The sequence below is a fragment of the Athene noctua genome, chromosome 1, assembly GCF_965140245.1.
Source record: "Athene noctua chromosome 1, bAthNoc1.hap1.1, whole genome shotgun sequence".
NCBI classification, from domain to species: Eukaryota; Metazoa; Chordata; class Aves; order Strigiformes; family Strigidae; genus Athene; species Athene noctua.
The window spans coordinates 231,135,548-231,273,579 of record NC_134037.1 but is presented as its reverse complement, the minus strand read 5'-3'; the positions used below and the strand labels follow the sequence as shown (position 1 = coordinate 231,273,579).

General features: G+C 39.4%; 3 protein-coding genes across 14 annotated transcripts; 1 reads left to right on the top strand and 2 right to left on the bottom strand.

The window, feature by feature from the left end:
* Nucleotides 1-12,887: 12,887 nt before the first annotated feature.
* Nucleotides 12,888-26,977, bottom strand: RGCC (regulator of cell cycle). The gene is made up of 5 exons (XM_074912494.1): nucleotides 26,864-26,977; nucleotides 26,518-26,712; nucleotides 16,712-16,819; nucleotides 15,145-15,207; nucleotides 12,888-13,465 (listed from the first exon to the last, which is right to left on the bottom strand). Exons 1-5 carry the CDS (start codon nucleotides 26,958-26,960, stop codon nucleotides 13,458-13,460), a joined length of 471 nt encoding a protein of 156 aa, XP_074768595.1. The 5' UTR covers nucleotides 26,961-26,977; the 3' UTR covers nucleotides 12,888-13,457.
* Nucleotides 26,978-40,639: 13,662 nt separating this feature from the next.
* On the bottom strand, nucleotides 40,640-115,297 carry NAA16 (N-alpha-acetyltransferase 16, NatA auxiliary subunit). Of its 3 annotated transcripts, none has more exons than XM_074912402.1 (20): nucleotides 115,169-115,297; nucleotides 101,223-101,307; nucleotides 98,896-99,000; nucleotides 93,811-93,968; nucleotides 92,550-92,684; nucleotides 86,518-86,671; nucleotides 84,884-85,003; nucleotides 82,671-82,766; nucleotides 78,924-79,030; nucleotides 53,722-53,794; nucleotides 53,315-53,484; nucleotides 52,748-52,900; nucleotides 50,719-50,847; nucleotides 49,937-50,150; nucleotides 48,095-48,288; nucleotides 47,312-47,420; nucleotides 46,720-46,818; nucleotides 45,977-46,120; nucleotides 42,742-42,839; nucleotides 40,640-42,460 (listed from the first exon to the last, which is right to left on the bottom strand). In XM_074912402.1, the coding sequence occupies exons 2-20, from the start codon at nucleotides 101,257-101,259 to the stop codon at nucleotides 42,260-42,262; spliced, it is 2,496 nt and encodes an 831-aa protein (XP_074768503.1). In that variant the 5' UTR covers nucleotides 101,260-101,307; nucleotides 115,169-115,297; the 3' UTR covers nucleotides 40,640-42,259. The 3 variants fall into 3 exon arrangements, with proteins under 3 accessions (XP_074768503.1, XP_074768494.1, XP_074768514.1); XM_074912393.1 differs by lacking the exon at nucleotides 115,169-115,297 and adding an exon at nucleotides 114,778-114,964; XM_074912413.1 differs by lacking the exons at nucleotides 40,640-42,460; nucleotides 42,742-42,839; nucleotides 45,977-46,120; ... (7 more) ...; nucleotides 53,722-53,794; nucleotides 115,169-115,297 and adding exons at nucleotides 60,952-61,033; nucleotides 114,778-114,964.
* On the top strand, nucleotides 114,410-135,285 carry MTRF1 (mitochondrial translation release factor 1). Of its 10 annotated transcripts, XM_074912447.1 has the most exons (12): nucleotides 114,412-114,832; nucleotides 116,469-116,613; nucleotides 121,217-121,314; nucleotides 122,497-122,949; nucleotides 126,629-126,720; nucleotides 127,549-127,630; nucleotides 127,861-127,968; nucleotides 128,060-128,232; nucleotides 129,989-130,106; nucleotides 131,271-131,407; nucleotides 133,694-133,792; nucleotides 135,086-135,285. In XM_074912447.1, the coding sequence occupies exons 4-12, from the start codon at nucleotides 122,520-122,522 to the stop codon at nucleotides 135,203-135,205; spliced, it is 1,359 nt and encodes a 452-aa protein (XP_074768548.1). In that variant the 5' UTR covers nucleotides 114,412-114,832; nucleotides 116,469-116,613; nucleotides 121,217-121,314; nucleotides 122,497-122,519; the 3' UTR covers nucleotides 135,206-135,285. The 10 variants fall into 10 exon arrangements, with proteins under 10 accessions (XP_074768589.1, XP_074768574.1, XP_074768583.1 ...); XM_074912473.1 differs by lacking the exon at nucleotides 121,217-121,314 and having other exon boundaries at nucleotides 114,411-114,832; XM_074912428.1 differs by lacking the exon at nucleotides 116,469-116,613.
* Nucleotides 135,286-138,032: the final 2,747 nt, after the last annotated feature.

Below are 138,032 nucleotides of genomic sequence, written 5' to 3'. Positions count from 1 at the left end.
CCCCCCTGCAGTGAGTCAGGGGTCTGGAGGACACCCAAACTGCACCACCCCAGCTCTCACGCAGCTGCCGAGATCAAACTCTCTGGCCACAGGAGAGCCTGCCAGCCCCAATTCCTGTTAGTGAGAGTAATTCATCAGAGGGAGTGTGAGGGGAAAGCATAGGAAGCAGGAGAGGAGAAGATGGATGGTGGGGGGCGAGACTGGAAGGACGACTTCTCCCAAGAAAACCAGAAAAACACCTACACATACTATGTAAATAAATACTACTTTTTTATCTCTAATTTCAACACATGAAAATAGACCATTCTCTGTGTCTGCTGATGGATCTGAGGGGGATCCCAGCACCTGCTAGGGGTGTCCTCAAAGGGGGCAGACACTCCTCAGAGACCCCCTTCACATCAGGTTGGAGGCAAGGAGAGAACTGCAGACATCCACCCACTGCTCCTTCCCACAACACCTTCACACCAAACAGCCGAAAAGCCCCAGATATTGGGTGGCTTTAGCACCTCCAAGGAAAAGACAGGATTCCTCCACACACACCCCTCAAAGCTCTCTATTTTCTTTCACTGAAAAATCTTGTAACCCTCAAGTTTGCATTACCAAAAAAACATAAATGGGAGGGACTGTTTCTGCATGGTTTACAAAGAGAGAATACCTGTGTGCATGTAGGAGGAGAAACCATCCACTTGAGCTTACCTGACCAGGAAAGGACCAGTATGAAGCCTACACCCTCATTTCCCTGAAGTTGCTAAGGTCTTGTGTTGGTTTGGCTTTCAGATGGGGACTGCCAAGAGAGACTTTCACATAGGGTGAGGCATAGGAGCTCAGAGTCTTTTGAACATAACTAGACAACAGTCAGTAACTTCAAGCACAGCACTGGTACTAAGTCACATCAGCTTCTTGTCCGGGTTGCTGAGGTTTCACAGTACAGACTCAGCAGCTTTCTTAGCTCTGGTTAAAGCAAGTAGTGAGCTAAATAGGAAAAAATAATCTGAAGCCAAGCCTTTAAAAGCTGAAATGACTGTGGCTTACACATAATCCACCGCTAAAGTAGGTCTTGATTTTTATTAAGCTGGCTCTCTGGTACACATTCCTGCATCAGCTGCTTCAAATTGCATCAGGCAAGACTGTCACACTAAGACTCGTTCACAGCATGGACTGCAGCTTGGTTTCTGAAGAAGTGAGCCAACAAGCCAGGTAGATTCAATCTTGCAGTGCAGCAGCAGCCTGTATCAATATTGGCGTGGTTTTTAGGCAAGCTTCTGTTAAAAGCAGTTTATTTTTCCTAAAGCTATGACCAGGAACTAAATAAGCTAGAAAGGGCAAGACACACAAGGCCTATCCATCAGTTTCTCTCCCCTGAATGAGTGCCTGTTTTATTAACACTATAATCCGTCTATCGGGCATATCTGAACTCATTTCTCTCAGCTCTCCTTTGATGGTATCAAATGAGGGTAGCGAAGCCAGAGAGCATGAGGCTTTTAGTGGGTTTTCATTCTACCAGTCCTACAATTTCCTGAACCTCCCTTTACCTATTGCTAGATGGAGGAGAAATGCTTTACTTCAGCCAGTAAAGCCAGGGGTCAAACTTCCTTCAAACCAAGAAGTTAACCCCCAAAGGGCTGGACACTATGCCCAGCACCTTCATCAAAACTTAGAAGCCATTAGTGATACTTGCCTGAATCTGCAGGGAGCTTGACACAGCAGCAGAGAGCTGTATGGTCCCATAACAAAGGCATCTTTGAGTGTAACGAAGCATCCTGGGGGCTTCTCTTTGCACAGCCCAAAAGAGGATAGGATCACCTAGGTGGCAGAGGCAAGGTGCCGTGGGGTTTGCAAACAGAAGCAGCAGAGAAACACTGACTCGAATATGTATACATACACATACCATATAAATATAGACTTTTTTTTCTACTTCTCCTCCAGTTTCATGAAATTAGATGAAGGCATCAAACTGGGCTCTGCATATGGGCTAGCAAATTACGTACCACATAAACAGGGGCTGTCTGGAGATTTTACATCTTTTTTCTATTAGGGACAAGAGGCTGTTGTAATTCTGGGACTGAGATGAGCTGAGGGCATTGGTTTCCATGCAAATTCCTATGATATCAGCCTGATTATGGGGAAAATAAAAGTTCAACAATATAGCAGTTGGAGCAAAGCCAAAGAATAGGCAAAATGAGAGGCCGAGCCCTTGTCTGAGCAAAGCTAAGAGAGGTTGGTTTTCCTGCCTTCTCTCTTTAGCATGGTCAGTTTGCAACAAGACATCACTACTATATAGTAGTGTCCTTCTTAATAAAAGCCTACATTTGCAAGGCTAGCAGGTCTGTCATCTTGCCATTTGGCTTTCACAAAAGCCAGGAAAAACTAATATGTATCTTGAAAGTATTTATTACAAGAGGCAAAAGGTACAATGGAATTGCATGGGCTTTGGGAAATGGTCTGTGAACTGTAGGGGAAACCATCTGAAATTTTGTCAGTGATTTAACGGACACATACTACAAATGCATTTTTGCATGCAGATATAAAGCAGGAATTACACTTTTGGGACTCCAGTTTCCAGTCTGTTAGGGTGGTACTTCATGCAAAGACACACTGGCTCATGTAGCTCTGCCTCTGGAAGCTCTTCACCAAACTCTGTTGCTTGGTAGAAGCTAAGGAAGCAAACCATCACAGCCTGGCACCCTCAAAATCCCACCTCCCCTTTCCCTTCTTCTGCAGCTTCACCATTCTACCAAGTTTTCATTTTAAGGACCATCACTGTCATATTTCAGGCCAAGCTTTTATATGCATATATATATGCACATATATGTGCATGTCAAACCCCAAAAGGAAAGGCTTTTCTTGAGGAACTGGATCAATTCAGAGTCTGTTTCCCATTTTGGATATTGTCGTCGTGACACCAACTGCTCACCCCTGGGTGGAAAAAGAGAAGAAGCCTGAGAAATAAAAGCTGCCTGAAATTTTTTCATCAAAAGCTAGATGTGTCATTACGGTGAAACAGTTTGAAACAGAAGCACTCTCAAAATGAAAATTCCTACATAAAAAAATAGTTTAAGGAAGGTTTCCAGAAATGTTTGCGTGTGTTCACATTCCCTCTCCTCCAACTCATGAGGTGCTAATGATGGCATGTCACAAGATAGCACAGAAGCTCAACTGCCTTATTGTATCTGGAGTATCAGCCAATACTCAGCACCAATTTAAACACCTTTTTTTAATGTCAGGCTTTGGTTACATGGGAGCCAAGAGACATTTCAAAACAAAGATGTTATTCAAAACACATAGGGAAATCTGCCTCTTCAGCTTGGAAATGTAAAATTTATTTTTAGACAAAAAGAAGTCAGATTTTGGAAAGGTCATTGAAAAAGCACAATTGGCAGATGCTGAGTTTATGTGAATGACTCCTTCTTATTTAGCCACCCAGCCATGAAGACTAGGGAAGAGTGGCAGATGGCCCAGCCATCACTGGGAGAAAAGCTTGTTTTAGTCTTAAACACAAGCCCATAGACTCTGGAAATTAAATGTGAGCCATTGTGGATGCATCACTAAAATGGATCTGACATTTAAAATATTTAAATATTTTCCAGTTGAGATTGCCCATTATTTTGGGCATGTTCCTTACTCCTCCATCCCCATCCCTGATAGGGATAAACAAAGCAGCCCATACACCCAGGGCCATTTAATAACAAATAAAAGGAAAAAAAACCCACAACAACAGACAGCAAATTCTAATAACTTGGAATGCTCTTAAGTGTAGAAATTTGCGTGGGAGAAAATCCTCCCAGAGATACAGACTGAGCTGCTGATACTGCTGGATAATTTTTTTCCTAAGAGGTAAGGAAAACAAAGGCCCAATAAGGGTAAAATCTGGCTGTATTTAGGTGCACATTTAAGGTGACTATGTCTCACAATAGGAGAATGTAATGATCTGGGGAGAAAAGTAGGGTTTTTCTTTGTCACACGGTTCTTTTGGATTTGTTGTTTTGGTTTTGGGGGTTTTTTTTAATGAATTTCTTTGTGTACCATGGGCGTTTACAAAATCAGTTTATACAGGCCTGGATGCTCGCACGCTGCTCAGGATCATCACAGTCTTATTCCTACTCCAAACCATGGGCAATATTTTGATGTTCATCATCAGGCTGGAGGCATGGCAGCATTTTAACATGAGCATTTCACAAAGATATCCACTCTGAGATCTGTTAGGAAATGTGATTCTATGGTGCTCTAGCAAGGCATTTCACCCAAGGGCGAAGCAGAACTGAAATCTGCTGCTAAACAAAGATGCTGAACAGAGATGATTTGACACTTCACCCCAGAAAACAAAGAGAAGGTAGTGTTATTGCTGCCAACAGTGAGTTTTTCCATAATGAGGTCTTTTTTTTATAAAATTACCTATTCTAGTAAGATGAGGCCAGCTACACTCCTGTAGCAGTGAAATAACTGCGGGTGTTGGGATATTTAAACAGAGTTTTCTGGTCTCCTCCTCTTCTAGCAATGCTGGTGACCAGCAGAAGCTGAAGCTGGCCTTTGCTGGAGCTGAAGGAATGCCTCCTCAGCAGCCAGCTTGCAGGTCAGTTTTGGGACAGAACTGAAAAAGAGCAATGTGGGCCAGCATTTCTCAAAGACCCACCATTAACGTTTGTCAAGAGCTGGAAATATTCCTCAAGTCAAGGAAGCCACCCAGACATCTGCTTGTATGGGACTGTAGGGACTGTGGCCTTGTGGACACAGCAACAGTGGAAAACCTCTGCGGCAGAACAGCTCAAAGATCTTGGAGCCCCTCAAGGCAGCGCAGCACATGTCTGCTAGCCACACCAAGGTCCACGCAGTGAGGAAGGATGCAAGAACATCCTTGGGAGAGTTTGCCAGCACCAGCAGAGACCTCAGACTGCAGCTACTGGGAGTACCAGGAGCTACAGAAAAGCACAGCAAGAGGTGAGTTTGAAAGCACCCGTGACTGATGTTTAAACATGCAGCAGGCCAGAATGGTACCAAAAATTATGCCAGCACTGAAAGCAATAAAATGTAAACAGATAGAATTGAGGGAACGTATGGATCAGCTTATACCCATCAGTGTACATTCAAAATAGACATGGGAGAATATTCAGCCAGCACATGAGAGGATTTGGTGAGTATTAAACAAAATGGAGATGGTACTTTGACCTGTGATAAATAACAAAAACGTGACCAATGGTTCCAAGCAGCTCTGTGAAAACCCAGAAATACTAGACTAACGTGAGGTAAAAATGTTACCTCTCTGAGGTGCAAAAAACACGTTTTACATTGCGAGATTAAACTCAGCAAGGTGCACAACAAGGTGGCTAAGAGGATGGGACTGTGCCACTACAAGCCTCACTGAAGAGAACTCATGACAAGGACTCTTTGCAATCAGATTTGCTCTCATTAATTCTGGTGCAGGTGCTTGGGAAACTAGAAAAGCTGCCAAGAAGCTTGTACATGCTTCCCACATGGGCATGCTGCTTTAGAAAGCAGGTGAACTTTCAGGAGAGACACTGGAAACTGAAGACAACTTGTCAGCTCAGCTGTTGGGCAATCCCAGGAAACCATGTCATGGACCAGATTTTGGATGAAGTGACCCCATGGTCACTTCATAGAGGAGTCACATAGAGGAATCACAGAGTCATACAGGAGGCATAGAGTCAGGGAGTCATAGAGGAGTCACAAAGCTAGGGTTATGACTCACAAAAATAATATTTTTCAGGCCAGCTACCAAATTCTGCTACCTACCCAGAAACCTAAAAGCTGGATTTGGTGAAGCTGATGGGATTCTCAGCATCAGTCACAAGTAAATCACTAGCAAACATAGTTTAATTAAAACATTCTTAAAAATATTAACAAGTTGAAGTGGCCACTGGATGTACCTTTCTGTAGCACAAGTTCTGTAACAGTAAAACCTTACATTTTTATCTAGTGCATTAAACAAAGCACGCACAACTGAACATGCCAAGATTTCCTCCCTCTAACACAAGATCCAAGTGTAAAACTAAACTATTTCTCATCAGCACGAGAGAACATTAAATAAAAATCCTGCCGTTAAAACACCCCACAAAACAGACAGGAAACAGAAAACTACATGAGCCAGGAGAGAAAGTGTGAAATCAGATCTCGGAAAGCTCTGACACATAATGCTCCTTTCTTATTTTATGGCTTTTTGGTGCTTGCTGCTGCTCTAGTGCAGCCAAGGTGTGTGCAAGGCCCCAGCTCGGCTGGGCGTGCTGGCGGGGGCAGGAGCAGGGCCACCCCACAGCCCCATTTGGTCACTGAGGAGGGATGTGATGAGCGAGCTGTTGTCCCTCGTTACAACAGCGAGGCACCAACCATGCTGGAAACAGGTTTCTGTCTAGGAAACAGGAGCCTAAAGGCTTGTTACATATGCACAATATTTACTTCTACACTTTTCCTGTGGCTCTACGACTCAGGGGGACAGGGCTAGCTAGGATACAGATTTAAAATCCTGGAGAGGAGAGCAGGACCTCATCAGCCCAGCTCAGGCTCTGCCTGCTTTCTACCTCTGAGGCTACAGGAAAGGGGCTCATGTCTCCCACAACACTTTCCCACAGAAGACCGTGTGAACACTGAGCCACAAAAGGGGGTGAAGGAGGCTGTCTCTCTCTTCTTTTCCTTCTGCCTTTCTGCAGATGGACCGGCTGCAGGGTGGGTTGTGATGCTCATCTTTTGGTCCAATTTGAGAAGGGGACACTGGAATGAACATTTTTGCTAGGTACAAAAGAAAGTAGAGGGAAGAAAAGAGCTGATGAGAAACATTTCACATGCATGGTTGGTGAAGGTGTGAAGAACCACATGGTCTGTGACGAAATGCATTACTGAAAACAGCAAGCAAGGATACTAGTGCTTTTTGAACAAGTTTCTGGAAACTCTGTAACTTCACTCTGCAATCAGCAGGGATGGAGTTACCCGGTAGCAAGCTCATTAAAAACCACCATGTTACTTCTCTTACTTTTGTTCAATGAGAAGTTAGGAATGCCAGAGAAGCTTGCTAGGGCAAGGCATTTCTTATGAGATTATTTAAAGCTGCAGAAATGCTGTGAGCAAGAGGCCCTAATCCTAAACTCGGTGTTAATGCAGACTTCAGACCACTGACACCACCAGCTTCCTTTGGCCAAGCCATCGGGTGAGTGCCAAACTTTCACCATCTCCTTCTAAGTTAGGGTTGCTCGTGCTGGAGAAATCTGCCTTGTGCGTTAAAGTGGTATTTATTAGAGCATGTCAAAGCGCTTTGAGATGGCCGATGTGTAGCTGCTAATGTGTAATAGCTACTCTTGTATAATATTAACAGGACATTGTACCAGCTGTCAACAAAACAGATTATCTGGGATGCTATTTGGAGACTGAGAGCTCAGCCATTCTGTTTGGCCTCTAAAAGAAAAGCATGCTTTTTGTTTCACATCATAAACTCTATACATAAGCAAACAAAGCTACTGCTCATTTCAGTTTTCCAAAAGCATAAAGCTATTGAACTATACACAGCGTTAAGAACCAGTCTATGAAGACAGATTTCCAAGATCAGAGCTTAACACTGTGTCCACTGAAGTCACAGCTCAAAAGTGCAAAAGTATTTGTGGGTATAAGGTCTTAGTGCAACCCTGCTGCCAAGACCCATGGGGGAAGAGCAACAAGACCCATGCACCATCACAAATCACTCTGCTTCTCAGAGAGATGGAGAAAAATCATGACAACACAATCACCCACTGAAGTTTAACTTAGGTATTAAGCTAAAGGTCTCCTGAGATGTTTTAAATAGTGTCCAGAAACTTCAATTTGCACTGCATGAGCAAGCTGATCCTCCTTGTAATTTGTAAGACTTTCTGGAGCACTGATGGAGCCACTAGGTCAGCTACATACTGACACAGTTAAATCCCAGCCCACCTGAAAATTTTGCCGTGGACTTCAGTGGCATCCATTCAGTCCTCAGCCATTAAGCCATTCATTATGGTAATTAACCTAGAAATTATCTGCAGCTGAGATAGTCACTACCGTCTTCCTCCAGACATCCTGCTACACCAGCACAGTTGGCCAGAGGTGGGGAGGCAAGGCTGGGCTGCTAACACAGAGCACTGGCAGAGAGCAGCACAAGGAGAGAGTGAGCACGCTCTGAGGGTGCATAAAGCCAAAGGGCAAACACCTGGAGATCAGCACTGTGACACCCAAGCACCACCTGAGACTCCCTGTTATTTCCTTGGTCCTTTCAACTTTCAAATGAGTTGACTGGAGCTTCCCACCCTGCCTGACACAGCTGGACTGGACAGGCAGAGCGGTGGCAGTGGTGAGGATAAGGAGTTTCTCCTCCAGCTCATTCTGGTAACTCTGCTTCATACCACAGAGTTCCCATGGGTTTATTGCATGGCATCTCATGTGAGCTTGGTGCCCAGGCCATGGTCCCAGCACTTACCTGCATGGCCCAGTGGTGTTACCTTGCCCAGCACAGCGAGGGCAACAGATGCCCCAAGTCACAGGGCTGAAAGAAGCTGCTGCACTTGCACAATGTGATACAAAGCCCCCAAATCAGGTTCCCCTGGCTATTTGGGTAGTTTTGCTTCTGCTCTTCCAGCCCACAAACTGTTAGAAGGCCAGTCATAGGTGGGTTTGACACACACACTTCTCTTTAGGCAGCTGATTAAGAAGCCCGGGTGAAAAGTCTGCTGATCTGTAGTCTTTTACAATATTCACTGTAGCAAAGGAACATCATTAGGGGATACTTCAGCATCCCTCCCCTTCTTGTAATGAGCTACTGAAGGAGCCAAGGGCAAATCCTAACTTCAGTGTTTTACAGAAGTGTCTAAATCAGTTGGGATTGGTCCTGACCTGATCTGATACACTAGCAAGATTTTTTTTTTTGGAAATGTGAAGACCGCATATATACCAAAATACCATGATTTGGTTTTTGAGACAAGGGCAACGCTCTTAATTATAAATACTGATCTGAAATACATTATAAACAGAACCAAAGGATGGTGGTCAGAATTACAGCCATGTGCTACGGAGAAGGCAATGCTCACTTAGAGCTTGAAGCCCATTTAAGCATTCCCAAGCCTCCCTGAGAAGCCAGTGAGCACTGATGTCTTGGAAGAATGGAGGTGGAGGCCTCTAGTCTGTAGTTTTTAAAAGCTGAACTAACTGATGAATATTTTAGTTTCCAAAAACTGGACTGGCCTGTTTTAATTCCACAAGACAATCTACATCATTTCACTGATAGCTTCAAATCTGTAAGAAAAGGACCTTGAAAAGAGCTGTTTACAACTCTAAGCCGATGAGCTATAGCAGCCAGAATCATCTTACATTATTGTTAAGTTATTTAAACAGCTAGAGCTGTTAGCCAGGCTGCGATGAAGTCAGTAATGTAGAAAGTAACATAGAAAACAGGAGTTTTCCCCATTGAGAATATGGAGTTCGTGCTGTTAGTATGCAGAACTGGATTTAGTTCAAGACTTGCTGCTGTCAAACTGGGCTTATGATACTTTGCTTCCAGATATCACAACGTTGGAAGTTTGTCTCCAACAGTCTAGCAGATGTCATGTCTAGCACATTTAGGCACCTTCAGATAAATGAAATAAGATGGGCTCCAGTGTGGTGCAAACACCTCTCGGATGGTCAACTAGGTCCATGTGAGCTGAGAACTATCTGAGATGAACTCCAACCCAGTTCCCCTATAGAGACCCACACTGGGTAGACCCTTCCCACTGGTGAGTTCTTTTCACTTCACGCAGGGTGTGAAGCAGCTGGACAATAATCTAAAAGCAACAATTAATGATATGAACTAAAAATTCTGTGTTTTCAGATACAAATATTTTCCTACAGGCAGAAGCGCTCTGTGTGGGTTTCCTGTTTGCAAGAATCCACTACTGACACCAAGGCTTAAATGAATCTGTGAAGCTCTAAACATGGTTTCTGCTCCCCTCTCTGATCCTTCACACTAGGTAGCCCTGCTGAAAATCAGTTCCACGCCCAGCATGTACTGCAAAGCAAATATCAGTAACAAAGGAAGGGGGGAGGCACCAGGACAACAGGCTGTAGGGAGGTGGCAGGGACTGAGCCCTTCCCTATAAGCAAGATCCATCACCGGCAACGCAACTGTTTTCCTCCCTCCCAAAAACTCACCTGGCCATCAGTGCATCAATAGTGGCTACAGACACACATGCAGTTAGGAAAAAAAATGTAAAATCCCTCCTTTGGCTCTTCTCTCTCCCTTATTAAGGGCTCAGAAAAAAGAGCATGTTACCAAGCTTAATGAGTTACCACGTATCAGCTGAGCCTGGGTGATGGCACCAAGGACACACATAGTCAGTAGCAAACCCAAGATAAAACACATTAGCTCAAGCCTCAGTGATAGAGATTTAAACTAATCCATTTAACCTTGAATTTGCAGTAGGTAAAGAGCACATATGCAAATAATTGTTGCACCTCACCTTACGCATGTTAAGGTGCAGCGATACATCTGCTTAGTCTAAGCTTCTTGTTTCCATTTCTGGATGCATGGTGTTGACATGACCGGGCTGAGACTCTCTTCTGAATCCAAATTCAGCATCACAGCATGAGGAAGTCAAAACAAGGATTAAAAAGTCAGGCTGGTCCATAAGGACAGTGTAGCCTCCAGCAGAGCTCACTGGGATGGAGTATTACAGGAACTTTTTTTCAGCAATGCATTTTTCAGTGCCATATGTAATTAGATGATGAACTTAAGTCATAAGCATACTTCAGTGAAATGACATCTACACTATTGCCTTCCTTCTGACACAAGACATTCAAAACTGAGCATAACAAACTGGAGGGAATTCAGATCAACAGCTCTGCAGAAGACACTCCCAGATTTTGCAGCCAATAATCTCCAGAACTGCTGCATAAGCAAGCAGAAGTCTCCACCTATTCATGCATAAATAAGATTAAAAAACCTGAACAGATGGTGACTTAATCCCCAACTCCATCCCCAACTGACATTACACAAAATGAGGAACACGTTTTGCTTTAAACCTTTGCTTATACTGGAAAAATCTTCAAAATTGAGTGTGTGTAAGGACAAAGTATTGCCATTCCAAAGTACGGTACTAATTTGGTGGTTTCACTCTATAAAGGGAGACATCTACGTTTAAGTACTGATTATAGACCCAGTGTTCAACAGGATCGAGCGACAACTGAACACGCAGAGGGAATGTGGAAAACTCATGCCCAATGCCTCAAACAATCCAACCTGAGAACGGAGAAGCAAAGACCTGTCTGTCTCCCCCGACCTTGTGATGGCTTGAGGCGGCCTCCTCTGAAATCCATGGCTTATTTAACACACACTTAGCGTATTCTACCTTTGGGACAGTAACATCCATCATTCACCCTAGCAAAGAGCATTAAAATGTAGAAAAACAGCCAAAAGTGCTGCTGCTATTCAAGCAGCTTTCAAACAGCTTTAAGAAACATGCCTTATGCTAATAGAGTTTCTTAAAAGAAAAGCACAAGCTTGTCTCGGCTGTCCTGGTTCCCTTTCCCTCAGGTCCTGCTGAGGGGCGCATTGCCTCTCTCTCTCCATGTAACAACAGCAGGTTCTACACCAGCCAAGGGAATCCCCCTCACTGGCTTTGCACAGCACTGCATCCCCTTGCATATGGGACCGGGGAGAAGGGCCAGGCTCCACTCTCAGTTACACAGGGGCAGCCAAAAGGAGGATTTGCTCCTGTGTGTTTATAGTGTAGCAGCGGTAAAATTCCATAGTGCTTTGGCTTTGCCAGAGCAAGCCTACCTTGCTGCTCCAAAGAGGGTTCCTGCTGTGCAGGAGCCTCTGAGAAATTCCCAGAGCATGCGGAAGCACACCGCTGTCTCAAGCTTGAACCGTCCCACGTTCCTTCACAGATTTTGTACTTAACCTACAGCATCATGAAACTGCACGCTCTTAAGTTAGTTCACGGCATTTCTATTCTAACGGACAATTTACCAACCAAATCTGCAGTAGCAAACACCGAAGGCTGTTTTTTTTTTCTCTTCAGAAAATTACTCCACCATCCCACATTGCTTTTCTGCCTAAAAGGAGGAAAAAAAACCACATAACCACCTCAAGTTTTTTCAGACTGATTAAAATATACCCAGTTCAGAATTTCATCTTCTTACCAATCAATAAAACTGTATGTCTTTTAATAAGACCCAAATGTTTTGGTCAATTTTTAGGATCTCTAAAGCAGTGAGATGGATTTGCATCATCCTCGTGGTGTTCCTCTTAGCAAATGCACAGCAGACTTGCCCCTAGCTGCAGAAGGCAGGTCCAAATCCATTCATTAAGGTCTCAAAGCAACTGGCTGGTAGCTATGCCACAGGCACAGACACATCCTTCTCCAGACACAGACACACTCCAAGAGGGCACAACATCTCAACAACTCATGCAACTGTTTACTAGCCTGCTTTGGTCAAAATCAGACCTGGAGTTCAAACAAGCCCAGCTCACTTGGTCTGAACAGATTAGAGAGCAATTGCATGAGCAGCTCAGACAGCAGAGCCAAGTGTAATGCCTGCAGCAGCTGGAGGAGAGCTCACATAATGACATCTCCAGCACCTACTGCATATGGAAGGAATCAGGTTTGCCTTCCATTCTTTCAGCATTAACACTGATGGCCAGGAAGTCTTTTTAGAGTGGTAGACTGTTTCGGACCCAAGGGTCTGGTATCAGAAACATCCAGACACTGAAGTACTGTCTTGGTGCTACAGGATCCCCATACCTTTAAACCCGTGGGCCTGAATGTCTGACCCCCCAATTAGTACTTCGCCTAGGATGGTATGCAGTTTTAAAGTCAGCTTTTACATAGGGTTTGAAATAGGTGTTACTGTTCAAATCTGTACTGATTCAGCATTATTTCATTAAAGCAAATCTGAAGTAACAGTTTGACCCATTTTATTATTTTCCTGATTGTGTTAATTTTACATAGTACAAAATTCTCTTATCTAAGCAATGTGAAAAGAAAATGAAGCCAGCATAACACATTTTGCCTAACAGGAAATACACCCTTATCAGATAATTTAAAGCTTGATGTTTTCAGTAAGAGCTTAATTTGCTCTTATGTTTCAGAGTTCAAATGTTCATATGAAGCTTTCAGACATCTGGATTCCAGTTCAGGGTTTATTTGCATACAAAAATATATTATAATGGAAAAAGCATTAAAAGTTCTGAACTATATAAAATTACAAATATATTTTCATAAAAGCAACTTTAAATTAAAACTCAAGCTATATTTTAAAGCAAAATACAGCTGTAACACTTATTTCATCTGCTGCAAAATAACAAAACTGATGTTGCCAGTTAATACTTGGGAGTTTACAAAGGTTATGTTCAGAAGGTGAATATCTTGGGTAGCAAAGTTATCAGACAAGGGCAGCAGTTCTCAGTGACTGATGTCACTTATCCTTCAGGGCACATTCATAGGCAAATACAATGCCAAAGATTCATTTCACATACCTGGAAATACAAACCAAGAAAGGTCATTAAGTTCTATATTAAATAAGATTGCATGTTGTTGACATATCATACACACTATCTATGCCTAGCTTGCTAGACTGCCTGACAGGCCAAAATTATGCCTTTTTTTTTTTTTTAATTAACACAAGAACCAAAGATTAGTATGAAAAAGTTAAGGCAATTAACTGTTCTATGAGTGCATTAGGCTTGAAAAGGCATCTGTACAGAGTTCTATGTAAGCTCAAGCATATAAATACAAGTCAAAAATGTGAAGTTAAAATACCAGACAGAAGTTGGACTTTTACCTCAGAATTTCCATGTATGATAAAGACAGTGTATCACTAAGACTCTGCTGAAATCACTAGAGATTTGCTTAGCTGGGATAAAAAACAAGAAAAGGCAAACCCCAAACCCACTACAGCAGATGGCAATCCCTGTCCTCATCTTCAATGTGCGTTGCAAGGGGACAATGAAACCTATATACTGTAGACAGCCCCCTTAAGAGTTAGCTGCAACATGGCTTTGCAGCAATGTAAATATTTGCTGGTTTGGGGTCGTCTTGTTCTACACAAACCTGAAAAAACTCAGTTTTTCAGAAGAGCAGTCAATTAGGTTTCAGTGGTAAAGATGGAGTTAGCTCAAGCATACATCCATGACAGAAGTCAGGAAACTAGAAATATATTTTAAGTAAGAGAAATGAAACCAGGATTAAGATACAAGTAAGACAACCGGGAAGTAGCAATCTCACAAGGGCAGCTGTCTTGAGTTAAGTCCAAGGCAGATGGACAAGGCTTCAAGAATTACAGGGAAGGGAAAATACCTAATGAATACAAGAAACTCTCAGTTCATAGTTTATTGGGGGTGGTGGTGTGGTGTGTGTTCATGCTATTATTTAAGTCTAGTCCTACAAGTTTTGGGCTCTACAGTCTGGTTTCATACAAAAAAACCAAACCAAACCAAACCCCACAAACACAAAACCCCACAGCATCATGTCCATAACAGCACAGGAAGAAGCAGGAGAATAGGCAGAGTACATGGTTGGGAATAGGAGGGCTTTTTTTTTTTGTTTTTTCTTTTCCTTCAAAAATCATCATGAAGAATCCAGTACTATAACTGGAAAATACAATTTCTAGACAGTGACAGAAAAAGTGGTCTAAATTTAATTCCTGGTAAAGACAAGCACAAACAGGATTTTGACATTTAATGTAAGTCAATAGATACAGGTATCTGCTCCTAAATTCCTTCATAAAGCAAAGTCTAGAATAACAAGATTTCCTTCACCTATGGTTATTCCTTAACTTACCTAGCTTTAAAATGAAGAAACAAACCCTCACTTTTTCGCTGAATTTTGAGTATTTAAGAAAGTAATGTTTACTTTACACTGTCAAGGAGGGGTGAATTGCAGCTGCCTCAGAGGTAGGGACCAGGGTTCACTAGAGTACAGCCTTTGTCACACAAACTAAACTTGATGCTTGAACATTCAGGCAAAGACCAGAATTTAGTCTGTTTTACCTTCTTATCCACATACTGTTTCACAGGACTAGCAAACTAAAATGAAGCCATGTTACATAAAACTATCATTACCCTTCCTTCTCCTCCCATACAGTGGCTTTCATCACTCTTTAACAGTACCAAGTGTGATGCAGTCTATTAAAAAAAAAAAAAAAAAATCTACTTACTGGCTAGTGTTCTGTCAAGATCAGCAATGAAGTCTTCCAGTTCTTTCGTGTCTCCAAGCTTTGCTGCAAAATAAGAGTCAATATTGCTTAGACATGTTAGATTTCTCTGGCCAAAAGAAACACTGGAACCATACAATCCCTCAAATCATTTTCAGTGGTATCAAACACGCTGTGGATTATTTTCAGGGAAGTTCAACAGGGTTGCTGCAACGTCCAAATGCATTCTTAGAAAACAGAGGAGACTGAATTAAAATTCTAGTTTTTATAGTTTCCCATTTGACAGAAGCCAAGCAATCCTCAGTTTAGTTTCCTTAAAAAGCAGAGGTTGAAGTGGAGACAAAAGCTGTATGTCAACTAATCCCTGTCCTTGCTACTGTGAGAGTCTTCCTTACTGCACCTAAATATTGCATTCACAGCCCTAATCAAACCCCATCCAGTTAGCTCCCAGTCCTACCCAAATCTAAGCCTCTTCAATCATGTCAGTATCACTGGTTTGCTGTGATGTCAGATGCTTTGATCTTGGTTCATACACTATAAATTTGGATCCAGACATCCACCTAAATTTCCACTCCTGAGAACACCACTGGTTCCATTCAATCTAGTTTTACTGCAAGTGGCTTCCTTATCTTATTTCTGTGGTCTATTCCAATCTGGTTCCAACTCTATTTCTGTCTGTCTGTCTTCTCATCAGGAAGAGCATCTTGACTTTTAGTGTAATTCCTTGCTAAGTATTTCCTGCCAGTTTAACTGAACTCCTTTTTGCTACTTCTTGTTAACTATTATGTATTATTTCTCCCTAGTACAATACTAGTTAGAAAGAAAGCATTTAACTTTTTTTTGTGACTGGTCACTGTGGAAAAGATACGAAAGCATGAAAAGCTCTTCAGCATGCATCTGAGAAGACTAGTTGTAATGAAAGCATGTGTAGTACATAAGTATGACTTTTCATTTCTTGATATGTTTATTCCAGAGTTAATCTAAATTAACCTGAATGAAACAAGCTCCTGGGGAGTTAGATCAGCTCAAGACAGAAGTCACTTTGAAACAGCATAGCTGCAAAGGAGGAAGGGATTACTAATACATGGATTGTATCAGCAGTGCAAAGTTTATATGGATCTGAGTAATTGTGTCAGGTTGAATGGCAGCATGTATCTTCAGAGGAGTCACCTACTGCACCCCTGCATTCAGGCTAAGTATTTCTGTATATAGATGGGACACTTAAGCTACTTAGTTGCTTCAGTAAGAAGTAACACAAGAATTAAGTGAAGTATTCTTTACATAGTACCATGATTCCTTATTAACCAAAAATCTGTAACTTTCTTTAGCTTGGTGTTTCAAAACCAACAGAGTTGCCAGCTCACCTGCAAAGAAGTGTAGATACAGTGTGCTATTGTTGTTTATAATCAAGATAAGATATTTGAATCTGTAGCGTGATCAACAGTAATCCTTAGTTTCATTGTCATTTTTAAAAAGAGAGTCAATGCATGCATGTGGATCCTGGCTCCCAGAAAAAAGCCTGTATAGTTGAGAATTAGAAATAAATGCTAACAGTTAAAATTAAGCATACCTTTACATGGAGTTACTGATGGAGATGGCAAGCTTGGAGTAGATGTAGTTGGAGAGTTAAGCTTCTCATCACTGAGGCTGAAACTATTTCTGTAGAGTGAATCCGCACCTGTAAAAAAGTTACATTATAAAGTAAAACTAACTCCCACAATTTTGCAATAAAACTCAAAACAGAAATGGAGCCTTTCCTATATGTGCTTCAAAGTCTGTAAAACCCAAATTTTTAGACTTCAAAACCAGATGGGGATAAATAAATCATCTACTGTGTGAAGGCTGTTGTTCCCACACCTACTGTTAAAAAGCAAGCAGTCCTAAGTCCAGTCCTCACCCCTGGTAAGGAAAGTGTCAGCATCATTTGGAAAATATTACAGGAATGGCAATTGTCTCACATCCACTAAACCAGGCATGTTTTAACCTGCCTAATTCACAATATTCTGGGAAATTGTGGTTATTTGAATTTTTCAAAAGCTACTAAAAAAGCTGAATACAAAGCTCCATGACAAGGACAGTCCCCCAGAACAGAGAATATATTCAGCATTGTCCTCGCCCCTGAAGCAAACTCACCCATTTCTCCATACGTTACTCTGCTGCTTTAGGTCTTGCATTCTAGATAAATGGTATGGCATCTTTTAATTGTCTTTTATTCTGTAACTCTCTGGAGTTCATGAAGCAGTACATCTGTATGCAAGATTTTCTGCAATCTTATTTTAGGCGGTCTTTCAAAGAAAGCTTTATATGCCCTAGAAAGCAACAGGAAAGGTTCCAATACTGTTCCGATGCTGAATTTTAGACAAGGCCTTAAGTTTCAAAAGTATCAAAAAGTGATCTTTATCTTGTCTCTTTTCATAAAAAGAGTTCCATGATGCAGAGTGCACACAAAGTATCAGTCATGGCTCCACTGGAAGAAGGAATTGTCATTGTGTCAGAGACACTAGAACTGCTGGTTCCTGCAGTTTTGAGCCAGTGACCTGAAAACCGTACTTCTACAAAAAGAAACCATTGTAATATGAACATGTCAATGGTCTCATTTATCCGGCACGTTTCCTAGGAAATATATGTATGTCTCATTATATGGGGTTGTGACTACCACTGCTTCCACTGAAGCCAGCAATTTTGCCTCCCTGCAGCACACGTAGCATTTGTCCTTGGAGGCCCAGCCTAGGAGGTGGCCACACTGCAGAATTAAGGCCATACAAGTCAGAATTGTCACACTTCCTTGGACTCCTGATCCATTTGCTATGCCAGGAGATTACTGCCTTAGTTAAATTAAGGGTGTCTTGCTGAATTAGCAAAAGGGGGCAGGTCCACAGCTCACCTTGCCAAGAGGTGCACATCTGCATCTCCACTGAACACTGCCATGATGTTTGCAGATACCAAATGTAGAGACCATCCTCCAGCAGACTACTCCTCTACTGTAAATTCCCCCATCTTTGGGAAGAAAAGCCTGTTTCCACACCCCACTTCCTATAGCCTGCTGTCCTTATCAGCATAAAACCACTTTCCACAGGAATATACTGGTAGAGTGACAAATCAGACTATATGACTGCATCTTCTAAGCCTGTCAGACATTTCCTCAGCCACATGCTGTTTATTTCTTCTGTGCTAGCTTCCAAGCCTATCCCTGTTGCAATACATGCTGAAGAGCCTTCTGTGAGAAACTTCAACCTGGAATATTTTCTTCTTTTGCATGCGTGCTGGCCCACCACAGTCCAGTACCTTCTTTCAGTTTGCTCTGCAATCAGCTCAGATCCTGTTCCAGCAAACGCACATGCTACCTGCAGCACAGTACAAATGTGGACAATAATGTGACTGCCATCTGTTACCTGGGACTAATGCTTCCCCAAATCAGTTGGTCTTTCTTGTTTAAAAAGAGGGGTTTGCTTCTTCATGATAGTTTTTTACTGTAATTTCTTTATCTTCACTCTTAAGTGCCTGTTCTTCTCTCTAAACCCAAGCAGATCAAAACCAATCTACTTGAAACTTCAGATATAAGAAAGATTTGATGAATACAGTGCAGAAGTGAGATAATTTTAGATAGAAAAATAAGCTGGTTTAAAAGTAGCTCCTAAAAACATAACAACCTAAGGAGGGAGAAATCTGACACTGCTCTGCAATGATGCATGTCACCAGTGTGAACCCTGTACATTAACAGACTGAAAGTTAACAATTAAAGGTATGACAAATTTCCTCCTGAAATCAGCTTACAGACCAGCTTTCCACTAAAACCACATTTCTCTTAGGCAAGACAAACTCTAGTGACCAAGAAACTTAGAATGGAAAATTCTAGCTGTTCAGGACAAAACTCCTACCATCACAAAAAAAGCCAAATAAGTCATTAACACCTCACACAAACAGTCCTGGAACAAAGACTCCCTGAAACACCAACAGAACAGACCATGATAAAACACTTCCAGGCAATGTATTTGAAAAGAGCAGAACAAGAACTTCCAGATGATTTAATATTTTAAAGGTTTTAGAGCTCATTGAATTAATTAAAAAATAGTCCAGAGAACATCAGCTACAAAACTGAGTGTACTTTTACTGTGGAGTATATGCTACTAGTACCCAGACACCAAATGTAGCAATGCTGGGATTTCATATTACAAACTAATCTTTCTCATACACCAAATCCAAAGCTCCCGTTGCTCTTATATACAGCTAGAATAAAATGTTCTTTTTGCGAATGCTTGTTAGGGCAACTCAAATTACAAAAGCTTTAATAGGCCATTTAAACTGGCCTCAAATTATTCACACAATTCTTTTTATTGATATTCAGGTGCACATTCAAGCTAGCAGTCACCTTTGATTCTTTTTGTGGTTTTCTCTCCATACTCCTTCTATAAGCAGTTGAAAGCACTGACCGCTCACCTTGCAATGTACTGAAACCAGAAAACGTTATTTCATACTGGCTTTCACATGCTGGGAAATATTTTCTCTTTGCCCAGTTGTAAATAAGACAGGACTGCTGCTTTAAATACCTGCAAGTTTTTCTCCCAGTTTCAAAAGGTGAAATGTTTTCACAAAACAGTGTTATCTTCTGATGGGTTGTAATACTACTAGTTTTAGGAAAAATATCAACACTGATCTGTCTCAAAAAGCAAAAACATACTTTGGCTACTGGCTGTGGCTTACACATGACACCAATGAGCAGAAATTCTGGTGATGGAATGAAGAATGTATTGACTCCACCATCAAGGCCATTATAACTGATGAAAACAATGTACTATTAAAAGAAATATTTATGATATCACATAAAAATATCCCTTTTGGCAAAGTGTGGCTGTAGGACAGAAAGCTCTGGGAAAAGGACACTTCATTCCTTGCTCTCTACCAGCTGCCACAGCCAAGATTTGCTCATTCACCTCTAATAATGGCCCTTGGAAGAATTCCACTGCCACACAAATACAACATCCCCTGCAACCCAATACCCAGAGGCTGATGCCAAGGATCGCTCATTGCTGCTGTTCTTCCTCATCCAGCCCCTTCCCTCCCACTATGATGCAAGTTTATCTATCATTCATTACTTATTTTTCACCTTGTATTTTGATTCCACGGCCGGCCCACATATATGAACTATGGCCCCTTGGCTGTTTTAAAGCACACTCTATAATACTGCCTCCTTAAAAAAAAAAAGACCTTAAAAATCTGAGATTTAAGTTACAGAGATGACTTACATGAAAACTAAGTCAACAGCTGCAAAATTAGGGGGTTGGAATAAATATGGGTGTATTTTACTTTGGCAAAGTAATCTGTAGTTAGTATTGAACTTTGCTGTTCCAGTATATGGTTAAACCACAAAGAAAAACCATGGCAATACCATGTAAATATAGACTGTCCCCAAGAAATGAGCAATTGAAAGGTTCTGGGCAGGAATTAACTGAAGGAGGAAAACCTCAAACTTTTCATTTTAAAGCAGACAATGGAAAAGTTCAGATGTCTGACTTCTTCAATATTATTCTCTTTCTAGTACCATAGCTCAGTATACAATTGTAAAGAGCACTGCAGTCAGTAAAATATTTACTGCAGTTATCAGTTGGGAAAGTTCTAAAGAAAAAAAAAACCACATCCCTAAAGTCTTCATAGAAGAGATTTAAAATTCCACTTAAGTTTCTACAAACCATGAGTTTATTGTAAAACAATAGTTCAGCATTTAATGAACAGACTGCACAATTCCTTCCTAGTCAGAACATGGCCTACTTGCTAAAATAATGAAAAAGATAAAATCAAGAATTTCTAATGCCAACAGTAGAACTGAGAAATATTCATGATGCAAAGAGTTTGTTTCACAACATGTATGTTGCAGCCCTCAAGGATAGTGTTTATTTTTATCATAATCACAGTTACACTTGGCTGCATTCTTTATTTTTTGTGGGTTTTGCCTAGCTAACAAACATCTGTTCCAACACTGACACAAAAAAAAAAAAAAAAAAATCACACCTTTTCACTATCTACATGTCTAGGCTTCATGATTTAAAATATCTCAAATCACATAGTTACAAGGAAGTTATCTGGAAGCCTGAAATTCAGATGTACAAGTGTGCCTTCTCACTATATAAAAAGCTTACCCTTTCATGCCCCCACTACACTTAGTATCTGTGAGGCAGTGTTTCCAACTCCTTTACTAATGCTTCCCTTCTAAAGTGTAAGCGAAACAGGTATGCTGAAGAGGTAAGAACAGGAAATCTTACAAAAAAGCACATTTCTCATTAAATTAAAATACCTGGAATGAAGCCTATGCACCTGAAACTTCTGGGTTTTCTTCCTTTTGAATATATCAGCAACTTAATAAAACATTATTTCTCATATGATTTAATAAAAGACTTTCTCCATGAATGCATTAGTTCATTTTTAATTCTAAATATTGAATTGCCTTCTTGTTAGAGACAGGCCATTAGAAGTTCACAGAAAACAATCTATCTCCTTAAAATGTTCTCCTCTTCATCACATAAGACTGGGATTTGTTGCTAAGACCAAAGGCTCACCTACCCCCACAACCTCTCTCTCATAGCAACTCATAGCAGATGCCTACAGAAGAGTTAGAGTGGTGCAGCCATACACTGTTTCAAGATAAATTCTACCAAGTTCTAGCAATGCACAGACCAGTATCTTTTCTAAGACAGCACTAGCATCTTAGTCTACAGCAGTCCTCGATGGCCCTGTCACTTCTTCCATTGTGATTTTTATCTATATTTTGAGTATGTAAACTTTTAACATCCATGACACCTCAAGGCAATATATTTTAGTTTAAAAATACACCATGAGAAGAAATAGCTCCTCTTATTTCTTTGAAACATGCTGATTTAATTTGATTTCCTCATACTGGGTGAGGTAGCAGTCACTTTCCTAATGTCACTCGGGATTTTCTGGAAGACTAGTTTGTCCCCACCCAAGCCATCTCGCCTTTAGGCTAACAGTCCCAGTCTATGTAGTCATTTGGAAACTATTCTTCAATCACTTCTGTACCTTCTCTACAAAAGGCTGCAAAAGTAAGCAGGCTTTTCAGGATGAGTGCTGCAGTATTAACAGTGGCTCATGCTTCACCTCTAAATAGTGGAGGCATTAGCACAAGCACATGGAGACACCTATGGCATGTGACCACACATGCTTCCACTACACCAGGCATTGGGTGCTAACAGATGCTGTGCAACCCCTAAGTAAAACTGCACCTGCTTGATTTTGAAATTATAATACTGAGTTTCAGATGCACTCAAGGTCTTTTGTTGTGTTGAAAAGCCAGGAAGTATTTGTCAAAAAGAATTTACAGACTCCTAAAAAATAACTATGAAGGTACACTGCAGTCTGTATGAGTGCAAGAATGGAGTCAATACATTTATTTTGCGATGATTTTAACAGAGAGGCTGGAAGCTGAACCTGTCTCAAGAAAACCCATCCGGAGCTAGAAGCGTGAAACATTTCTGAGAGCACAACAACAGATTGCCATTTAGCCTTTTGGTGGTGTTGCAGTTATGACACAAATGTTTAAGCACTTCCCTTCACAGCCTCTCATAAAGTCCAACTTTCTGTTTATTATCCTAAGGCTAAACTTGGAAGACTGTCCTGACATGGCCACATACTGTACTAGCACAGTGAACCGAGTGGACATACAGTTTACACGGGCAAGGCTGTACTTTTCTTTGCAAGCTTATTCCAACACACAAGAAGCAAATGATATCTGTAAGAGTTCATCTACTCTAGTGGCTTTTGCCAGAACACCACTCTAACACAAATCCCATTTCACCACAACCAACATTTGCTGTAAATAGCAGATTTATAAGGTACCCCTCAACTTAGAAGTCTTGGCATGATTAATAAGCTAAAGTATGAAGCTGTTATACTTCGATTAGGTTGAATACATTAAGTTGAAACACAAAGGGTACGCACTCACAGTCCAACAACTCGAGAATGTCTGCTGGAGTAACTTACCAGTTGCATCATGATTTCTAGCACTGACACAATCAGCTGTTGTGGTTAATAGAATACTTGTGGGCCAAGTACTAAGATCATTATGAACATCTGCACATTCAAGCCTTTCTATTACCGCAAGGTCTAGAGTCCAGTGTGTTACATACAATACTTAACCACAGCCAAGACAGACCTCATCCAGAGGTCATTTAGTTAAATAACAGGACAAGATGTGGGAGAGCCAAGCACTATTATGGCCATTTTCCACAGTAGTGTCTTCAAATTCTTACTTTTTTCTTAAGAGCCTGAAATACATAACATAAGAATTTCAATTAGTACTTTTTTAGCTAGCTCCTTCAAGAGGAGATTTTAAAGTTAAAAGCAGTACTTGCAGGATTAACTATATTGATAAAGATCTTTTCTAAATATTTCTGTTAAAGTAAATGGGCTCATATTCATGGCAGAAACCCCAAGGGTTTCCTTGCCCTACTAAAACAGTATTGTGCGAGTACAGCCATTTGATATCTATTACTAGCTTTGCATAAAGTTGAATTTAAGACCGGTTCAGGTGCCCTAAAACAAACAGTTCCAACAGATTAAAGTGTTACCTCCCCTTACAGTCCCACCCTAGACTCAAAAGATATCAGTGCAGGAGTGGCCGGAAGATACATATGCTTAACCTTCAGCCACACCATGTCAGTTAAGTTGATTAATCAATGAACAAGAAGAGATAGCACTAAAATATGATAGTCTGGACTGTTCTGTATATACATGACAAAGCGTGGCTGGAATAGTCCTGGCACTGGATAACAAGATTTTGCAAAGATGTAAAGAGTATTCATAAACAAGAGGATTGTTCAAACTATCTGCAGATAGTATTGTTGGAATTTCTTTTGCACTGCTACAGATTCGTGTTGTCAGAACTTGCTCTTTCAGCCCAGTTTCAACTTGATTCTGCAGCGGTGTTTAACCTAAACATTACCATGAGAATTCAAGGTCATGAATTCAGAACACTTGCATTAATCAATAGAGGCCAAAGGAAAGGTGAACCTAGGGGTAAAAACTTGAGTTTGAACAGAAAGAGCCTGGGTAAGTAGGAAACTCCCTGCATCTATTCTTAAAATAGCTGTAGGGAGTGTAACTGGATTACATCAGAGACTGTTTTATAAAAGGAGCTCTTCATAAATCTGCAATTCTTTTCCAATCCTACTATAACTTCAAAGTAAGAAGTCTGCACTAAATGATGCCTTTAGGAAGAAGTGTTTTATGGGGCCTTTTCTGAGAAACTAGGAGAGGTGGCTATTTTTCAATTTCCCATACCTTAAACATATCCTCATACACTTGACACTGCTGGATGCCAACAGGTGACTCTTAATGCACACTCCTGATCCAGTATATGCCAGTGTCCAGAAGACAGTGATTCTCATTTCTCCAGAGACACCTTTCACATGATGCATCACCAAGAGAGGAACCCCAGCACAGGATGAGATTTGGAAGGACAGGGTTCCTCATAAAAGATCCCTGAGAACTCTGCATAGAGCCATCAAACCCTGCCTGTCCTGCTACCCCATTAATGCCTTCAGCCTAAATCAGTGCAGACTTGTGACAGAGATTTTTATTTTCCAGATATTCCTGAATATCTGGTCTGCCCATTTACTTGAACATACTGTTTCTCACCCGGTCTTGTGCCCCAACTGAGAAACCATCATCTTCCTCCAAAGGTCCCTCCTGTCAATCCTAACAGAGCAATTTTAAGCAGTGTTCAAGTTTTTGGAACCACAGCAGATATGCTAAGCAACTACAGATGGCTTTACCCATGCAAGAATAAGTTCTTGATAGCGGTAGGGGTTTTTTTATGGTCTTCTCATCAGTAGATTATTTCGCTCTATCATTTTGTCTCATTCATGACAGTAGTATGTAAGAGGTTAATATATTACAATATTGAAGACTGTACAAGAAGTAGTAACACTAGGGCTGTACTGCTGCAGTTAATAACAGACTTAGATTTATAACACAGCTCACACACTTCATCAACTTGACCCAGTAAAGGCAGACCTCACCTTACACACCCTCAGCCATCCAAAAGGCTAGTGTCCAGCCTAAATTTCGCACAGGTTTCCTAATCTTCCACAGAGGAAGAGAGATACTTAAAAAGAGCGATTCATCCACTACATTATGAACCAACAGAACAGCATCTTGATCCACGTATCTCCACTGACTACAGAAAAAACCCAAAGGCACTGCTAAGCAAGGTATCCAAGTTCAGAGCAGGTAAAACATTACCTGTCAGTGAAATGAATCCTACCCATTATGATAAAATAAAGGGCTCTGACAATATGGAGAAGCTATGCTCTCACAGCCTAAGTACTAGGAAGATTATATTAATGTTGTAGTGCTAAGTCAACAGAACTGCGCAGTAAGTCCCTGAACTGAAAAAGATGCACAACAGAAATTAAAGGAGAAGCTTTATTATAAATATCTGAAAAACATATAAGTTTCATAAAGTTCCCTGCAGAGCTACAAACTAAAAAACTAGGTATAGTTTTTAGCAGAGTTACTTCTGACAAAGCAGCCCTTGAGTTTACCGCTCCCAAGAAGAGCAGTTTCCAGCATCACTGGAATAAGAAAGACATTTTCTCTCCCTGACTAGTAAAAATCAAGAGGGGTAAAACTAGCTAAGTTTCAGTTAACTTAGCTGACTGGGAAAGCTAACTGGAAAAGCTTTCAAGCTAACTGGAAAAAATTTAGTTCTAATTCTATGGGTTTTTTGCTCAAAGCAGGTCATGAGTCAGTATCTGCTTCCCAGCCCTCTTGTCCTGTCCTCTGCACGCACCGCTCATATACATCTAGCATACCTGGGGGCAAGTTAGATTAAAATTACCACCTCCGAAACAGTGATAGCACTAAACCAGAAACCTAGATGAGTTTCCATCCGTTCACTCTCACTCAACTGGTGTTTTGGTTACTGAGATACAACCGACAGTCCCTGATAGGACCTTAAGAGGCGTCTTTTTTTTCAGATGCCAGGATGCCTCGGTGTTCCAGCAGCCGCCTGGCAGCTTGACCTTCTCCCGAAGCAAAGTTTTTTGGCCCTATCTGCTCTGAAGCCGGCCTTGCTGTGGCTTCCCTCCACCAGCTCTCCACACACACACACCCCTTCTGCTGTTCAACATCAAGGGAGATAAAACCAGCGGGGCCAGACTTCGCCATCCTTGCGACTTCCAACCCAAGAAGTAACTGAAAAGGTGGTGGTTAAAAAAAAAAAAAAAAAAAAGCGGGTTTCTCGCTCACGCGTCCCTGCCTCTCTCAAGGAGGGGGCCGCGCTGGTTGAATGCCCGCTTTCGATCCCCCCCTCCCCGGGACGGGGCTCTGCCGGGGCAGCCGCACCGGCCGGCGGACACTCACTCTCCGAGTCGCTGAGGCCGCTGCCGTCGCTGACGCTGGCGCTGCTCCGCCGCTTCATGCGCTCCAGGTGCTCGCCGTAGTGGAAGCGGCGCCGGCCGGCGGGGCAGGAGAACTCCGCCAGCACCGCATCGAACTCGCCCAGCGCCTCCGCCAGGTCCCCGCCGCCGTCTTCCCCCAGCGCTGCCGGGCGGCGGCGGCGTGAGGGCCGGCCAGGCGCCGCCCGCCGCCGCAGCCCCGCGCTGTGGGGGGAGACCCGCCGCCCCCCGCCCCCCCCCCGGGCGCCCCGCGCCCCCCGGCCCGGCGGAGGGAGGGGAAAGGGTCCCGCCGCGCCCCCTCCGCCCCCTGCTCCCACCTTGACCCGCCGGCCGCTGGGCCTGAGGCGACTTCATGGCGGCGGCGGGCGGAGGTGCCCCGCTGCTGCCCCTGCCTCCCGCCGCCAGCATGGGCGGCCCGGCCCCGCCGCCTCTTATAGCCCGCCCGGGCTGGGGGCCGGGGCGGGAGGCGGCACCGCGGGCCGGGCGGGCGGGCGGGCGGGCGGTGCAGGTGCGCCCTGCCCCGCACCGCCATCGCCTGCAAACCCTCCTGGATGCTCGGCCGGGGCTTCCGGACAGCTCGAGTCCCTCAGCAGTTCACCGCTGCCAGCAAGTGGGGACTATGGCCCTTCGTCCTCTGATCGTCACCCCGGCAGCCTGGTCCTGTCTTCTCTGGCTGGTTTCGGTTTGCTGAGCCCAGCTACGTGTGCTTCAGGAGAGGGTGTCTGCACTGGGTTTGTGGAGGGTACGTGGAGCACCAGAGCCAGCGGCAAGAAGGGAATCCCACGGAAGCACACCGCTGGGTCATCCTTGCCCAGCCCCACGGCTGCCATCGCCGTTGGTGCAGAGCAGGGCGCCGAGGCGGCAGCCTGCCTTGTGTCCCTTGGTTTACGCGTGCAGAGGAGGGCGGCTTCAGCTGCCACCACGAGCCTCCTCCCTGATCGCCATCGCCACCCGCCATCGCGGTCGCCTGCGTTGGGCTGGCATCTGTCTGGGTTATGGCTCAGCTCCATCCCTGAGCGAGCTGTGAACGCTCATTCCCCCCACAGGGGCAGCTGGGACGGTCTGTGAGAGGGGGTGACCCGAGGAGAGGAGCAGGTGGCGGGGGTGACGCGGGGAGATGCTCGAGCACAGGGAGCTGCGGCCCCAGCTGTGTCAGCCAGGGCATTCACCAGTGGAGAGGTTTCCTTATTCTTAGAAGGAAGATATTAGTACTTGTCCTGAAGTCAGGTTAACCTCATGTTTATACATGCCATAGCTACTGAGTATTGCTCTTGAATCTCTCCAAAACTTCTCGACATTTTCAGACATGCTGTCATTGCTCCTGCAAGACATAAAATGAGAAAAACAATATTCTAGACAATCAGCCATCTGTATGTAACAGATTTGTTCATCTCTTCTTACCAGCTGATATGGAGGAATTTATTTATTTTTGCAGTGGATCAAAAGAAGTTATCATGGTGAAGTTCAATTGTTATTTATTCTGTGGCTTCCTCCTTTCTCGTGGTCTTCCTCTGTTTGTCTTTCTGCTAATAAAAGTGACTACAAACAATCCTTTTTGAAGACAGTAGCTAGACACAGATGGAAAGTGCGGTTAAAAAGTAGGGAACAAGGAGATATGAGGGCATGACGTCAAGAGCACGAACAGGATGAACAACAATAGACACAAGGCAGAAGTACGTGACTAGGTACATAGAACTTACAGCCCCAAAAGACAAGGACCTGGCTCCACAGCTGACATCAGTTCTCTTTTGCCCAAGCACCTACACATATGAACAACCCTGCTTTCCACACACATCCCCATCAAGCATTGATTATTTGGCTCCATGCTTGATTGTGCAGCAACACATGACTCAGAGACAAAAAAAAAATGTTTTAGATCGAGCTTGAATATATCTGTTTTGTGAGGAATACAGGAAAAATAACCAGAGGCTACAAGCCTTCCCGTGCCCTTCCTATTATTTCTCCAAAAGATGGTCAAGCAATCTCACAGCTGTCTGTGATGGGGTGATAGGTCACATCGCAGAGAAAGAGCACCTTTGTAGGGGAGTGAAGCTGTACAATAAGGCTTGAGTTGTTCAGGGGCCTTGCTGCCAAGGGGCAAAAAAACGGGGAACGACCTGCTCTACATCTTCCTTCTTCTGCCCCTGGCCTAGATCACCTGGATGTCTTTTGCACCAGATTTGTCTCATCTTCTGAGCCAGTTTAACACATTAGAACAGTGGAAAACTAATCCAGTGAGACAGTGAGTAATTTTCCATTGGGCTGAGTCAAATGAGCTCAGCTCATGTAGATGAGCTCCAGGGCTGATAAAAGGAGAGAGCGGATGGGGACGTGGGTAGGGGAAGAGAACAACTGCTTCCCTGTAGTGATACAAGAGTTTATCCCTGGCCTTCTCTTTAAATTATCATTTTACACCCAAATTCACCATCTTAAGAATAATTTCTAGGCACACTGAAGAAATTATTCCATAAACTTCCATTCTTTACAGCCATGTGTTTGGGAATCTTCTTTCCTTGAGAAAACCTGGACTTAAAAATCTTTGGTCATGTTTACTGATTCATAGACAAGTCTCTCAACATTTCTTCCTGTAAACACTCATGTCTTCTACTGTAACTCCTTCTTTCTCATAAGCAGTCCATGAGTCCATTGAATGCAGCTGAGATTCAGCTGGTGAATTTTAATCTTCTGCATAAACCATTAGCTTATACATGAGGAAATTAAGATTGACTTTTATGCCTATCGGTTCTGTGGTGTGGACCATGCATCTCCACAAATATTCTTGAAGGATGCCAACATACTCCCACTGAATTAGATGCATTTCTGCCATTGATGCCAACAGGAACAGCCCATGTCTGGCAAAATGAAGAGGTCACTTAAGCGCAGTGCCCTGAAACACTGCCGACTGACGCCTCAGACTGCTCTTGTTTATCGGTGGAAGCATCCAGTGCTACTTGTAATGTAAACCTCAGCTACTGAATCCCTCCCTTCTTCTAGGCAGCCATCCAAGGTATATTTAAAGTGAATTTCTTCTTGACCATTCGACACACTGTCTCCAGATCCTCCTCAGCTTGTGATGCAATGGTTTCCTGCTGCATTTTTAACCTCACAAACTTGTGAGCTACACAGCTATTTAAACCAACAAATCCTGCCTGTAAATAGGCTTCAGGGAAAGACTTTTAAAACATTAGTAGGTACTCTGACATAGCCGAGCTGCAAGGGCTCACAGGGTACTAGTTTTCTAAGGGAAACTTGGAGTAATTTGGGACATAAAACCTTGTGTTGCTACACCAAAGAGAATCCTAGGACTGGTTTACACAGGCATTGGTGCTGTAGGTTGACTAACTCAGTGATGTTCAAACCATGACCCAGAGATGCCTACAGATCCATGAACAACTTCTGAGGCATTCATGTAAGACAGGAAAAAAGTAGACAGTCAAATTTACTGGAAGTACGTTAAAATTCACAGTACATATGCAGCCCCGTATGCACATATGCAGAAACTGGAGTGGCAGAAGGGGGAATTTGCAAGTCAGAAACGGCTGAAAAGTTCTGGTCTAATCAATCATTTCTTTTCACCACTTCAAAGATCAAGAGTACCCCAAAATATCAATCCTGTTGAGTAAGCACCATATTCCCACAGTTCAAAGCAGACGTTTTGTGAATTCTAAGCCATCTTTTCACTGGTATTGGTGCTAGACAAAAGCCAGAGTGACAGATCCCTGCCTGTGGAAGCCACCTGGAGTTTTTAACCTATAATCTCCATGAGTCTTCTAATATTTTCCAGTCTGTGAAAATAATAATTCTTTACAAAAGTAACAGTACCAAGTGGTTAATGTGGATATTTCATTTAAAACCTGGGAATGACAAACAGAAAGCCATCATTGCCAAACTTCTAGCTGAAGAAAAGCGAGGGAACCCAACATTTAGACAGCTGTGAAGGAGAAAAATGAAAACTGCCAGAAGATGAAAAAGCACAGGTGCCAGCCAGACTGACATGCAAGGAAAACCAACTCCTTGAGCTGTGGAGCAGGAATAGACCAAACATCATCGGTATAACTTGTCTCCCTGTTCAGTGCATCACAAGCCTGCCCTCGGGATTCTCTTTGAAGGGTGAGAGTGGTTAACACTCCAGTCTATTTTATCCCTCATGCTGCAAGTGGAATTGCCTATGCGAGTGAATTGCTAAACTTGTTCTGTAATGAGGACAGCTGCCTAATTAAAACCTGGCCGAGATGAGCCATGCATTCTACATAGCCTACCTAACTACCATCAGAGGTGTGACAACCTGCATTTGCTGACAGCCAGACTAAATACAAGCCTGTGACCTATAGCTCAATCCATGACACCAGTGGGAAGAGTGACTTACAGCAATATTACTATCTTGAAAAAACTGCCCCCCCCCCTTTTTTTTTGCCAGAGATCTTTCACAGGACTTTCCTTCCTCTTCTTCCAACCTTTTCTGTAGACCTTAAACCTGAACCTGGATTTACTACAAACCGATGCAATTCCTTTTGTTTTTCTCTCTCCCTCTGATTGATGCACAATGAATGAAAACTCACTGAACAGCTCACTGCCATCCGTGACTGTGGCCTTGCAAGCAAAGCATGCATCTTCCTGCTGAATTCTGCCAAAGCCTAAACTCACTTTCTCTGACCCATTACACTTCTAAATTTTCTGCTTGTCAAATTAACCTTCTAAATGTGAACACAATATAGCCCATGCAGTTTTCTCTTTCTCTGTCTTTCAGTAACATGAGGCAGACGGTCTTAAGAGTTTTGAAAGGATATATTTAAATAAGTGATTTACTCTGAAACATATTTGTGGCAGTTTAGATGCAATCACTATCGTTACAGCTGAATTAAAAGACATTGAAACTGATAGGTGTAATCGTAACCTATATTGATATTGTTGGAAGGGACAGTTTAGTGTGAGCCTTGTGTCCACAGAGAGATATGCAAAACGATTCAAGAATTTGAAATTTCTGGGTCAAGGGACCTTGGCTGAGCATTGCATGGGAAATGGAGAGGAGTTCAGGTAAGGAGAGGGATGGTAGTGAGTAAACAAGAGATAAGTTTCAAAATAACTCAGATTCTGTTTGGTGCCTTTTTGAGAGAAGATGAAAGGAATAGTGTCCCTTAATGGAAGGTATGTTCATGTTATCAATCTGACTTAAGGCAATAGTAATTTTGATGCTGCCTTCTGGTGGTTTCAGTTTCTAAACATTTTTCTTGTGCATAAGCTGATTTCTCTTTCAGAGGAAACTTAACTGGAAGACCAGCCCAAATGTACTCCAACTCTACTGGAGATATATGGGTCCCAACCAAAGGCTTGGATCTGAAAACATAAGAGATGGTCTTTGCTTGTTTGATTCTTCTGTACTCAGGAAAGTACTCTCTGCACATTCTTGGTACAGAACTGCTGGAGGTACCTAGTACCACCTCTGTTTCTTCTTCATGTTGGTGTAATTTAAGCTAAATTTTAGCTGTTTAGATCAAGAGAGACAGTTGCTGATAACCCAATTCTAGTTACATTTGCAGAAACACTTTTAATATCAACCTACTTGACAATTCTTTTTCTTCTTTTCCTCATTGGTCATGAGGTTTTTCCAATGACGCCTACGTTTGTTTTGCTAGTACAAAACATGGCCAAAATTCTGAGAAAAGAATGTCTAGGAGCAAAGCAATGGAGTGCATTACAGAACCAAACACAAAAGATACTTGGCTGTAATATATATTAGAGCCAGATTTTGGGGAACCTTGAGTGCAAAAGTTCATGTCCATCAGAAAATCCTCAAAATCCAACTGCACAGGGCATGCACTGACCATAAAGTATATAGGCAGCAGATCATAGAATCATAGAACATCTCAGGTTGGAAGAGACTGTAAGGATCATCGAGTCCAACTCCCTGCTCCTCGCAGGACCTACCTAAAATGAAACTATATGACTAAGAGCATTGTCCAGACACTCCTTGAGCTCTGACAGGCTTGGTGCTGTGACCACTTCCCTGGGGAGCCTGTTCCAGTGAGCAACCACCCTCTCAGTGAAGAACCTTTTCCTAATGTCCAATCTGAACTTCTCCTGATGCAGCTTCATTCCATTTCCTCATATCCTATCGCTGCTCACCAGAGAGAGGAGATCAGCACCTCCCCCTGCACGCTGTCCCTCCCGGGGAAGTCATAGATTGTGATAAGGTCACCCCTCAGCCTTCTCTTCTGCAAGCTGAACAAGCCAAGCAACCTCAGCTGCTCCTCCTAAGTCTTGCCCTCGAGATATTTCACCATCTTGGTTGCCCTCCTCTGATAGTAGATATCCATACATAATGCTATTGTGGCAGTAGAGACATAAGAATCTCCCTTTTAGAGTGGGATCTTTTCAGGGGTAGGAGAAACTAGCTTGAAAGCTGTACTAGTGTTTCTGGATCTTGAGATGGATGTTGTCTGGTAGTTTCTTCCCTGCATTGCAAAGGAGCAACCAGTGAACAAGCAGAAAGAAGTGGTCAAAAAAGCCAGGCAGACAGCCAGAGAAATGTAAGCAAAGGGACCATGGCAGTAAATCAGGAGTGGGAGAGAGCCTGGCAGCTGGAGTGCTGTGTGGCAACTGGAAGTGAACAAATTGCGTCATTCTGACTCAATTTTCAGGAAAACAAGGCTATGCACATATGCGCTGCATGGGCAGATTACACACAAGGTTCTGCACAAGACTGAGTGAAGGAAATACTTTGTTCTTCTTCCATTAAGTTTTGCCCCAGCAGAAGTCATCCCAAAGAGTCCAGTAGCAATAAATACCACTTTAAAGGGTAATGTGAAAAAAAAATCAAAAAAGCACACATATGAATGCAATGTAACAACTTTGTTTTCTGTGTCATTAGGCTGTAGGCTCTAGCTCAGGGCAAATCACTGTTTCTCCCCCTACCTGATGCTACTGCCCCTACACTGGGGTTGGCATAAGTTAATGTGCTAGACCATGAACTGGTGAAGGTGAGTTCTTTACTTTTCTGCCAGTTTTGCTTCAAAACCTTTCCTGACCGCCACTCCATCAAGAAACTTGTACCATTTCAAATGCAAATGAGAAACAGTAGTTGTTTTCCACCTTTGCTCTGAATTGTTGAGAAATTGAGGAGTTAAGATGGCTGGATACTGTGCTACTTCAAAAAAATGGTAATTTTGTCAAGACAAGAAGGAATGTTGACTCAACAGTGATGATTACATACAAGAAACAAATGGAAATTTAAGGCTTAAGAGTCTTGTATTTCATGAAAAATATCTGACACACAAACCACACTGGAAACAAATGTTAAGTCTTGTGAAGTGAAACATATAAGGGAGCTCTTCTGTATTAAAATAGTAAGACACCTCTCCTAATTCATCTCCCCCATAACTAAAATAAAAGGTAGTGAAATTTTCAGGCAGTTGTATTTTACATCAATGCTATTTGCTCTGACTAAACATTATGCATTTTGTACTGCTTCTATTGTATTTCACACAGTCACATACCTGTAGCCTGTTTGGCTCAGTCATCTTGTACTTCATATCCAACATTGTTTGGGGACTGTCTGTTTCCAGAGCCTTAAACCTGGCCAAGAAATATAGATTGTAAATTGATGTAATTATAGTTACAATGATAACAAAAGATACTTGTGGCCAAAATACCTGGCCAGAGAGATACTAACCACATCCAAAGAAAGAAGAATGTTCCTTGCCCAAGAAGAATTCTCATTAGATTTTCCTGGGGATACTGAATATCATCTAGGTTTTGTGGTGTGTTTTTTTTTTTTTCTTTTTAAAAATGTACACAGGTTTCCATTTTGTCTGTTTTATTTGCCCTTGTGTGACTAAACCAATGCTTTGTTTCTTCCATGGTCCAGAAGCACCTTTCTTTTGTATTTCACCAATCTCAAAATATCCCAGACCAGTATAGTCACAAGAATAGAGGAAGTCAAGAATGGCAGGAAGGTTGTTCCCATCCACCCCAGCGAATCACACTACAAAAGCAGGCTGAAAAATCAAGTCTTACTCTCCCTCCCATGCTCTGTCAGCTTTAAGGCAGTAGGAAGCGAAAGGAGAAGCCAAGACCCCTTGTTTGCTGAAGGCATGTGGTTGCATGTGTTAGAACAGAAGCAGAGCTCTTCATTTATTTGTGTTGCAGTAGTGCCAGTCATGGACCAGGACCCCATTGAGTCAGTCACCATACAAATGTGGAACAAAAGCAGTAATCCTTGAGCTTTGGTTAGCCAGTAAATCGCCCTCCTTCAAGGGATGGGGATTTGCATATTTATGGTTGGGAAATAACCATACTTTAGTTCCTTGGAGCCTCTCTTGTTAGGAGTGCACAGGGGGTTTTGGAGATGGGAAGAAAAGAATCAGTGTTTCAGTCAATGACCACATACTGCATCCCACTCTTTCCTCTGACTGAGACAACTGCATTGCAATTTAAGAGTAATTATTAAAAGCCCTGGGTTTTCTCCATTTTTCTCAGCCTCAAATAATTTTTGTGACAAGCCATAGCAGCATCCCATCTTCCTCACAAATGAAAGTTAAGTAAACCATGCTCTAATTCTCCCAGCCAGAGGGAGGATCTGTGACAGCAACTTCTTCCATATACTCATTTTCTATTTCCAGCTTTCATTTCATAAATAACAAGCTTTCAGAACTGCCCACTCCATACTGCCCAGCACTGATTTACTAGTTGTATTTCTACAGCAGAGGATTTGCATACAAAACTAGAGTCAGTGTTTACACATGAGGATAGCAGTTAAGAAAAGCCAACTGAACATAAAATACTACTGAAAACCACAGGCGTTGCCACTGTAGACACTTAAAAACCTAACTTTACATATCCAGGTTTATCCTGCCACGGTATTGAAAAGCCATGTGTATTACACTGTTGTATCCAGGGTTACTTAGGCCACGAGTCTTCATGAAAGCACACCTCAAAGAGCACACACCAACTTAATACTTAGATGGCATTGTGCCAGGCTTAGCACTTGACACACAAATTCTTGTTATTAGAACAAGTTTACAAGCCCTCAGCAAGTAGGAGTAGACAAGAGAGGGAAAGAGGCAGTCAGCAGAGATAGAAATAGCTTCTGTTTTTGGAGAAAGAGGTAGTCAGATTTCTGCAGCCAATTTGTGTCGTGGTAGGTCATGTACCTGGTCTGGCCAGAGCTGATAAGAGGTTGACTAATAGTAAACAGCTAAATGCAGAGGCAACTTTCTTTTGATCGATTATTTGTTGCTGCCATTTCCCCAATGCCCTCCCCAACTTCTGCTCCTCACAGATGGCCAGTATTGTGAGACTGTCCATGAAACATGTTAGGAAGAACCATGCATGGCCATAGCCAGGCTCTATTTAAGGAAACCCAGAAGGAGCATAGTTTCTTCCAGAAAAAATACTTCAGAAAAAAAAAAAAAAAAAAAAAAAAGTAATTTGTAACTTCCATGAATTGAAGGCCATAAACAAAATATTCATAGCCTGATACAACTATGTGTGGGCTGCTACTCCAATACTTGATTATACAGCACTGTCTTTTCACTACCTACATAGGATTGATAGATAAGCAACCTACATTTACCAGGTTAGGTTCCTGCTAAGCTGTTGATTTGAATCTGTTCGCAGAAGTGAACAACAAGTGCCAGAGCCTGAAGTAGCAGCAGAAGCTGTAGAAGTACAGTGGGGAGAAGACAAGAAACTTTTAACAATAAATTGTTAGATAAGCTAAAGAAATCCTGTGGATCTGCATCTTTCAGCACAATGTGTTACAATCGATGTGACGTATCAGAAGCTAAAACGATAAAACCTTGCAGATCTGAGTATTGAAATAACTATTTTTAGATGTCTGGTATCCCAAGACAGTCCTGGAAATACCATGTATTTCCTTCTCCCGCCTTACTGCATACCTAAAATAACTCCAGGAACCTCTCAAAACCTGAACCTCCTCTTTAGCATTAACAGCATGTTCTCAAATACTTTGTCTAGACTTCAAATACGTTCAAGCAGTTAAGTCTGGGTGGTGAACAGACAACATATTTAGTCCATGATAAATTAACTGGAGCGAAGGCTAATCTTCAAGGCCCATACCTTTCGCCTCTCTTCAACAGCCCAAGGAGAGCAAGGCGGGAAGCGAGTTGACTGACGCTTTCTGCACAGGAAACGGGATCTCCCAAAAGGTGCTTCTGACCACCTGTGGGTTCAGGTATTTTCTCCCAGTGTCTCTGTTCTCAGCTAGTATGAAATAAACCCATGCAACTATGCTCTCAACTCCCGAATTCCAAATCAGTGTCTACAGAGAGCTGGGATATTCCGCATACGAGTCTAATCCAGCCATTTAAGGATATACAAAACACCAATGACTTCTCTCTGCTGCCTGAAAGAAAAAAGATGAACATCGTCCTATGCTCTTACTACAAAACAAGGAAACACCTGAAAATGAACAAGACTGCAGCCTTTTAACACTATCAAAGTATTCTGGATGCAAGACTTCCCTCTAGTGGAAAATCCATGAACTGACCACTTTTCCTTAACACCTGCAGTTCAGCCGTGAAAGAGCAAATGCGAAGGTACGTATAATGTTGCTGTTAAAACAGTAAGTGGCAAATGTATTCCCATATGAAAACACGATTATGCTTGCATCTTTTGTGTCACACTTAAAGCTTAACCTCTTCCTAGCTGAGGGATTCATTATTTAGGAAAGCCGGAAATGCCAAAACTGAAGAGATGTAAAAAACTGCCCCTTCCACCATAATTGCTAATTCTAGACTAAACTTTGGTTATCCATATGAGTATCAGGTACAGGATTTTACATTAGGGCCTGGGCTTTTGGAACAAGCTTCTTCCCTTTGATGAGAAGTTTGTTGGCCTTGGGGAATGCCTACCTACCCACTTGCGGGAACGGGAGAAGGAAAGAGAAGGTACTCCCATGAGATGGAAGAAGTGCTGCAGGACCTTACATGAGACTGGATGCTGGGTCAACGAGTTCTTGTGATGTTTATGTTGTTAACACAGTATTTGGTTTGTACAGGGATAAGCAATAGGGATTTATAAAAGAAACTCACAATAAAACAGCTGAAAACAAAAGGTTTTCAAAGATCCACAAAATAAAGGCAGGTAAGTATAATTTATATAAATTAAAATTAATGCATCAATAATTTCACATTCGGACAATGTAAGGCATTCTGAAGGTTTTGCTAAGATTGGTAATGAGCAAATGAAACCTACCCAGCATATATATATACACACATACCACAGCAGAATACTTAATCATATAGGTGCTCTGTGAGGGCAGAGCTGCACAACATCTATTGTAGATGACAGCAAATGCACCTAACACAAGTTCATGTCAGAATGGTGCCCATGCCTCTCTGTTGTTACACACTGAAGTTAGTGATATACTTAAGAAGCACTGCTGCTACTTTTTCAGCTCTTCAGAAAACCCTTTCACAGGCCTCAAGGAAGGGCACAGCCCCAGCTGCAGCAGATATGGCCTGAGATGCCCAGCCATAAGGGCAGGTTCCTGCCACCAAAAGAGGTGCAGCATTTTTGATACCTAGCTAGTCACCGTGGATAAATCCCGAGCAACAATGGCTCGTGGTTCCATCTGCTGGTGGTGAACCCAAGGAAGAGGCACATACACAACCCTGCCACCTGCTCGTATTGCAAATGAAGATGAGCTAGCCTGTCTCACATTGTTCCTTCTGCCGCTGCATTCCCTCCGCTAGTTCTGGCAATTGCCTGATAAATCCATTTCATTAACCACCAGAAATTAGACCAGTCAAAAACCAAAGTGAAATGCTTCTGTCAGTTCAACAAGCTGAATTAGCTTTTCACTAAGCAATGCCCTGAACTATCAAACACTGCCAGGCATGTTGAGATAAGCAAGGTCCTGCATTCTGCAGGAAACCTTTTGCTAGACGGTTGCTGCATCTGCATGTTTCCTTCTGCCTGGACAGCAAACCCCACCTTAAGGTACCTGCAGGTTATTAAGGCACACATCATGCCATACCCACCTGGAAAAAAGATTAAATTTGAAGCAGGTTGTGAGAGTGCATTGCAAGATTGTGAAACATTTGAATATGGTATTGATAAAAAACAACTGATAAAAAATTGTAGTGATATATTGATAAAGTATGTTTCTTGTTAATCTGTTAAATATAAAAATGCTAATCTGCCAAAGTAGAACAGTATCATCTTCTTGATTAGTCAGAGGTTTCTTTTTGTTAAAAAAAACAGGGTAAAAACACTCAAGCATTTTACAAGACCTGGAATTTTTATTGGTCTTCAGCAATTCTAGACTTTTCAGGTTTGAATTAGGAACAAGACTTAGCTATAGCTCCAGTTGTAGGAAGTGAAGCTGAGATCATCTACACTGGCCAGTTCTTAACAGAACCACTGCTACAATCAAACAACACTTTACCAGTCCTTCCCACAAAGACTGTCTCCAACTGAAATATGCTATCTCTTAATAGCTCCATTGACACAGGTCTGCTTGTGGGTGGCCACAGAACCATCTTAAAGCAACTTACTTTGGGGCTGATGAAACTGCTGCCTTGCTCTTTATGTGTTAATTGAGGCCAGGGCAGAGTTACAGAAGGAAGGTGAGCTGTAGCATAAACAGGTCAGGCCTACACCTCCCTGTGCATCAGTGGAATAGGTGGTGCTGAAAACAGGAAATACCCTACAGTCTTGGCCTTAGATATTTTCAGCTAGCTTCATTTGAGAGAAGATAGCCAGTCTCAGATTTGAGACCCAAGATCAGGTATAAGGTACAGCTGTGCTAGGGCAAAGGAAAGGTGAGGGTCTTCAACTTCAGAGTCACCCCCAGAAGCTGCCTCCATCAGGACTATCCACAAATTCTTGATGCAGCCAAGCAGTCATTCTGACACTAATGGACTGATAAAAGAGAAGCTACCTCCTGGGATGTCACATTTGCTAGAGGAGAAAAAAAGTTAAGGGATGGGAGAGTGGAACAAGAATATGACTGTCAAAGTGGATTAAATTATTCTGAGATGACAAATTACAGAGGAAAAATAAGTGATGAAGAAAACAAGAATCAAAAAGACAGTATGAGAGAGTAGAGTTAGGCCAGCTGATTACCTTCTAAAGTTTAAACATTGAAATGTGAAGCAATCATTCTATGACATGCAGTCTCTGCTAGCATTTGTGTATTATAGCACATATCCTCTGTGACAACTTAACAGGCCTGTTAAGCTTGATGCCTTTTTAAATTCACATTACTAAAGAGACACCAAATCTTTTTGGAATAGTTTAAAGAAAAACACCTTTCCTTGACATCTGTTCTCCATTATTTTTATCCTTCCCATACTACCCTGCTCACTCTTTCCAAGTGTGATCCCAGTCTACAGGATTGCCAAGCATCTATTATCCCAAGCAGTTCACACCAGCAATGACAGCCCTGAAGAAAACTCAGCAGTTTATGCCTCCAGTGGTTAAGAGAAAAGCAAACCACGCACTGCATGATAGAAGACTTGATTTTTGTATTTTCAGAATTATTGTCAGTCTAGAAATCAAAATTATTTATCTTTCTCAAGGAATAAACTGCTGAAAAAAAACCAGGTATTTTTGCTCAAGTCTGATTTAAAGTGTCAAGCTAAACAGATACCAGAGAACTGGATTAGCACTCTTATAAGTACTTCAGCCTTCTTCTGAAGGCCTGAATTAGGTCTCTAGTAATGCGAGTGTCATCACTACAAAAGACAGAAGACCACTGTTCCACTTCATGTCTTCACTTTATGTGGGCTGATAAAGTGCTTCTAAAGGTACTGCTGAGCTAGAACAATCCCATTACTGTCAGCTACCTCTCCCTGCTTGAGACATCTTTGAGCAAGTTGTTCCACAGCAAATAGCACATGGTGAATACGTAAGACAAGACCACATTGCCATATTTCTCAGGGTAGTATGTTACTACATAGATACACATGTATCAATGTGCTAAATGATTTTATTTTTTTTTCCTTGACCACTTAGAGTTCCCATTAAACCAGTGAATGTTGCAACTAAATGGAAAAAATGCAATGAATGTGATGGGCTGAAGTTTGGTGTCTATAAATATGCAAAAATTCCAAACCCAAGGCAAGTGTGTACAAAATAATTTATTACAGCATAACATATGTTGGCAATATTTTACAGAGAGTTTTCCATTCAACAATTTTTAATCCAAACAGATGACACACAAAGGAGAATTTTAATTAGAACAGTTTATTTGTCTTGATAAAATCCCCTCTTTGTGAACTTCTATTTGCCTTTGAGGGGCTAGTTAATATTACCGAAATTATTTACATTGCAGTGAAATAAAAACAAACCAAGATTGAATGATTCCATTACAGTTTCCAGAAAACCGATTTTCTGTACAAGCCACAGTATAGTTATGTTTTGATAGCAGTTCTTATAGAATGTAAAACTGTCATATGTAGCCATTTTGTCCAGCAATACTATGCTTTAAATAGGTATAATGAATTCAGACTTCCATTTTGATGTGTTGTATGTTTAATAGTTAATGCACCAGAATACAAAGTAAGAAAAAGGTTCATTACGATTTGCAGTCAGCCTCTTTGTGCTCCCTTAAATAGTTTTTAAATGTAAAACATACTCCTCATACTATCTGCTTTGCAGTACCTAAAGCAATAGTATTTAGGCATGAGAAGTACTGGAGTATTGGCCGTAAGTGGACAGCTAAGACTTTAATGGAGGCAATACAGTAAACTTACCAGTGAGTTTTTATGATGTAGAGAAGAACTGTATTCCCCATTACTGTACCTTCTGCATTTGCCCAAAATTGGAGCAGCTTTTTCAACTTAAGCGTCAATAGGTGAACAGATGGGGAGAAACCAGAAAAGGAGGAAGGGGAAGATGGAACAAACGACAAACAACAGTATCAAATTCATTATGTTTTCACAGGGAATTGCTTCAGGATACTCAAACTTACAAATGTTAAACTGACCATAAACTTAAGGAAACAATAGCTATGGAACACAAGGTAGATAGAATAGTTTTCAAAAAGCCTTATTTTGGGTGTTTTTGTTTTTTTTTTTCGTTTTTTTGCCTTTTTTTTTTTTTAACACAAACCTAATCTTCATATCCATCAACACTGGTTCCATATAAGACACACACCTGACAAAAACATGCAACCCCCCAATGCTTTCCTTGTCACTGTGCTTCAAAAGAAACCAAACTGACCAAAGATAAAATAAAACAAACCACCAAACCAAACCCAGAAAAAAACTCTAAAGAACAGTAATAGATGAAGAGGGCAATTCAAGCAGCAGTTCAGTCTTCATCTGCTAAAAACGCTCAAATGATAATTTATTAACAAGATATGATCACATTTATCTGTATATGTAACAACACTTATGTGAGAGAAGTCTTTAACATCCATATTTTTTGTGAGGGAGGGCTGATGGATTATTAAAAGGCTTAAAACTGTACAAGTATAAACATGAAAAATGCTGATTAAGGATAATGTTTACATAAATATTGGCAGTTTTTGTTGGGAGAAAAAAAATAACTAATAGCATACTCCATTTCATTTAACTATCCAAATATTTTTTTTTTATATCTGTTAAAGATATTAAAATACAACCTGGAAAAGTAACCCTGATCTGTATCCAGCCAGCATGTAATGAGAGTCAAGAGTTTTGTATACATGTGTGCATGTAGGTATACACACACACACACACAGGGTTGCGCACACTACTTCAAATTTCATTAGACAGCAAATCATGGTTAATGGCTGTATGATTCACAGGTGCAATGCTGCTATCGTCCTCGTTTGTGGCAGGCATAAAGGCAGACGTAAAAGGAAACAGTTTATGACATGCTGCTTGATATTCTTCACATTGAGTGTGGCAGCTTCCAAAACTGCCATCAAGCAGTGCCTCAAAAACCTTTGTTAATGTCTAAAGAAACAAAAGTAACAGTTAATAAGTGTGATTTATAATTGGTTTATTACTAAGAAGATGTACTGTTAAACAACACTAATCTGAGCAAACACAGGTTCTCTGTTGGTATTCAGATATCTTACAGTTACTTAGGGGGAAAAAATCTGAAACCTTGTTCTTTCAAATAATATTATATCATCTTGATACATTAAGCACGTACGTTATCTTGCAGTTAAGTACACATTATTTAAGATCCCAGACATTTTTTAGTCCCAGACTTTAAATACTGTATCTTTTACCTTCACATTTCTGTCTCTCATGTTTTTATCCAATCTAGTAGCAACAGCAATTGCTTTTTCTTGTCTTGATTTGTCCAAAAAATACATCATCTTTGCACCTATCACAAGAACAAGCACAACATTTAGATAGTAGCATTTCTAAATGCAATACAACATATACACTCAGAATCAGAAAAATTATAAATCCATGTGAACAAGGACTTTAATAAACCATGTTTAATAAACCATGTTTTCCACCCTTACTTACAAAACTAATGAAAGTAAAGAAATTTTGAAACTTATTAGAAGTATAAAGTAACACATAAGATCTGCTTCTACAAAAGTGAAATATCTCAACTTTACTGAAGAGCAGTCAGTCAAGAAATACACATAAAGAGTATGTTGATGACTAAGCCCTTCAAATCAGCAGGCTAAACGAGATGTATACAAATGTAGAAGTGAGTAAAAAGACATTTCCTCAGAGTTGCTCTGAATTCTTTTGAAAAAGTACTGGAGATAAATGAACAATAAACAGCTGTAGAACACAATCCAGAAGAAATTCAGACCAGTATATGCCCATATGGCAGAAAGGCGAAGCTGAGCTACTAACCTAGAGCTGCGTGAAACAGCTTTAGGTACAAGGAAAGTGTAATACAAGTTTGGTGCTTTACCTGGACTAGACTACACTGGTGAGAAGACAGATGTTGCATTATATAACTATGCAGTTTCTTGGACCACAAACAGTTCATCAAAACTGGTCTGGGCATCTCTGCCAAATACTGTGATGTTCCTTATATCATAGATGCCTTAGATTAAAACCTCATCTTAATGAACATGTAGGCATTTTATATACTCTCCTTTTCCCAAATACAAAGTCCAGGTACAGCTCACTACATAATCTACTATGAAGAACAAAGTTTAAGAAATCTTTTTACTGAAAAAGTTGAAAACCCACGTTCTGAGTGTATTGCCTGCTCTTGCTCAACTCATTAATCATTAAATTTATCATTGTCAAGAAACTTAAACCTAACCTAGTTGCATTTGTTTAAACTCAGGGAGGCTATGATAGAGAAATTAAAAAGGGATTAAAGTTCTGTTTATAATTTTTTTTATCAGTAATAATTTTAAGCTAAGAAAACACTCATTTGTACTCTCAGACTTACAGTTTAGGTCTTTTAGACCTTTACATTTTCAAACTTGAATTAAAGATGACAGCTTAAGAAGTTATAAATTGCATAGTATGTCAATTGCTTCAAACCTGTTTCAGTGTAAACAGAAAACTGACAACTGGGTGAAGACCTAAAACTACTGACAACATGTCTATGGTTAGTTCACTCCTAATTGCACTTTAAAATCCTAATCCCACATTTTTTCCTGTTGCCTGTAAATTGATACACTGTTAGATCACAGTAATTGATGTACCCTAACATCTATTGATTGACACTAAGTAACTGCTACACATTTACGCCCCTGTCCTTGTTTCAGCTGGGATAGAGTTAATTTTCTCCCTAGTAGCTGGTACAGTACTCTCTGGGACTTAGTGTGAGAAGAAGGTTGATAGCAACAACTACAACATCAGTGAGTTAAGTAGAGCTTATCCTAAGTTAAGGATTTTTCAGTTTCCCATACTCTGCCAGTAAGCAAGTATATAAGAAACTGGGAGGGGGCACAGCCACGACAGTTGACCCAAACTAGCCATAGGGATATTCTATACCGTAAAAAGTCATGCTCAGTATATAAACTGGTGGCAGTTGGCCAGCAGGGCAGATCACTGCTCAGGCATTGCTCACGGGCAGTGAGCAACTGCACTTGTCCTCACTTGGGTTTTAACTCTCTTATTATATTCCTTTTTATTACAAATATTATTATTATACTTCGTTAGCTTAGTTTTGTTAAACTGTTCTTATCTCAACCCACAATTTTTAAGTTTCTTTCAATTCTTCTCACCATCGCACTGGAAGAGGTGAAGACTGAGTGAGCTGCTGCGTGGTGCTTAGTTGCTGGCTAGGGTTAAACCACAACAGCCTCTCACTTCCACTAAATATGAAGAGACTCACCTTCTCCAAAGGGGTCCCTGACATCTCTCTAACACAGATGCCACCACTGTCAATGATCTAACTTGGGTTCTTCTCAAAGGTACTAGAGATGCAGACAGTGTGAAGCCAAACTCGGAAGTACGACAGTCTTAGCCTGTACAATTACTATGACGAAGTGACTGTACTGTTTTCCATAACAATGGAGGACCAGAAAGTAGAACCTGGAAAACATCCAGTTAGATGCCCAACAATGACAAGAGTGGAAGAACACATCTGTATCAGGAGAAACTGCCTGCTGACATACCTGTAAGTTGACTTCCCAAATCTTTAGCCTGCTCACAGTAAAGGGCAGCAAGTATTTCCCTCAAGATACTGTCCTGAAACAGGGATCTTTCAATGGCCTTTAAGTCTGGGGTTAAGATACCTAACCTTCCTTTACAACAAACAATCCATCCTCTGAAGCTAACTTTCTTCAGTGATTCTGGACAGACCCTGGCTAACCTTTACAAACCAAGTGAAATTAGTACTAAGTACTTTTAAGTGCCTGATAAATCTACACTTACTTTTGCTTCCTAACTGCTGGAGAGGTGCTTTGTTTTCTCCTCTATTAGCTTCACAGGCAACATCAATTTTTATTCCAAAACTTTCTGTACTCAGACATGAGAAATTTAAATTCCAGCTTCCTTTAACTTAACTCCAGCAGCTACTTGTAGCTCTTCTATACAGAGTGTAAGATTATCCTATTTCATCATGTTCATTGTTGAGCATGAAGCAGAAAAGCAAAAAGTAGGGTAACAAGTTTGTCATGGTATTTTTATTGATGCTGTTGCTATGTGACAAAGCTATGAGTAGGAACAAAAACATTCCAGCTGATAAGAAAACATGGAAAAGCACTGCTTCTGATACATAAGATTTTGTTTTACATTTTCTAATAATTTCAAAATTAGAAGCTGCAACAGGAGGGATGACAGTGCTTCCATACTTGAATATCTGTGGTGGTTTGATCACACTTTTTGGAGGCAAGAAACAGGTTCCTTACGCATCTAATAAAGAAGTGAATTAGGTTTTTAACATCATAAAAGCAGGCAGAAAAAACCCAATGTAAACATTAATTTCTGACTCATTGGAATTTATTATGAATCACTGATTGCAGATAAAGATTGTGGATTTAAATTGCTTAAATTATCTGGTTTTAAAGAGCATTAAAAAGTTAAACAAACCTGACAGTTGGTGCTGAATGGAGGTAGCATTGTGTTTGAGAAATTCTTCATTAAAACTTTCCAAGTTTTTATTAACAAAGATTTTCTGCATTTCTTGAGTTAGGACCTTGCTCACAATTTCTGGGAGGTTACTATGGTCAGATACTAGAAGGGGGAAGGTAAGAGAGAAAAGCAAAAAAGCAATTTAAACAACTATAGAAAACAGTGTGAACCATAAACATCACTACTAAACAGGAACATCACATTTTAAAAATTTGGGCTCAAACACATACAAATTTCAGTTAAAAACAGGTCAACACAAGCATTACCAATGCAGTTATAGATAGAACATTTATAAAGGGTGCTCTTTCATGTAAACTTTCTGTTGCAAGTTCATAATGTGTACTTTGTTTGCTTCAGTCAGAACCTTTGTCCCATTACCTGCTACTTGCTTTCTTAAAACTTAAGAATTTCACGGATCTTTAGAACACCTAATGCTCTGTGATATCTAGCCGAAATGAGTTATTTGGTCCACCCGGTGGATTACTGGAGGAAGGAGTATAAATATAATACATACACAGTACCCTGCAGAGGACAATCTGTGTTTTCTTGGGTATTACCATAGAAAACATATTCTAGTTTTGTTTTTCTTCATATCCGTTTGTTTCAAGAGTATTTATATATTAAAAATATGTAGTTATGTCCTTTGTACAATATAATTTCCCTTGTCTTTATACAGACATACGTACTTCCTATACACATACCAGCTTTAGAGAATTTAATCAAGCACTCATGTAGCCATGGGTTATTACTGTTGATAGCAAACGCTCTTTTGACAGACTGTAACATTAACAGAAACTTTCCTGTGGGAAGGAGAAAAATAAAAACATACTGTGATTAAGAATACAGAACTTATTCTCTTTATATCAACTACTGTTTTCTTTAGTAAATCTAGTACAAACATTAGAAACATCAATGCCTACACAGAATTAGAAAGGAGATTTATTTTTCCCCATCCAAATTGCTTAATTAAATAGAAGTGCCTGCGCTCAAACTCTGGCAACACTGCATAGATGTTATCTGTTTGGCTTTGTTTTCCCCTAGATAATTAAACATCACACTACAAATATCTTTCTATGGTATTTATTAGTGTATACTACAACTTACTTTGCTATTAGCTTTTGTTGTAAGGGTGACTAAATTCTATTTCTCCTGTTATTACCGGCATATGGTGCAAACCCCAGCTTCAGTCAAGCAAGTATCTATTCCAGACTATTTAGGCTACATTCAGATAATGTAAGGTGCAGTGAAGGGTTAAAATTTTGTAGGGCAAAAATAAATTATGCAGTACTTTACCTTTCCTAAAGTATATTTCAAATGCTAGTAAGTGTGTTTCTATGTCATCTCCAATAAGATTCTTAAGAGGTATAAGGAACTTAATGGCTTCTTCTAATGGATTTTCTACCTGTTTTAATAAAAACACAGCAAAATTTAAAGTTGAAAATAAATGTCAGATAAAACATCAAGGGTAGTTTCTGTTACTCAGAGCTTTTAAATAATCAGAGGCCAAAGGTGAACTGTAGATAGCTGTCTAAACTGAATCACAACACTTATTTGAAAAGCAAGATTTAAAAGTGTTTACTCATGATTTCATGTTGACAAAGACAACACTACATAAGCCGTGCCAGAGTTACCAATGTACTCAGTGTTGTAATTAGCATTTAAGACACAATTAAATACGTTTACCTTAGTCAACAAGCCTAAACTTCTGTAGTTACTGTGATAAATGAAATAGTTGTTTTTGCTGAGAGAAATACTGGCTCACATCTTTTCTCTATTGACTGTATGAAAAGCAGAGATCTTCAGGCAAGAACAACCTTTTTGTTCAGTATGTATTTAATGAAGGATGGCCTACTACTTGAGCAAAAAAAATAAAGTGATAATACTATTAATACAGAACTGATTTATTAGAGGAAAATCATTATTTTAGTGTAAATAGAGATGGACTACAAAAAAGTACCTCTGCACGCAAGAATGATTTTATAAAAAACCTGGATTCTTTTAGGAGAACCTGATAGTAATCCCATATTATAGGCTTTTTATGATAACATGTAAGTTTAACATAAAAACCATGCTAACCCTTTCTAGTTTTTCAGGAACTAGCTCTTCTCTAGGTCCACTAGTTTCTTCCTCCTCTTCATCTCGCTTTTTCTTTTGATTTTTTTGTTGTCGCTCTCTTTCTGCATGTTTTCTTTCCTCTTCAAGTTTTGCTTTCTTCTGTGCTCTTCTTTGCTTGCTAAGCATTTTCTTCAATTCTTTGGCTGAGAGATTTTCTACAGATTAAGGTAACAGACAGATAACTTACATTAACAGAGTAGTTAATTAAAAATCTTGTTTCTCTCCAACAACACGAAGACATGCCATTACAGTCCTTCCCATATCAAACCAGCATACTTTCACAGTGATTTCCATAAATGTTGGCACTTGCAGGCTATCATCATTCTACAGTCCAACACTACTACTGGATTACTATTTACAGCATAACACAACACTTGATCTTGCATATTTTCTCTTGCATAGTTGTTAGAGAAACTTCAACTATTTGAAAGGTTAATAACTACATGAAGTTGTTGCTTCCATGGCAAGTTTTACCTTAGAAAACAGACAATGGTTTTCAAGGGTAATGCTAAGCTCTTATATTAACTGCAGCTCAGCTTCCTTCTAATGCTAACTATAAACAACCAGCCAGATTTACACTCCATCTTAAAACAAGCTTGTTATCTTTCATTAAAGTGTCTGTACACTATAGTGTCACAGTAACTGCACTGATTTTCTGCAAATGTCACTCAATAGCTAAATGTATGTAAGCAAAAACTGACATTGTTTGGGATAAAAGGTAAAATATTCTGGTATGTATTAGCAGGACCATTATATGAATCTTCAGTCTGCTTGCTGTGTTCAGATTTTTAGACTGGACTAGCATTTAGATAAACCAAGAAGGTGTAACAGTTGCATGAAAAGCAGAACACATTATATACAGAAATAAATTAAAATTCTGAGAAAAAAAGATACAAGTTGAACTATGCTGTGAAATGTTCCTCTTTTAATATGTACTTCATAACACATAAGTAGATATGGAAAAGACTTATTATTCACCTCTGAACTAAAGGTAAGATTGTACTGGCAAAATTAAGTGGCATTTTTAGTTTGGTTAAACCTTTTCCATGTCAAACATGCTTCCCTTTGCAAAAAAGCTAGACATGAATTTCACCCCTTCATTCAACAGCCACTGCAGTGCTGACAATAGCTGCAATTCCACAAAAGAAGCAGCAACTATTTCTCATCTTAAAGGAAAAAACCTCATAACTCAATTTGTCATTGAATCCTCAGATTTCCAAACCACACCCCACTGGTTTCCTAAGAAAGTCTGGTCTTCATTTAATGCTAGTTTTAAGTAGTTTCCTAAATGTATTAATTATGCTAATACACACTTATCCATGTATTCATTAGTCCTAAAGTCACGTGAAAAATAACACAAGTAATGCATTGTTAACTAGTATTAGTATGTAACAAATTAAATACACTAGATCAAAATTAAATTCTTACAGTTCAGACTGCTTTCCCACAAAATCTATCCGTTGTTTCATAATTCATCTGCTAATGACATTTATCTTTGGTGTGAATGAACATATGGCTCAACTGAATTTGATTTTTCCCCTTAATATTCTGAAACGCCACTCCTCTCCAAGTACTGCAACTACAGTTAGGTTCATTCATGTCCTACTTTTACAATATGAGATGAGAACAGAGAAAAAGCTGTAGCATTTTATCTGTGATCTCTTTTCAGTTATCAAAATGTGACAGAAAAGAAAAACCTGTGTATGTCACAAGTCATACTTTTTCTACAGCACATAACCTACTCAGCTTAATAAGTTTTAACATGTGTCATACACATATAAGCCTCCATTACGGACTAGATACCTGAATTCACTTCCTGCTCTTTACTTTCATTGGTAAGAGGATTATCATGGAGCTTCAAGTAGATCTCAATTGCTGATCGAGCAGCCTTGAAGTAGAAGGCATGTTTCCTGAGCACATCTTCTAATCTCAGAAGATCTACGTAGGCACGAAGAGTCATCTTTCTCATGCAGTACGTGTGGAAGTCAAATTGATCATCTGTTATCTCAAAAAAATGCTTCAAAAGAAAAAAAAAGACAACTTATGCACTTTCCTTGCTTAGTCTATTTTTTTAATTACATGAAGGTAAATAAAGTTACAACTGATATTATTTACAGGCAATATTTAACAGGCATAAAAATATTCTTAAAATATTGACTGTCCAAGAGATCCTGTCAGTAGGGAAAAAACCCACCTAGAAAAAACTCACTTTGTTAACAGAAACTATAATGTGATTGTTCAAAGACTGAGGCACTCTTTAAAAGCCAACTGAAATGTGATTACTCAAGATTTTAAAAAGCAATTAGCAAAAGACAGCATAAAGTTAATGTACAAATAATTGTATAGTTAGGAGACATAGTATTTTACATTGAACCCTTTTCACTTTAAATAATAATTTTTCACGTAACATCTAGGGATGACATTTTGTCTATTACAATAAATCACCAAGTATTAACCTGTTTTTAAAAATCATTATACTAGAAACTTTATCTGCAAAGAAAATCATGCTGATTACATCAGCAAATATCTTCATTTGCGTGTGAGAAATATTGGGAAAGAAATTTATGGTGTTTGCACCTACTTACCCTTTCTACTTCATGGCATTTTTTCAAGGCCTCACCATACTTCCCTAGCCTTTGATAAGCTGCAGCACATTCAGTCTGGAACCACATACACTGCATCTCATTTAGGTTTTCCATAGCAGAGGTTCCTTCCTGAAATAAGCATCATTATCACTTTTTGCTATTATAATTTACCAGCTGCTTCTTTCAGCTATGGCTAGTTTCAGGCCATTTATAGTTAAAAAAAATAAAATCAATCCTTCAACTACTTGGAATACAATAGAAAATGGATATAACCACCCAGTGACTTGTGATACCCTACGCTCCCCAAGACAGAAATGAATACATTTAAATAATTAAAAGAAAAAGTAAAATTATCTGAACAAGATTAGCATCTCAATAGATTAAGATTAACCCATGTTTGTAGACACAGTATTACTTTTACATTTGGGGGTCAGAAAACACTATTTTAAAAATCTTAATTTGCTGAACTTTATTGTTTTTCTCCTGTCAGGTAAGTGGCATCTAGTAGTCTAAAAATCCACCAATGTACTGTTTTATTATGTAATATGAATAACTAAGTTTCCTAGAACTTGTTAGTCTACATAAATCAAGTTAGATTTAGACTTCATATTTTTAAAGAATAAATCCTAGGATTTTTTCTTGCGTGGTTTCAGTGCTAGATCTAGAAACATGTTCCACATATCAGGAATGCTAGCCACCAAATTTTCAGAGTAGTCTTTACACTAGAAAGAAAATCCAGTTCGACTCACCACATTTCATTATTTAGGATCAGATTTATCCTATCTTGCCACAGGTATCTATGCTATAGTTCTGCATTTCTTGCTCTAACGCTTCCAACAAGCATACACGATGAGTTCTAGTAATCAAGTTTTCAATCACTCCTAGAAATATCTAGAAAGTTTGGATTTCAAGAGTTTTCTCACCTAAAAGAAAAATTAAGGAGCCCAATTCATTTATGTGCTCCAGGAAATCCCACCAAGGAGTTGTCTTGATGTTTTAACTACATATATAATATGAATATCTGGTCTTAATGAATCTAAATTTTGTTCAACATGTAAAAAATAGATTTTGAAAGTGCTTATCCCATCTTTTAAGGATTAGATTTGCTTCAATGAAATTTGTGTGTAGTACTAGCTGAAAAAAAGTAGTAATGTTCAAGTCCAACTTAATTTCTGTCAATAGCAAATCATAATGAATCTAGTGCCCATTCCTGTGCAGTTAGCTCAGATGGTATTACCAGGAAACAGGTTTTGCAATCAAGGCACCCATCAGATGCATTTCTGGAGAGCTACTTAGAAGTACGGCAATAAAAAGTACTTCCTGACATTCCCCTTTGAAGAACCATTTTTTCCAGTATTTACTGAATCTATATACAACTGGAATACTGCATCCAGCTCCAGGGCCCCCAGCACAAGAGGGACACGAGCCTGTTAAAACATATACGGGAGAGGACTGGGGAAGGAGGCGGAATCAAAGGGCTGGAACACCTCTTGAAACACCTCTCCTGTGAAGAAAGGCTGAAGTTGGGGTTGTTCAGCCTGGAGAAGAGAAGGCTCCAGGAAGCCTTCAATATATAAAGTGGGCTTAAAAGACTGAGAGAGACTTTTCACCAGGGTCAGTAGTGATGGCATGAGGAATAATGGCTTTAAACTGAGAGGGTAGATTCAGATTGGACATAAGGAAGAAATTCTTGATGGTGAGACACTGGCACAGGTTGCCCAGAGAAGCTGTGGCTGCCCCCTCCCTGGCAGTGTTCCAGGTCAGATTGGACGGGGCTTTGAGCAACCTGGTCTAGTGGAAGGTGTCCCTGCCCATGGCAGGGGGGTTGGACTACATGATCTTTAAAAGTTCCTTTCCAGTCCAAACCATTCTATGTTTCTACACAGTTATTTACCACTGAGTCTGAGAACATTATCTTAAAAATGGACACTAAAAAGAGATAGGTTTTTTTATTTTGGTCAAAATTTACATGAGCGGGAAAAAACACCAGAGACAAACAAAACCTCCTTTGCTAAAGTACTATACTTACCCTTGTGAATTTAGAGCACATCTCCTCTGCATCCTTCACCATATTTGCTCGCAGCATGTATTTAGCACATTTAGAATTGATAAATCTATCTGCAGTATCCAAAGACTGTGCTTCATCCATCCATTTGGCAGCTTCCTTGAGGTTACCTACATGCTGTTAGGGAGAAATTAACTAGTTAACTTTCAGTATAAGCCTGCTATTGTCCAACTCCTGAAATCTACAGTTACTGGCATTTCTTCCTCAGAAGTAACAAAAAGCAGTGTTATTGTTTGCTTCCCCCTGCCCCCAGATTTTTTCAGAACAATTTTCTGTAAGTTATGATTTGCTTTGCAAAAGCTAAACAAAAGGATTTTCATTTTCTTCCTGACAGAACAGTGCCCAAGAAGAAACCCACAAGAAAATTGATGCCCATAACCACTGCTAATTGAAATACTATCCACACATTAACACCCATATGATGATTTGTTTCAGTTTTCAGTTGGGTTTTTTGTTTGGTTTTGTTTTAGTGCTTTTTTGTTTTATTTCCCAATAAACTAGATACTCTCTATGTCCAAATTAATGTTTTACCTTGTAAATTTTTGCTTTTAAATAGAATAGTTCTATTAATGTTGGAGTGCTTGCAATTGCAGCATTAATGTAATCCAAAGCCAAAGAACACTGGCCAAGTTTGTCAAAGTGCTGTGCCAGGAAATATCGAACCCAAAGCAGCGTCGTTGGGGGCTCTTTCTCTCCATTTTCTGCAATAAAATGAAAAGAGTTACAATAACTAGTGTAAGGCTGAAGACTACATTTGAAAAACAGACAAAAAAGAAAGTTTGGCAAATTCAGTAAATATTTCCCATAATGCATTCATTTACTAGAAGCTATTACAATTGCTTTCTTGCAAGAAGTATCACACTTCAACAGTTCTTGATAACTGCCATAAACAGTATTAGTAATTACAGAGTAATTAATATAAGACCATAGAAACTCACCACATGTACTAAAAAGGTCACAAGTTTTCAAAGAGGCTTCATAACCAGTAACAAGTTCTTGGATTGTAGAAACCTGCATATAAAAAAATCAGCTGAAGTTAACTTCACTATCATGTTTACGTAAATTAACACACTGAAAAAACACTTAGGTAAAATTACAGAAACTATACTTAATTACTTAATTTGGAAAAAATTGGATGGATCCTCATGTAGCTTACTTTACTTTTCACAAGCTACCTTTGATCACCCATTTTAACTGACAATATGGCAAGGAAATAGGAGTAATCTTTGACAGCTTACAGCAGAAAGTAATCAACTACATTGAATTAGTATCCCTTTTAAATAAAAATTCCAAAATACAGTTTATTTATACTATTAGTTTTTAAGTGTCCAAACTAAGCCAACTGACAAAAGGTTTGGAAAAGACTCTGCATGAACTTCCCATATCAGTGAAGATACAGAAGAGACTTCTGTGGTTTTCTGGCAGGTTGATATGTACTGTTGAAGATTATTTTTTTGCTTTTGTTGAAAAGGTGTTGTTGCATGGAATACAGGCTGCACCATTTTATTTATGTCTATATACTGATTGATTTAAGGCTAATGCTTTCTGAAATCAGACTTTGTCAACAATATTCTTATTCATTCCAAGGCTGAAGACTCAAAAATCACCCATGCAGTTTTGAATTCACACTGCACAAGTCTAACATTCACAATACATACAAATGTTAGTATCTGTGCATTTCATGACAATGAGCTATTCCAATACCAGGTCCAAGGCTTACAAGTACCACATAGTATTTCTAAGCATTTTATAAACCGTTCAACCCGTTTTGTATCGAAATTCTAAACATGCCTGCCACATCCAGCAAATAAGCAGCCTCTTAAGGAAAGAAGACCAATACTAAAGAATGAAAGAAATATGATCCATGTTTATTATACCCAAAACACAGAAGGGACTTAAAACAGTAAGATCTGACTGTAAGCATAGTAGGATAATGGCTATATTCACCAATTAGGTGAAACCTATAGAAAGTAAAAGACCTTAAAACTTCAATGGTTAAAAGTAAGATGATCCTACATTAAAAGAAGTTGGTCATGAGCAAAATACCACGGAGAGACATCAAAATTTAGAAAAGCAAGATTTGAAAAAGCACACATTCACTTCAAGATACACTTTGAAAGAGGAGGGGAAGGAAATAAACCTTGTTGTAGAACATTAAGTAAACAATTGCTTTATTTAACCTAATTATTAACCTAATTGAGCACAACAGGCAATAAATGTCAAACAATTTGTTTCAAAGAGAACAGAGAAGGTGACACGCTGAAGTCATACACAGTCAGAGTAATGTCTCAAAAGCATAATAAAGCATAAACACACACACATTCTGGAAAGCTCTGGGCAAATCTCATAAGAAATGGTTCATGGTAGCAAAGTGTCATCAAATATAATGAAATGTTACTAGACTTCAAATAACCAGAAAGTGGTAAAGGAATGTAAAGAAGTCTGAATTAAATGAACAAAGGCAAATAAATGCATTAAGTTGTTCTCTGGCCTCAAGACATTTATTTATTAAAAGAAACTTTCAACAGCCTCAGAAAGTCTTTGAAGATGCTCTTCTCTGAGTTTAAATACAGAAGTAAGCATCTGCTTCAAGTAGCAGGCTTGCAGCGTGTATGGGCAACAGAGTAAGTGTTGTGTCCTTGCTGCTTTTCACTGCAACTTCAGAATATTCCCAAAGTTATTCTCATCTGACTGTTAGTAAACTCAAATTCCTTTCAGACCAGCCACTTTTCCAGACTGCAAATAAACTGTGTGTAAAGGGAGAAAGACCCTCTTTAATAAACACATCCTATCACCACCAAACACTCCACACAATTTTTTCCATTGCTGCACACTTGGAGTATGGCTTCATGGTTGGACAAAGACCATGCTACTACCAGAAAGAATGGTGCCACCATATCTGAGCCACATGTGCCTGGTCCCTGCTTTGTGTTAGTGCTAGTGGCTGTACCCAAGTTAAAAGTGATTTACTCCCTGCACCACCTCAGTGTACAGATGACCACTTACTAGTTCCATCACCAGGGGGAGCTGGCAGTGGAGAGACCTGGGACAGTGAAGCAGTAAGAAAGACTTTTCCTAGCAAGAGGGTCTTTGATCAGCTTACAGCAACAGGGAAATCAAGTCCTCTGTTCTTGAGGTGATAGAGAATACCAAACCACACCATGTTTTTAAAGACACTAAGTTCTTCCAAATTCAGAATTTTGCAGTGGTTTTGGCTTCTACAGTCCAGGAAACTATACTGGAATTGTCATTCTGAAAACTATTTTGGACAATGCATCTGGAAACAAGTATTCAGTGAAAGCTACAAAAGTAATTCTGATCGTGTAGGTTGTTGCAGACGTTCTTCGTGAAAATGACAATATCTTTGTTTCTCATGACTACTCAATCTTTTTCCTCCTTTTTTATGCTTATGCTTCTGTCTCTTGCTAGTAATTTAGAAAAATAATTTCAGGTTCATATGCTGCTTCAGGGAACAAGTGATCTTGAAATACAAACCCTAATTTCTGTGTACACATTAATTGCAAATTTACTACTAAAAATCTGTCTCTTGGATTTACTACTATTTATCATCTGTATTCTAGAGTGACCACTGCCATCTTAAAGGCAATAATATTTTAGCATTTATAAACGCTATAGCATTATTCATATAGATCATGTTACAATTTCTAGAAGTCAAGCTGAAGTATACAGAAATACCATGATATTGACCACAATTTCAAACTGCATTATTCTGAGGAAAAAAGTTTCCGTTATTCCCTTACCATGGATCTGAAAAAGCTTAAGATATTACAAAAGCGTAGCTGAAACCATCACCAACCTCAGATTTTGTTATGTCAAGAATGGAGCCAATTCCAGAACTGGGGTCAACAATTCCAGAAGTTTTTAAATAATCAAAATTCAAACCTTAAACCTCTTCATAGGTCACTACTTACAACTTTAATTTCATTACAAAAGAACAATGAGCTAAGAAGCATGAATCCAAGAAGGAGAAAATGTGCTTTAGCCTTCCCCATTAGCACAGACAATTGTAATGCTCATTCTCTCTCCTATACTGTATGTAAAGGTTAAAATTGCACATGCTCACAAGTCAGTAGATTCTTGTCAAGAGTAATCTTGGAAGTTAAGAAAACATCTTTCACACTCTGTACTACCTGAAGCAAAGACTCCACAAAAGCCAGAAGGGTCTTTTTTTTCCCTCCATTCCTGTGCAGTTTATTTCCATTGGAAAGGATGGTTTAATAAGTAAACTTTGAGTAAATGCCTTAAAATATTTGAGAAATACAAACTGAGACTGGAATAAATATAATGCGTACACATCTCAATTTCTTTTTGAACTGTAAGCAACAGGAACACAATTCACTTGAACCCCAATTCTGAACTACTTCTTCCTGTGAGCATTAGTTTTTACTTATTTGATTACACTGAGAAATATTGTGTGTCCTCTCTTGAAAGGGACAGCCTAAGGGAAAGTTATTATTCTCCAAATAAATGTCTGATGGCTAGAATTCTTTTATCCACACTTGTAGCTATTCCGGTGGCACCTCTGGGGCAGTCATTAAATGGAAGTCTGTGCTATATTCTATGCCATATACCAAGTCAATCCTGCCACAAACAGTTTTCTTTAGACAAAGAGCAGAAGAGGACTATCAAAGATAAGAATAATAATACAAAACGGGCTGAATCGTAGGTTGGTGGGTTTTTTTCCCCCCATACTCCATGTAAGAGGTTAAGTTGAATGGAATGACAAAGGAATGGAAGTAAAGAGAAAAGCGATATAGAAAGGTTTTTGAAGAAACATATGTAACAAAAGGTGAGCTGAAAAACATAATTGGAAGATGGAATCAACAGCCCACTAGCACAAAGTAGGGATGCAAATTTTTCCAATAAAAGGCTCAAACTCCCTGGTTCACTACTATGAAAGTTAAATTACTAAATTGATTGTATATCCTATTATTACAGCAGCTGAGCAAAATATTTTCATTCTGTTTCGGTTAGTCTTCAAAATACTATTACTGTATTTCCTTCTTCAATGAAACAACTGCAAGAAAGCTGAATTATTAATACCATATAGAAATAATGTAATGTACTAATAAAGTGGTCAGACATAAGCTGTATCAATAGTATTTTTTTTTTTTTTAAAGGATTCAGCTTATTTTATCAGTTACAGTCACTAGATTTAAGTATTTTTTTCAGTTGCTGCCATAAAATTAGTAAGGTACCAGCACTTCTGGTGCACAAACATATTAAAAGGTACCATTGGCAGTTTCAGAAGCAATCTGTACGCTTAATGTTTAGCACAGGTTCAAGCCCCTGTCTTTTGAATTCCCAAGAACACGTTTAGTATTACATGCCCTGTTCTCAAAGGCAAGCAACCAAAAAGGGAAAGTATGAATACTGCTCCTGAGCTAGAAATTTTCACGGTGCATCTATAAAACTGTCCAAACAAGAAAACATGCTACTAACCTGCAGATATAGATGCAATGGTCATCTTAAGAAAATTTAGTTATGCATTAGTGCAGAAGAATCTTCAGGCAAAACCCAGAAATACTTTAGAAAAATGTGCTCTAGTATGTGCTTTTATGAAAAAATTTAACTGTTGCAAAACTCACACACAATTACACTACTGAGACAAGGGGTACCTTATCTTGCCTTGAACACCATCAATATGGGGAAGAATAAAAATGGGGAAGAATAAAAAGACAGCGGACAGGAACAAGGTAACACATTACTTGGCACATGTATGTGCAGAGTGACATTTAAATCACTAAAATGGCCCATCATCATGCATCAAATGTATCATTTTGGGGAATTACCACAGAGTAAGAGACTGACGCTTTAGAAAACCAGTTTGACTGTTTCCTTACGGAATGCCTTAATAATCACACATACCAGAAGCTAAATATTTGCATATTTGTTTTTTTAAGAGAACTGAAACTTTATTTAAAGTCTAGCTATTCACAGTTCTGTACTGCATCCAAAGTAATTTTATTCAGTTGCTTTAATGAGAATAACTTGTCCTTCAAGCAACTGCACAGTCCACTGTAACCCATTCTAAAACAGTAACTGGTGTCTTCAAGAGGAGGATGCTGTAGTCTCAGAAAACAGTCCAACCTCACCACAATGTCATACCTACAAGGTTCTGAAATTTCAGTGTCTCTTCACAGTGCAATGGATGGTACAAGTTTGAGACTCCACAACAGAACTGGAGACTTTTCCCTTTCATAACCTGCTACAAAGGACTAGAGGAGAAAAACAGCCAACAGTTCTTCAGCTTGCAGTAAGTGACCCAAACTTCTCCTAAGAAACTTCTGGATATTTAGTTCTCAGTAATTACAGCAGATAGATATAAAAAAATAAATAGAAATTTCACAAGACTCTCACCTACTCAGATTCATCTGTCTCAGAAAACTCTCAAATTAAACTACAACAAGGTTGATATAGAAGGATCAATCTATACTCCAAAGCAATCTAGTATCAGTACTTAGACTAGAAGAAATGGAGCTGAAAGTGTGGGTGCTTTTTATTCCCCATCTACACAAACACAGGCTTGCACAAACACACACCTCCTTTGAGACACCCAATTCTGAAGCAGTACATAAAACCCTCGGTTGCAGGGAAAAGATTCGTAACATTCAGGAATTAGAACCACCTTGATATTACTGAGCAGGTATCTTCCAAATACTTCACAGTCTGAAAGTTCAAACACTAATTGTATTTTGGCACAAGTATCAGACACTTCCTATATGGGCATTCCTTTCATTTCAGGAACAGGTGTTACATGGACCATTACCTTTCTCAACTTCAGTTTACAGACAATTTTAAAGGTAACTGTAGCCCTCGCTGAGGAGGGGAATGGGTTGCTGCCAAACTTTTTTCCCTCCTTCAAAATAATGGAGTAATTTCACAGAAACATCTTCTCTTGTATTGATAAGGTACTTCTGTTACAGCAAAAATGTGTCTACTGCATAAGTGCCTGAAAAAGAGGGAAAACAGCAGGTAGAAGGGGGGTACCCCTCATGAGCCTACTCATCTTCTACAGGATAAAGGTATTCTCTGCTGGAAATGAAATAGGATGTTTTCCAAGACAGATGTTCTCAATTCTTGAATCTGACAGCCGGGGTCAGATGTTAGACAGCTGCATTTTTTTAAGATTCAAAGTGTCAACATGGGTGGTCCTCACCACTAGGAAGCTCGATTTTTCAGCTGGTTCTGAAGATCTAGAGTGGGAAGGACTGCAAAAACCAACCTGCAGAAGCAGTATTTCCATACATTGCATCTTCATGATGAGGTGAAACAATGCATACAGGAAACAAGGGGAGTGCATGTATTCCCGCCCTTCAAAGAAAGGTAATACTATCTGTCCTTGAAAACTTGAACTGATCAACCTTTCTTCTTAAATAGAAAATTCTCCTCAGTAGTTTATTTGCTGAAGAAAATTGTTTTTTGCATGTAATATGCATGGTTCTCACAACGGTGTCTCTGCAGGTCACAGAAACTGATCCCGAAGCACCATATGATTTGTCATCAACAAATCAAACCTCTGAATCAGATGAGTACTTATTTGAAAAACTGACTCCTAAGAAGGGTTCCGCTGAAGAAATCTGCTTCAATAGCAGAAAGTATGTCTCAAAGCTGAATAAATCAATCCATTTTCATCTCAAAGTACAATTGAATTTTGACAGCATTTCCCATCACCAGTATTGTTAAGTAGTGTTACTTGAACAAGGCTCTCTGGTTCCCTGAGTAAGAATAGTATTCTTTATTCAGGAGAATGGAGCGTAGTTGAGTTTGTGACACCACTTTTCCAGAAAAGAGGCATCTGCTAGACTTAGTATGAATCCTTATGTCTGAGAAATTGAGAAATAGATGTACGTTTCAAAATATCTACAAATGATTACCAAATTGTTTTGTTACAGAGTGTCCAAAGGAAACTGATGTTGTACAAATTCAAAACAATCCCCATCATCTAGAACAGATGAGATACCTAAAGACCGAATGACAAACTAAGCCTTTCAACAGCAGCCCTGACAGTGTTTCCCTTGGACAAGAAGAAAATCATATTGACATTAACAGATAAAGTCCTCATGGTCAAATTATTAGGAGTATCTTTCACAAGACAGAAAGAAGTATCCAGTACATACCCTGAAGCAATACTCTAAATGCCTCATGGGAAATGGAGAAGCAACAATAAAAAGAGTCCGTAAGAGTACTACGTCAATACTTGAAGTCTTCGCTACGATGAGATGTTATCTAAGAGAGAGATAAGAAGGTGCTTACAATGTGCAGAAGCTGTATCAATGGACCCTGAAAAATATTTATGAATTTAGTACCAAATAAGTTAAGACCGAAAAAACAGAAAGCAGTTGATGGCTCAGTTCTGGAAAATGCCTTTGATGATAATTTGAACAGGGCTTGCAGATGATCTGTGGTACACAATGACACTATTAAACCACTCCTTGAGTGGTCTCTTTCCACACACACAAAACAAGCCCATACAACAGAGCTGAAAGCTAGGGAGCTGAACCCACAAAATAATGAAGAATAAAGAGTAGGCTCCTTGTTTTTCTTTTAGTGCTATGCTCTCCACACCATTCTAAATAGAACCATCCCCAGAAACATCTTCACACTAGATAAGCTCTGACACAGTGATGGCACAAACAAGAACATCTTCTGAAGTAATAGTTCTTGAATAATTTCATTTCAAACTCCCTTTGCTCACTGAGGCACCTTCACAGGCTCATTGAAAAGGGTTACTTGATTACTTGTGATGGACAAGGCAGACATACAGCTTGGCAAGGAACTTGTACCCCTTTCTCTAGGTCCCTAGAGACACTGTATAGGAGGATCCTGGCGTGTGTTGCCCATTAAGCTCTGCCCACATGGCAAATTTGCAACCTGAAGTCCCCATCTCTACAAATGCAGACACCTAGATGAATGGTAGCAGAGGCACACTTTCAATGATCTACTGCATCTAGCACATCCCCATCACATGTTAACAGTACTCCAGCCCAGGGCACTCTGACCTTACCCTTCTGGATGGAAATACTGATTGGAAGGAATCAAATAAAGAAGCTGCCAATAGACTCAAGAAGCAAAAAGCTCATACATTCAATTACCACATCAGAGAAAACATGGTGGGAGGGAAGGGCAGCTACACATTAGAAAGAAGGTTTTACTACAGCTTAAGACAGATAAGAAGCATCTTCATTTATAGCCAAGATGTGATTGTCATGAATTGAAAGGTGCTTTTTACTGAGGCAGCAAAGAGTATGCCAAACGCATGAGCCAACTGGCACACTTGCACTACACAACAGATCTGAGTTAAGGCTCTTCCAGTGTATGTACACAGGAAGGTGTATACAGGCAGCCACCTAAAGTAGTTCCATTTCCTATGGCTTACTATAAATTTAACTAAAAGAATATCTAAGATCACAACATTTATAAGCTTACACAGTTCATAGATGAACCAAAAAACCTCTTCAGCAATGCTCACACTAGTTGATTAATTTTTTTAAAGCAGTGTTCCTCTATTATTGAAAAAATGTCTTGTGTAGCTACTTTGAAACATAAGATATTGACACTCAGATTTATCAGTGTAAAAAGCAAAAGGTGTAGGATATGCAAATAGCTGGATGTTTACATTTTTACTCAACACAGCTACACACTAACTTACTCATAACAACTGCATTAGTCTCACTTGGAAAGTTTCCAGTCCACAACATGTTACGTAGCTGATACAGATTTACCCCCACAAAGGGGTATGAACCACAGAACAAGGCCATACAGACTATTCAAATAAATTACTCCAATTGTGAAAGGCTATTCAGCCTCATCTGACAAATTCCCATTGATTACATTTTAGTATAGGGCTAATATCTGAATGTATTAAAAATCACAGTCAATTCAAATTATTTTACCACCTCATGCCATGAAAGTAGAAACAAGAAAACATGACAAGCAGCCTTCTACTTAACACGAGTCTCCTTCAATTTTTTATATATCTGACATACACAGATGCCAAGTTTGTTTCTGGAAGAAGTTTTAACTATTTTGTGTAACACCCAGTGAAAGTGTTGCTTTGAAACTAACAACAGTTCAGATGTAAGTGCATTTCCATTTTTAAATTTATTCACCGAGCCATCAATAGTCACTCCTGCTTCCCTAAGAAAAGCATTGCTAAATGTATGCATATGCTCATGCATATACAGGGCAAGACAAAAAATGTGACAACTGCAGTAAGACACACATCTAAAGGGAAGTTCCACAATAATTTTAAATTGACCTAAATGGGAGTCAACTGCACAAAAAGAAAAATCAGTCAGTGGGTTTTCATTCAGATCTATTCCACAGAATCTTGCATTCCCTTTCAGTGGAAACCTAGGTATTCTACAGTCAGTTTCAAGTACCTGTAGTAACACCTTTCCAGTCAGCTTGCAACTGGCTATTGTGACCCAGATATGTTATGCAATTAGTTTTCATTAATTACTTTTCTATAAAGCTAATCCTATGGTATCACGCTTATTCACTGACTTCAGAATTTCTCAGTGTGTGGTTGCTAAGCAGAAATAATTCTTAGGATTTTCATCAAGGAGCTACCAGCCTACAAGGACTGGCTACCCACAAAGCATTAACTCTGCAGTATCATATTTAAAAATAAACAGAATAAAAAGCAAAAAAAGTAACTCACCCCACAACCATAAAAAATTATACATTTTCTTTGTTCCCTGACCATCTAAGAAATGAGTTACATGTTTTGTAAGCAGTAGAGAAAGCAGACTTCTATTAGATAAGTTTCTTTAAAGATGGTCCACACTAGAAGTCAATACATTGATTTATTGTATACTTTCATAGAAAGAATCAGATACAAGAGCTTTATTAGATTTTAGATTTTCCATTATGCTTAGTTCCTTACAACTAAACACCTCCATTAATGACTTGAAATCACTTTCAACCACAAAATACATCCAATTAAGTGTCAGATACACTCTCGAATCTAAAACTTGCTAAAAATCAAGCATAGCAAGAACTCTTTTTTGCCCTGGATTAGGTTTGAAAGTGTATTTTATGATACACATCATTGCTAATAAATGCATGTCTTCCTGATTAGTACAGCTACATCGTAGTAAGCTTGTGTGTAATTTGTACACGCTTGACTACATACACCATCAAATCCTACTCTGATTTCACATCTCAAGATAATGCTGACTTGCTTCACAAGTAAAGATTAGCACTGATAACAGCTATTCCTGAAATAAACTGATACTTCTTCCTAGTGTCAATACCACCAGTGAACACACAAGCTCTTTGAAACTACAGAACTCCAGAAGAAAGTTTTAGATTTACCTAAATTATTTTAGTTTGTATTTGTCATTCAGAAAGTAACTTGTAACATGGTATTTTGTACACTTGCTCTGTTAAAACAGCATTATTTCTGTTTAAGAAGATGTTATGTACAAGCATAATGAATTGGAAAGATTACAGTACAAGTAGTGTTTGACAAACACTGCAACTGTTTTCCAATTTTGACTGAACCATGCAACATTTCTAGTCACATGTAACTACCAGTTTGTCTAGAACATCTGCAGTGTAAACATATTTTGCCCCGTATGTAACAGTCTTTTCACTTCTTAGTTATTCTTAGAGAACTCTCAGCAAGGGGAAAGCTGCTCAGTACACCAGCTTTGCAAAGAGCAGACTACTCAAGCAGAATGGCAAACCAGTCACAAGAAAAATATTCTTCATTAAAGAATTCACTGCTGCTTCAGAAAGATCTAGTACATGTATGTTTACACATTGGAAGTACAACTGCACAAGCTCCTTTGGAGCTTCACCAAAGTATTCCAAGTACAAGGATCAGTCTCTTGTTAAACAAAACAAAGTAGGATGAATATAAATACAAGAGCCAGCCATGAATTTTCAGTGCTTCAAATGTAATAAATTGAATATTAAACCAACTCCTTTAAAGTTATTTTAAAGGCAATAATCCTTGAATATCTTTATAAACAAATTGTTAATGCATCTATTTGGGACGGAAAAACATAGGATTCAGCCAGACTTGGAAATGATGTCATAATTTTGAGATTGCTGGGAACTGTCAGAATTACTCAAATCTTTTCCATAAAATGTAGCATCTTTCCATTTAATGGAAAATTAAAAATTAAATAATTTTTCAAATTCAACTACACATCTAGCTACATGATCAATATAAAACAAGTAATTTCATATGAGCAGATCATCAGTAGGAGCAACTTGAGCAGAGATGTTGAGAGCACTTCTTGTGGGTCTTCAGACGGGTATTTGGGTATTCAGACTGAAGAAAGCTCTCCGGATAAAGCAGTTCATATGTCAGCTGCTACACCTGTCAGCTCTTGGCTCAGGGACCCAAACTCTCAGCTGTCAATGTGTTTTACATTACCCATACTCATTACAGAGTGGAAGCAACCTATCCTGACACTACATACAATGGAAGTTTCTCATCCTTCTCCTTTCTCCACTTACTTTTCTTACACCTCCTTAAGATACAGTTATATACCAGAAATACTATATTTTGATATGAATATACCAGATCCTTAGCAAGTCCATTTACCAGACTTTCCCTCCCGGAATTTTAACTCAGACACATTACTTTCTAAAATACAAACTGGAAGTCAGCATGAACAAAAGGCTGTTCTTGGTTGATCTTAAGAGTTATTTCTTCTTAAAAAGCAGAAATTCTTGCTGAAACTGATGTTGTTCACTTCCTTCCACCAATAGTTCACAGAGGGTATCTAACTACAAAACCAGTTGCAACTTGCTTTAAATCCCTTGAATTTTCTGCATCAAGGAGGGAAAAAGCCTTCTTTCCTGAAAGGGTTAGAGAAAGATCTTCACTGGAGACAGCCTACCTTCCTGTGCAGACAGTATTATACCTTTTGAGACTGCTGTTTCTGATGGTTCCTCCAGCCACACATTTTCTCTTATCCAGTATTTCCTCACAGTCTCCATGTTTTTAGTTACTCAGAAAAAGGGCACATGGGCACTAATGTTGAGCATAAATGAAATCAACCAACATAACTGCCACGCAATCAATGTAAACCTTGATGTCAACTAATTGATGATCTTCGCTCTTTGGATTTTTATCTCATGGACATAGAAACTAGCATGTACGAAGAACCAAAGAGTATTTCTGAGCACTGCTCAAGTATAAAGAGAACTTTCTTGGGAGACACGAGGATAGCATTTCAAGATCCCTCTCTCATGAGGAACAGTAACAAATAAAGGCTGTTCACCATTATTTCTAATGTATCTGGATAGCAGCTTACAGAATGTAAAAAAACCTATATCCTATACAATTGTTTATACTTTAGGTTATTAGATTCCATCAGAAACATTCTGCCAAAAGCCACAGCTACTTTCACCCTGAACAGTAACTTTTCAAGAATAACAAAACTCATAATAATGTAGTGGCAACCCTAAACACAAGCTTTTGCTTCTTGAATATACCAAAAAGGCTATAGCTTCTTCCCAACATAATATGTATTGTGCCAACTGCGTGAATTTTATTCAAGCACAAAAATATCAACACAATAAATGTAATTTAAATAGCCAAGTATACTTGCTATTTAGAAACTAAAAGGCCTTATTAAAAAAAATTTAATAAGCCTCCATGCTACACAACAGGCTTCTGAAATTAAACGTTTAGCATTATAGAAAACTCAAAAAGAATGGCTACTTTGCTGACACCCATTTTTAATAATAAACTTCAGACACTAAGGCACTAAACAAAGAACAAATTCACTTGTAGCATAAAAGAGGAAGAGCCTAGTAACTCGACAATAAGTCTCCTATACCAGAGAAAACAGTTAAGACACCTATATCCAAGTACTTAAAGTACACACAGACTGTTGAAACACTTTACTTTTAAAGCTCCATGTTTCTCAGCATGTACATAAAACATTTACAGACACAACCCAAACCCCTTCATTCACACAGCAGTACTTTAAGTGGTTATTATAAAAGGCTCCACAAATCATAAAAATGAAACTTCTCATACTATTTTAGAAGTATTAAACATAAGTAAAAAAAATCCCACTATATTAATTTTTAAAGCCATGTTTTGTTTAGTTATAATTTCAAAGGTCTAGAGGAATCCACAGTATCTTGTTAGTAAAAAAAACACAAACCCACAAGTTTACTTATGCAGGATGAAGCTGCCTTTTTATTATAGCCTCCCCTGCTATCTTCCCATATTGCTTTAGTTGATCACCTACAATTCTTACTACTTAGTCCACTTTTAAAAAACAATAAAGACAACAAATTCACTTGAAAACGCAAGTTACCTCCACAGTATGCTTATGAATTGAGTTTACTATTTTATCGCAAGATCAAGAAAATCAACTGAATAAATCTCCAAAGACAGTATGAGAAGACGTTTTCAATAATGTTCTGAAGTGAAAGAAACTTTTTTTTTTGAGAAATAACTACAGTTATTCAAAACACTATCAGCATTGCCCTCACTATCCACAAGCACCTCTTCCCACAGCACGTGAATGTTTAAGTCATGCAGGTGAATTTTTCAAATGAGGACAGCTAATGGTTTTTGTTCTCAAATGTCTGATCCAACCATCTTTTAGATATTGCCACTACAGAAATGGTTTGTGGGGAAGTTGCACTTTTAGTTAAATAGCACAATGTATTAAGAAAACCAAAAAATAGTACAGATTTAAAGCTGTAGAGATTCAGAAACTGGTACTCAAATGCCTGTGCTATTCCTTCAGCAGAAGAAGTGGCAACTGAAGGACAAGGGTGGAATGGACAACTGGGAATATGAACCACCCTGCCCATGAGTCAGGACCCTTAGATAATCCATTCTGAATTGCATGACACACACACACACTCAATCAGTTCCCTGAGTAGCAGCACCAGCTGGAGTTGTACAAATTTTGTGCTTGTTATTCTCACCTTCAATACACAGAGTATACAAAGATCATGAACTTTCCTGGCACACAATTTATATAAATAAAACTCCAGAATGAAGACAACCGATCACAAGACTTGAGTTATCACCTCTCAAGCAGGCTATTTTAGGGTAAAAGGCCATTGTCTCTTTAAATGTATGCCACTGCAGTTGCTACCGTAGTGCCTAGGAAGGCAATAGGTACTTGAGATAGTGAGTATACGTGACAGTCATTAAAAACTGAAGTACTGATCTCCCAAAATTCAGCACCTCATGTAAAGCCCAGCATATAACATTTGTCAAGGATTTAAAAAAAAAAAAAACAGCTCCACTGAGCACCTCCCAAAGTTGTACACTAACAAAGCAAGTCAAAAAGTAGGAGCACAGCACACTGATGCACCCCCCCACCCCACAAGTGTCACTTTAATAGTCCCTGATGTAGAACATTACAAACGTCAGCTTTATTGGAACAAAATGTCTCCATCGGCAAGCAACTACTCAAGGTGAACGTGAGCTATCTGACCTGAGAAATAATCTCGACACAATTACAACTTTACTAGAGCGTTATCAGCCTCTCTTCCTCCACTCTTCCTTCACAAACTAGATAAGGGCAAACTCAACTTCAGTGAACATCTACATCAGCAGCTTGGCCAAGTGACTGCTGATTTCCAGAAAGCTGAAAGTATCCTTTATACAGTTCTCTGAGACAAGCAGATAATCACTGACAAAACATCAAATGCAAACTATTGCATTGCCTATTAGAATTGCAGAAATAAAGGAATGCCACACGTACCACTTTGAGAGCTCGAAAAAAATCAAGAATGATGGATGTACTATACTGAAACAATTATTACATCCCTTTGTATCTATAGATAGCACCCTCAGACTAACCCTATCTCACTCAAACAACCTGCTCCTTAAGTGCCTAACTGAAGCAGTAGTTATAGATGCTTCACTTGCCAAGTGGCAAAACCATGCACATCACATTTAACCATTTCTAAAAGGTAATCTGTAACAAATGCCAGTTTTCCCCTTTGTGAACCGTTTGAGAAGGAATCCAGATTATGGATTTCACTGTTTCTGTGTATCAGCACTCATGCATATAGGCATGTCCATCTTTATTGTGCCTTCCTGCATCGTCTACTATAGAATTTTAGTGTTGTTACACTTGCATAAAATGCACTTGGCCCAGTACTGAAGTACTAGTTGCAGACTAGCTTGCTGGCTACCAAGCCAATGGCTACAAGCTGACCCTAGTCTTGAAGGTGAAACCCAGTATGATGGTATCAGAATCATTATTAAGGTTGGAAGAGACCTCTACAAACTGCCTAGTCCAGTGCCCCTTACAGAACAGGGTCAGCTGAAGCAGGTTACTCCTGGCCACATCCAGTCACATTTTGACCATCTCCAAGGATGACTACCCCACAACCTCTCTGAACAGCCTATTCCTGTGCTCAAACCCCCATGACATAACTGTCTTCTCTTTTGCTCAAATGTTCTCTTGTATTTTAAATTGTGCACATTATACCTTGTCTGTTCCCTGGGCACCAACAAGAAGCATCTGGTTGTCTTTTTTTCATCCTTGTCTTCAGATATTTATGCATTTAAGATCCCAACTGAGCCTTCTCTTCTCCAGGCTAAACAATCCTAGCTCTCAGCCTCTCCTCATATGCCAGACACTCCAGTCCCTTCATCAACTCCATGGCTTTCTCTGTACCCTTTCCAGTAAGTCCATGTGACTGACACAGGGGAGTCCAGAACTAGACCCAGCACACCAGATGTGTCTCAGCAGGGCTGAGAACTGTGTCCCTCGATTTCATGGCAATGCTTTCACTAACACAGCTCAAGAGGCTGTTGACCTTTGCCACAAGGTACATTGGTGGCTCATGTTCAGTTTACTGTCTGCCAGAACCCCCGGATTATTTTCTGTAAAACTGCTTTCTCATTCTTTAGTCTCCAGCCTATACTAGGACATGATGTTATTCCTCTTAAGATGCAGGACCTACTATCTCCCCTTTGTTAAACTTCCTTTCAGCCAAAAGACTCTCTGAATGACAGCACAATCCTTTCATGCATCTGCCACTCCTCCCACTGTTGTATCACCTGCAAGGCTGTTGAGAGGTACACTATGCCCTAACAACCAAATCATTAACAAAGATGTTGCATACTACCAGCCCCAGTGTTATGCACCTCAGAAAACTAGTTGACTTAATGCTGTTGATCGCAATACTGAGCCTGGCAGTTCAGCCAGTTCTCGGTACACCTGTCTACTAAACTGTACTTCAACAGTTTGTTTGCTAAAGTCATGATAAACACTACCAACTGCTCTTGCCTTGCCCACTAAAGGTAGTAATTTTCTCATAGAATCAAGTTAGTCAGGCATGACTTCCCCTTCATAAATCCATCCTACCAACTCCCAGACACACTTTGTGTGTTTGGTAATGGTTTCCAGAACTATTTGCTCCATTGGCTTTGCAAGGATTGAAATGATGCTGACTGGTCATAGCTCCTCAGATTCTCCTTTTTGTATGTCTTGAAAAACAGGAGTGACATTTGCTCTCCTCCAGTCCTCAGGAAACTCCACCCATCACAAAGACCTTTCAAAGATAAAGTGGCAGTGCAGTGACTTTTTTTCAGCTCCCTCAGCAGTTGTGGGTGCATCCCAGCGGGTCCAATGGGCACATGCACATCCAATCTGTTTAAAAGTTCTATAACCTGATGCTCCTCTACCAAGATGCACATATTTATGAAAGCAATAGAAGTGACACCTGTAGGTCCTCACAATTCATAGAAGTTGTGTATATTCTCTATTGCCTTGGTGTATCAAGTTTGCTACTTTTATCAATTTTCTAAAGCCTAAATAAGACTTCAAGATAGTTTTGCAAAACTGTTGAGCTTGATATGAGAATTTCATTAGGAAAAATGACAAAAAGCATTATCATGAAAGGTGCTTTGAATTTCTCTGGATTCTGTCTCATTAAAAGGTTTGGCATTTTAGAATTTTTTTAGCACAGCAGTGAAAGTTGTCAGTGAAGTCACTGACAATTGATGTGCCTTTCCTTGATATGTATGAGGAATTCACTCTTGGACATGTAAGAGAATAGACAAGTATCTTCAAGACAGCACTAAGGGCACCAACTAGGCATCACTTGAGCAATCCACTGCTCTTCTGTCACACAGAGTCAGTTACAGAATATATACAGATGCCTTAGAGTCTTCTTCTGATCTAGGAAGTCCTATCAGAGGATTGAGTAATGCCTAGAAGATTAAGAATAAAGTATTGAAATTTCCAGTGTTTGTCTTGGTACTCACAGATGGGGGAAGATGCAGTTTGAGGAGGAAAAAAGCCTACTAGGTACCTGCCTGGGACATGTCTTGGTCCCAGGAAGACTAGGCATCTGCTGTATCTGCCAATTAAAGGCACAGATTCAATGCATGAAGGGTACAGTTTAAACTGGGGATTTAGTGTAAAGACCACCAGGATGGTGTTTAGCATAGTGCCTTCTGCTTTCTAGGTAACTCTAGCCCCAGAATTCTTCCATTTTGTGAATGAAGTTATCTAAATAAAGTTAACATGGGGGGGAAAAAGTCCCAAGAAACAAACATGGAGTGAACTTAAAGAGTTTCCCAGAGCAGTAGGACATTCACAGGGTTCCCTCTTGGCATCCTGAACAACAGCCAGAATCAAGTGTGTTTCAAGAGAAATTGTACAAACAGGCACAGGCTGGTATTTGAGAACATGACTGAACTCAGAGCCAAGACATGTGTTTACTGGGGAATTTCTGTAGTAATTATATATTCTAAAAGCTATTTGAAAATCAGATATTCTTGAAGAGAACCAGGAGTTGCTGGTGTTAGTTTTAATACATGAAACAACATTCAACAAGTTATAGAAACATTTCAAGTCTATACTCATATTTTCCCCATCTTAGTGTCTTCAATTTAGCAGCCACACATTACTGTAGATGACTAATTAAAATTTGATTAACAGATTAAAGCATATTCTCCTGAAGACTGAATTTTCTATTTTTGACAGAAAACAGCAAATTGTTTCTGAATGAGATAGCAACTACCTAAAACCACCACAAAACCGTCAAGAACATTCTTCTCATCCATACTTTAGTAAAACCATGCTTCATAATACACACTAATGAAATTATCAACTCAATCCAACATGCACAGCTACAGTAACAACTTATGCAGGATAGTGGGTGAACTTAATTTTCTGGAGATACTTTTTTTTGCATTTTGCTTGTGACTATTTTGCTACACATAAGTTAATTTCCCTGCACTTGTTCCATCTAAGAAGAGTTCCTCTAAGTGATTTAAAGAGTCTGCTAGCTGTTTTAGCAACCCAGAAATTAACTAATTGACACACCAAATCAAACACACTGTCCTTACAAGACACAAGACCAGTTGAGGAAAAAAACAAATTACTGAGCTCAGAATGCAGGTCTGTTCCTTAACACTAGTAACCTGTATAAGGAGGTCTCAGCTCACGTTCAGACCAGTCTTTCCTTTCTCCAGACTAACAGGTAACTAGAACCTGATATGGGTAGAGTACTTTTTACATTTGTGAGCTTCTTCATCTTGATCAAGAGTTTCCACATTTAGAAGCCCCAAGCTGTATTTACAGCATTCCCCAGGGGCTCCCATAGAATGAATAGAAGACACAGCCAATTTCTTCACAACATACAGTGGCTACTTCAGGAGTCATCTGGAAGAAACATACAGTAATGAACATTATTCTTATCAACTAAATATTTTGTTAAAAGAAGAACAAAGCCATCAAGACAGTGTTTCAGCAAATTATTTCTCTAATATGTTGTAGGTAAAAGGTGATCTATGACAGTAACCGCAATCATGTATCACTGAACAGAGTCTACAGAGTATTATAAACTTGTTTTGAATGAGACAAAAAACACAAGACAGTCTGACAGTCTCACTCTCCAATTAATCTGTTCTTCAGTTGGAAAGAAAGAATTTGGCGGTGTACTAATGTAGCAAGTTGGGAAGTGATTAGTGCATGCCTCTCGTATCTGCAAACAGTGATCATAATTATCACTTAAGAACATGAACTTCTTACATAACAACCTTATTCATCAACATTACCTGTGGAAAAATAAGTTGCCAATATTATAGAAAATGATAAAACATCTCCTTTCCAGTTGGCCTTCATCCAACATTTCCTCCTGCAATTCAATGCCCCCCTCATTTTTTCTTATTTCAGTATTAATTTCATGCTACAGCATGGTATAGAAGTGAACTTGGGATACTGAACAGCTGGCATTATTTTAGAGTATTTTAATAGACAAAATCTCTATCTACAGTATAATATATTTGATCAAGTTTAAATGGCAGTACAGTTTCTAGACAAAAAACAACTGCTAGCTCCATTTCAAGCTTCTCACCCTTCAATTTCTACTACTTTTACCACCTCCAGCCTAGATGGTTTGATAAACAGGGAAAGTCAAAATCCATCTCACATGCTGCTTATCAGACTAATGTAACAGCACGAAATCGGAAGAATCACTCAGAATTTTGAAGGATTAAACAATTTGATAAATCTCTTCTAAAACTAGGGAAAAAAAATTATATCACAATCACCATTATGACTATCACTGCTTTGCAAGAAATGAAGGACCATAGAACGTGCAATTGGACCTTGTAGCAGAAACATATATAGTAATATACAGCAAAGCAAGCTTAACATTTTCTCCCCCTTCCAATCAGCTTCCACAATTGTTATAGTCTGCCTTAAGTACCTCCAAAACGTAGCTCTCCAATATCAGTGGGTTAACAACTCACTCCTAGAAGATAGCAAACAATATTGCTGAGACTGTGATGAAGCACCCAGCTAACCTACTCATCCTGGGTTTCACCATACTGTCTTGTTACCTTCTCAAGTGTCCAAGTTCCAAGCAGTTAGCAAATTCTGAAGAGTTTCATTTTCTTACCAGTTATGCAGTCAAATATAAGCCTCTGCACATACCAAACCGAACACAAGGCCAACACATGTACGATTTTTTTCTGCTCCAGAATTTTAGGGAAGGCAGATTGCATAATATAAAGCATACTTTAACTCATTAGAGACTTATTTATTAAACAAGATTTTACCTTAAAAGAAGTCTGTGAATGCCAAAAAGCAAAGCTGTATGTAATCTTTCTTTACTGAACAGATTTCATATCCTCATGGCTTTGGTTACTCAAAGAAAGTCTTTCAGCAATAACCTTAAGGGTTTTTTTTTTCATGAAACAAATAACTACACTACTGTACTATGATGTTTTTCCCTCTTAAGGTACCCTTCTGTGACTTCACCCAAATGATCTTACAAGAGAGTAATTCTACAAAATTCTTAAACAATAACTCAAGTGCTAAGGAAGATTAAAAACATTTTTGCTCCTTAAGCAAAGTAAAACATATTTAGGGAAGTTGATGAAGAACCAGTTGTATCTCACACCTTTCTCCACTTAATACTCACATAAGCACATAAACAAATTCCAGTTAAGTAGCTGAAAAAAGTGACATGCCCTCCACCCAGTTAACACTCCAGTTATTTCAGTTTTGGTTTTTTGGTGGGCCATTCATAATTTATTTCTAGAAGCAACTGGTAGAGCTTGTTCAATGTTAGTTTCATAGATATGCAATACTCAAAATATTTGATAACAAGTATAAACAGTTCCCAACACATGCCAGTGAAACATGGTAGGCACCTTCAGGTTCAGACATCTATAGTTAGATAACCATAATACAGGTGCCTGTCCTCCCTCTACAATCAAAACAGATCTATCAGATTTACCTAGCACAGTCAAAAGGAGCCTTGATAGCTGTTCAACTCATCCTATGTAGGAGACCACATATGGTGGTGAGCTGAACAGGTCCCTATGTCCACTGACTTAAACTCACATGCCTGAATGTGGAACTTAATGTCAATCCTTGACTGTTAAAAACATATTCCAGAGAATCTGGGAGACAAACAACCAAAAAGAAAGTTTTTGAAATCTAAACACACATCTGTCTAAAATAATTCACCCCTAAAAGATAGAACTAAGAAAAACAGAGCTAAGGATAACTACTTCAAGCATCTTCTTACTGGACGAGTCATGACAAAATTTTTGTCAAAAGTTATGCCTGGCATACAATAACTAAACTTTTTTTGTGTTAATCAAACATACTAAAAATTATCTGAAGGCAGGAATGTACAGGAGCACAATATACCCTTTATCATAGAACCAGAGAATGATTTGGGTTGGAAGGGACCTTACAGATCATCCAGTTCCAACTCCCCCACCATGGGCAGGGACACCTTCCACTAGACCAGGTTGCTCAAAGCCCCGTCCAACCTGGCCTTGAACACTGCCAGGGAGGGGGCAGCCACAGCTGCTCTGGGCAACCTGTGCCAGTGTCTCACCAACCTCACAGGAAAGAATTTATTCCTTATAGCTAATCTAAATCTACTCTCTTTCAGTTTAAAACTGTTACACCTCATCTCATCACTACACTCCCTGATAAAGAATTCCTCTCCATCTTTCCTGTAGCCCCCTGTAAGTACTGGAAGGCTGCTATAAGGTCTCCCTGGAGCCTTCTCTTCTCCAGGCTGAACAACCCCAACTCTCTCATCCTGTCCTCATAAGGGAGGTGCTCCAGCCCCTGATCATCTTCATGTCCCTCCTCTGGACTTGCTCCAATAGGTCCATGTCCTTCTTATGTTGGGGTCCCCAGAGCTGGACACAGCACTCCAGGTGGGGTCTCACAAGAGCAGAGTAGAGGGGGAGAATCACCTCCCTCGACCCGCTGGTCATGCTTCTCTTGATGCAGCCCAGGATACAGCTGGCTTTCTGGGCTGAAAGCACACATTGCTGGCTCACAGTCAGTTTTTCATCTACTACTATCCCCAAGTCCTTCTCCTCAGGGCTGCTCTCAATACACTCATCACCCAGCCTGTATTTGTGCTGAGGATTGCCCTGACTCATGTGCAGGACCTTGCACTTGGCCTTGTTAAACTTCATGAGGTTTGCAGGAGCCCACCTCTCAAGCCTTCCCTCCAGCATGTCAAGCACACCTCGATGTCACTAGTGGTAAGCTATGCAAAGATTTTTTTTTCCCTATTCCTACAAACATTAAAACAACAAAAAGACTACCTTATCTGTCTTCAGGATCCTTTATTTAGACACAGTTTTATTGATCACCAGTGAGGTCTCAGATAAGATTTCAAACAACAACACAAGAAATTGACTCAAATCAGACATATTCCTAGTCTCCCTGATACAAGGCAGAGTAACAAATACGTACAAAAAGTATAGGAGAAGGATTTTGTGAAACAATTCTCAAACCAAAAGTGAGTGTAGTTAAATGTAATGTTTGGCCAACCTGTAAAGTAAAAATTACTCTAGTGGATTCCTGGTTTATTACTCATTTGTTAAGCAATTTACCTTTTAAACTCCTTAATTGCTTAAAGGATCTTTGATCAAGTCAATGCTAACATACTAAAACACTGCTAGCTGATCATCATAAGCTTCAGCTGTGTTTTAACTCCTTAAATAGACCAAAAATCAGAATTTTTCCCACCTTGTTTTCTGATGTTATTTTCACAACTTCTACCAAGTATACCAAACCTGGTTTAGATCTTTATCACCACAATGCCTGTACTGGAATACAAAGCATAACTTTCAACCTATAGCCTTGGTATTTGGAGTCTAAGCAGTGCAAGAACTGCAGTTTCTAAAAACTTCCTGAATAGTCTTCACTTTGATCTGGGCAAGTCCTAAAGCTTTGCAGCTCTATATACCTGAAGCAAAAGCTGTTCACGTAAAGCTTAACTAGTGTTAGTAGACTAGAATCTGTTTTTAAAAATCAAAATATGCCAGCAATTTTTATTTGAAGCGTTTAGTATAAAGTACCAACTTACAGCTATTAGATAATAAACCACATTTTCTTGAACACATCTGACAAACGCTTGCCTTCTATACAACCACTTTTTTTTTCCCTCTCCAAACAGACAGGAGACATCAGTCTTTTTCCTCTAGAAACAGCTCCTCTTCACATCACCTTCTGGTCTCCCCATTCCGGTGCAGAAGTTGTTCTTAACACCTAAATGGTAACAGTTACTTACTGAGAAATATAATCCTCATCTTTGTTTATCAAGTAAAGTTCTATTTTTTTCTCTCCCACTATTCCTCTGTATTCTTGCAGATACTGAATTAAGTCACTCACATTATCCTTTCCTACATATAAAATATCACAGCACTATTTTTAAAATTTGCGTTAAGTACATACAAAACCCCCCTTGTATTAACATTGCTTATTTCACCTTTTTCCCAAAACCATGGTTTATAAGAGATCCTGCACTCATCTAGAGTTCTAGAAAGAAGAAACTTTCTAGGCTTAAATATCAGCTCTCAAAATCCTCACATCTATGCCACTTCAAAATGCAACTGCAGTTGAGTACACTAAATTACACCTGTTTCCGAAGAAGTAAGTGGGGAACTGTTCATTCCCAGCTTCTAGAGAATTCAGTACTTTGCCAAGTATTTTCTAGTAGGCATAACTTGATCCAGACTACAATTCTTTCTATTCTCAGTTAAAGTATACCAGTAATTTATGTAAAAAGCTAGTATTAAGCACCGACTTAAACACATTAGATACTGAAATACAGCAATTTCCTGAAAGATGTAGCACACATTTTACCCCAATTTGCTGCCCCCTAACCCCTAAATTTTAGTAAATCTGAAATTAACTGTCAGAGTAAAACTAAAGTTTCTCTTAGTTTCAAAGATCCTTCTGTTAGACTAGTTACACAAAAACCCAACCAAGTGAAATATGAAAGAGACCTTGTCCTGGAAGAAGAAAGAAGAGGAAAATACTTTTGCAGAAGTTACCAGCACAAACAAATCCAAGCATGTTTGGAAATTGTGAACCTTCTGATTTTGATTACTTTTTAGGATTAAGCTTGTAGTTCTAAGCAGCACTGATTTGATACAATGAAGAATGGCAGCAAGGCACCTTTCTGGTTAAGTCTGCCCCAAAACATGGTAGTCCTAATTTTATTTTAGCCTATTACGTCAAAAACAATTAAGTACTAAACATCTTTTCACGTGCCAAATGAGTTTATGCATACCTATAACTTCTAGGTTTTCATACTTCAAATAGCTAAGGTAAAACTTCCACAGCGCTGACTGTACTAATGTCTGGACAGTCAGTGTATGTAACATCATTCAAAAAAATTCAATGCCATTTCAAAAGTTTACAATGAAAAGTATGCATTAACAATAAGCACCAAAGAAAAGCTTGTACTACACACAATACCAGAATTTACTAAAATTAGGTCAACAATGGAGACAAAGTACAAATTAATTTTCCAAATGGAAGTGTAACAAAAATTTCATGTTAGGACAACCAGCAGAGAGACTCTTAGAAGAATAATTTTAGCCCAATTAAAGGAATATCCACTGCTGGTTGAAAAGCTGCATCATGTATTCAGGGTTTTTCCAGCTACAAAACCCTCTTCTTACCTAGTTATGAATGGATTAGAATATGCAGTTTTATTGCTTGTGGCAAAGATAGCAACGTCTGAATAGACTGACCTTTATTTTGTTTACTACACATTTTAGCAACATGCTTTAGTTTGAAAATTTACTATCCCTTACTGACAAGCTTGGAATGAAGAATTACATTTGAAACAAGTTCCAATGCGACACAGTTTTGCCAAAATTGTAAGAGTTTAGAAGTACAAAAATTAAACATTAAAGTTTTAGCTAAAAGACTGAAATAGGAAACAAACCTTTGTGGTAAATACTAATGTATTCATGTGTTCACACAATTCAGAATGTACATAGAACAACAGGCATCTATGTGGTATCTTAAAATTATGACTTCTGGTGACATCATAAACCATAAGTTGAAAGAATCCTGACACTTGCACTCAAAGTACAGAAAAATTATTATCTTAGATTTTAAGAACTTCAGTGTGTTCTGCATCAATCTGACCTCGAGCATTTCAACATCAACTGTCTACAGAAGTGAAGTTTCACATATATTAAGCATCATCAAGTGATCAGTCACATATGACAAAAATCACACATTAAGGAGGAAAATGTTCAGCAACAGTTATTGGTAAGTTACAGAAAAATCTATGTAAAACAGATAGTGTGTTAGAAATTCAATACAGAAGACTTAATTAAAACCAAATAAATACTAAATTTTACCTTTTCTGGATTGTAATATAAAGATTTCAAAGTAGTAAACAAAGGTGGGCAGCCTTTACTGAAGTTAACCCTCAGGAACTTATCCATTAGTTCTCTAAATTTTTCACCTAGAAACAAAAGTGTATTTGGTTATATGTCAGTGATTGCAAGTCTTATATAAAAATAAGTACTAACTGCGGTCCAACTCTGGATAATAGAGTAACTGATAAACTGCAATTACAGGTTTTCATCTTTCCTGTTACTTAAGATATAAATATGCTCTGAAAAAAAAAAGGTCAGAGTAAAAGGTTGCTAGTGTTTAGGAGACTGCTGATGAAGACATGGTAACAGCCCTTAGACCTGTGATAAAGTATTAAGTGCTAGCTACAGAGGATGTAGCAAGTGCTATTTAAACAAACATTGGAAAAAATTATAATGGTAAAAGTAACTAAGCACTGGAATGGATTACCTTGGAGATCTTGTAAAAGCTCCATCACTGGAAGTTTTTATGATTTAGAGAAATGTGTGTTAGGAATTGTGCAACTAACTATCCTGCTTTGAGGAAGAAGGATGGATGAAACAAACCCTCTACCTCTATTCTAGTCCTATTTTTTTGAGTAGGACATGACTTCCAGCCATATGATTTGTTTCTGGGATCAGAAATATAATAGAAGACTGGGTTTCAAGAAGGATAAGTACCATATCAGAATTGTCTTTATCAAAATATACTGGCAGAAAGCTAAAAATATTATTATGTTTTCAGGTAAAAATAACAGTACTTGCAGTATGTTACCTTTCTGAGAAATGCTTTTTCCAAAAAAAAAAAAAAAAAAAAAAAAAAAAAAGGCAGGACTTCAAAGAGAAGATATAGACAGGAAACAGGAAAATAGATGTTGAAAAATTAGTTCTTTCCAGTTGTTTCATTTTTTTGGGGGTTTATGTTGTTTTTTGGTTTGGGGAGGGGTGTTTAAAATTTTTTTATTGATGGTTTTTGCTTTGCAAAGGGATGAAGTTGCCACACTTCATCGCCTAATCTGTTGTGGACTTCTTTAAACAAGGAAGTAGTACACTTCACATACTGTTAATATATACACATAAAACTTGAAATAAACTTTATTAAGAACACAGTACAAATTTGTTTAACAGACTGTTTTATAGGTGTCCAGAAAAATGAAGATACAATTGCTTTGTATATAATGTTCTTACCTACTTCCACCAATTCTTAATTGTCCTATACTTGGTGTTATCAGCACTGTTACTGAGACTAGCAAATGTAACTCATCTTCTAGTTTCACTGTACTAAAACTGCTATATACAGAAATTCATATTATCTGTGGATTGGGATCCATAACTAAACTATAAACACATGCTTTATTACAAATGTATTAATTAAAACTTGGTTTTATTGTACTACAAGAAACTCCCCCACGTGACAGAAAAGATCTATCTCTGTTTCCCACTTTCTTCTGTTAAATTATTGTAATTTATACTCTTGATGGAAGAATTGTAATTCTGAATTTAGGAAAGCAAGATCTTAGTTTCCATTAAGTACATGTTTATTTAAGGAAAGCAGAAGAGCTTTAAACCAAAGCCTGAAAAATGAAAAACACGCAGCTAGGCACCCGTATATGACATGAAGCCAAGCTCAAAATTTAGTCTCCGAGGCACAGAAAAGACCCAACCACAGAACAGTCAATCCACAGTAGCATAAACAAACCTCTAACTGGATGGCCAGCCTCCAACCCCCCAACCTCTATCAGTCTGAAAAGAGTCTTCCTCCATGTAAGTGTTTTCCATCTGGACCAAGGAGCTGATTTGTATCAAATACAAGGTTAAGATGCAATCCCATGGCAAGGTCTGGGAAGGACTGCCCTTTTAATACAAGCCTGCACTGTAGAGTATTTTAAGCCAACTCTGAATCAACCAATGTTGGTTGCAAGCAACTGGTCAGTGACAACACTGAAACAGCAATGTCATTTAACCAAAACCTCCATCCTCTTGAATGCAAATACATTTCTGCAAACAAGTCTGTTTCTACACTTTCATATTCTATTAATTTCTGTCAATAGGAGTTCTAATCTACTGCACTTATAAACACAAGAAATCATATCAAATAGATTAATTCCTAGAGGATTAAAAACAGTTTTGTACATTCATGACTGATACAAGCTTAGAAGATTAACAGAAACACAGGTTTTAGTTTAGGAAGATTCTTATTTGTTATGTAAGTAACAAAATAGCTGTCAGATTTTTCCTCAATTGACCTAATCATGAATTTTGCTTTCATTTAGCCTATTGCTACAGCAAGAACAATTAATCCTTATTACTGAGTTTATTTCTATTTATCATGAAAATTCTGTTAAACTACACTGTCAGACAATAAAATAACCTAGTGCAAAACATACAGTGAAATTAAGTCAACAGCAAAACACTAGCAATAAAGATATGGAAAAAATATTTTGCAGGTTACCTCCTGGTTAGCTATGTATTACCATAAAAATTTTATTACAGGAGAAAACCAATTACTTGTCACATAACTTTTGAAATCTAGCTGAACTGCGTTAAAATTTGGCCTTGTATCTTCAAAGAACCAGAAATATCTGGGATTAAGGAAGGCACAAGGCTTACTTCAGGGCTAAATCTCTTTATGATGCAGTTAAAATCTTGTGATTTACACAGGAAAGGTGCCTGCACGTTCAGACTCCTTAGCAACAACAGCAAAGTGGACTAGCTATGCTCTGTAGCATTTAAAGGTACAAGTGCAGTGCTCAGTAAATTAACTAAAAACTAACCTCACAAAATTAAAAGCATGGGGAGGTATGCTGGGAATTTGCAGTTAAACTTAAAAATTTCATGACACTTGATATCTAGCTTACATACTTTATATTTATTTCCAGAAGTTTTCTACTGGGGTTTCAGTAGTTAGCTACATACAAAGTGTACTTTTTTTTTTAATGGAATTTACCATTTCATTTAGCCTCCTACATTTTATTCTGCAAGATCGTAGCTTTCTCATTTGAAAATTATAACCATATTCCCTCAAGAACTGAGGATATCTGTGCACTTTCAAAAGAACTTTCAAAGGACAGAGTCACTGAAAGACCTATAAAGTTACAAATAAAATTTGTGCTACATAACACCGTGGACCTGTGTTTTGTTCCTATTCTTATGAAATTATCAGCACAAAGTTGACGTTGTAGATTTAAGTTCTAATGGTTCTACAAAGTGTTGTACATCCAGTAAGATATTCAGACAAAAAATATTTGGTGTTTTCTGTACAGTACAAAAACTGTCCAGAAACGCAATCATATGCTACCATGATTGTTATATGCATCATTTACATCTGATTTCAGTGTTTATAAGTTCTCTTATATATTTATAACTTATGTATATTAAAGATATAAGAGGGGAATGTGTATATACACACACCCCTTTAGCTCAAGTGTACCATACCCCCTACCTTTTAACTTATGATTCTTAACTTGCATGACGCAGAAAAGTTATGTGCAAGAATTCCTACCATCTATATACCATTCTATAGTTTTATCAATACAAATATTACATCTATCATATCACCATATTGGAGCACATTAACTTTTTCTATCAGCGCCTAAAATATATAAAACTTAATCTATTCAAAGAGAAATGCATATATCTGCTTTTTGTACATGTAAAATTAGTTATTAAATGCACATTCAACAGCCTGATGAAAACTTAAGGAAAGAAAAAAGAAATAAACTATTATGGAACAGATATGCAACTTGTTACCTGAAACAAAGTTTAAAGGTAATCTTCTAGGTGAAACTGCTCTGGGATGTCTTTTACTAACTTCTTCATAAATCTGAAGCCTCTCTTCTAAAGTGCCTATTATCAGTAAATATAATAGATATAAGTAACAGATAAAAATCTAGTCTTCTAAATGTTTTAGATGTTGAGAATTAATTTAGCTAGACTTCTTATACAGTTTGGATTTGGAATAATTTAAAACATTTCAAGCTATTTTTTCCTGTTAATCATAAACATTACTGTGTAAAACTGTGTACTGAAAACACACCGTATGCACAATACACAACCATCAGCATTATTCAGTAAGGATAAATTGCAAAAACGACAATTACCTCACACATTCAATCATACAGTATTACAAGTCAGTTTTTCAGTTACATGCTGTGCAGACCCATTCACACAGACTGACATTCATAGCTTCAAATTAACTTTTTTCAGCATGCATTTGTTTCAGACATACTTAAAGCATTCAGAGAAATATACTGCATTTCTAAATCCTAGGTATACAAATAGCATACTATACAAGCATGCCTTTATTATAGGTCCTCTGGTGGCAGCAAAACTAGAGCACAATACTGCCAGTGTAAGTAATGAGCACCAGAACTTTATACCTTAATGCTTAACAGAAATAAATCTACTTAAAGATTTTTCTTCCCACTCCTCCCCTTTCCCCCATAATATGCTTTGGAGCTCCAATGTGGTTAGAACTTGAATAAAACTAATCTGTTGCTTTGAAATGCCATTTTCACATAATTAAGATCCATTTTGCTTAAGTATTATTAAATTCATCAAGCAATTCAAATAAAACTGAATGTACAGATCAAGACTAAGACAACATATATTTAATAAATATATCTGTTTTTCTTTCATAAGAAAAACAATCTTGTCACTGAGCTCAGATGTTGGGGAAGGGGGGGGAAAAATGTTACCCAGTGGCTCCAAGAGATGTAGAATTCTAAAGTTATACTAAAATAATGTTTGGATTGGAACTAAAGCATATAGAAGCCCTAATTGAAGTCACAAGTTGGAGCTCCAGAACTTACCATGGGGGAGGAAATAGTCCTAAGACCACCTAAAAAATAAAGTAGCATTATTAGTTTTATAAATTAGTACAGTTTTAATCTACATAGGATTTTAATATGTCATACTACTGAATTGGTTCTTGGTTAAGAACTACATATTTTTGTAAACGTATTTATTATATCAAACAATAATCAAGTTCTTGGGTAATTAATTTTCTGAGACAATAATCATTTTCAACTCTACAGATACACTAGGAAAACCATTCAAAGTGCAACACTACTCTCTGCAGGAATGTTACAGAAAGCAATCATTTTTATTTCCCACTCAAGCCATATTCCCAGACCTTCTGAAACACAACTATACAATCTTCTAGAAAGCTGGTTGAGAAAAACAATGCAGCTACAATATCTAGAAGTAATATCCTTGTGGGCTTATGATTTATGATGTCATCAGAATAACTCTAATAAGAACTCCACTAATTAATGAGCAGTAAAATACAAGGACACCATTCCAGTGTAAAGGTAAACATTTGGGAGAGTTGCCACTGCAAAACACTTACAGTATAAATCATTGCAATACTGTTCTTTTAAAAAGCCAAAACAATTAGCTATTTTCCTGGAAAGACAGAACAGCAGTAATGTGAACTAGCATCGGAATAACAAAGATTTTATCACATTTATCACCTTTTTCTGCAAAAAACAGCTTAAATTTTTTTTTCAGATGGCCTATTTTTAAAAGACCATCTGAAATAGATAATTGGATTTCCTCTACATGCCAGTAGAAAGAAGTAGCACCTAAACAAGTTTCAGAATGACAATTTTATATTGTGTATCACAGTAGTCCAACAATCATCTACTAGACAGGAATGGATTATTATTTGGTTTCCAAGTTCATGTATGGCAAGGAAATATTCTTCATGTAAATGCATTAGCAAGTGCTACCTTTAGCTCCAATAGGAGCAAGACTTGCCGTTGGTATTTTCATGCATACAAGTTTTCCAGTGAACATTTTTTTTTTTTTTTAAATGGATAAACACAACTATATCATATTCAAGATTTAAGGGTACCAAATTTTTTGCTGAGTAAACCTTTTTAATCTAAAACAGCAGTGTATCAAGCAGGAGTTTTAAGTATACCCTATATCATACATATTTTCAGTGTATCTTAACTTACTAGGTTGTAGGGCCTTTTCCAAGCCTTCATAATAATACCAGTTTTCTGCATTGCGCTCAATTAACTCTTTGTATATTTCACCAGCTTCTGTCAGTCTTCCCAACTTCAGTAACATCTCTCCTAAAAAACAATGCAGTAAAAAACTGAAATACATGAGAAAATACTGATGACTTGCAAGTTTACAAAACTAGACACATAAAATTGGGCTTAATCATATGTAGATGCTGTAAAAAAGGTTTTATTATTCCCCAAGACATTTACTGTGTATTTCAAGTGATACTTGAAGCTACCACACACATAGCTCAACTCAGTTTGGAGCATTCAGCACCTGTGAAAGTAAAGATTATCTGCATGTCTGGATGTGAGCATTTAAAATAGCTATTGTAATTATCAAAGAAACAAGCAACTTGTCCTTCCAGAACTCCAACACATGACTAACTTTTTACCAGGCTGTTAACTACAGCTATATTTTTCCCACCAACTAACCAGTTTTTAACTGAGTAGCAAACCAATGTGATCTAACAAGTAAATTGTTCTACTGGGTCTAGCTTGCATGGAATTCAGGTTCTACACAGCAGCCTGTACAGTGTTGTATTTCAGTATTTGTGACTAGATGTTGATAACGCACAAATGTTTTTCTACTGCTAAGTAGTACTTACAGAGCATCAAGGCTTTCTCTTTTTAATTCCACTCTGCCACCCAGCAAGCAGGCCAGGATGGACACTAAGCTGGGTGTCAACACAACAACCCGGACAGCTGACAAACTGGCCAAAGAAATATTTCATCAATATAGTGTCACACTTACTAATAGAAATTGAGGGGAAGGAGTGTTTAGGCAGGTGGCCATTGCTTGGAGACTTGGTGAGCATCAATCTACTTGTGGGAGGTGGCAAATGATTGCCTTTGCATCACTTGAGGATCTGGGTTTAGCTTTTTTCCTTCACTCAAGCTGTCTTTATCTCAACATACAAGTTTTCTTGCTCTTGCTCTTCCTATTCTCTCTCCTGTCTTGACAATGGAAGCTGGGGGAAATGAGTGAGCAGCTGTGTGGGGCTTACCTGCTGGCCAGGGTCAACCAACCACAACTGTGCAAGCAAGGAGCAGCTGAATATGCTGTTACACTATATAACTGCACCCATTCCAGACTGTTTTAGTACTACAAATCCACAAAACATCTGTGGGTTATTTTTAACCAAAAAAGCCAACTTTGGTATTCACTTAAGTAGGGTAATACAAGTGCATTAGAAAGCTTAAGAATGAAACCAGAATTTGATACTTCAGTCAATTTTTTTTTTTAAAAGTCTTTGTGCCACAAACAGTATTCCTCATGAGATTAGAACTAGGTTAATACTAGCTCTTATTTATGGAAAGCTACTCTAGTATGAACCAATGTCATAATCTCCGACATCTCCTCTGTTCTTGTGTCAACCCAATTTCAACCACCTGCATCCACTATCCACTTTGGTAGGACAAGTTACTTGAGCACAAAATTGTAAAACTGGTGTTACCAGTTTCCCTGTAGTAATTGTTTCAAATCAAAGACATTGCATGTTTTCTTTTACTGCTTTAACATATCTGAAAGGCAGTAGCAAAAGTTTGGAACAAAACTGGTTGAAGGAAGAAGAATGACTTACCTTTTATTTCTTCTACTATTAATTTATCACATATTTGCTTTTCATATGTCTCTATATGTTCTAAAGACTCCTGAAATAGATCTGCCTCTCTCATCACTTGATTTTGATATAAAATCAGTTCACTATATTCATAATCTATTTTATTAGGAGGAATCTGGGGGGAAAAAAGCAATAGGTTAGTTAACATTTACCTGTACCTCAGCTGCATGCAGTATTACAGTACATAATAATCAGGCTACAGAATATATCAGGTCTATTTATATACCCATCCAAACATTCAACATTCACATTAATCACAATCAAATTAGATTCATTCAGGATATCCTTTGTTAGAGAATGGTTTAAAAGAATTCCTGTATTTTTCTTTCCTCTACCACTGTGGCAAGCTAATTAAAACCAGAATCCCTGTCTTCTCTCATACAGTTCAATAAAATTTGCAAATATCTTGGTAATCTTTTCCTTCTGAAGGACTCATGTACTCCACAACAATTTTGTTCTAAGTTCCATAGCAGATTGCCGAGATATCACAACACCCGTTTCCAGCATACCAAAAATTCTGGATCAAGCTATTTCCAAGAGCAATGAACCACCCAAATACTGGTCACAGCTTGACAACTAGAACTTTTCAGACAAGTAACCTACACTGTTTTTCGCTAACCAAGCGTTCTCTGTACTACACTTCAATCCCCCAGAAGGTATAATGCACAAGCATGCAAAGACTGTTTTCAAGCAACAGATAATTATTTTTGAGGTCCGCTGCCAGTTTCATACCTAGGACTTTGTCTACAGGCTATAGCAGAACTAGTGCCACCTTCCAGTGATACATAAGCCACTGAAACAGTGTGACATCCAAAAGTATTCCTTTCTAGGGATAACTCCCTAAAGTGTATTTAGGCAATGAAAAGTCCTGCCTGAGTTATAATAATTATTTAATACTAAATGCTCTTCACTAATATACACAGAAGCTACTACAATTACGAGTAAATCACAAGAATTTGAGACCAAATGCAGCAGTCTGCAGACAATGCACTGCAGATCTATACAACCATTTACTATGTGAAATATACTGCCTCAATAGAAATTATGGAAGGAGAGACAGTTATAGCCTAACATGATTTTTTTAATAATAAAAATAGCTAAGAAACAACTCAGCTTGATAAACGATAATGATTCTTTCCCATGACACTACATACTTTTCTTCCTGAGCAAGCAACACTTTAAAGTCACCCTGGTCACCAAATGGTTTACTATTACATTTGTTTTCCCCAAGTAAAGCTTTTCCTCCATTTTCTTTAAAGAACCAAGTAATTTAATAAACAACAACAAACCAAAACATTAAACTGGATTAAATTGACATTCACATTAAAAGAATCCTGTGCTAAACCACTACTTCCAGCCCTTCTCTAAACACAGATCAATTCTATGAGATTTAACATTCTGTTTAAATGCTCTTAGCACTTTGAATTTTTAGAAGGAAATTCTTTTAGATAGAAATGCTTCAGAAGACATGCTAACACAGCAAATGATGGCTAATGGAACAAGACTAGACCTTGCGCATACTATAGTCAGCAGGTAGCATAAAATCCTACCTGTTTCCTAAAGTATATTTCTTCTACCTGCAGCTCCATTCCTGTTTCCACATTCACTCAATTTTTACCCATATTAAACACTGGCAGTCACTGCTTCACAGTTAACAGATGCAACACGGGTTAAACATTTAAGCATGTCTTCCTGCTTACTCTTACTGTGATACCACAGAATAAACTGCAGAAGAGCACTTAAGTTCTCCTTCACTTCCCCCATAAAAATATCCCCTTCTCCAATACAATACACATATATAAATTCCACAAGTCATACAGCTTTTTGGCACATCAGGAATTGGTTTTAGGCCTTCAAAACATTGATTACCCCTACAACCCTTTAAAAAAAAAAAGTATTAAAGACAAGAAACACATCAATTAATCTTCCCATAGCTCTTCTGGCTTGGCAGGACTAATGAAAGAAATTATGAAATGTCAAAAAAAAAATCAAATTAACTCCCTCTTACACACAGGACAAATCCACCAGAAAGATACTGTGCTTACTGTTGCTCCATTTAAAAAGCTATCTTTAAAAGTTTTTGAGGAAAACTCATTTTTAAAGATTTTGAAAGCTCATCAGGTTAATGATGATTTAAATGTGCAATTCATCAGAAGGCAAGCATCTCATAACCCCAGTGCTTAATCTGAATAATCAGATTGTCTAACAGAGAACAAGATATTCCATAAAAATTTTTTCCACATTGTTATTGCTGCACAATACATCTTTACTAATCCCTCCCCCCAGAAGATTTATGATTCTTGCACAAGATATGTCCAACTTTCTTTTGAACTAAATTCTGCTGTTTCAGAATAAGTTTTGTCCTCTCCTGGACCAAAAAAAGAACCAGCTTTACAACCATAGATGCCCTAGCATAACTGTCACTGAAAGAATGTGACAAGATGCAGCCAAAACATACCTAAGAGCAGACCCCCAAAACTCCAGAGGTTTTCTGTCCATATCTGTAATTGTGGGCCTGATGCAGAAATTAGGAATAAAATAAAAATTAAGAATAAAAATTTTGTTCTGGAAAAGAAGAAAGGAAAAACGGGACATACAACAGTAAAACAAATTGCATAGTTGTTTTACACCTCTGCTCCCAAAATTTTAATTCTGAAGTGATGCTTAAATAATTTAATTTAACTTGGACAGCACAGGCTGTTTTATTTTCTGCAATGATGTCTGCATTCAACCTCATAACCTGTTTTTGACTGAAATATTGTGCATCTGGCTTATTTACAGCTTTCAGATGACAAGCAACGTTGACCTGGATACAGTAAGATAGAAAACTGACCATTTCCAATGACAACTTAGCCATTAGAACGAAACTGTCAGTGATAAAAAAGTGATTTATCATTTGAATTTGTTGCTCAACTTCCTGCCACTACTTGTTATTTTAATTTTCCCCACTAAGCGATCATTCTTCCCAAAACCACTATCTAAACTGTACTAGTCACCTAGATTTTTTTCTGCTTACAGTAAACAGAATGGCAGCCCTTCACTAGACAGCATTTTCTCTAGTCCTCTTATCTTTCCATATTGTTATTTTTCTAGCTTTTTAAGAACAGTGTCATCAGTTTTGATCTCTCAGTAATCAGTGTCCTACAGAGAAAATCCCTGCTGCTTCTCTGAAATAAGGGTGCATTTTGCTTTTTACCCAGAAGTCTGCCTAGAGGGACAATTTTACAATAAGCTAAGTCAATGTAACTGCAGCCTGGATCAACAAAGGCAGTTCACTTCCCTCTGTTATTCCCCTTCCTCTTTCCCCTCTCACCTCACAGTTGTTCAGTTCAGCCAATCAATCCTTCAAATGAGTGATTATTTTTCTGTCACTTTGGCTTCCTGAACCAGCCCTCCACGAGTCAACCAGTGCTGCACAAGGAAGCAGTGGGAGCACACAGGAAAAAGTCAGACTACTGGTTTTAGCAACCGCTTGTAGCTAGATTAGCTCCATTAGTTTGTAATACTGCATCTTCAGATACTCACCTACAATCACTAAAATGACAGTTCCTTGATCTTTTTCTTAGTTTTACTGCTTGATTTTGGCTGTGTTAATTCACATCTGGATGGACAGAGCTGCCTGAGTAATCCAAGTAAATGAATATGATCACCCTATATCACCATTATTTAACAATTATTGTGACTGAAGCGTTTTACATAACACATTACATATACTTCTTTGTTCATTAACAATAACAGCAGACAGTACCAGGCCTAATACAGATTGCCATAAAACTTGTTGAAAACAGTTTGCTGAATATTCCCATTCACCAGTGATTTGGAAATCTTTCTGTCTTTCAACTCTCATTTTAAACCTTCAACAACATCACCCTTTTATCACAGTCACATACAATATTCTATCAAGTCAGTCACAAAAGTTCATCTATTGAGTTGGAGCACATACAAAGTACAGGGCAAGAGGTGAGACTTGGAAAGTATAAAGCAAGCAAGAAGTGTACCTCCTCAAAGATCAGTGGAGTATCCTGAACAAAACGATTTTAAGTGCAGGACTGCAAAATACTCAGAGACCGCTCAAAAAGTACATTTGGGGACTACTGTGGAAGAACTGAAGTGTGGCAAAATCAACCTGTGAGTTTACCTGGGCTCTCCTGACTGTTCTGTACCCAACACACCAACTCTCCCTTCCAGGGCCTGGGGCTCTACATAGGTCTACACTCCTCAGGGAGCAAGCATAGCAAAGCACAAGACTCCTATTTGCAAGTGAATTAAACTAATTATGGTCATCATTTTTAGTGTTCTAGGGGAGAAAACACAATATATCACTTAACTGTCTCTACCAATCTCAAAAAAGAGGAAAGGCTTGACAGGACTTTCTGTCATGTCACGCTGTTCAACATTTGTAGCATATTTGTCCTTTAATGCTTAACCAGCTTTTTCACCATTTTCCTGTTACTGATATTATGCTAATCAGCAGTTAAACAACTCGTTCACGTACAAACCATTTTCCTATTTATGGAAATTTCCCCAATATTTCCAGCTTTACTAAAAAATGGTATCAGAGTTTGAGATCTTCATAGGATTTCTTTGTTTTAGGGTGAGATTTAAGATTGTGATAAATTGCACAGCAGACTCAACTGATTTAGTCTGTTTAGCTATGGCAGATGGTGTTTAAATCTGACTTGGTCACTAAACTGAAGAGCGTATCATCATGACTGCCCTCAAATAAGCATATTTACACACAAACTTTTAGAAAAGACAACATTAGCAGCACCACTTCCATTCTCTCCCAGGGGCCAATAAAACTCTTAAACCCTTAGTCCTTGAAAGAACCTCAATTTCTTACACTTCATTTGCAGTTTTTCCATCTGTTATATATTCTTCCTAATTTGAACAATCATTTCTACACTGAACTCAGATTGGGCTCTTCTGACTCATTTGAGAACCATGGCTTTTTGGCTGTCAAATGCTCATAAAAGATGATCCAGTTTTCATTTAAACTTATTTTCCATTTTTATTCAACTCTGGTTACAGCTTTTCTGAAATATCAAGCTGTACATACCTGGCTTGCAAGATCCTTTGTTTGACCATGATACATGATCAAAACACAAACACTGATCCCTCCTAGCAATTATTAATTTCCTTTCTTACAGTTATTCCTATTCTGGCTGTGTAAGATCTCAAATGCAGTTCTCAAAGGATGTGAGATTTTTCTTTAAAAAAATAAAATCACTAACTATAGGTCAGGTAATAACTTAGGATCCGCACATGATACTTCCACCACACCTCCCAAGCTGAATGCATCTATGAACATGGTCTTTCTTTCCATGTTAAAGAATAAACACATACACTCTGTTCTGCGATTTCAGAATTGGCAATTCTGCATTACCAAAAATGGAACAAAGGAATGGTCTCTCTCAAATAAAGTTATACTCAGTGATTTGAGAAGTGTACCATTTGATTTACTCCAACAAGTTTCAGTAACACCAAATCTTCACAAAGAATTTTCAGCTACGCTTTCGTGTTACTTTGACATCGAGCACCGATTTTAAGTGCATAATATACAGATGCATATAAAGCATTGGAAAAGCCTCTTTTCACATTCTTTGTAGAGATGTAATGTTATCTAGGCTGTGACAGGAGAAAGGGCTAATGAGCACATACAACACTATTTTTCTGAAGTTTTATCTACTGTAAAGGGACAGAATCATCACAGGTTTTTTACAGCTACAAGCCTCACAAACATTCAAGTAACTCAGTTACTCCACATCAGTCTATCCTTGTATCTTCAACCCTAACACACTACTGCAAGGGGGAAAAAGTACTCCTGCACAATTTTCATCAGCTGCAGAGCTCCTGGAAGTCAAAGCAGAAAGCTCCACAAGTAAAATAATTCTTAACTTGTTTCTAATTAGTTCTTCCTAATTATGAAGAACTAATTCCTCAGATTCTGTCTCATACAGAAAGTGTTCTCTTTCCATAATAGAAAGTCTTACCTGTTGGGTTTTCCTAAACTCTTCAAGTAGTTTTAAGGCCATATCATAATCTTTTAGTAAGTGGTATGCAATGGCATATCCAATCCAAGAAGCCCGTTGAGTGGGGCGCAGTTGAAGTAGCTGGTATCTTGTCTCCTTCAGCAAAAGTGATTTAAAAGTAACAGAGATGTTAAAAAAAAAGAGTTACACCACCTTTATCACTATTTACCACCAGTATGGCTAATATTTTAAAAGATCTTTTAAAGCCCTAGGCAATTTTTGAAATTCTAACAGCATGGGGAAAAGCAGCATGTTTCTATGTCATAAGCCTGGGGGCTACATTCTAAATATAGAAGTCATGGCACAAAGCATAAAATCTCTTTGTTGGGACACAAAAGGTGTCATTTCCAAGCATACCTCTAAGGACCTAAATTATTTCCAAAGATAGAGCTTTGAAATCTCAGAGGGGTTTCAATTAGAAAGCATGAGCTCACTGCCACTGGAAGAGCAGTCTCACTCTCCTCATGCCCAGGCACAAGGTCCTCATACTTACACGGCTGCAGCACTTCTCACATTCCCTTTCCAAGTCAAATCATATCCCTAAGTCAGTTATTCCCTTCCCTTGCATTAGCAAATCCAAAATTCTCAGTGAAGAAGGCCAACTAATGCTGAAACCCACAATCTAGTCCTCTAGTGCACGTGAAACAGAGGATCGAAGAGGAACAGGTATTTTCTCCTTCACAGCCAAATCGGTTCAACCATTTTGAAACCACTAACTCTGGTTTTAGACACATTTTAAAATTTATGATAAAATCAGCACTGCGATTCAAGAAATCAGTCATCATGGGGTAAGTTTCCCACATACTTAGAAGAAACATGACTGTTTATTTATCTCAAAAAGCACCTTCAGTATACACACCCAAAACACCATTTGCAGTACTTCAGAAGAACACAGCGAGTGTTCCTATTTGCTAAGCTTTAAAGTCTTACCCTTTTTATTTTCATTTTTAGTGAAAAACGTTTTGAGAACTAGAGCTTTACAAGGTGACCCACAAGTCAAATTGCACAGAATGACTGTATTTCTAGTTGTATTATGTATTGAACATTATACAGAACTCCGCCGCAATACATTTTCATGTTTTCCTAAACAAGATCTTAAAACACTTCTGAAACAGCAAAAACAAGTACCAACATAATTACCGCCAATAAAAGACTTAACAATGGAATAGAATAACAAGAGAATGCTAACAGCAATAAATGGGAATTCAAAGAGAATACTTACTCTATATCCTTCTAAATCCCTCATCTGAATCTGCAACAGAGAAAGATCTCTCAAGATTTGTAGATTATCTTTATCTAGTTTGAGCGCATTCCGGTAACACTTGATCGCTTCATCATATTTCTTATCAGAACGTTGCAAAAGACCATAGACATGCCAACCTAATGTGTGTTAAGGAAGACACATTCACAATTTTCACAAAGTAACTGAAGTGCATCTGTGTTTCAGACCAAACAACTTGGTATCTTCCTTGAAGATCAGCACCCTTTTAGGTTTGATTACTACAGCCAGACTTTACTGACGTATTTTAAAATATTAAATGCTTCCAAACAAACAATAAAGTCTCATTTAAAAATCTTCTGTTAAATCACATTCATAACCCCCCAAAGTAAAGTTTACACAAGCTAAATGATCCAAACTCCATAAGACCCAGAAGAGTTACTCCTATAGATGTATTGTTTAAAACATACTACCTTAATTAGAGCACCAATTCTTACTCCTACAAGTGTCTCATTCTAACAATTGGTGTTTAAGTTCTACTTTTCCTCACTTGCCTATCTGTAACCTCAATTAGTCTCCAGATTTTACAGTAAGGGACAAACACAGAGCTATGCTTTATTCACTGACAAAGGGAAATCTTAGCATTGCTGTGTGTCAAAAGTCTTTGTCACATGCTCAGCACCTCAGATTTCCATCAGCAGTGTGCCATTTCAATAGACTTGTCTCTCACAAGCATCTTTTTTCATCCTGGAAAGATTCTGAATTCAAAGCACGAAACTAACATATGTCACAGCAATGCATCACACTGTGTGTTTACACCAGTCTCAAAAAGTCATATTGAAGGAAAGATTAATTGACATGATCTACCTTTTGCTGCTCCAGGTTACGAGTATCTCATTGAGGCAGCATACCCCACAGTATTAAGTCTGAACTTACTTTGATTTTCAAATTACAAGTGGCTTGAGTTTTCTCAAGCTGCTCTCCCATGTGTCCCTGAAGCAACAAAATACAGCAAATCTTGGAGAGGTATACATATGCTTCACTTGCTTTCCATTAAGATGTCACAAATAACTCAGTGCTAATAGGCAAAATATTTAAGAGTTCTTATGCTACTGAACTGAAACGAAAGCAATTGTTTCCTCTAAAGATACAATCATTTATGAACTTTGCATCTCAAAGTTGAAAAAGCACATAAAATTCAACGTGTTATACCTGGTCAAATTAAATCAAAGAAAAAAAATTAAGTTCCCTCTTTCTTACAAAGACTCATATCCTGAAGTTCTAAAAATGAAGATATAAAGCAGGTTCGTAATTATCAAGAATAGAATATATATAAGACTCCACCCAAAAGACAAGACTTGTGAGAATTAAGTCTGAAGGAAATTTCTAATAGATAAGCAATAGACTGTTTTGCATTTCTACAGGAACACCAAATTGATTTCAGCCAGCTGAAGCACACAACTCCACATGCATCTTAGACAGCAAGGAGAGCTGCTATTGCTGCCATGACAATTTAAGACTAAATGGGAAAGGGGGACGAAATTATTTTGGATACAGTTACAGCAGTTGGTCTAACACTGCTACTTCTTTCTATAAATCCTCCCTTGCCTATTTGAGCTCAAGTATTCAGGACATAGATCAAAGTTAAATGTAGCATCTTTGTAGGGAGAGGCGCTCGGAAAATCTCGCAATGTACAGGAAGAACAGGGAACTAAAGATCTTGCGATGTACAGAAAGGTGTATATAAAGCAATTGTGCAGTTAATAAATTGAACAAGAAGCAACCACCATATTGGTGTTTGTGCTTTTGTTCCTGCGAAGGTTTTAACCTCCTGCAGGGGTTAGCTGTGATCTGAGCGCCACATTTCTGTGGCTTGGCAGATAGAAAAAGACAGCTAATACCTTACCACAACACATCTTCATATACCTGCCTCAGAACTACTGATATTTTAGATTCTCATCTGAAGTAAAGATAATTCTGATCAAAAGAAGTTAATTGCACTTTAACAGTGTAGACTAAGATGATGCTTTGAGTAATTTATTAGGCATCATTACCATGCCTGGATTGAATTGGGAATCTGGTTTAATCTTTCCAAAAAAATCATACTCTCCACCAAGTAATCAAATAAAGAAAAGCATTAACCCTTTCAGAAATAAGTGTGTACAACAGTCAAGACTAAACATAAGAAATTTTAACAGCTGATACAAGCCAAGAAAGCATAGTGCCACCAATTTATTATAGTTGACAGCTCTGAGCAGTCTTGCCTGTGCTTCTGTAGTGTCCTGAGTCTAACACGCCACTACCTGAAACATTTATTCTTGAAGTAAGTGTAGATCTCTGACTAGACTACTACTCAAGTTATAACCAAAAATGGGTCAGAATTAATTTGTAGTTTGACCAGAAAATTTACAGATTTTTAAACAATTTTACAACAGGTATTTTCCCCCAAATCTCAGTATGGGGAACCCCAGAATTAAGGTCTTCTACTCCTCAAACAAGTCAGAACACTCAAGTGACCAGCTCTATTTTCAACACCCTCTACCAGGTACCTTCTAAAAAGCACAGATGACAAAATACACCAAAAGCACTTTCAAACGTTACTACAATAAAGAACACATGGATGTATTGCACCTCCTCAAAACCAGCTACTAGAACAAGGTGACTTTAGCGGCTACTGTCCACCTCTCCCTTCTAGCCGAGGGAATGACAGGCATTAAGCTCATATAAAACAGGAAATGTAAACAGTATTTTGGAGTAACACCCAAGCTTTACTTAGGTAGCACCGAGGATCAACAGACCTTCAAGTTTTCATCAGCACTTCACAGCTAGTCACAAATCTTTCCAAAGGATATAGAAGGGAACTCTATTAAAAAGCTCAGCCTCAGATCTCACTTTTCTCATGGACTAGAATATATACCTTCTCCTAGTCTTGACTCTCCCCGTGTACTGGAGCCCCACCATCAGGAGAGATTCAGATACCTAGGTAGTAACATTATGATAGCACTTCAGGTGTTCTCAAAGTACAGTAAAAGAGGTCTGCTGTTTCTGTAGACTTTACCAAGAGATGCCAACTGAACATACTGTGACAAACCTGATGTCTAGCCTGGAATTAGTTTATTATCAGCTAGCTTGTGCTCACTAGAGAAGTAATTCTGCACAGACAGATTACGGGATTCTCTGTAGAGCTGTAACCATACATAGTTGAATGCAAAAAGTCAGAACTTCTTGCTTTGTCAGAGCCAGCTCTGTGGATGCAGCTTAAAAAAGCCAACATTTCTGCTTAGTAGGATTTAGATGAGTTTACACTTTCTTTGAATTTAGAAAACAAAAATCTTTGTAGTCTTAAATTCAACAAGTCAGTAAAACGGTGATAAAAATCCACTAAAACTCATAACCAAAGAAAAAAAAAGTTTTGTTTTAAAACTTGTCCAGAAAGATGGTCCCTTCGACCACTCCACCCCCCAAATTAGATCTGAAAATGCTCAGATCCCTCCAGCATTTGTAGGGAAGGCTTCTAGAGAGTTTTAAGAGTCAGCATGAATCACAGACAAGAAATAGTGATGCTGATAAACCCACTCTGGAATTTTGTTTAGGAGTCAGAATCACCCAAAATTCGCTACTAACTCACCCAGATTGTTTTCCTTTCTGATTTAAGGTGCAAGACTTCATACATATAGATTAAAGTTGCTTAGGTATTCCTTAGGCGGTCAGCTCTTAAGATCAAGGAGGTACAAATTACTTCTGTTCTACAGTACACCTCTACTAACTGATAACCTCCATACACTTAGAGGTTTTTCCCAGCCTCAAGCTCCCTGGACATTTAATAGAGGAATGGTATAAACAGCCATCCCTTTGTCTTAACTAGATTGCCATCAGAAAGTGTTTCCTGTGATACTAAAGGAAGGTGGGGGGTTTTAATATTAAAACCTTAAATATTTAATGGAAAATTTACCACTTACAACATGCAGCTCAAATGCATACAAAACATGAAAAGCATTCAGTGAAAATCTGAAGTAGCCTCCTATCTGTGGCTTATCCCAAAAGTCTGGGGTAGCTATTAAGTATTTCACAGGTATAAACTTCTGGAAGACAAGCTTAGAACAGAGCAATAGTTGTCAAGCCAGTAGACCTACACCATTATCTAAAATTTAATGGCAAAATAGGTATTTTTCATAGCACCTCTAGACTGGATTTCTTATACCTGTCTAAGACTAAAACTTCAGAAAAGCCCAGATTTTTACAAGCCATACCTATTCTCTGCCAAAAATAAACAGCATAGATGGTCTTTTTCCTAAGAGATAAATGTAAAAGGTATTTTTCTTAAATATTCTGTGAAATTGTACAAAATAAAACAAAACCTTATTTAAAATAATTGATTACCAACTAGTATTCACTGTACAAACCTGTCCTGATTTCAGCTGAGATGGTTTCCTTCCTAGAAGCTGGTAGGAGTACTGGATTTTGGATTCAGTGTGAGAATCCTGTTTATAATACACTGATATTTTAGTTGTCGCTAAGTAGTGCTTGTCCTAAGTTAAGGATTTTTCAGATTCCCATGCTCTGCCAGCAAGCAGGTGCACAAGAAGCTGGGAGGGGGCATGGCTAGCACAACTGACCTGAACTAGCCAAAGGGATATTCTATAACATAGGACATTATGCTCAGTACATAAACTAGGGGGAATCGGCCAAGAGGGGTGGATCATTGCTTGGGCATTGGTCAGCAAGTGGTGAGCAACTGTATTGTGCACTTGTTTCTGACTCTTACTGGTTTTTTGTGATATTCCTTTTCATTACAAACATTATAATTACATTTTTTAAATTATTATATTTTTAGTTAAACTGTTATCTCAACCCACAAGTTTTACTTTTTTCCAATTATTCCCCCCCTCCCACTGGAAAGGGGGAGGAGTGAGCAAGCAGCTGCATGGTACTTAGTTGCTGGATGGGGTTAAACCACAAGATCACATTTTAGACTTTAATACAGACCACATTATGTACTTCAAAAGTATGTACTGATGTAGCAAAAATCATACATGCAGCAGTGAAAACTCATAGCAAAAATATCAGGTTTTGTATTACAAAGGATACAGACATGACTCTTTACATCATTACGAAGTCCTTTACGAACAAATTCATATGCTTCTTCCTTCTTCCCTAAGCAGTTCAAGGTCAGTCCTTTCATCGCAAGCGTCTCTGTAAGAAATATCATATACTTTATGTTTCTGGCTTCCCACATGCCAGTTTCACAGTGCAGATATCCTTTGAAGTTGTTACACAGTGAAGTTCCCCATTAAATGATAAATTTAGATCAGTATAGCAGCCTAGTACAGCTGAAGACTGTCATATGGAAGAATTTTCTTTCCTGAAATTAGTCTTAAAGACCACTACAGAGCATCATACAGATATGATGAACACAGACAACACAAGCTTTATTAATTAAAAAAATACACTTCATTGCCTTTAAGGGAGTTAACAATAAGCTAAAGCATATTTAGAGAGCTGCTCAATGTGTGTTACAAGTTCCTGGTAGGAAGAATAAGAAAAAAATCATTAGGTTTTGTCATACTGTAAGACACAGATCTCTGTCACAGTCAGCTCCAACATTACAAGTTGCTTACAAAGCATTAGTTAAGAGGAACCTATTTCCTGCTAAAGTATCTTGGGGGTAAGAGATCTTCTCAAAGTAGTAATATTTTAATCAACACTCCAAGAGGCACAAGATTCCAAATAATACATTGGTACAACCATTGCTCCCCCCTTCTCCCATTCTTCAAGTAACACTGTGGGAAACAAGTTGCATGTAATGCATGTTCTGCGCCTGAAAGCTGTTCCAGATTCTTATTTCAGGTTTCTTTGCTAAATAAACCCACTCAGTTTTGGCACCTGCCAGAAGATTAGTCACATTTTCACCATAGTACTCTGGTTTTCCCCCAATTGCAACCTCTTCCCCAGTATTAATGGCAACAGTCCACCATCTCAAGGTCAGTTGTAACAGCAGCTTGAAGTTACGTTGATAGACCTCTTTAACACCTTTTTCTGTAAAAAGTACACCTAAAATGAATAATGATTAAAGTGAGCCAAGGTTTTTGTTTTGTTGTGCTACATCCATACTGTAAAAACAAAGAAAGCTAGAATGATATGCTCCAAATAATATCAGGTAGCTTGAAAAAGTTATCACCACAGCAGGAAGGAGGGCAAGCTACTCCTACCTTCCCACACAAGGGAGACCACTGTCCAGCCACAGCAATCCCCCTATTTGCCACCTTCTCACTAAATTTTTCAAATTCCTTGTCTCTGAAGCTAAGTGTGACAACAGTACAGCTTCCCATCAGATCATTTCAATGGCTTAGTTCTGCTTCAGCTGTTCGTTCCAGGCTTTGCTCCCAAGCTTCAAAGCCATTAGTGGCTCACAGCCCAAGAAGTATGTGGACTGCCAAGTCAGCTAGTTGTCCTGGAAAAGTTTAAGAGGCAGCAAGAGCAGAAAAGACAGATGTATACTGAGATGTTATAAAACACAAGCGCTAATAGAGACAAATGCATTAGGTCGGAGCTGGACAGGCCACGCGAGCTTTTAAGCAACAAGAAAACCGTACTTTTTTTCACTAGAGAAGTAATGAAGAGAAGCAAGAAATAGCAGACACTGATGGAAGCATGAAAAGGATTCGGTGAACATTTTGCCAAGATCTGACAATGTCGAAGAGGAAAATCAGCCTACCGACACAGTACATGCACACTAAGTGTTAGGTTGCTTCAGCAGCAGACAAACAAGAAAAATGCACAGTATCAGAAAAGACTGGCTGAACCATGCAACAGAAACCCTGTAATACATAATACTAGAACATTTTATTGAAGATTAAGTTCTGACAGATGTAAATAGAAGCAACATTTTGCTGCCCCATTTCCTGAAATATTTATCAGAACAGGATCTCCAGATTTTGTCTTTAGCTTCAAGTCTTAGCAGAACAGTATCACACTTAACTTTGCTTCTTATAAGCAGCAATTTGGTATGCAGTACAGAAAATTTAAGAGTATGAACTTGACAAAGCCAGCAAGAAGGCAGAACACCTTAATGTAATATTCAAAAAAAGATGGCTTGCTATTAAATAGGAACATAAGAAAAGCCCACACTAGCATTCCAACCCAGAAACCTAGAAAGACAACTTACTTGGAAGCTTCACTGAAGTGTGCTTCCACCATATATTTTGATCTTCATCATCCCACAGCACAGGAGTGACTGAGCTGCGGTGGAAACTTGGTCTGAATGCACAAAGACTAAAAATCCAGAGCAATTATTCAGTCATAAGGACAGAATCACTCAGCAACAGGCTCCTTTCTTTCCCAACAGTATGGAATAGACTAATTATACATTTAAGATCACATGGGGGGGGGGGGAAGTCTTTTGAATCTGCAGTTACCTCCATGTTCAGCAAATTTCGGGTTAGAGAGGATCATCTTGCAGAACTTGAGTCCATTTTTGTACTGTTTCTGTTCGTAACATTTCTGAAAGAAAGGCAGAATACATTCACTGAAATGCATTTAAAAACAGTTTACAAATGCAGTAGTTCTTTCAGCAAGATATGATAATCAGATCACTACCAAGCTCTAGTTGAATATGACTTCATATTACATTGACTTTTTCAGCATTCAGAACAGTATCTGCCTTCATTTACATGCAGCCAATGCTCTACCTCATGGCCTCCTTTTTATAAACGGGCAAAATCTTTTACAACAGAAATAGGAAAGGCAAGCAGGAATGTCCACTTTGATTCAGAAATTCTTAAAATACACATATAAAATAGCAACCTTGACTCAACAGAACTTTTGAAAAGAGTTAGTCTTTAAGATTGTAGACACTTCTTTCAACATCTCATTTTCCTGGCCTAGTGACCTCCCAAAATAAAAAATCTCAAACAGAATAATTTCCTTGTCACCAATGTAGACTTCTGGGAGGAAGAAACCATGAATCAGGATAGACCTACTGTAACCTCAAAAGTCTATATACAGACATTTGGGGAGGAAGCATTTAGCTGGGTATTTTAAAAAAATCTAATTTCTAGCTGCAATAGTACAAACTAAGGGCTACTTTTAGATTTATTTAGGGTACCATTTACCTAATCACTGTGTAGACTGGCAAACAATATGGTTCAACTGTGGGAGCACAAGGTAAAAAAACAGGACATGTGAACCTCAGTCCTTTCTCTATCTTTGAAATATATTACCTGATTCTAGTAAGGTCTTAGTAATTTAAATCTTTTATTGACCACTTTAAAACAAATTTACTTAAGCCAGTTACAGGCATGCTTGTATCAGTAAGCATGAAAGTAATTTAAGGTCATTTAAGCTTCTTAACTTGAAGAAAAAACAAAACAGGCTTAACATGGCACCATTTTCAGTTAATAAGGTGCATTGTCCAGCTGTAATTTAGACAGCTATTCTGAGAGAAACTATGTCATTCCAGATCCAGCTAGAGTACTTCAACTGTCTTTCACAGATCACTCCCATTCCATCAATCTTCCAGGATGGAGGTAAAAAAACCCTCTTAAATCAATGCAGAGTGTAGCAACTCCTTTGCAGTCATAACACATCATCACATTGCTTCCCAGGACACAAGCAATACAGAAACATGCCTCTATTCACTCCTGGGTAACTGGCTAAGGTGCCAAAACAAGGGTACTCCTGCAGGCTGTTGGAAAGGGCTTAACTGCAGTTTTTAAGTCTCTGTTGCCTGAAACTTAACTGGAGACTTAATCATAGAATAATTCAGGTCAGCGGGAACCTTTGGAGGTCACCTAAATCGCCCCCTCAAAACAAAGATCTAACCTTGATACTAGATCAGGTTGCTCTGCCTGGCTGACTTCTGGCAGGATAGCCAGAAAGTTCCTTCCCATCAGAGGCAAACAGTTGCACTATGGCAATTAACATTTACACAACAAAAAGGACTTGAGAATTTTCAACTGAGACTAGCTTCCACATCTTTATCTGAGACAAGTCAGGTTACAGCAAAACTTGGTCTCCTCTAGGGGATGGTCAAATTCTCCTAATCATCTATTTTCTTCCTTCTTAACAGAAGATGCTTAGTATCATTTTTAAATAATTGTAAGAAAACACCAACCATGCTCTAAATATGCCTAAAAAAAGTAGAATAGTGAGTGAACATTCATCAACAGTTCTTCAACTCTTGCAATCTTGAGTGAAACTCCAAATATACAGTAATGCTTAACCATAGAACAGAAGCTACTTGAGTCAAGTTTGCACTTAAAACAGCTTAACTACTGGAGGAAATCTTCTCTATTATTCTTTTTCTGACATTCTTATTCTCTAGAGTTCAGTCTCAGGGCTAGAATAAGAACTGAACTGAGGTAATTATAGACAAATTCGAGATTTTTGAAGAACAAAAAGCATCACATTTCCCAAAGGCCAACGAACAAACAGAAGTGGAAGCTCTCCACAGAGAGAAGCACGAGTTCAACGTTCACAGTTGTCTGGCTTGCTGATAGACAACCAGCATACTTGTACTTGCCAACAAACAGGTTAGCTCACAATCAGACACAAACCACAGCATTTCTTGCCCAGCTGCTAGCTACTAGACAAAAGAGGGACTGAATACAAAAACATAATGAAACTGTATCAAATACGGCTTTATACAATTCTACTGCTTATGGGACAAGCCTTGCTGGTTAGTCAAAGTGTGACTTTCCAGCCCCACTCCCTCCAAATACATACACATGCATTTGCAAATAGTTATATAATTACACCAATATATTGGCTTAAACATATACCAATATAAAAGTATTTTTCTCAGCAATGCAGATTGACTCATCATCAACACAGATGTACTGGAAGGCTTACAGATTCAGTTACATGGACAAGCCTGGGTCTTTAAAGCACCCAAGCTTCATGAATGGACTGCTTTAAAACTTCTGTCTGTCCAAAAACTGTGAATGAGCACACAATGCTCCACCTGTAACTTCTTTACAGGAGACCAGTGTTTGATGACACACGATACCATCTCATTTCATAGTACAAATAGGAATTTCATAGTTGAGGAACCTGATGTCTCCACTATGTATTCAAGTTTTGTGCTAATCAGGACAAATAGAGCTGAAATTCGATCATGACTATCTGTCCCATTGCATTATGTCTTTGGTACATTAAAAGTTCAAGCTAAATATGCTGGGTTGTTTTAGATTTTTAAACAGTCTTGTATGTTGTGCTTAATGTGAGGTTCCCCATCACCCTTTTATGGCAACAATTTCCCACTAAAATTAAAGTCAAATCATGAAAGGCTTACACACTTGAAAACTCAAGGGGAGACTCCAGAAGACCAAAATGTTATCCAGAACTTCTGCTACCAGATGTTCCTGGAAGGATGTTACCTCCTCTGGCAAGCGTCCCATCCTGGTTTATTCCCTTTTTCAACACTAACTCAAAGATATAATCTATCTGTAGACTTTGCCATACAATTAAAATTGACATCACTTCAGGTTAAGTATCATGTGCCTCTACATAGAGGTCAGATGGGCACAGCATCTAGGAAGTAAGTGGAAAGGTAGAAAATACTAGTAACAAGGATACACAATTGAAGAGCAAAAGGAGACTTTAATTCTACATTACAGTGCTTTGCTCCTTCTACTTAAGGAACTGCCATTCACAAATTCTAATTTTTTTTTTCTAAATGTCATGATAGAAAAACATAGACAAAAACCCTTCCAGCCTTTAATCAGACAAAACCCCTTCCACTACTAAATACCTACAGAATCAGGGATATGAATGACTAGCTAATATTACTCATAAAACAGAAGGATTTTGTGCATCACTACTCAATCCCATAAACCATTTACATATAAATTATGTTTAACTACTTGCAACATCAGGTTAGTAAAGGGATGCTTTTACAGACTACACCTCCCTAAACAAAGCATTTATCTCAACAAAAGATGTTTAAGTGACAACAGTTACATTTTTCACATACAGAAGACAGTTTAATACACAGATCAGTAATTTAATGGCTGAACATCATCTCACTACGTCTCTCAGACAGTATCACTCACTTCTGAGAAGCCATATAACAAAAAAAATCTGAACTGGCTACTCAGAGAGACTACAGTTGCAGCAACCAATTCTCTTCCCCACTCCCTGTCCCTAGTGTCTCTGAATGTACTGAAGTGACATTATTTCACAAACAATTTTCATACAAAGGCCAAATAAAATGCAGTACCCCACTCAAAGAATGAGGACACATATCACATCAAACCAAACAGCAGTGTTAAGCATAGCAACCTGGCTTCCTTGATCAGCTTACATGTTTTAATAGTTTTAAGATAAGATGGTCTGTGGCTGTAACATGGTTGCTGCAAAGTTCAATCCAAATGAGACGCACTGACTAGTCTCATGTCTGTTTTTTCACAGAACAGAATTACAGAATGGTTTGGGTTGGAAGGGACCTTAAAGATCACATAGTTCCAACCACCCTGCCGTTGGCAGGAACACCTTCCACTAGATTAGGTTGCTTAAAGCCCCATCCAACCTGGCCTTGAACACTTCCACGGAGGCAATATCCACAACTTCTGAGCAACCTGTTACAGTGTCTCACCAACTTCACAGTAAAGAATTTCTTATATCTAATCTAAACCTACCCTCTTTCAGTTTAAAACTGTTACCCCTCATCTCATCACTATACTCCCTGATAATGAGTTCCTCCCCATCCTTCCTGTAGGCCCCCTGTAAGTACTGGAAAACTGCTGTAAGTCTTCCTGGAGCCTTCTCTTCTCTGGGATGAACAACCCCAACCCTCTCAGCCTGTTCTTGTAGGGCGAGTGTCTCCAGACCCCTCACCATCTTCATGGCTTCCTCTGTACCTGCTCCAACATGTCCTTCTTATGTTGGGAGTCCCTGAGCTGGACACAGCACTCCAGGTGGGGTCTCAAGAGCAGAGGGAGAGAATCACCTCCCTCAACCTGCTGGTCATGCTTGTCTTGATGTGGCCCAGGTTATAGTTGGCTTTCTGAGCTGCAAGCACAAATTGCTGGCCCATATTCACTTTTCCATCCACTACTACTCCCAAGTACTTCTCCACAGGGCTGCTCTCAATCCACCCAGCCTGTATTTGTGTTTGGGATTGCCCTAATCCATGTGCAGGACCTTGTTACTTGGCCTTGCTGAACTTCATGAGGCTTGCACAGTCCCACCTCTCAAGCCTGTCAAGGTCTCTCTGGATGGCACATTCCCTTCCTCCAGTGTGTTGACCACATTACACAGCTTGGTGTCATTGACAAATTTGCTGAGGGTGCGCTCCATCCCACTGTCCATGTCAGAGATGCTGAACAGCAGCAGTCCCAATACTGACCCCTGAGGAACACCACTCATCACAGCTCTCCACCTGGGCAGAGCCGTTGACCTCAGCTCTTTCAGTGTGACCACCCAGTCTATTCCTCATCCACCGAGTGGTCCATCAAATTCATGTCTCTCCAATTCAGGGACAAGGATGTCATGCAGGACAGTGTCAAATGCTTTGCACAAGTCCTGGTAGATGACGTTAGTTGCTCTTCCCTTATCTACTAATGCTGTAACTCCATTGTAGAAGGCTACCAAATTTCTGAGGCATGATTTCCCCTTGGTGAAGCCATGTTGGTTTCCACCAATAACCTCCTTATTTCCCCATGTGTCCTACCATGTGTATAGGGGGCTTATAAGAAAGATGGGGACAAACTTCTTAGTAGGGCCTGCTGCAATAGGACAAAAGGTAATGGTTTTAAACTAAAAGAGGGTAGATTTAAACTAGATGTAAGGAAGAAATTTTCTGTGACAAGAGTGGTGAAACATTGCAACAGGTTGCCCAGAGAGGTGGTAGATGCCTCCACCCTGAAAACATTCAAGGTAAGGTTGGATGGGGCCCTGAGCAACCTGATGTAGTTAAAGATGTCTTTTCTCACTATCATAGAATAGTTTGGGTTGGACTAGATGACCTTTAAAAGGTCCCTTCCAACCCAAACTATTCTATGTACAATTTTCTTTAACAACAATACTGCAATTTGGAAGTTGGTTTTGCTGCCTTTTGACAAGAACTTGTCAATACTAAATTGTTGGCAGTGGTTTGGATTTAACACTTTTCTCAGATGCTACCAGTGCAGCCCACGTTCTATTAATCCCAGTCTGCACATCAATAGGCTGACTTGCCAGAAACGTGCTGGACCATCAGAACCACCAATACGTAAGCATTTTAACTGTTTTAACTATTTCTAAGTAGCTGAATAAAAACAGCTTCTAACTTAAACTTCTAATAAAGCTTATCAGTCTTCCTTGCTACTGTACTTCCATATAATCCTGCTCGCAGACCTCTCAGCACTCAGTTTCTGCATTGTTCTTACAATGTAGTGTCTTCTCTCTTGCTGCCAAGATTTTTGTGCAAAACTTTTGGCAACACCTAGAATATAAATTTAAACAATTTTAAGATTATATTCTCCATGCTCACATGTTCAATTTTTTTGAACTGTGTGTCTGCAGTGTAACACTGATGGGTGGCTGCATAAAGGAACCCAAGAGCTAGATGTGGAACATCAGAGCCTAGAGAAAAAGGACAAAGCTTACACATCAACAATGGTGATAAAGTTCAGTAATAAAAAACCCTCAAAGGTATCACTGACTGCAATTCTGATCAGCAACTTTTCCTGGAAGCACTCTCACAAGTATTTAGAGGCTGTTCAAATTAATACACATTTCTAAACAAAACCAGGCACAATCAATACAGGATCATCAGCATACTGTCAGTATTCTTAATTGGCATTTAACACTTGGACCTTTTAAAAAAAATCCTTGTTTTGTTGCACATCTCTAAAACACTGTCATCTTCTGTGTCTCTGATTCTGTTTCTCACAGCAGTTGATAAAATTAGTTATGTAAATACCTTAGGCAGATTTTAGGCAGAACTCGGTATATATTGTTGGAATATGCTAGCAAGTAATATACTAAATTATTTACTAGTTTCATAGCAAGGTCTGACACTATCTTGTTTGAATAATATATGAATGAGTCCCAAAAGAGTTCAGCATCGTCTTGGAAATGCTCCTTGTATCATATTTGGATACTTTGCAATACTGACACACGTAAAGTAAGCATCATGATACTACTAAATTTCAGAGAGACTAGGGATCTCTGCATGAGATTCCCCAAATAGCAATCCTCTCTCCACCCTGATTTCAGTTTACTGATGCCTGAGAGTATGAAAAATGTTCAGCTGAAAGGGGCTTCAGCTCAGGGAGGCCAAGGAAAAAGTGTGTTACCACTTTCCCATCATCTTAGATTTCTAGTCCCCAGACAACCCTTCTGGAGTATCAAGATGTTCTTCGATCCTTTCCCAAAGCCCTACTGCTATTTCATATATGCATGGCCACCCCTACTCTCTGCTGGCAAGAGTGGCTCACCTCATCAGCTGAAATTAAAAGATGATAAACTAGCTCTAGCTTTGCTTGCTTCAACTGTCAAAATGGACAGGTAACATAGCACTGTTCTGCATTGCTAGGTCGCCAGGTCTGGGGAAGAACTGAGTCAGATCACAGATGGTGGCATACAATAGAATAAACAGCCAGCATCATATATGGTGGTAACATTTTGATTAAAATACTAACATCACAGTAATAACTTTCACTATCTTCACTCTCTGTATACAACAGGATTTCTTCCTTTAACCAGATTCTCAATTATTTAAGTTTAAATCTACAGAATACACAAAACATTTCCACCTGCATTCTTTAAGAGTAACAGTTGTAATCACTGCTGTCTGTATTCTATATTATTGGCAGAATAAAACTGGTATTTTAGAAAGAACATGTGTGGTAAGAGAATGTTGTTTCGACATTTGTTAGAGACATCTTTACCAGCCCTGTAACTACACCTCTTTTAAAGGGGGAAGCTCATTATTAGAAAGCTTGCCTTAAATGAAGACCTAGTCTAGTATCATGCTGGGCACACACACTCAGTACAACTTGAACCCCTAGAAAATCCTTTGCTTTGAAGAGGCAGAAACAAGAGAACATGCAGTGGAAAGGGCTCTTGCTTACAAGTACTTAGCACCTGTAACTTTTTCACTGTTTGATTTAGCAGAATTCTCTACCATTTATGAACATGTGGATGCCTCTGCAAAGCAGTAACTACAATAGAACACTAGAAGTTAGACAAGTTACAGCCTCATAATACATTTTCAACTAGTTTCTAAACTACACTTAGTGTAGAGGTACAGAAGAGACCAATCTGCCACATCTCCCGAGATGAAACTGAAATTTGCCTAGCAAGAACTCAGACTGAGCAGGTGCTCCACAAGTGAGTGGAACTGCATCTGTGAGCAGTTAAACAAATGAAACCATCAACATCAGCACTGTTCTGTGAAATCTGATACACACAAGTCTTAGGCTTTAAAAAGATGTCTAATAAAAATTAACTTGAAAGCCAGTTCAAGACAATTATCAATGCAAGCCTTCAACAATAACTTCATCTCAACATTCTGTAAAAGATCTCACAGTCCTTGGGACAAAAAAGTTGCATGAATCATACTCATGAGGCCAGAGATCAAACCCACCTGGTACAGGCCATTAAAGATAAAAGTATTAGATGCATAGGGAGAGGCTTATGAGTAAGACTAGCATCATTACAGTTCTCACCAGAATGTTCTCAGCCTTCAGTTATTTATGCCTCACCAGTCCTCTGAGCCAAAGGGTAGATATCTTCATACACACAAAAAAGTAAAGGGCTTCCCACACACACACATCCTGAAGTGCCTAAAACTTTTCATAGCTACTACATCTTGCAGCAAAGGGTTCTACAGTTTAACTACATTTTGGTTAAGAACTTGTTTGCAGCCTGCTACTTCACAGCCACAATTTCTAGCAAACTGAAAGCTAGGCATGACAGCTTGAAAATAGGTAAGTCCCTACTTCTCCAAATTGTTCAGAACTTCTATTAAGTTATTTCTCATTCAAGAAGATCGTTTCATCCTTGCAACGTTCTGAGGAGGCTTGAGGGCAGGACCAAGGGAAACAGCCACAGCAGTGGTCTAACAGCATTCCCACCCCCCACCCCCCCCCCCCCCCCCGATTCACCAGCTTTCAACTACTACACAAGGAAATTGTTTCAACAGAACCTCAAAAATACATAAAAATCCTCAATTCTTAAGGGCAATCCAGCTCACAGCCCATACTCGGTGTACATCAAATTAGGATTTCCAGTCTATGATTTATGTGCATGTTTACATGTGTCCTTCACTTCTTGTGCCATGAACAGCTTAGTACAACTGAACTCTTCTTGCTATTCATCACTTGCTCTGTTTGATATAACCATAGCCAATTAAGAAAACGTTCCAGCACAAAACACAATGGGACTTAACTCTGAAGGGTTAGTTACTATTTATTCATACAGGAGCTTTCTGTAAAAAAAGAAGTCCAGAGTGAATAAACCACCAGCACCATTCCATAGAAGCCTGGTTTATGAGCCTTTCACCATGACATTTACAAACTCCTTTTGAGAAATTAAAACCTAGTATATTTACTTAGGATAAAGTCTTCTCTTAATCAGACTCTCTCAAGTCATTTACAAGTGCGAAGCATGATTTTCCCCATATGAAACTCTTACTGACTCTCAGCATTAGTCTATTGTCTATCCTCCACAATTCTGTCGTTTCAGTAGTCTGCGGCTGGCCTGGCATCCTCACCACCTCTTTTGAAAGTCAGCATTGAGCAAATAGCCTACACTCTTCCTATGCTGTGCCTCCTTAGCAGCACAAGTAACAACCTCATCTCAAATCAGTCTTATTAGTTACACCAGAACATTTTTATTGACAGCTCTATCTTCAAAGGAAGGAATCTTTAACAGATACTTCAAACATCCACTACTCCAGTACTGGATTACAATGCCTACCTCAGCGATATTATTCATCTCCTTTGGGAGACATTAATTAGCACAGCATCATACCTTCCCAAGTATTGAGTTTAATAGTTTAATAACTCCCCCATATCATTACTAGGAGACTATTTGCATGCTTATAGCCTTTTATTATTTCATTAAATAAAATGAAAAAACTTTTAGACTTTTATGAATAAGAATTAAATTAACTCCTACAAACACTTCAAATACTTGCATATTTATCTTTTATCAAAGATGAAATCTATTAAGATTGTCACAGGGGAAAAAAAAGGACACTTCAGAGAAGCTGAGGAACTCCTCAGAGATACAGCACTTAAGATAATTTCCAAGATTTCCTCACCCAAAGAAGATAGATGCCTGAATCAACTAAGCAGCAGCAAGTCACTGTTACAAAGGGATACACTTGCAGATATTTTGTGTTTAATTACTTGAAGTGAAACAGTAACTAAACTGTTCTCAGTAAGAGTAATAATGTCTTGTATCTGAAGAGGTACTAGGACTTAGCTCCCTCAAAACAGGATGAAATCTTCACATGCTAGCCCTTCCTCAAGGGAAACACATTTGCAATTAAAGCAAACCTTATTTTATGTTTATCCAACAATATGTGGAATTCACTGAGAAATCAAACAGTTATTTACAGGCATGATACTATCCACAGTTATATTAGGCATGAAACAAACAGCAGACAATACCTTACACTGTGTGTTACTGGGCAGACACCAATAGCTGTTACAAGACTCTAAGCATTTCTTAAAAACAATTTGGCAAGTAATCCATGAAAGTATGACAACCACTCCATGGCTTTCCTCTGATGCACTCATAAGGACTACTACCATGCCCTGTCCAGACAGACCTGACTTGAATTTATAAAGCCAAAGCTTAAAACTAATTTTAAGACAAGACATAGTTTATATTCTTGGTTCTCAGGTGGAGGAGAAAAAAAAAAAAATCGAAGCTGCTTAAACTGAAACATATTCTGAAGACAAGCTTATAACTCTTGTTTTAAATGCACAAAACATCTGCCTAAGCTTACTAGAAGTAAACATCAAATGCACATTACCAAATTTCAATATCAACAAGCAGCACTTTCAAGTTACAATATGTACATATTTTAGATTGCATCAGCCCCTTTCACTTAAAGGGTCACACGAGCTGAAGACTGATCTTAAGTGGCAAGAAACACACCAACATAACTATATTACATTTTATTTAGCAATGCCTTTCTCCTTCTGTAAAGGGGAATCCAGCAAACTCTCAAACACTTCATTCATGCCTTCTGTGAGACTGAGAAGCAAAAGGGGAGAGCCTGAAATTGCTCAGTTCTTCCCTCCCAAGTAACATCACACCTGTAAGCATCATCACAGCTCCTAGAGGAAGAGCACTAATCTGAGAAAAAAATCCTGTAAAAGAACTGAAATAAGGCTTAAGAAACAAAACAGATCTGGAAGTCAGGATAGCAAAAGAAATGAGCTCCAGCACTACCTTACACTAGTACTGAGAAACTAGAACTATTTACCTATGCTGCAATTACTATTAGTTCCCTAATCACAGTACAGCTAGTTTTAAGTCTGCTTGTTCAAGCACTGCCAAGCATTCAGGCACACAAATTGATGTGGCTTAAAGACCATTTACTCAGCTTCTTGAGGAAGCTTCACAGCTTACACTGAACTCCATGAGGCCACACTCGTTCAGGCAGCTCTAAGCTTCATTTGCTGTTATGTGGGCATCTTGTTCAGACTGCTGATAACCTGTCTTACATGGTGTATGTGTGTGTATATATAACAAGTCACTAACTCCTGGGTAACTCTCATGATCTCCAAATGAGTTTCCCATTTCATGACTGCTAAATCTTCAAGTGTTTGTAAAAACACTTAGTCTTTATATATGAGTACAGTTTCCTCACATTTGTTCCAAGTTATTTAATCACTACATGCTTGTAAGGTCTTATTATACAGTCTCCCCCCACTCCCAATTTTTAAAATGCCCATAGCATCCCTAGTAATTTCAAGTATTCCAACAGTGCCAAAGCAGGCACAAACTGCTTCAATTATAGAGCCTTTAGCACTACAAGCTATACTACTACATTAAAATACTCTAAATACGTCAAGCCAGCGAAGGGTTCAACTTGTATTATGTAGACATTAGTATTCCAGAATGGCAGTGCACCATGAAAAAGTCAAAGCCAACTAGAAAAAGGAGCAAGAAATTAAGTTTCAACACATGAAATGACAAGCCAACAAGTAAAAGTTTGTGATTAATGCTCTAGGAACTGTAACTAGCCACTGCACAGCACCAGTTAAACCTTCTGAAGCTTTTAGAAAGCAAGTAAATTTCCATATCAGTTGCACACTTTTTTTCCCCTGCCTATGCACTTAGGTTTTGTCCACCACTTAAAAAAAACCCCTAGGTTGTATAAAGTATGATCACGAGAAAATATCTTCTATGTTTCAGCTGAAAAACTTCAGGAGTGACTGCTACTGTGAACTTGTTTGCTGCTAGCAAGAATAATCACTTAACTGTTCTAATATTAGTCATGTATTTTTAGCAGAGAGAAAGAGGAGTGCTAGAATGACTTACTAAGATGCATACCATAAGCATGCAGTAAGCAACAAATCACCATTGAGAAACATTAAGTCTTTTAAAACCTGCATACTACCCAAAGCAGGTAAAAGAAAACAGCTCTGAAGCACCTGCTGAAATGCACAAGCTACACCGAGTACAGGCGGCTTACACACAGTTTTAGAGCTCAGCTTCCTGAGCACAAAGTTACTGAAACCAGCCTAACAAATTCCCATATAACTTACTCGTGCCTGCCAACAGATCACCACTGTGCTGCACAGACCTCCTCTGCCTGCGGATTAGCAAACTAGCACAAAACGCCCCAGCTTTGTTGAGGCTGGCACTCCATTACTATCACACTGAAAGTTCATTAAAAGGGGAGTCCCGTATCTTGGTGTGGATTGTGTAATTTTTCTCGGGGGGAGCAGGGCTGGAGGCTTTTTCCTTTCCATACACAGCTAGCATTATAATATACACGATTGAGTAGAAACTTACAGTTAAAGTGAGCTCTTTCTGTAAAGTTACCTCACAAATCCTCAATGTCCTTTACACTATTAAGCCTTAGAGAGCTGAAGCAGCCCAAGATAATAATTGAGTCACAGTAGCCCAGCACGTAAAAGTTGAGACAAGTCTTCCAAAGGACGTACAGAGTCAGGATACTTTACCGCAGCAGACGTCTTCAACTACACTTAAGATTGCTCAGTGAACTAGCACTGATGTAGTCCCCACGCTAAAACTGCCGTTCTTACTGAGAAATGAAGTACCTACGGAGATGAACTTAGCAACACCGAATCCCTGCGAACCCTCGCACCATGTTCCGAGGTCTTCTTCCACCCTCCCGAGCAGTGCGACCGGGGCCACGAGGCGACCGCGGCGAGCAGGACACGAACCCCTACGCCAGACCCCGGTCTGCAGCAGGCGGGGGGACGACAGTTCCTCCCGAGCCCCCGTTTCCAGCCGCCCGCAAGACCGCTCCGGGCGCGGGTAACGGCCCGCCTCCGCCGGCAGGGCCGCCGCCCGCTTGCGGCGGGAGGGACGGGGGGACGGGGCGGCGGCGGCGCGATGCCGAGTCCCGCAGCCAGAGCTGGCCCCGGAGCTACCAACGCGGGCGGGGAGGAATGAGAACGGCGGCCCCCGGGGGAGCAGCGGGTGGCTGGCTTGCTCCCTCCCTCCTTCCCGCCCTCGCCCGGCCGGGGGCGACACCAGCCCTTCCCGGGCCCCCAGACGGCCGAGGGGGCTCGCCCGGCCTGCTCGGCGGGGCCCAGACAAAGGAAGGAAACGGGGACGAACCGGGACGAGGAGGCGGTGGCAGCACCCGGCTCCCCCACCGAGCGAGCGCGGCCGCCGCATCCTTTTTCGCTCCGCCAGAGTCAACTCCGGCAGCGGGTGAAGTAACCCGCGCGGCGGGTCGGAGGGCACGGAGCAAGGCCGGTGTGCGAGAGGAAAGAGGAGGGAGAAGCGGCGGCAGCAAGAGAGAGGGGAGCGGGGCCGGTGGCTCACCAGGATCCGCTTGAAGAGGTTGCTCTCCTTGGGCGGCAGCGGCACGGACGGCATGGTGCGGGCGGCCCCAGGGCAGGCACGGCTGGAGAAAGGGGAGGCTGGCGGGGGCGGGGGGGCGGCCGGGCGACTGTCGGGAGGAAGGGGGGTGGGGGAAGGAGGGAAGCAAAACCCCGAACTCCGCGGGGCGGCGGCGGCGACTCTTTAACTCATTGGCCTGCACCGCCCTCCCCGCCGGCTCCCCTCAGACGCTGCGCGCGAGCGCGGCCCCTCTGCGCAGCTGCCGGGGAGGCCTCGCCGCCCGCCTGACGCTGCAAAATGGCAGCCGGGGTCCCCGCCGCGCAGGCGCGCCGCCGCCCCCCGCGGCTCCCCCCTCACACACGCTGCCCCCCACCTCGCCTTCCGCGTCGAGTCGGGCGTGAGGGGGTCTTCCCGGTCGCTCTCCCGCTTATCCTCTCCGCCCCGCCGGCCCGAGGCGGGATTTTGTTGGTTGTCGGGCGTAGCTCTCCCTGCTGGGCGGCCCTGAGGGGAGTCACCTGCCGCGAGCGAGGCCGCCGCCGGGCGGCCCTGAGGCAGGGCGCCCCGAAGGGGGGAGCTCTCTGCAACGCCCCGAGGGGAGGAGGGGGAAGGGGGTTCCCACCCGCGGAGGTTGTTAACAAGTAATAACTCCCACTCGCCCAAAGCCCGAGTCACGGCTGTTTCTAAGCCGGGGGCCGTAGAAACGAGGTGCGGAGGGTTTTGCGCCGTTTGGCCTCTCCCGGCCGTGCCGGGAGGGGAGAAAGTCTCCTTTGTGTGCTCGCTGTCCGGCTTTTCTGCCCCTAGCAATCTAGTTTTAGTGGCCGCCATCCCAACAGCTCGCTTAAACTGGTATTTTGGAGAGCCAGGCTGCTTGAAAGCTTGGGAGGTATCATTGGAAGAGAGAAAAGTCTCTGTGAACTGCAGAGCTTTGAGAGGCTGCGTTCTTGCTGTGCCCTGGCTGGTATTTAAGGAAACAACAGCAAACCTACCCGTCAGACTTTTAGCAAGCGGGGATGTCATCTATTGCATTAATGCATTTTTCAGCAGCTGGTTATGTAAAACTTCCCAGCACCATCGTGCATGCCTAGAACAGTAAGCATTTATTCATGGCTTGGCTCCTTCACCAAAAGAGGTTTAAGGTCTTTTGAAAGTAATTTTTTTTCTTGTTATTCTCAGAAATTGTTCTTAAATGAATCTTTGTAAAAATTAAATAACAAAACACAAAACAACAACCCGCAACCGGAAACACTAAACCCACATGGCCTGGGGCATTTACGTGGAAGGAAAACTGGTTAAACTGTCAAGGTTGCAACAAATTAAAGACCATCTTAGAGGGGAAAAAATTAGGCAGCTTCAATGAGAATCTCTGTTTATGTAATTACCCTTTAAAATATTACTTATATTTTGGTATGTTTTAAAAGGATATTAATTTTGTAGTAATATGATTATCCACCTACCATCCATCCCAGATGATGAACATGGTAGATACCCACAGTAAAGCAAGTGTGTAAAACATAGTATATAACAAGAGTCAGTTAGAAAAGCTGTGTACTTAACATACTTTGTTTGGTTGCACATAAAGTAGCTGTCTGTGACTGAGGATCCCAAGCAGCATGTCTTTGACTTGTCACAAGCCTTGCTGAAGCTGATGGACGAGATAGCTGCTTTATTTTCAGGCTAAAGGAGGGAACAAGAGAGTGGACAATTTCTTGGAGGAGAGTAACCTGGATGACAGCCTAACTTGAGGACTGCTAACTAATTAGAAAAAAAGAAAATGTGGTCGGCTTACAAAGACTCCTTCATAAGGTGAAAATAGCAAAGGTGAGGGGAGTATTGAAGTACAGCATATGCTTTCCTAGGTCTTCTTAGCTGAGCATCAGTTTATGGCCACTGTTTTTGTGGATGGTGGTTGTTTTCAGCATTGTTTTGTTAATCTGTTTAGACATATGGTCTGTAATAAGTTTCTTTGTTGAAGGAATAACGTTATAGTGTTTATTTCTCACTTTTTTATTCTGGCATGCTTCTACTGATGTCAGTCAGCTGGATCACTGATACTAGTATGTGTATTTTCCACATGCTGACCCAATTTGCTCTTCTTTCTGCTATACGGTGTAGTACTACTGTATTTGGTCTCGGATTTTTTCAGAGCAGGAGTACTGTTGACAAGGATAGCCCACTTGACTTTGGCTTGCTGCATCAATTTCAGAGCCTCTTTGTACCACAGCATGTATTCAGCATGTTATAAAAATGCTTCAGCATTTTTATAACAAGCTGAAGCCTTGACTTTATGAACTCTAGTTTTCTGTCTTAGCAAAAGGCATGTGATGCCTCTGGTTGGGTTGAGTGATAAACAGATGCATCTCCAAGATGGTCAGGCAAATCCTGTGCTAGGTGGACCTTTGGTGGCTGTTCTTGACAGCTAAAGGTCTCAGTTTCCTGATAGTCTAAATACTGGAAACTGTCTGAAAATAGGCAAATTGCAAATAAGAGGCAGGGGTTCGATTTGCATTTAGACACGTGTCTGTATTAAAAATCTGTGTTAAAAGCAGCAATAAAAGAGAAGCGAGGAGGCAATAAAAGAAATGTCCGTAGACTAGCTGGGGGAGAATAAACAAAGAAACGAGCTTTTGCGGGAGGCAGAGCTCTAGTTGAAAGAGGTTTGGGAGCGCAGTCAAGAAAACTTCTTGTCATTTAATCCCACTGTGCTGGGCAAAACAAAGCTCTTTCTACAGGCTTTGTTAATAAACAGGACTGTATTCAAGACGCGTATGATTCTGTCACCAGTTTTTCCTTCAAACAGAAAGAATTCAGAAGTCTGTTGACAAACTGTTTGGATCGAAAGGGGGGAGCAATATTAAAGTGATATATACATTATAACAAGCTTGTGATTTTGCCGTGTCTCTCACTTTACTCTGTGACCTGTCAATGTTAGTTGGTATCTGTAGAAGTTGGGGTATGATGCTTGAAGATTGCTAAACCCGGTTAGGGCCCCCTGAGTGAAAAAGGGCCTCCGTGTGGGGATGGAACTGCCTTCAAGCCAAGCATATTGTAAGGCCTGGAGCCTGTTTTGTCTGTTGAGCCATTTCTTTGCTTCCAGTTTCTAAAGCAATTGGCAGTTTAGGATTGCCAGATTTTAACGTACAGGATGGCCATGCTTGTGCCAAAGCCCCACAGCCCTGCTGTATTTCTGCTGTGGCTCTTCCCTTCTGCACCCAATGTCCCTGTGGGCTGCCCAGGAAGGCAGTGCCACCCTGCCCCAAGCAGCCTCTGCCCTGTAACAACCCCTGGCCCTCACCGGCTACATAGGCAGCTGCTTTGGCCACCTAGGTTTTAAGGCATCAAAGCAAACCATAACCGTGTAGAAACACAGACAGCAGCAAGATTTCCCATCCTTCATACTCAATTCCTTTATTGCATTATAAAAGCATATTGTAAATATGGGGGAGGGGTGTATCTTGTATGTTTTGAATATGAGATGCATGGTCTAGGTCCTGTGGTCGACAGTTTATCTGGCAACCCTGCTGATAGGACAGAGTCTAGCCCTTGTCTTGCCCATGCAATCCCTGCATGGTCTGCTGCCTGGTAGGGAGGGCTGGCAGTTTGTTACAGTTTCTATTTTCACACTTGAAGTTAAAGAACTCGCCACCAAGGCGTAATAAAAACTGAATCACAGTCACTTTTAATCCAAGGTTTTACTGTAAGAACCATTACTGGCTGGAGTAGAAGCTGATCTGATTTTCCTTGGCCTACCCTCTTCTTTTAAAATCAGTTTTTGAGTGTGTGGTCTGCTTACAGTTTTCATGTTCTCATTAAGCTTCTCAATTGTCCTCCTATAGATTACCTTCCCAAGTTTTTTAAGTATCAGATTGCATATTTAGAGTCCCAATGCAAGGATAATTTTATTTCTTCATTTCACTGAGGTCTAAGTCATAGTGGAAGAAGAGTGAGATGTGGTGGGGACGGCGTCTGGACGATGGTGTCTCTCATGGTGCGGCACTACAGCTGCAGGCCTGGGGCCTTTGAAGTTTCAGGGTGCAGTTTGCTGTGGCCCTTTTGTAGGTTGGCTCAGCTCTGGGGTGGGTCCCATTCTCTGGAAGATCCTTTTAATCTGACTGCCTTGGATGGAGCATAGCCAGTATCTGTCCTCAGACCTAAACAAGTGGTTAGTTGTCTTTCATGTGCTGATGAGGTTTGATCCAAATCCTCAGTTGATTAGTCTCGTTTTCAGTCTTTTGGAATATTTGTGTCACCAAGCTCCAATGACATTCTGTGTGCCAAATACCAAATTTTTACCTTTTTTTTTAATCCTGTTGAATGGTAGTAACTGGGAAGACAGTTGTTTGGTGATAGGTATAAAAAACCCAGTGTTATTTAAGTCTTTTTAAAATGCAAATACATTTAGGGAGATAGTTGTATAATCTGTTTGATATTATCTATTAAAACGTGCATATACATAATATGTTTTTAAACATACCTTATTAGGAAGCTGCAGCCTATTAGCATAATGATAATCTGAATGGTTATGTTTATTAATATTTTGTAACTGGTGTTTGTCTTTAGTGGCGTAGTAATAATTCATTTAAAATATAATGGAATAGTGAGTTTAGACTTAAATTGGACCTTAATGTTGTTTTATGCAAACTTCTCTGAAATTAGACTTTTAATAACCACATTTGAAACCACATTTATTTTCAACCCATATTTTGGGAAAATACACCACAGTAAAGTGTATGTAATACAACAGCTTAGAAGCTGGAAACAGAGGTGAGTATTCATTCCCATTGTTGTTACTCTTGCCATTTCTGCTAAATTGTTGCTGAAGTCAGTGTGTTACTGTGCAGCTGGGTGGAAGATACTGAAAATGAAGACCTATTTTAAAGGTCACTTTCTCTGTTTTTTATTCCGGGACTTGTGTTTCACAAAGCGAAGCAAAGCCTGCCTTTACCAACGGTATTGCTCAAGCGACGCTCGCAGCCCTTTGGTGAGGGCACCCCGTGATGCGGGGGGCCGGCTGGCCAGGCGGGCCCGAGCCGAAGCACGCCGGGAGTTGTGTTTTTCAGCAGGCATGCTGGGACTGGGAGTCTTTTTGCTCTGCTTCCCGTCTGCCGTGGCCTCGTGTTTTGAGGTAGGATCCGTCTGCCGGTGAGTGACGTGTGCCGTCGGATGGTGAGGGCCAAAGCTCCTTGACGGGTGCTGGGGAGTGGAGCCCCCCGTACCCCTCGCAGCCACTCTCCGCTGTCGCGCAATCTCTGGCTGCTCCTGCCGGCTCCTGCCGGCTCTGTAGCCCTGCCTTCCTCACCCATGTGTAACCCCCGCGATGGGGAACGGCTGCCAGGGGACTTTGGTGCACGACTTTCAGGGACTTTGCTCGGGGTAGCTGTGGTGGGAGGCAGAGGTGTATGAAAGGTGGCCTCAGAGGGAGGGCCTTGAATCAGTTCCTGTTACAGTGTCCACGGAAATACATGCTCCTTCCGTGTACCTACATATTCTCATGTGTCTGAACTGAGTGGCATGGAGTTAATAACATCTTTAATTGTTAGAAATTATTTCTAAAACCTCTTAAAGTGTTCACAATATTAATAACCCTTTTCTGTCTGGAATTTTGTTGTTGTTATTAAAGACCATTACAGTTTTCACTTTTGCTTACTGGTTTTGATTTGTGATGTGCATAGTGTAATTTTGTCACATAAAGTTATTAAAATCTGGTTTGGAAAGCAGTTAATAGGTAGCCTACTGCTCATAGCTCTGTAAAACTTTTATGTGTGCTTATTTCTGTATAAATGTAATGCAGCAACATCTCTCTGAACAGGAGATACCTTTTTTATTTAACATAGCAAAGTTATTTTGAAATTTCTGACTTCCTTCAAGGCCAGTATCATGCGATTATTTACATGTTTTAGGCATTTCAAACTAAGAATTTTATTTCTGAGAACTCAGGCAGAACAGTACTACAGTACTGCTATTATTTGAGTACATCACTTCTTAACTACACCAGAAAAAAAATATAGGTGATTCTGATCAATATATTAATTAATTAAAAGATAACATTAATATTTTAAAAAATAGATACTGATGGTTAGCACTTGACCAAATGACGGTGGGCCATGCTGATCTGAAGCAACTGTGGTATCATCAGCAGGATTAGGTCTCTTGGAATTGAGTCTACATATGCCCCCGAACAGCTAAATCCAGGATTGTAGATGATGAGCCAGATTTGTGCCTTTTGCTGTGTATCTGGTGAAGGGCGCATGATCCCTCTGCTACAGCTGGTTTTATTCACTAGAACAATTCATGAGGGGTATCGTTGGCTTTCTGTAAATTAAAGCAGTCCTGGAGTTGCTGCTGTGGGTTTGATAGCACCTGCTGGCTAGGGAATCTTGGGAAGGTGCAGAAGTAGAATAAAGGCCCTTCCTTCTTTCTGTAGGTGGTAAAACAGACATCCAGGCAAGGAAGATGCAGTACTTCTGGCTTTACTTCATATTGCTCTTTCTTCATTGTGGACAAATGGATGAAAGTAAATAGGTGAGAATAATAAGTGAGTTGAGTAGTTAGAATGTCATAGTAATTTGTTAATAAAATGTCTAAAGGTCCACAAAAGGTCTTATCACTGATGAGTAAAAAATAATTGTGTCAGAAAACTGAAGTGTATGTTTCAAAGAGATCCTATTGCAAAAGCTTCATGCTCTCATTTTCTCTGAATCCGCTTTTATGTAAAAAACCATAGACAGATGGGATTGTGGCATGAGATACATGAGATGTTAAGGAGTGCTTCTTTATTTGTTAAACCTTTCCTGTGTGAGTAGTCCTAGAACATGAATGTTTTCAGTTTAGTTCTCTTGGTAGACCCTTGCACTTCAATATAAATTTTTAGAACACAGTAAGAATTCCTAGCATAGTTTGCAATGTTGATGATGTAAAATGAAAAGATCTTTCCTAGAGCAGTGGTGATGCTAAGGGGAGTCTGCATCCTGCAAAACTGTAGGCCAAATATCTCCAAAAAATACAGGGATTGTGTTTCAGAGTACCAGCTTCTTACTTTTTGGATGGAAAATATTTATGTCACTTATATGTGAATATCTCATGGGAAGAAGTATACAGGGACATAAAGCACTGTTGCCACATCTTATATAATACATATATGGGCGAGTAATTTTTGCAGGTGGATTGTAGTCCTACTGACTAATCTGTTGTGAAGGCAGCTTGATGTTACTGATGTTCTCCTGCCAAAGTTATATCCTGTTACGGTAGTGGGTATAATTTTGCACGTAGTTCTGGACATTTCATACATTATATAGAATTCTGTACCTCTAGTGTAGATTTTTCTTCTCTCAGCAACATTTTGCTTTTGCCAGTAAGGCATGAAATGGTTGGATTTTTCAGTTTGAGACATGACAAAATTAAGCTGTTGTCTGTAAAGCCACATCTACAGTAGCTTTTCCACAGCATAAATAAACTGTTTGAGGAGGTGAGGGAAGAGACCTTTACCAACTCTCAGGCAGTACAATGGTGCTGATGAGAGTTTCTGGTTTAAACCAGGACTAAAATAGGAGTAGTCCATGACAGTTGCATTTGTATTAGTGTAATCAAGAACAGGATTTGGGCTTGATACAGTTCTTGTGTTTATTTGATTTTGTTTGTTTAATAGAATGCTCTCTTTTTCTAGATAATGACACTTCTCCACATACTGTCTATTTTTAATTTCAGGTAGAGGAAAAATAAGAAACAAAATGAAACCTTTCCAAAGTGTCTCTCTTTTCAAGAGCCTGCTTTCCAATTGCTACTGTCACTGTCAACTTCACAGCTGTCTTCTCCCTCCTACTGCAAAGAAGATAAGTTATGTGGTGGGGCTGCACAACTTCTGGAGGCCAAAATCTTTACTGGACATAGCTAGATTCACTCTGTCGTTTAACAGTTGGCATAGGAAAAAACATCAGGATATTCAAGCATTGTGGAAGCATGAGGCTGTGCAGAAGTATCTGGAGACTCTGAGCAAGAAATACCAGCAGGTTAGTCATCTGTTAAATGCTGACTCAATAAATGACTTGGAGCAAAAAGCCCTGAGGAGAAGATGGGCCAATCTGTCCCCAATTGCAGCTGCATTTCAAGAAATCAGAGAAGCTGAAAGAGAACTTCAGGAGTTAAACACTATGTGCAGAGGTGAGGAGAACACATCTACGTACTTGTTTCAGAACAGTAGCTTTGCTTGCAAAAAACTTTATTGCCTAGCCTGTGAGGAAAGCTTTTAAATAAGTTAAGCAAGCCCTGGCACAATCTCTGGTCCTGCCTGCTCCTGGGAGTTTGCATGCTGCTAGGGCTTTCTGCATCCAGCCACATCCTTCCATTTTTCATCTCACCTCACATCAGTTCGAGGTCTTAATACAACCAACCTGGGAGAGTAGGTATCATCTGGAATCTCAAGGCTACTTGTCCAGCAGAAATAGTCTGGAAATGCTTCTTTTAAGGTTGTTTTTTGATAGAACCAAGCACAGTGTGAACGAAGGAAAAAAATTTAGTGAGCCTAATACATTTGATAGATGCGGACTTCATCCATGTTATTTAAAATGAGATTCCATCTAGCCAGTTCATTGGTACTTACTGTGCAAATTACACAAACTTTCATTAGGCTCTGAATTGTCGGCTTCCAATTTAAATGGCAATATTTTTTTGAAAATATTTGAAGAGTCCTTCGTGCAATAAAAATTGATGGTTGTCTAAGAAACTGCTGGTTTTCAATATTCTGCTACAGTAGAAGCTGAGGTAAAAAAGAATTTAAAATTGTTGTTGCTTTTGATACCGTTCAGGAATAAGAAAGTACACAGGGAGTAAGAGAATTTACAAAATAAGTAATGGTGCAACATTTTGAGAAAAACACATTCTTAGAAGTGTGAGGAGGTGCATACAATAGGAAAGAAAAAATGTAATCCATTCAGCTACACTGATAGGTATTAAGCCAAGAGAGGGATACATTGTCCTGGAGAGAATGGGGCTTGCTTACATTAAAGAAGTGAAGCAAGGGAAAAGCAAAGGACAGGAGAAATGGGTAGCTAGCAGTGTAAATGTAGGATGATGAAAGTTCATGGTGCTTTTCAGAGGGAGAACCAAGGGGTGCTGACAAAACAGTGAAAGCCATATTGAAATGAGGCTGGTAAAAATGTAACTTGTTTAGAAAGGTAGAAAGCATTTGTATTCTTTAGTTTTAGAAATTAGATGTTTGTGCCTTTGGAAAAAAAGGTAGTTATTGAAAATGTTTTAATCCCCAACCCTCTCAAGTTCTTTTCACTGGAGAAAGGGGAAAAGGAGTGAAGGTGAGAAGGGAAAAAACTTTAACACTGAAAAAGAAATGTCTGTGGAAGAATTAGAAGGTATTAAGAAAACACTGGAAAATTCATACTTCAACTTAAAAAGGCTATTTTTGGATCAAGTAAATATAATGAAAATTTTTTCTAATTCCATAAATGATGATGTGGATGAATGGAGTGAGTTGTAATTGAGAGAAGGACAAATAAATGAATGAAAGAAAATTACAGACAAGAAGTTAATTAAATGGAGCTCAGTTATTCTATCTTTACTGTTAATCATGTGGACAGGTTAAAACACGGATGTTCCCTTCATTTGACTGCTTTGTTTTCTGTTTAGCTCCCTAACTGACCCTCTTCTCTGTAGTACCTGAATTTCTCACAATTGCTATAGGATTTTATATTTGCAACACTCAGCAAAACAGAAAAGTACTATTTCCTGATTTGCTACTGCTGATGTGAGTCATGTAGATTAAGTGAATTCTTAAAGGTCAGATTTGCAGGGAGGTAGGAATGGGACACCAGTCCTTTGAATCTTAAGCTCATTGGTTACCACCAGACCATTCTTTCGCCTCTGCTGAAAGTAGTTAATTTGATACTGTTTAACTAATCAGTAATGATGCTTTTAGGACCAGCTAGAAGCCTTTGATTCAGTACCAGCTTTAGGTTGGAGTTGTGACATACTGGTAGGGAAATGTATACAGTTTTTGCCTTAGGTACACAGGATGCCAGGTTCAAATGTTGTTCTGACATCTTTTATTTATTTAATTTTATTACTTACAAAAAAAACAGAGCATAAATTAAAAACTATGATATGGAGGAGCTGCTGCTGTCCTTGCCCAGTATATGAAGCTGATTCAACATCCCAGCCCACTTAGTTCTTCAGACTCACTGCTGAGGCCCCCAGTAAATGTGAGCGCATGTTAGCTGCTGTGAATGGGAACCAGGCTCCAGATGCCCAGAGTTGTGGAGCCTGCAGTCCTTGCGTCTGCCTCTGAGATACCCGATTCCTGACACAGAATCCGAAGCTCAGGCGACTGGTCGTGCGGGGCGAGGAGATGCATTCCACTATTGAGTGTCTTATGGTTTTAAGGTGCATCTGAGACAAACCTGTGGTTTCCATGCTGGCCACAAGGCATGAGTCTTTCTCCTCCTCTTTGTTGCTTTCTTCCATCACTCTCGCTCCCAGCTGTTCAAAGCTGTTTCCCCCCATTCCTCCAGTTGTGCTGGTAATTGCCTGGCTGTAAATTAAATCTAGTTCAATTTGGCATGGTAAAATAGATGCATTTATTTAACCAGACCTATTTTTTTTCTTTTGATATGTTGAATTGATTTACTTTCTGATGAGATGACTGACAGAGCCACTCCTCAGCTGGTAGAACAGTGGGAAGAAAGATAAAAAGGAGAGGGTGTGGTGCTCCCTGTTCTGGCAGTAGCGGATTTTTCACTTCACTCCAACTGTCTTCTGAGTTTCTACTTAGTGTATAATCTAATGATAACTGATCAGCATCTTTAATTATTGTAAACTGGAGCCTCCATAGGAGAAAAGGTTTGAAGTTTCTGCTAGCTTTACCTGAGAGTATTTCCTAGTATGGTAGTAAGCTCTAAAATGTGGGATGGGGCAATCTACTCACAGAATCATAAAATAATTTAGTTTGAAGAGGATCTCTGAAGATCATTTGGTCTGGTGTCCTGCTCAAAGCAGGACCAATTAGAGCAGGTTGCCAGGGCCTTGTCCAGTTGAGTTTGGAATATATCCAAGGATAAAGATCCTACAACCTCTCTGAGTCCCTGTTCCAGTGTCGCACCACCCTCTAGGTAAAAATAGTAGATTCCTAATATCTAACTTCTGTTTTCCAGTTTATGTCTCCTTTTATCGTGATATACAGAGTCTGTCTCCATCCTTTTGATGTCCGTTAGGTAGTTGTACACAACAATGAACCTTCCCTGCCCCTGCTTTACTTAAGGTTGCACAAACAGAGTTCTCTCAGCCTCTTCTCATACATGCTTTGCTCCAGCCCTTGACCATCCTGATGGTTCTCAACTAGACTCACTCCAGTATTTCCATGTCTTTCTTGTACTGGGAAGCTCAAAACTGGACACGCTACTCCAGATTGTAGAGAGGGGAAGGGACTCTCCTTCAGCAATGCAAAGAGTCCAAGTGAGGTCTCCCAGGCATGTTTTTGACATATTTTGTTAAATCCGGTTGTGGATTTACTCCTGGACTGTCAGTAACCATTGGTATAACTAAGAGTGAGTAACTGTCAGGTGGGACTGGCATCTATTTGATGCAGACTTTGAGCCATAAGGTAGATGGAAAGGTAAGATATCCACCACTCCTTCCAGCACACCTGAAAAATATGATCATTTAGTTAGCAATATGCATCCTTGCTTGGGCTGCTTTTATCTGTTATTTCATGCTGGCAAAGTGCAATTGCAAGCTTTTATGTGCTGCGATGCATGTCTTTGGACAACCGTATTACAGTTTGCTCTGAGCTAGGTAAGACTGGCTAACATTTATTCCTGTTGTTGGAATTTAGAGCTAGATAGCAGAGATGAGAAACAACTTCTAGAGCTTGCCTTAGAAGAGAAGGAAACCCTGAATAAAAAAATCAACATGTTGTGCAGAAAGGTGAGCCTGAGGTAAAATTATATAGCTTTGTAAATAAAAATGTCAGACAAATGTTCCTTTGTGTTCTTACCAATAGAATGTGATGTTTGTGTTTAATGAAACAGAAGTCCAGCTTCTGTATTCTCCCTGAAAAGAAGTGGCAACATTAATTACTAGTAAGCTTCTTATTAACAACTGTGTCTTAGAAGCTTATTATTTTAGTCATTTTTGCTTGCTTGCTTGTCTGTCTGCAGATGCTGAAGGGGATTAAAAAAATTGTAAATCTGTGATATTGAGACTTGACGTGACATCCTAGTAACTGTGGCAGCAGGGCATGCATTCTTGAGAGACATCGTGGAACTTGCAGTCTTTCTTCAGCTGACAGCACCCCATAAGTGGGGAGTTTAATTATAAGCAGAGAAGCTGAAACGAGCTCTACATTTAGGCTCATTTCTATGTTCAGATTGAAATAATATGAAATAGGACTTTCTGAAAAAGTAGATTGATGTAAAGATTGGCTGGGTTATAGATAATAACTTTGTGTTCATAAGTAGCTGGGCTGGTGTGGGTGACCCGACACCTGACTTTGCTGGATTGAATTTTCAGCTATTCCTGTGGATTCACCAGCATATCCTATTTCCACATTGACTACACTGAGTTGCAGTGGCCATTGAACAGTCCTACTTGCTATGTTTTCTTTTTTAGTCCTACTTACTAGTTTTCCAAAAGATCAGTGGTTCTGTGCACTCAAGCTGTGACAATTCTGAAGGCTGGTTGTAAATTTGATTAAGACGAGATAAGAGTAATGAAGGAGATAATGACATTTTTTTTTTTTTTTTTTCTTTTCAGCTTTTCCAGCTTCTAGTGCCAAAGGAAAAATATGATAGAAGTCATGTCATATTAGAAGTGACAGCTGGCAGAACAACTGGAGGTCAGCAAAGTCTCCACAGCAAAGATTACTTCAAACCTCCATCTAACTTCATTAAACCTGTTATGGGTATTCTTAATGCCTTTTTATACTTTAATGGTACAAAGTAGTACTTTCTAAAGAAGAGTATTAATCTGTCTAATGACTGTGCTTAGAGTTGCAGCTAAATCTAAAAACCAATGGCTACCATTTTGTGAGCTGCTATTTAAGTTGTAGTGCCTTTATATTTTTAGGAGACATCTGCCAACAGTTCGCTAAAGAAATGTTTGAGATGTACCAGAACTATGCAGACTATAAACGTTGGACTTTTGACATTGTGAACTATATGCCAGCTGAGATAGGTACAGTAGTTCTTCAGATATTACACCAAGACGGTAAAATTAAAAGCAATGTTTCTCTGCTATACTTGTCACATATCATTTGTCTCTCTAGGTGGGTTGCATCACGCCACTGCTCATATTTCAGGAGATGATGTCTACAGGCATCTGAAATATGAAGGAGGGACTCATCGAGTCCAGCGAATCCCTGAGACAGGCCTATCATCAAGAATGCAGCGTATTCACACTGGGACAATGTCAGTTATTGTCCTCCCTCAGCCAGAGGAGGTAAACTAGCTGCTAATCAGGGTGGTAAGGCAGTGTGTATCCCTGCTCACCCATTCTGGCATTGGAGTAGGTGTTATTTAAAACCATGTTACTGTTACTGTTTGGGGATTTTATTGATACCCAGGCACTTTGTGCGAGTCCCAGCAAGTGAACCACAAGTTCTCTGATTGTGGAAGGCGGTAGTCCTTGGCTCTGTACCTTACATGTTTAAATGGGTCACCAGAAGCAACTTTGCAGAGATTTGCTATTGCCTGAAATGGCACATAAATCCATGATCATTTCAATGAGAATTCCAGCCCCAGCGCTCACAAAGCTGACTGCTGTAAGTGTCGTGGTTTAACCCCGGCCAGCAGCTAAGCACCATGCAGCCACTTGCTCACTTCTTCCCCCTCCCAGTGGGATGAGGAGGAGAATCAGGAAAAAAGTAGAACTCATGGGTTGTGATAAAAACATTTTAATACCTAAAATAAAGTAAAATATTAATTATTATTTATAATAGTAGTAGTGAAAAGGAATATAGCAAAAAGAGAGAGAAATAAAACCCAAGAAGTGATGCCAAATGCAATTGCTGACCATCTGCTGACTGATACCTGAGCAGCAATGCACCCCTCCCTGCCAACTCCCCACAGTTTATATACTGGGCATGACATTCTATGGTGTAGAATATCCCTTTGGCTAGTTCCCATCAGCTGTGCTGGCTGTGTCCCCTCCCAGCTTCTTACACACCTGCTTGCTGGCAGAGCATGGGAAACAGAAAAATCCTCAACTTAGGGTAAGTGCAACTTAGCAACAACTAAAACATCAGTGTGTTACCAACATTATTCTCACACTAAATCTAAAATCTAGCACTGTACCAGCTACTAGGAAGAAATTAACTCAAACCCAGCTGAAACCAGGACAGTAAGCCAATTTAAAAATACATCATGTATTAAGACAGGGAATATATCCAAGAAGATACTCAGTGTTGCATAGTAATGTGATTCTGCAGATCCTTTTTATTTTTTTAGTTTCATTTAAATTATTGGTGTCCTTCTCTGTTAAATCAAGGACAGACTGCTATGAATTTGAATGAGTGTGTTGGCTAGTCTTTCTGAGATCTCACTGATAGCGACAGTTCTCACTTAAACCAGCAATGTACACACAAAATAAACAAAAATGGATCCTGTAGGCTTTCCCTGCATGTTTTTCTGCTTCCTTGTAATGCTTTCCTTGCAACACTGATCAGATCTGAATGTTCCTTTCACATCCACTGAGCACAAACTGTAGTCCAGGTCATCATGGACTCATATTTCCAATGCTGCAATCCTTACCTGGATCTGCATACACCCATTTTTTCCTCGGTTAGATGTATTTAAGCACTGTTGCAGGAATCATTCAAGCTTGACTCATGAACAAGATCCTTGCACTGCTGTTTTTAAGTAATTTTTGATTATTTGCTTATTTCGTAGTCTTCCTGCCAAAGCTAGTGGTTTTACAAACAGTTGTTGATTTTTTTTTTTGTTCCACACGCACATATACCTTGTTTTGTGAAGGACCTGGAGTGGGAGTTTGAAAAAAATAAGTGAAATATTTAAAGCATCACTTCCTTTGCAGAGATATCTGACACTGCATTTTTTGGAAGTATAATAATAATAGCTGTTAGGAACAGATGTAAAGGAGCAATTTTTTGAGAAGTGGGGTTTTTTTTACACAGAGTATCACTGACATTAAAATACTTTTAGAATAAGCAGCAAGTAGTCATTTTCTTTGATTCTAGGTTGACGTTAAAGTGGATCCCAAAGATTTGCGTATAGATACATTCAGGGCTAAAGGATCAGGAGGGCAACATGTTAACAAAACTGATAGCGCCGTGAGACTTGTACACCTTCCCACAGGTAAGTGTAGCTCAATTTCCTACTTCTAATCACCCTAAATCTGTATCCTGAAGAGAAAGCTTGTGATCCTGTAAGTTGTCTCTTAGAGTAAGTCTGCAGGGTTGGGCCTTATACCAAAAAAAAAAGAAGTTAGCCCCTTCTGGTTCTGCCCCTCTTCTGGCAAAGCAACATTTTGAGAAAAGGGATATGTACCAGTGGCACAGTGGTCAGCAAGCTGCTGTTATGCCAGTGTTGTCTTCAGAGGGAGTGTTTAATGAATACACTGTCTTTGAAGGATAAAAACAAATAGAGGGTGACAGGGATGGGATGGAAGATGTACATAATTTGTGCTGTGTGCTCTGTACCATCACGAATAATGGCTATTGGCTGGAACCTGTGTAGTTATGTGACTGAGAAAAAAGAAGGCTTGAAGATTTTCATTCAGTACTTGATAATGCTATTGCATGTTAAATAGGAAGGAAAATGTGTACTGATGGAGAGGTAGTGTATAAACTAGACCACTCTTGTCTTTCTCAGGGTGTGTTTTTATTGAAAGTCAGTGGGCTTCGATGTGTTCAGGTGCAGAATCTCTTTAGGCACAAGAAATTCCAGCAGTGACCTGAAAACAGCTGTTTTCTATATGCCTTTTTATTTCAGAAATCAAATGAGAAGCAAAAATTTCTTTTGAAGACCCTTATTTTACTTTACTTCATTATTCATAATTAAGTTCAAGACTCAGCAGTGTTGTTTAGACACCCTTCTCTGCTAGAATAAGGAATTTTCCACTCTCCAAGAGTTTATCTAGACTAAGACTTAAAAAAATTACTGTTTTAAACATGTTTCTGTAGACTGTGAAAATTACATTTTTAACATGTGATAGCTAATTGGAGTGAGCCTGTTTTCTGGAGGCAACATCAGGAACTTGTTTACTTCATGAAATTTTAAAATATTCCTGGCTTTTCTGTAGCACTGTAGAAGGCCCCTGGTGCAGCTGTAAAGAGTTTAAAAACATACTAGTGGTTCCAGACAGTGTGTTAAAATGACTTTTTATCCTACAGCTGAAAGACCCTACAAACCAGCACTCTAGGACATTTCATTTGCCTAATGTGTTAGAATTAATTTATCTTGTTTCCTTTTTGTTATAATGGTCTTTTTATCTGAGCTCTCTTGAATCCCTCTGTAAAGGACTGACAGTTGAGTGCCAGCAGGAGCGATCACAGCAGATAAACAAGGAAATAGCTCTGCAGACACTGAGAGCTAAGCTGTACCAGCAGATCATTGAAAAACAGCTAAGTCAAGAGCAGAGTGCCAGAAAACTGCAGGTGAGAACATGCGATTCCTGAAATTTGAAGAAGGTTCTATAGTGTAGACTTGTTTCTGATCATTTTGAGTGATGATGACAGAGCAAGTGATTGTGTGTCTAACCATGTGTGCTTACAAAAGAGAATCTTGTATTTTAAAATGGCAAGTCTGAGTTTCCTTATCCCAGTTCAGTGCTACTGTAGACTTCTCAGGCAATGAAAAAGAGACATCAACTATAGCTGGAAAAAAAAGAGTCGAAAGACTAAGTGGAATTATTCAAAAGGCAACACTCAACATCATATATCGAATCCTCCTATTAAGGCCAGAGTTACACAAATAGAGCATCAGTAAAAAGTTTTTTCCATGAAAACTAGGACCAAAAGTTATCAAAGTTGTATTTTAACCTGTTTCTAAACCAGAGTATTTGATAAGACCATAGAAAGCTTTTGAAAGAAACAAGTATATAAACAATCTTGCCACTACACAGTTAGGTAGCAGTTCATTTGGTATGGTTTTGGTAACCTTTTAAAGAATCACAGAAACACAGAATCATCAAGGTTGGAAAAGACCTTGAAGATCATCCAGTCCAACCATTAACCTAACACAGTCAGTTCCCAACTACACCATATCCCTCAGCGCTATGTCAAGATGACTTTTAAACACCTCCAGGGATGGGGACTCCACCACCTCCCTGGGCAGCACATTCCAACGCCTAACAACCCGTTCTGTAAAGAAATGCTTCCTAATATCCAGTCTAAACCTTCCCTGGTGCAATTGAGGCCATTCCTCCTTGTCCTATTGCTTGTTACTTGGTTAAAGAGGCTCATCCCCAGCTCTCTGCAACCTCCTTTCAGGGAGCTGTAGAGGGCGATGAGGTCTCCCCTCAGACTCCTCTTCTCCAGACTAAACACCCCCAGTTCCCTCAGCCGCTCCCCATACGACCTGTGCTCCAGACCCTGCACCAGCTTCGCTGCCCTTCTCTGGACACGCTCGAGTCATTCAATGTCCTTTGTGTAGTGAGGGGCCCAAAACTGAACACAGGAATCGAGGGGCGGCCTCACCAGTGCCGAGGACAGGGGTAAGATCCCTTCCCTGTCCCTGCTGGCCACGCTATTGCTGACACAAGCCAGGATGCCATTGGCCTTCTTGGCCACCTGGGCACACTGCTGGCTCCTGTTCAGCCAGCAAGAAAGCCAGTAAGAGCGAGCTTCCATAAAATACTTATTTAAAGTTATGCTGCAAAATGTGCTTTTCTCTTGAAACGTGCTATCATTCTTTTCCCATTCTTTGAGTATTTTCCCATTTGTGGTGCAAACTTCAACAGTGATGAACAGGAATAAAAATATTTCAGAATTATGGAATTGTTCGGTACTCCAAAGTTTCCATTTTAGCTATTTAATCCCTAATTTCAGGTTGCATTTACGTTCCTGCAGATTATTAACCCAGTCATTGTAAGGAGTGAGCCATTTCTCTTTTGTTATTGTTAGCTGGAGAGCCTTCAAAACTGCATAAAGGATTTAGATGTACATTTATATAAATACTACAGAAAATCAGGCAAAAGTAAATTACCTTTCCTAATGTTTCAGAATTTATTCAATAAATTCCTTGTTTTCAAATACACATGGGCTGCAGATGAAATTTTCAAAAAGGCCCATTGAAAAAGACCCCACCATTTCTTTAAGCAGTTTTTAGCATTTAATTTTCCATTTTAATAAAGCATTGAACCACACAACAATGCTACATTTGGATTTCTGGTTTAAAACTTTTAGAATTGCTTGCATTCTTGCACTTTACCACTAGAGGACTACTCTTCGTATTCTTAATTTACTCCTCTTTCAGTGCTAATTTCTGACAGCCAAACGTTAGTGGATCTGCTTTGCCACACGTTTGACTGTGCTGTTTCTGTTGTTAACAGAGCCCGCTTTCATTATTTTCTGTGGGAGCCACAACCCCCCAAAAAAGAAAAACACTCTTATGGTTTTGAACTAAGGACTCATATAGACATACCTCTTGCATTATGTGACTTCTGAGAGTTACATAATTCTTCCAGCTACAGACATGGAACAGAAATGTACTAGAGGATGTAAAAACTTGGTCTATGATACGGAATCACAAATAATACAGTTTAGTAATGCCACAATATTTAAAAAAAACCAAAACAAAACAGCTAAGCCAGTGATAACTGGGTTTGTAGCTGGAACAGGCTGATCCATTAAGGTTTATTTTAGGTATACTGTTTTAGAATAGTATTTAGTTTTTTAAAAACCATAATGTAATAGAATTGGGGTTTTGCTGCTTCATTACAGTTGGGAACAAGAGCCCAGTCAGAGAGAATTCGTACTTATAACTTCACCCAGGACAGAGTCACTGACCACAGGATCTCATATGATGCACGCGATATCAAGGTAACGGTTGTTCATGAGAGTATTTCAAGTTAGAAACTTATGTGTACCATAAGAAGAAAAAAGTAACAGTGAAAACAATTTATATGAAATTAGATAGCTAGTTGTGCTCTGACAGAACATTGTAGATTTAGAAAGCTTAAACTTTCTTTCCTGCCTTATTGTTAAGATGATTGGCACAGGGTATAACTTGCTGGCCTACTTCTCTGTGCATTTCTCTCCTGCTATATGAGTGAAAAACGATCAAGCATGTAGTCAGTGAATTCCATGAGTCCCTCAGTCAAACTGTGCAAGTGACATTTGAGATTCTTGAAGCTTAGTACATCCAAAAGAAAAACCTGACATGAAGTAAGTTTTTATTTTGTTAAGCCGTTCTTGCCTTCTCCTAATGTCAGAGTGAAGAAAGATGAAAACTTTTCTTCTATGTTTGCCTTGCAGGCCACAGTTAAAAGAAAAGAAACTGAAACTGAATGCTTTCATTTTAAGATTACATGAAGTCTTACTTCTCTACACATGCTTTTTTGTATATTAAATTTATGAAAATGTTTCAAGTTTTAGGACAAAGTTTAGGGTGACCCTTCAATATTTTGGATTAGGTATATTCAGTTTACTCTAAGTGCTGTTGCATAAGGAGCAACACTTTTCAAAACGTACCCACAGGTGTCCTGGGTAACATCAGACAGCACAGGGCATGCTGAATATGGAGTAGTTCATACTTAACAGAGTGGGGAACAGGTACACAAATACCATGGAGGAAGAGAGTGCAGAGTGCTAAGAGGTTCCACGATTGCATAAATCTGACTTTTGTTAGTCGAGATTTTCTGTTACTTAGCTTTGGGAACTCCTTACTTTTCTTGAGTAAAACTGAAACCGTAAACTGCCTAACAAAAGTTAGTTGAACTTTGCTTGCAAAACAAACTAGTTCTTGACATAAACAACAGTAGTTGAGTTAGGTTCTTAAGTACTTGATTGTTCTTGTGAGGAGATTTTCATGTGAATGCGTGGGTTGTAACATGAAAGCATGGCAGGAAGGCACCAGTAGCTCCTTTTGTTGCTGCCAGAATCAATGTGCTTTTCACAGGCAGCCAGCTGAAGTGCCGCTGCTGCACACTGCCACGCCGTGTGGCTTTCACGTGGGGGAGCCGCAAAGATCAGCAAGTGGCTGCACCAAGATAAAACTCCAGGCAAAGTGCATTCCAGCAGCTCCTCCTTGGAGCTGCTCCTCCTTGGAGCCGCTTTCCAATAATGCGGATGTACAGTCAGTAATGCTTTTGTCTGTTTTTATTTTTTTCATAGGCAATTCTAAGTGGGAAAGAAGCGTTGGATAAACTAATCAACAGACTAATGGAGTATGCAGAGATAGAGGCTGTCACCGAATATCTAGAAAATTTGCAGGCTACTGAAGACCTTGTGTAGAGTTAAAGCAGAAATGTTGTGTTCAGTAGCAAGATAAAATGGATGTATTTGTTAGATGATAGATTAAAATCTATGCCTGATTTTCAGCGTGTAATACTACTCTTGTCTATATTTTGGTGCAAAGGAGTTGAATTTATTACAGCAGCCCTAGCAGAAAAGAACAAGCATGGAGTGCTGTGTGCACATACCTCCTGTCTTGGCAGCATGGCTTTATTGAGCTGGTCATTCTTTGACCACATTGCAGCTGGGAAGGTACAAAATCGTGGTGATAGAGCCTAAGAAATACTACATAGTGTACTTTTTGTTTTGGGGGTGGGAGATGTTCCTCTCCAGGTGAAAGAACCAGAGCTTCCCAAACATAATCTAGAATCTGGCCTTATGAATACTACTTGGTTTTATCCATTGATTGAGCTTCCTGAAGGAAGACCCTTAAAAATAATTCTGTATTATGGTGCTTTATTTTTTAGAGTGAATATAAGCAAAATAAAGCAAAGGGAGTGATCTTGGGCAAGAGGCCAGAATCTTAGGAGAGAAGCCTGTCAGTCTTCCTCCAGCCATTCTTGGGTCAGTTTAGGGTGGGTCTGGACCACATGCTGCGATTCTGTGTAAAAGTATGTGTTCTAGTTTCAGAGTAAGTTGATGAGTTTCTGGAAGGAGTTCATCAGTGATAACAGGCAGCTCCCTGCTTCTTGGCAGAGAAAATGAGTTCATAGTGTAGATGCATTTTAGCAAATCAGGTAGCTCTGGAATTCAGTTTCTGTCTTGATGCCTTTGGCAATGTGTGCCTGTCCCCGAGGGCGATCCAAATATCTATAAAGCACACTTGGCTGTAATAGGACTTGGGTTCATGTTTTCACCTAAGAGCGCGTTGCACAGTACGCTGGCAGGCACATTGTTGTACACGGTGGTTCAGGAATACTCACGTGTTAAATGTTACAGAAAAACATGCAACTGCTCTGCTGAACTGGCTTGACTTGCTGTATGGAGGTGTTCTCTTTCTATCCTGCTCTTCCCAGGGTATGCTATAAAGCTGCTCAACTTCACAAGAAGTGATTTGCTTCACAATCTTTTACATGTGAAGAATCAATTCATTGCAATGACTTAAATTAGGCCTTGTGGTTGATTTGTATTTGCACATTATTTTGTAATCATGAATGATACAGGACTGAGAAAATGTCTGTTAAGAAACAAAAAATTTAAATACTGAGTTCTTGTAAATGGTATAGGTTTTACTACTATATATATATATATAACAAACAATGGTTTTAACTTTATTCAGCTATATTAAGACAGAATTTGTGCCAGGAAAAAAGCTGGAAAACTATACTCAGTTTCGCAATTCAAGAATTATTTTTCAATTCTTTTGTGTGTTTGCACATTCTTATCAGCAAACTTTGATAAGTTTTGTTTCCAACACTTTAATTAAAAAAGCTTTTTGTTTTGTTTTGTTTTTAATTTATAGCTCTATAAGTCAATCAGGAAACATACTACCATGCAATTGAAGAGCCATTTGCACAGTTGAACTTTGACTTATTGCAGTAAGCAGTTAAGAAAAAAAAACCTCCAGGAAGATATGTGACTCAGCTTGCATGTACACTGTGCTGACAGACTGGCAATAACTAGTACCATCAGCTGTAGTAGGAGAGTATCCAATTAACGTGCTTATCAAATACCATGCTCACTTTCATGACGCAAACCAATTTATTTTATAAATGATATATATCTTGAACAATTGTAGACACTGCTTAAAAGCATACATTTTAAATAACCAGATTCTACTTCTAGGATTAGTTAATGCCCATAAAGTTCTTTACTATGAAAACCTATTGAAACACTTTTAAAAAACGAGCCCAGTTTATGTTACTGGAAGAAAGATGGTCATGTTTTGATGGCAGGACCTTAGGGATATTTGCAATTAAGTTAATTAATTTTCTGTAGCCCTTCTTTGTTGTTGGTTTTGTGCAGTGATGAGAAAGGGGAAAGCAGAAAGCAGCTCCCATTTACTACTAAATTTTGGATGTCCCCAATGTAGGCATTGAAATTTGGGAGCTAAATCCCTTCTCCCAGCCTGGTCCAGTGCATTCTGATGAAGGACCTTTGTCTTATTAAGCTTATCCTGCAGTCACTCCTACCTGTATATGACAGTAAAGCATGGCTATGCTCAGGTATGACAGAGGATTTGATACAGAGCAGACCCACTTCTACAGGAGGTCACTGACTGCAACGCTCTGCTTTACCAGATATATTGGCTTCTCCTCTTTGAGAAAGCATTATTTGAAGCTGTTTTTGCCTAACTTACAAAATATTATTTGAAGCCATATTTTATTCTAAGTTCTTCCACCCTGGTCTTTCTCTGGGATGAAAGAGCTGAGAGAGTGTGATGGGGTTTGGCTGTGGGCTGGCACATGTCCTCGAGGAAGGGATGTGAGGTGTAACAATGCCACCTCTGAGGCATTTTCAGGATGGAATACTTTGAACTTGGGCTTTTCAGTTCCTACAAGCAGCCAAGACTTTCTGCAGTGAAATCACTAGCAGGAAAAATTATGATAAGCACGGGGAGGAGAAGGAAAGGGGAAGCAGCTCCTTGGAAGTCAGTGACTGGTCATGGGAGAGCAAAGCAAGGGCAGGTTCATCTGATAGAAACAGCCTTCTCCTGCCGCTTTGCATTTTGATATCAAATAGTGTTACAACAACCAGAACAAAATTCTGCTGGCCCGCCTGGCTTCCCCTCAAGATCATCAACGTGCGTAGCGGAGACCTCACGCGCAGGCGTGGTGTTGCAGCCAGTGCAAGGCACCGACTTCATCTCTCTCCAGCGCCTGGTGAC

Coding starts and splice junctions, on each gene's coding strand:
- RGCC (XM_074912494.1), bottom strand. CDS start 26,960: ATGCTGGCGGCGGGAGGCAGGGGCAGCAGCGGGGCACCTCCGCCCGCC. Junction 26,713..26,863: donor GCCGGCGGGTCAAGGTGGGA/GCAGGGGGCGGA, acceptor GGCCCTCACGCC/GCCGCCGCCCGGCAGCGCTG. Junction 15,208..16,711: donor ATCAGTAACTCCATGTAAAG/GTATGCTTAATT, acceptor CTTATTTTGCAG/CAAAGCTTGGAGACACGAAA.
- NAA16 (XM_074912393.1), bottom strand. CDS start 114,831: ATGCCGTCCGTGCCGCTGCCGCCCAAGGAGAGCAACCTCTTCAAGCGG. Junction 92,685..93,810: donor GGGATTTAGAAGGATATAGA/GTAAGTATTCTC, acceptor CTTTTGCTGAAG/GAGACAAGATACCAGCTACT. Junction 53,485..53,721: donor TGACCTTTTTAGTACATGTG/GTGAGTTTCTAT, acceptor ATTTTATTGCAG/AAAATGGAGAGAAAGAGCCC.
- MTRF1 (XM_074912482.1), top strand. CDS start 122,520: ATGAAACCTTTCCAAAGTGTCTCTCTTTTCAAGAGCCTGCTTTCCAAT. Junction 127,969..128,059: donor CTATATGCCAGCTGAGATAG/GTACAGTAGTTC, acceptor TTGTCTCTCTAG/GTGGGTTGCATCACGCCACT. Junction 128,233..129,988: donor TCCTCCCTCAGCCAGAGGAG/GTAAACTAGCTG, acceptor CTTTGATTCTAG/GTTGACGTTAAAGTGGATCC.